Source organism: Haliotis cracherodii, unplaced genomic scaffold (genome assembly GCF_022045235.1).
Source record: "Haliotis cracherodii isolate W230 unplaced genomic scaffold, xgHalCrac1.p SCAF_5, whole genome shotgun sequence".
In the NCBI taxonomy this organism is placed as follows: Eukaryota; Metazoa; Mollusca; class Gastropoda; order Lepetellida; family Haliotidae; genus Haliotis; species Haliotis cracherodii.
In genome coordinates, this window is record NW_027266308.1 from 49887122 (window position 1) to 49988747 (window position 101626).

The 101626-nt window shown below is 39.2% G+C and overlaps 4 protein-coding genes across 7 annotated transcripts; 3 read left to right on the plus strand and 1 right to left on the minus strand.

Annotated features, from left to right (window-relative positions):
- Positions 1-234: 234 nt before the first annotated feature.
- Positions 235-59377, minus strand: LOC139443505 (RAC-gamma serine/threonine-protein kinase-like). Of its 3 annotated transcripts, XM_071224492.1 has the most exons (14): positions 59278-59377; positions 24079-24186; positions 17673-17734; positions 16882-17007; positions 16029-16140; positions 14715-14808; positions 13771-13902; positions 12845-12910; positions 11599-11790; positions 10857-10985; positions 9800-10014; positions 8051-8138; positions 5856-6118; positions 3510-3590 (listed from the first exon to the last, which is right to left on the minus strand). In XM_071224492.1, coding segments are annotated over exons 2-13 (1446 nt in total). In that variant the 5' UTR covers positions 24081-24186; positions 59278-59377; the 3' UTR covers positions 3510-3590; positions 5856-5890. The 3 variants fall into 3 exon arrangements, with proteins under 3 accessions (XP_071080591.1, XP_071080592.1, XP_071080593.1); XM_071224490.1 differs by lacking the exon at positions 5856-6118 and having other exon boundaries at positions 235-3590; XM_071224491.1 differs by lacking the exons at positions 5856-6118; positions 24079-24186; positions 59278-59377 and adding an exon at positions 23646-23654 and having other exon boundaries at positions 235-3590.
- A 50-nt stretch (positions 59378-59427) lies between these two features.
- LOC139443039 (AP-4 complex subunit mu-1-like) lies at positions 59428-76079 on the plus strand. The gene is made up of 13 exons (XM_071223961.1): positions 59428-59558; positions 60748-60833; positions 61302-61408; positions 63292-63388; positions 64174-64287; positions 64688-64759; positions 66307-66372; positions 67790-67913; positions 69123-69229; positions 70214-70305; positions 70935-71033; positions 74277-74394; positions 75227-76079. Exons 1-13 carry the CDS (start codon positions 59501-59503, stop codon positions 75422-75424), a joined length of 1338 nt encoding a protein of 445 aa, XP_071080062.1. The 5' UTR covers positions 59428-59500; the 3' UTR covers positions 75425-76079.
- Positions 76080-80075: 3996 nt separating this feature from the next.
- LOC139442718 (DDB1- and CUL4-associated factor 5-like) lies at positions 80076-93249 on the plus strand. 2 transcript variants are annotated; one of them, XM_071223597.1, is made up of 9 exons: positions 80076-80421; positions 81677-81820; positions 82545-82581; positions 82927-83066; positions 84213-84342; positions 86018-86231; positions 86718-86784; positions 89426-89544; positions 91021-93249. In XM_071223597.1, exons 1-9 carry the CDS (start codon positions 80196-80198, stop codon positions 92395-92397), a joined length of 2454 nt encoding a protein of 817 aa, XP_071079698.1. In that variant the 5' UTR covers positions 80076-80195; the 3' UTR covers positions 92398-93249. The 2 variants fall into 2 exon arrangements, with proteins under 2 accessions (XP_071079698.1, XP_071079699.1); XM_071223598.1 differs by lacking the exons at positions 80076-80421; positions 81677-81820; positions 82545-82581 and adding an exon at positions 82188-82463.
- A 5276-nt stretch (positions 93250-98525) lies between these two features.
- LOC139443726 (myb-like protein Q) lies at positions 98526-98954 on the plus strand. The gene has a single exon (XM_071224657.1). It carries the CDS (start codon positions 98526-98528, stop codon positions 98952-98954), a length of 429 nt encoding a protein of 142 aa, XP_071080758.1.
- The last annotated feature ends 2672 nt before the right edge of the window (positions 98955-101626 follow it).

Here is a 101626-nt window from a genome sequence, read left to right on the forward strand (position 1 = left end):
CATTACAAATTTCGGTGCCTTAGATGATTGGGCAAGCTATGCATACCCCTAATAAAGATGGAATGGCCCTAACCAGTTGGGATCAGTGAGCTAATGAGAATGCCATCCTTTGAGAAGTATGTTATCTCAGCAAAGGGTATCACGTTTGCAATTGATCCTGGAGAGATTCTTGGACATTACCAAACCAAGTTCGGTAACTAGGAGTGCAACAATATTTCTTTGTAACTAAGTCCACTCGCTGTAATAAACTATTTTATTTACAAGACAAATTATTTCACATGTGGAGGTAGACTAATGAAAGAAACATATCAAATAATATAAACCTAACCAATTCACACTATTAGCATATATATATATATATATATCTACACCTGAATAATCTCTAGATATCCACTTGTTGAGCTAACTTAAGCATATAACAAGACATGTAAAAGGAATAAGCGTCACTCCCTGCTAGAGGAGCTCTTTAGGTCTTCATCAAACACCTTGTTAAAACATATTGCACCTCCATATTGGGTCTATCCTTTTACAATGGCTATTTAACTCTTGGGGAATCACAAATAGCCTCATGTAGCCATGACTAAAACCTTAATCTTTGTAAAAGTGATTTTGTATTTGCACAATACAATTAATCCATATACTCATGGATTGAGTGAGAATGTTATCACCGTCATAAACAGTATTTCAGTCAAGTCAGCTTAATCTGGGATCGAAGGTTTCTGGTATGCTGAAGAGACGCAATTCTGCACAGCAAATTGCGGGGCCTTTGACGACTTGGCCACCCACGCCCCGTGATACGCCACTTCGGTGAAAGTCCCGAGAACAGGTATGATGCTGACAGACCAGGCATCATAATCGAGGAACACAAAAATCTAAAATCAAACCCATTATTGGAGAATCCTGGCACACTAAAGAGACACATCAAGACGTGGCGCCACAGGCCACCAGGGCCCTTTTGTACACATCAAGAATCAAGTGTTAGAAAACATTAAATGTAAAAGAGTGAGTGAGTGAGTGAGTTTGGTTTAACGCCGCTTTTAACATTATTTCAGTTATATCACAGCGCGTCAGCTTAATGTGGGAGGAAAGCCCGAAGTGCTGCAGGTCTCACTTCGGTGAAACCCACGAGCACAGGTATGGTGCTGACAAACCTAGAAACATAATCGGGGCGAACTGGGATTCGAACCCACTAAATGTCAAAGAAAAGTGTTTAAAGATTTTACAGTCATAAAAGTCAGTCTGTTTCATGATCACTATAAATAAAACTGACTGCTACTTAACCAAAAGAACCAGATTGAGTAATAATTAACAAGAAGGATAACAATAATAAGCAAAATTGGCACAATGAATTACATATCAAAAGACCCATAGTTTATAAGTCAACAATGATGAATATCAAATCTAGGTGATATAGTACATAATAGTCGATAAAATTCATTATACACTACTAAAACATCATCTTGTTTCATCACTAATTCTCTTCATTCAAACACAGTGTCTTCAGAGGTATAAGAGCAAGGGAAGTAACTCCTGTAATAGTCCCTAGGTATGATGTCAGCATGTCGGAACAGTCAAACTCAAGTCAAGCGATCAGTCCAAATCTTACACCATGACAACAAAGTCCATCCTCTTGGCTCTCTTATCATGAAGGGAGGAAAAATGCAAATCATATCCTGTAGATGTTTTTCACTTCTGGGTTCAGATTTCTGAAAAATGAACGTGGTTCAGCTTGATTTAGGGAGAACACCAAATAATGATGCAGGTCACAGATGATGACCCCTTTGGTGAAATCCATGAGGTATGGTGATCCACAATTATAGGATCCTGGCACAACTAAGGGATGCAACTTTGCACAGTGAATTGCAGTGCCTTAGACCAGTTGGCCATCCATGGCCCCTGCACCTCTTCGCTAAACCCATGGGTCAAGTCCTCACACTTCAAGAATCAATTTGGGATTAAAATTAACACTATTAGGAGTGAGAAAAATCTCATGTTAAAATGTTCATTTGTGACACATGCATGTCTGCACCGGTTTGAAGGTATGATACAAGTGTCAATTTGTTTTCCTGATACCTTATTTCATACAGAAACACAGATGAATCATTACCTATGGGTATAATGCTGAAAAACCAAGGATCATGATCAGGGCGAATCTGAACAATTGATCATCAAAGCCTGGCATAACTAAGGGATGTAACTCTGCACAATATATTTTTGTGTGCAAGACAACCCTATGTCGTTACCAGAAGAAGTACCATAATAAATCAGGTTTGGTCATCATACATATGTATACCTTTGAATGGTACTGTGACGTCAGAAGCATCACAGAACACACTCTTACTCTTACTGCAATATCCACAGAGGGAAATTGTAAAGGATTGCAAAGTGTGTTGGATGTGCTTGTTTCTGAGTAACTTTGTAGCAGGAAGGTACACATCAATTATGTTACATACATAGTCTAAACAGCAATCACCTACAGCTACCTCTGTTTACCACATATATCAAAAATAGCTTTCTAATTTCATCCTATATGGTCAATTCTGGACATCTGCCTCACTCCCTCTTCTACCAGGAAAAACAAGCACACCAATGAACGACTGCTTAGTGACACAAGAACTAGAAGGGTTTAACAAGGGGCTTAACTCAATCAACAGCCACATTCCTGAGTTTGCAAGCCCAAAACACCACAATGTTAACTCAAGCGTACTGCCTTGCAACTTTCTAGCAGTCAGTCATGGAAGTCCACTGGAAATGTTGATCAGAACACAAGAAAATATCAGTTACCCTTGATTTCATATTTACACAATCATCACGATCCCACCTGACAAACATTCGCAAATTATCTCCATTTACCTGACATGATTCTAAACTTTCAATTGTTACAGTAACATTGTTATCATATGGTAATCATTATTAACTTATATCCTCCATCAGGATCTTTAACTGCAATGATATAACAGTAATGCAACTGACATGTATACAGTAAGACACAAAACAAAAGATACAGATGACAATAGCATTAAAGTCATACCAATGATAACAACTAGCCGCAATGTCATGAAGTAGTTCCACTTTGGGTGAAATTCAGCAAAACTACGTAAAATAATATGATTACTTTTTATAATTTTCACAATTTTGAAACATGTTTAATAAACGTTTACTTTAAAACAAAGTAAATTAATTCTATTCTGCAAATACAATTCTTGGGTTTGAAAGTAAAAATCAACTCTCTCTCTAAATAACACAAAAGTGTGACATTATTCAACAAAATCATGATAAATTTGAATGTCATTTCAACCTAAAATGGAGCCACTTCTGAGTGCCAGCAATACGGTAACAACTAGCTGTGGACATTAAAAGTGTTCGTTTGTAGCTTGGGCAGAGGCACTGAGGTAATTTCCAAAACTGTTCCTGCTTCCGTGGTAGGAAAACTGCTCGAAGTACGGGAGCTCATTATCCTCTGTAATACTCTCTAAATGACTGCCTCCATGCTCACTGGGGGATGTGCTCATGGGCTCCTGAGCAAATTCTTCCGGGATGTACTTGGTATCCCATGCACTTTTCACATCCGGTTTCCAAGGGGGACAAATCTGAGAAGAAACATGCAGAAGGGATGAAATTTGGCATATTAATGTATTTCAAGGTTCTAGCTAAACAAAGGCATGAATTATTCGGGTGAAGGTTCATATGAAGCTGTGAGTGCAGGACACTGACCAAGCAGTAACAATGCTCTACACTACATGGAAATGTGTCATACAAAATACAGGTGAATCACTCCTTTGTTGTCCTAAGAATTACTTCCTCATTCAAAACCATAAAATCACCATTTCCAGTTTAGAAATGCTTATGATCACAAAACCTTATATACTACACAAAAGAAGTTAAAGTGCACCCGATTCTTTTATATTTCTATCATTATTCTATCTTGCTAGAACAGATTAACGATAGTAATATGAAAGACTGGTATTCTTTGACTTCTTTTGAGCAGTATATATTGTTATCTGAAGGCTATATTTAATAGAAATTCCACACTTTAACACACAGGAACATACTGCTATTTGCAATTTTAAACTGAACACAATGGAAGAACATTTTAATATTTAACGCTCACTGACTAAAAAATTGTATCAAAATGTAATAAAGCTTGTGACCATGTCAGAAAAAACCCTCAATTACTTGAACTGAACCATAACTCAAACTATCTGAATATTCTACACTGAATAACAGTAATTTACAGTACTATATTGGTGTTAGACAAACTGCCCCTCCTTATCAATCTGGTGAGAAATCTGTTCTAAAAGTAATGCTGATTGTCAGTTTCATTCCCAGATTTTCCCTGATTATGATCCTTGGTTTGTCAGTATCATACCCAATCTTATGGGTTCCAATGTTTGTTTCTTTTCTCCCATAGTGAGTAGACACCCTGAGACATTACCAAAATAGGGTTCAAAGCACTCTATAACCCAACTGACTCACTCACTCCAAGTTAGTGGAACCATTACTCAAACTGAGGTGACAAATATCACATTTCAGTGTGAGTGTATGGTTTTACCGCTTTTAGCAATATTCCAGCAATATCACGGCAGGAGACACCAGAAATGGGCATTGTATCCATGAGGGAATTGAACCTGGGCCTTTGGCAGGATGAGCAAACACTTTAACCACTAGGCTACCCCACTGCCCTTATTACTTTTGAGAATAACATTTAACAGATGAAGATCCAGGGAGAAAATATCACTGCCATCACTAATCCCCCGTAAAAGTCTAAGTAAGTGTATAACAGTTAAAATAGTCTTCTGTGCAGTCGGGACAACTTCAGCATGTGACAAAAATGAATGTGTGGAATAAATCTTGACACAAGACAGTAATGAAAAGGGAAACAGCCTCAAACCTGTTAGCTACTTCAGTGAATGACTTCAAGTGAGTGAGTATGACTTTTACGCCACTTTTAGCAATATTCCAGCAATATCACAGCGAGGGACTCCAGATATGGACTTGACACATTGTACCCATGTTAGGATTCGAACTCGGGTCTTTGGAGTCACGAGCGAACGCTTTAACCTCAAGGCTACCTGACCACCCCCTAACACCACTTTGAACAGTTTTATCAAAGTATGCCAGCTTAATATGGGAGTAAAGCCCCCACTTAGGTTCTAGACACTTACCACATCTGCTAAAACAGAGATGGGTTTATCAAACCAAGGATCCTTTTGAGGGTAAATCTGGGACCTGAACTCACGATCATATGATCCTGGAAAGCCAAGGGATGCAACTCTGCACAGCAAATTGCAACCCATAAACAACAGGGCCAATCATACCCTGTTACTGTCCTCAAATCTATCTAACATTCTCGAATGTTTGTCAACTACATTCTACTGTGATGCCAACAAAGAAAATTACTATAGGAGTAAGACAACAGTTAGTGCTGTTTGGCCATGACATTCAGTGGATGTGCTACTGAGGGGTGCTATGGCTACATCCTTAACCATGCATGTGATTTTTGGTGGTATTTAGTGCTATCTTTCTTGCATGAAGTATCAGTGTTATTAAACTCAAGAAATCCTGAAATAAAGAAATAAAGTGTCACATCCAAAATTAAAATGCAGTGCCATCTAAAACGTCAATAGAAAGTTAACAGAAACAAACCAACCGTATCAAAAATCAATGTTAACGAAGCAAAATTAAGCAAACTGTAGCACCATAAAACAAAACCCATGTTTAGAACAGACAGGAAAGCGAAAAAAATAGTAATTAAAATTAAAATTTAAAAATAACAGAAAAAAATTGAAAGAGGCATGTATCCTCTCCCTGTCGCCTCTGAATGTGAGAATAACGCAAGGCCACCAGCTACCGACCTATATTGTTAACGCTGGTCAATCTTAAGTGAGGATTATGTCGTCCAGGTCGTCTCAAAGCTCATGCGACTGCTGGCGAGGCTACCGCGACTGCCATGGTAGGAAAACTGCTCAAAATATGGCATTGTCTCCATTTCCTCGGTCACCGTCTCCAAGCGGTGGCCACCAGGGGGCGTGAGCTCCACCGATTCCACAGTAAATGTTTCATCAAAGTAGCGCGTGTCGGTCTCGGATGTCACCTGAGGCTTGAAAGGCGGAGTCACCTGAGGGAGTGATAGATAGCATGCCAAAATTAGGCAAATAAAGTAGACAAAGCAGAAGCACAGACAGAAGAAAGCAGCTACGCGCAGTCAGCTGGCCTCTAGGACAACACATGAATGAGATAAGCAATGAAGTAACATAACCTATTCCTCTTGTCTTGGACCCCTGGTTATACAGTATTTTAAGCTAGCATGAGACGAGCTACATAGTAACATGACTTATTCCACTAGTCTCCAAGCCCTGATTATCTAGTTTTTTAACACTGGAATGAGATTAGCCAAATAGTAACATGACTTATTCCCCTAGTCTCCAAGCCCTGATTATCTAGTTTTTTAACACTGGAATGAGATTAGCCAAATAGTAACATGACTTATTCCCCTTGTCTCCAAGCCCTGATTATCTAGTATTTTAACACTGGAATGAGATTAGCCAAATATTAACATGACTTATTCCCCTAGTCTCCAAGCCCTGATTATCCAGTATTTTAACACTGGAATGAGATTAGCCAAATAGTAACATGACTTATTCCCCTAGTCTCCAAACAGTGATTATCTAGTATTTTAACCCCCCAAAAATTAAGTAAAAATTCCCTGCATTTTATGCTAATGAGATTTAGTTTTATGAAGAACATGTGATATGAATGATGACACAAAATGGAAACTCTGACACAAATTATTAGAAGTAACGACACAGTGAGTCAGTACTGGTCTATAGAGAGATGACCAGATCGACCATGTTTATATGTGTAAACTGTTATAAAGTAGAGAAGGGTACAACATAACCTCGGTCCTCATGATCTCAAATGGATTCTGAACCCTTGTCACAAACACTACCATTACTCCATGATATAGTACCAGTATTACCTAACAAGTAGTCTCCTATCACCAAATTGTGATCTCATCTTTTCCCGAAAATCTCCTTTAGCATTTGAAATCAGGTACTACAATTGAAATCAGGTAGTCTAATCACAGTGTATGCATTTAGTCATTCAATATGTTGTCCATTACCATGGTTACATCACAACACGGTGGCATTAGTAAGGTCTGGTACAGAGGACATACATGCAAGCATGGCAATTTACATACATAATCTTAGTCATTGCCTCTCACCCTGGTACACACTGGACAACTTAGATACTGGTAATTCATTCATATTCATCAGTAAATTCAAAGCTTCATCATTACAACAATACAAAAATCTGTATGTTTAACTTGTTTGTGGTCTGGTGAAGTAAATGTGGTGAATTACCTCCCCTTGTTTGTTGTGGTGTGAAAGTGTCACATTACAAATATACAAACACAAATATGATGAAAGCATCTACAGTGGAGATTATCCGACACCAGAGAAAAGAGATACTTTTACATAAATTAAAATTATATATATGAAATATTTACAAAATACATCTTATACGTATACATGTATCTACAAATGATATAAATAATTATCCACTTCCAGTTTTAATTAAAAATTAGGATTAAAATACAAAAAAACATTTGTAAGGGACTTGTATTGTCAAATAAGAAGTACATGTTTCTTCGACAAAAAATCTAATTTCACATATTAAACATATGCTTAGTAATTAATAAGACTAAAACTACATGTTGCATGAACAGTACTCGACAGTACCGATACAAAGCTTACAAAGCCAATCATTCTTCCTGAATGTACAACCAAAAAAAGCATGTACAGTGACAGCTTTGTTTGACTGGCTATCAAGAAAAGTCAGCATTAATGTTTTACAGTTCTCCAGCTGCTTCTAAGTTGTGTATACTGCAGTTCCGGTTAGAAAGTATTGCTCTATAGGACGGTTCCCTAAGCCTTACATCCAAAGAGATGAACTTGTTCCATAAACACAAATCACAAACTGTGAGTTCACTAAAAATATAAAAAAGTACAAAAATACACAAAGGTGAATAATGGCTAAAGTGATTTACCTTTTTCTCTGCCAGATCTGCCCAATTGATTGGCAGGAAGAAGGGATGAGACATTATTTCTCTAACATCAGCTTCGCTGCCACCAAGTCTATTAGGATAAAAAATAAATTACAGCAATCTGAAGCTTCTCCTGGTTCAGTTCCATAACTTACTTCATGTGACACCTAATGTTAACTCAACAATGTGTGTGTTTGTGTGCGTGCGTGTGCATGTGCATGTATGTGCATCCCCAGTGGGGATGCCAGGTTAGAACTATTCTCCAGCATCCTATGTTTAGCGACTTAATGGATTCGGAGGTCAAGCTTAGTGACTCATCTTCCTGGGGCAAGGGAGCTACCTGACCATAAAAGTCCAGTTTCGTCCCTTTCCGAACTAGGCTGGAATTATGGAGTTATGTATTTGCTGGACTCATGAGTCTATGAATAGTCCAATCAAAATCTTGTAACAAAATCGCCATTCGGTTAATAAACAATATGGCGACTGCGGTGCTGATTTCAATTGATTGCAGGATTGATTTGATGAACTTCTTATTCCAATAAAGATCTTGGTTATCGATCAGATCGTCATAATTGGGCACTGCCATTTTGTTTGAAGCAAATGCAAGTGATATGAGAGGTGGAATCTGATTGGTCAATAGGCGGGACATAGAAGGGACATAGAAGGGACATAGAAGGGACATAACTCGTAATTGCCACTGGTGGCGCTACGATTAAACCATGAAATTCCAGCCTAGTCTGGCAACTGAACTTTCACAGTTATTTAACTCCCTTGCCTCAAGAATATGTTAGTGTCTTGGTTCATTGCTTATTATCATACGGCGATGGCATGAAGGTTACTAATAATATCAATTACTGGATAATGTACTCGTATTATCTTTGGAGATGATACTTTCTGTTTAAGAAATATGTGCATGTCAAACGTATCTTGCACACAGAGCATCCTGAAAGTTAATGAATATGCTTTAAGATTTCTCCAATGATACAAAATTTTGTTATTTATGCATCTCTATTGGGAAAATGTAATTTCACAGAAGTCAACAACAAATAAATATTTCCCAGCCAGGTAAACACACATTGCACAGCCATTATAGCATAGTGGCACATTGGCACATTACTGCTGACCTTATTCTTTCCGTAAAACTACTAGACAATTTGCATATTCAAATGTTTAAATTCTTTACTTCACAAAAACATTTCAAGACAAAATAAAAGCAGTAGACTAATGTGTTTTGCTACCTTCGAAATTGAGAGGGGTCCTGTGGTCTTTGCAGTTTGCTGGAATAGTTTCTGAAGCTAGGGACGCCCTAAATGTTTTACTTTTAGCATTAGGGTAATGACAAGAAACCTTGGACTTTAATTCTTCATATTGAACACTAGAATGGCTAGTGAAATATTGTAAAGGCTGTCTGTATATAAGACCTTATGCCTGGTTCTTTAAATACCTGCTTACACTAATGCAAACAAGAGACACAAGATAACCCAAGTACAGTGCTGGGTCCTAAACCACAAAGCTTTTGTAGCTTTTATAACCATATTTTGGCAACAAATATTGTAGTGCTACGAACGCTTAGTGAATCAGGCCCCTGTATCCTAAGCATACTAAAGACACACCTGTTCCATTGACTTATATATTGACTTTTGTAAGTGCTTTGAGCACTTAGTGTGAAGGTTAGCGCTAAATAAGAAGCCATATTAAAATTTATTTATTGTTATCATTGTGTTAACAAATACCCAGCACACTTCCACTGACCTGTCTTTGGGATTTTTGGCCAGTAGGCCTGTGAGTAGACTCTTGGCATCCTCGGACAACGTCCGGGGAAATTTGACTGACTGAAGCAGGATGAGTTCAAACAGTACATCGTGGTCGCGGTTGTAGAACGGCAGTCGACCACACATCATCTCGTACATTACCACTCCCGTCCCCCACCAGTCCACTGCTCTCCCATAGTCATTGTCTTCTAAAACCTGGAGAAGGATGGGAGCTAATGATGGTATACAGCATAGTCATCACTATAACCTCTATATATTCCTCTCATCTGTTTTGTGGGTGAGTCAGAAGGAATTAATGCCGCTTTGAACAGTATTGCAGTTTGTCATGGCGTGTGTCAGTTTTTGTGAGATGAAGCCTAAAGTGATGCCTCTCATAGATGTTTACCACTAAAGTGAAACCCACAAGCACATTATTATAAACAAGGCAAATCGAGGTGTCATCAGATTCTGGCACAAGTAAGGGACACAACTCTGCATATCAAATTGTGGTTCCTTAGATAACTGTCCAACTGTGCACCTCCAAAGTTGATAACCACAACAAGAATACATATATATGCCTGTGTCAGCACAATGTGGGAGGAAAGCCTGAAGTCACGCAGGTCTCAGCCATCTACCACATAGTTGAAACCCACAAGCACAGGTAAGCCAAAGCCATGAATAACATCTGACTGTACTTTTGTCTACACTTTCAGAGACACCACTGCTGGGATCATCTACTCAAAGTTTAAACATTTAGGTCTTGCATCCGAGGTGTTATATAAAATTTTAAAGGATTATGTAGACAAACACTAGATATTTGCATGTTACAAGCTCACATAAACCCTTGATGCAAGCAAAAGAAAATCTGACTGAATCTAAAGGCAGATTTAAGGATACAAATGTTCCTATCACAAATATATTAGCTTCTCCGCAGAGAACACTGAAGCAGAGGAGTGAGTGAGCTGAAACATAGCGTCACATCAGCATTGTTTCATCCATGAACGGACAGACAATGAATCCTCAGACAATGTGAAGTGATAGTGTATGAGAGTGCTGACCTCAGGAGCAAGGTACTCTGGTGTCCCACAGAATGTGCTGGTACTAGCGCCAAAGTGCATCTCTTCCTTACACAGACCAAAGTCAGCTATCTTTATGTGACCATCTTTGTCCAGTAATAAATTCTCCAGCTGGAATGGCAAAATGGAAATGTTATTCATTCAATAATAATCCTGACATGATGTGATGAAGCACTAGTTCCCTTTGTAAACATTTCTCCACTACCAATGATATTGAACACACTGCTTAATTTGTGGTTTGTCATGTTCATTTGTCTTTGTCTTTGTCTTACTATGTAAGTTCAATTTAGTAGACTAGACAGACTGTTTTTATTAGACAAAAGGTTTATCAAACATGCTGTAAAATGGCAGTTTCAATCATACTTGTGATTATGTTTCACAATAACATAACCCTGTTGTTTTCAACATATATTGTCGATAATAACATCTGATTCTGTTGTAATTTCAATCAAGTAATCCAAGAACAAAATCAGGCAATCCATGTTATCATCCACAATGCCTGCCAATACATAACATGAGAATGTTCACAAAGTCTTGTTCTCCCTGGAATGTATTGATAACGACAATTATCTCGCAATCTTGTCCAGAAATAATAATAGTACCTGTGGATTAAAACTAGGCCAAATTTAAACTAAAAATACTTTATAATAAAAATAATAAAAATAATAAAAATCTTTCACAGTATGGGAAGTTATTTGTAGTCAGCTCCAGTCCTAATTCTCACCTTAAGATCTCTATATACAATATTATTTTCATGCAGGTAACCAAGGGCAGATATGATTTCTGCGCCATAAAATCTTGTCCGGTCTTCCGAGAAGACACGATCTCTGGACAAGTGGAAAAACAGTTCTCCGCCATTTACATACTCCATCACAAAACACAGGCGGTCAGCTGTCTGGAATGAATACTTCAGTTCCTGTGGGAGAGAGAAACAAGATACCTTGGTGAGGAATAGAAAACAGAATTATAACATAACAATCTACAAGTTACAAGTATGCCTCTTTAACCATGGTGTATTTGGTTCACAGGCTACCTGTGGATCAAAACTTTCCCAATTTCATTAGCTGTTAGGTTGGAGAGGAGAGAGCGAGTAAGGTTTCTTTGAACAGTACAGCTACAATGTTGGCATGTCAGCCTACTGCGAGAGGAAAGGTGAAAGTGAAGAGCATGTGTATCATGGTGTATAGTGTATAGTGCTGACAAAACATGGACCATAATTCGGATGACTCCGGGTCTTAAATCCACAACCAGCAAATCCTGGTAGCTATACAGTAAAATACGATGATAACGAACACGCTTATAACAAACTGACGGATGAATGATACATTGTTTAAGATGCCACTTGAATAGAAGTGAAGGACCAAGATTATTGCACTTATATAGCAACGTGTGTGTGTGTGTGTGTGTGTGTGTGTGTGTGTGTGTGTGTGTGTGTGTGTGTGTGTGTGTGTGTGTGTGTGTGTGTGTGTGTGTGTGTGAGAGAGTGTGTTAGTGTTAGTGTTAGTGTGTGTGTGGCTGCTTGTACTAGTCTGGACTGATGCTGATTTATAGTGCTAGCTCACTGAAATACCATGCCGCACTTTAACATGAATACCCCACTCAGACACAGTATACTGACTCTGGGTCGACCAGTCCTTATTTTAGCCCCTTAATGCCGAGTGCCAGACAGGGTAACAACAAGTACCATATCTTAATGTCTTTTGGTATGACACAACCCCAGACCCTCCGCTCTCCAGGCAGACGCACTACCACTAGACCATGGAGGCGGTCCACTTGAAATTGAACCACTGATAGTTCTACATATACTAGACAAGTCATTGCATTTAAATATACACTTGCCATACAATGAGGAACTTATTTGTGTATCATGGAAAGATACAAATTTCTCCATTGAGAGTGGAGTAGTATTTGAATGACTTCTGGGTTAGCAGGGTGACACTGTGTGGTGCAACTGTCATGGCAATACATACTGTCAAAAAAGGATGCTTTGTTGTTTGTAGAACTCTGTTTTCTGTTAATGTGTGGGTCACCTCATCCTGAAAAACAAATAAGTATTACATAATAAATTCATTGAGGAAAACTATTCCAAACACATACATGTTGTTAACAGAATCATACACAACAAACAATACTCCTTCAGCTCCCAGTCAGAGTAACACAGGTTCACAGTGCTCAGTTCATGATTGGTTAAAATCCAGGCTACAGCATATTTTTTATTTGAAATATCAGTTTCAAAATATATTTAGAGTCAGCGAGATAAAAACATGACAAAACAAACAGCAGTCCGGAGCTAATGTGAGTTGGGTTTAACAACGCTTGGAACAGTATTTCAGTTATATCACATGGTTTAACACTGCTTGGAACAGTATTTCAGTTATATCACATGGTTTAACACCGCTTGGAACAGTATTACAGTTATATCACAGGGTGTTGATGTTGGAAGAAAGCATGAAGTAATGCATATCTCAGATGTTTACTTTGGTTAAACCCACAAGCATTGATATGGTGCTGACAAACCTTGAAAAAAAACTACGGAGATAACCCTGCATAGCAAATAATGGCACCTTAGACAACTGTTCACCTGTGCTCCCTCAGATAAAGTAGAATGGGCCAACCTAGTGCTTATGGAACAATTGTCTGGTCCAGACTCCATTATTTACAGACCGCCGTCATACAGCTGGAATATTGCTGAGTGCGGCGTTTAACAACAAACAAAGTTATGACATTTACTGCTTCTAATGTAGCTGCCAACCCCTTTAACATTGTAAACAGGGTGATTCAGTGCCAGGAGTAAATAACACAGACTGAAAATACTAACAAATTACTTAGCAAATCAACATATTAGAAGCCATGAATACTTGGAGACGGAGAATGTATGAGTGGACATCAACCTTACCTTTGCAATAATTACTGCTTTCTTGAGGATTTTGATCGCATATAAATGATTTGTAGCTTTTTCTTTACATAAAATGACTTTTCCAAATGTTCCTTTCCCAAGCACCTTAAGAAACTGGAAATCATCAAGTGACTGAAAGAAAAAATATACTGAGTCACTTTGGGCAGTGTCAATTAAACCACCAAATCAAATAGTTACACGTTTTCTTACATCAAATACAGCATGTACCAGCTGTGGATGCTATACTAAATATTTTTGTTAAATGACAAGACAAACCTCAAGGTGCACAATAGGAACATTTCAGCTGTATCCTAATATCACAGTGACAAGAGCTGCTCCTCCCTGATGGCCACCATACAAGAACTACCCCTACACAGCAGCCATTGTGACCACCAAGTCCCCAATTTGGTTGCTTTCCAAGAAGGTACCACACTCAGTCAGGGAGGTCAATGATAATAATTTGTGTTCTCACATGGCCACCCTCACAAGAACTAGTCATATTCAGTTGCCATCTTGACCACACAGTCCCTAATTAGGATGCTTTCCAAAGAGGAACAACACTCAATCAGCTAAATCAATGATGAAAATTGGTCTTCGCGGGTGGCAACCCATTCAAGAACTAGCCCCATTCAGTTGCCATCTTGACCACCAAGTCCCCAACTCAGTTGCTTCACATCGAGGCTGCACACTCGATCAATGATAATAATTTGGCTTTCCAGAATTAGTCCTCAATTGCTTTACAAAGAGGCATCTTGTTCGATCAGCAAGGTCAATGAAAGTAATTTGTCTTCACGGGTGGTCACTTATACAAGAACTATACAGAAGTGGGTTGACATCATGACCACTGATTCCCCAGTTTCGCTGTCTCTTACAACAAGCTTAAGGTACAAGGGATCTACACCCACTTGTGTAAGGGGTGTCACACACAACACAGATCTCCGTACCTTCTTCCTTTGTGATGGTAGCAGTCCGCATGCACCATCTTCAGTGACCTTCAGATCCTCAGCTACTGACTTGATTGCCTGGATCCATTCCTCCCTGAAACAAGAGCATACAGTGAACTTCCCTTGTAACTATGGAAACTAGAGCCCATCTATTCTTCCCTACTTAGGCTGAACTCCATCAGCATATCACAGTTACATAACAAACAGTCAAACATGAAATCACTTAGTAAGTTAAAGTATTTATATGTCACATTCAGCAATATTCTAGCTATATCACAGTAGCCTGTAAATAAACTCTAGGACAGACAAACCAAAGGTTAATAGTATGAGCAACCATCCATGCCATCAGGGTCAAGTAAGAGAGCAGGACAAAGAAACCACCTGATTTTCCAGTTATAGCCACATTAGAAGCCATTGTGGTCATCTAATCCCTCTATAGTTTATTCTAATACGGTGGCACGGGGCACGAGTAGCTCAGGCACTGCAATTTCCTGCGTAATGTTGCACACCTTGGATGTGCACGAAACCTATGACCATGGGTTTGAATCCCAGAATCGCCTGGATTAGGTATTTAGGTTTGTCAACACCATACCCATGCTCATATGTTTCACCAAAGTGGTGCATGTCTAAGATATGCATCATATCAGGTTTTACTCCCACATTTAGCTGACATGCCCTGATGTAACTGAAATATTGTTCAAAGCAGCATAAAACCAAACTCACTCACTCACTCCCCTGGGCACCTGGAGCAGAATGTGTCTCTAGCCTTTTGAGGTGACTAAAGTGGAAATCTTTGGGGATTCTGGGTTAGAATGGGTCCATAGCATTATGCTTGTAGTAAGAGGCAAGTTTATGGATCTGGGGTCACTCATACAAGAACTATACAGAAGTGGGCTGACATCATGACCACTGATTCCCCAGTTTCGCTGTCTCTTTCAACAAGCTTAAGGTACAAGGGATCTACACCCTCTTGTGTAAGGGTGTCACACACAACACAGATGTCCGTACCTTCTTCCTATATGGACCTGGGGGTCAGGCTCGGTGACTTGGTTAATGGCATGTCAACGTACCCTGACAGCATGAACCATTGCTCATAATATCAATCACTGGATTGTCTGGTCCAGACACGAATATTTACAGATACAAGCATGCATGTTAACGTACCCTGACAGCATGAACCATTGCTCATATCAATCACTGGATTGTCTGGTCCAGACATGATTATTTACAGATACAAGCACACGCTCACGAACGCACACAATGCAATGCATGCATGCACTAGAAAAAGACTGGAAAACCCCCAGTTCTCCTTACCTTTCACCAGCAGATTCTACACAGAACATTCGCTCTACAACAGTTGTCCATTGTAGACCTCTGATCATGAATGTGTTCGGCTTAGGTCTCTCCAGCTTCATCAGCTGACAGTCTGAAACACAAGCCAAGAATAGTAAGACAGTTTTTATGACAAAGTTCCTTAGTCTCATTCTTGTGACATTTCCAGCTAAATAAAGGGACAAAACCATTTTCAGAATCTCAAGAAATCTCTGCTAAGCCTGTTGTATGATTCCGACCATATTGAAAGCATGTTTTCATAAATCAGTATCAATTAGTGATGATACCAGGTGTTTGTGAAAAAAGGTGAGCATATCCTGCCCCACTGGTGGCACCATCACAAACACATGCAAAGGCAAGTCAAATGAACATATGGCACAAGTCATAATAGAGAATTGCATCAGGCATCACTGATGCATCATATGTGGCAATGTCCCCCATATGTCTACCATAAAAAAATACTGGGGCCTAAATTGTCGTAACCCTTATCAAACAACTTTTGTCAGTCATCAACATTACAACTGACAATCAGTTTTTGCGGAATCTGTGCCAAACATTTCTACTTCCCCAAACAATGAACTACATCATGTTTTCAGAAGATTTTAATGTCATAATCTGTTTATCAAGTTTTTGAGGATGCCCGGCAGGGTAACAACAAGTACCATCTTTTAAAACCTTTTGGTATGACACAGTCGGGGATCGAACCCTAGACCTTTTGCTCTCTCCTGGCAGACTCTCTACCACTAGACCATGGAGGCAGTGTGTGAAATGGGAATGAAGTTACGTGACTTCACACACCTAAAAAATGCAACACTTGTGACTATAAGATTCATACCTTTGACAGTGAAGTCATTGAGAGGATCACTTAGGTCACCATTCTCAGGTTTGGATCGGAACCCAAGGAAGGACCCATCTTGTCGAAGGATGAAATAGCGTTTCCGCCAGTTTCTGATATGTTCACCTGAAAAATGAGAAAGTTTTATTTTAACCAATTATGTCATCTAATAACAATTCAATCTAGAAAAAGAGAGTTATCTCATTCCTAAAAGTATCATTGCCTTCTTGACACTTGGTTTCGGAAGCATCTGTAATTCAAATAATTAAGAAATATGTCTCAAAGAAAACAGAGGAGGGTCAAAGTGTACTACAAAAACATTCACTAATAGAGTTGGAAGTTCAAGAAAAAATGCAACCTGTCCTAATATGTTTCCATACACTAAAAGCGTAAGTGGTTTTCTGAAAAAGCATAGTCTGGCTGATGGGTGCAAAACAAATTCAGAATGGGATGAGAATGGTCTTTTTTTATAAAAACTCTGAAAGTTAGCTGGTGTTTTGGGGGACTAAAGTCAAACACTGTTGTGTCAAACCTTGATATGTCAAACGTACAGTTATCTCGAAGTAAAAACATGGTCCCTGCATATTCCTTCATCATTCATCTTTTTCTGGTTGTGTTGAACCTTGGATAACTAGAAGTATATCCGTGGGTCCCTTCTACACAACACTTTTTGACTGTATACGATTTAGGCATATATTGTAATGGAATGTGTCACAAAAGAAACACAATCTAATAGCATTCCACGAAAAACTCATCAAAGCAGAGAATCATGAACCTTTAAATTGTCTCACCTCGTTTCCATAGATAGCCCTCCTTGATGATTGATAATGCACTCACTTCAGCATTCATTGCCCTGCAAGAGACAGGTATGTTAGAACAGAGTGTGGCACAGGTATGTCAATCACTGCACCTACTATGTCAACACTGTAGCTAGTATACTGCACATGCTCACTCAATTAACACTGTTCAAGGGACACATTTTCTGTTATTCAACCTGCACTAGCTTGCAGAGAGAGTGTTAATGAATCTTGCTGAAGCTTCACCTTGAACGAATAACACTCACTACTCCCTGTACTAGTAAAAATGAAAAAGGACTTCTTGTCTGTAATATAACATAAACCATGTGTTGTGAACTGGTCCTAACTTTCTACTTCTATTAAAGGGAGCAGCATCAATACAAGAGCTCATCATTGATGTAGACACAAAAGAGCCTTGTGTGAAACTGAAACATTGTTTTTATTATGTAGTGGGGTAATCTTCTAATGCTATACTGAACTACAGTAAACTACTGTTATAATGAACGCGCTTATAATGAACTGACGGTTATAACAAACTTACTTTTTTGGTCCCGACTATTTGCTGTAGTTATGCTGTATATATGCTTACAACTAACTACGGTTATACCAAACTAAAAATAGTAGTCCCTTTGAGTTCGTTATAACCGTAGTTTACTATAAATAAAACTTTTAGCAAGTGAAATGTTATTTGATGGGCCCTGACTAAACTTGCTTGTACTGTCATGTGGCCTGAGGCCAAACTGGAAGACCTCGCTCAAGTAATTGAATAATTTAAAGCTCATCTTGTAAGCTAAGGTGCCAGATAAAATAAACTTGTATCAATGAGTGAGTGAGTGAGTGAGTGAGCGAGTTTGATTTTACGCCACTTTTAGCAATATTCCAGCAATATCACGGCGGGGGACACCAGAAATGAGCCTCACACATTGTAACCATGTCGGGAATCGAACCCGGGTGTTCCGTGTGACGAGCGAACGCTTTAACCACTAGGCTACCCGACCGCCCCTGTATCAATGAACACAAACAGGGTGAGGTGAAACGGGTTTTAACATCATGTTTAACGTGAATACCCTGCTCAGACACAGTATACTGACTCTGAGCTGAGCAGTCCTTGTTTTAGCTCCTTATTGCCGAGCGTCAATCAGGGTAACAACAAGTACCATCTTTTAACGTCTTTTGGTCGGGGATGGAACATCAGACCAGACGCTGTACCACTTGACCACAGAGGCAGTCGAACATACGAGGGATAAGATGGATACTTCCACTATCCTGCTAGCCCGGACCAGTTTTGTTAATGGTAAAGGTTTCATGAGGGATAGTAGAATTTCTATAAGCAGCATTAGAAATGGCCACTAATCCTATAGTCCTTGCCAAACTGCCCAATAGTTAAGGTATCATGAAGACTAGTAGAAGTTTGCCATTATTAACATGATTAAGGGTTTTGCTATATGTTTCTTTCACTGGGCTAGATGACTTTCTTGGTTAATTTCCATTTCCACAAACAATAATAATATTACATTGATTTTTAACCCTTGATTTATCATCTTGATTTATCATGTGAAGCATATTTACATATGGTTCAGTCATTACTCTAGACTAACATTTAGTCTCTGAAATCTTATATCACACAATACCCTTCTTGACTATGCTGATTTCATATGTGGAATAGAGCTGGCTAGACCTGCTTTTGTATGCGTTTCTAAATTATTTTTTTTTCATAAAATAAATATATTCGACAGTCATGGTGCAGGACTGTCATTACTCCTATGGTTTTACCTTGACAATTTCTTGTGCTGCCATGGTGGTCATTTCAAATATCCACTCCACTGCACTGCACAAGTTAATCATGATAAATAACTCCCTTTTAAACATGGTAAACCTCCTCTGAACATTTTTAAACAATACGTCTAGTTACTGGGGAAAGTTTGGCTTACATCAGCTGACATGTCAATCGCAGAATACAGAAGACATTTTAATATTTGCAGGGTTAGAAACTAAAATTTTTTGTCCGCTAGTCCTTATAATGATAACATATAGCAAAACCCTTAAAATGGGCCAATTTCTTCTAGTCCTTAGGATACCTTTACTATTGAGCAGTTTGGTAAGGACTACAGGACTAGCGCCAATTTCTAATGCTGATATGTACTTCACAGAAACTTAGAACATGTTGAATATCTGAAAAATCTGCTACTGCCTGCCTTTAGAAAATGTTCTTCAAAGATGGATGGTCAAATGCTCTTTACTGCATTGACAGTTTTAATCATACTGACTCCATGTAACCATGGCAACACAATAATTGTCTGCTTGTGACATTGATTGTTTGTGGTTCACATCTCACTTAGCAATATTCCAGATATGACGTCAGTCTGCATATACCAGGGTAATCAAGTTTAAACCAGATAAACCAATAACTGACATCATGACCATTGATCCATACAATTGGGATATTATGACCCATAATCAACCAAGTGACAAAGTCTGACCACAAGAACCATTTCGTCACCTCCAACAACAAGCATAGGTTGTTGGGGAACTATTTTCGTACCCCGAGTGAGTGAGTTGGGTTTAATGATGCTCTAACAGTATTCCAGTTATATCACAGTGTGTAAGCTTGATGTGGGAGGAAAGCCCAAAGCGGTGCAGGTCCTGGACGTTTACCACTTTGGTGAAACCCATGAGCATGGGTATGGTGCTGACAAACCTAGAAACAATTGGCATGAACCCGGATTCATACATAGAATCATCATAGGTTTGTGGCGTGCCCAAGAGACACAACTATGCACAGCAAATTGTGGCGCCTTAGACAACTGGGCCACTCTTGGCCCCTGTCTTACCCTGTCAGACTAACTTAGGTAATATGACTGATTTGTTTTTAATAGTACATATATAATTTCACAAACGGATCAAATCTATCATGTTGAAATGTATAATTTCCAAAGGGCATACCCATAACTTTTATGAAAGCCCAGTGGCACAAGTAAGCAAGAGGCATCAGAAGATGACAAATCCCCCTGGCCCTCACAACTTCGAAAGAACAAATAATCTTACAGTACAAGGTCCAACATGATGAGAGAATTTCTATCTAATCTATCTGCCTGTATACAAGTGAGTGAGTGAGAGTGAGTATGGTTTTACGTCGCTTTTAGCAATATTCCAGCAATATCACAGTAGGGGACACCAGAAATGGGCTTCACACATTGTACCCATGTAACCATGTTGGGAATCGAACCCAGGTCTTCGGCGTGACAAGCGAAAGCTTTAACCACTAGGCTACCCGAACACATACCCTCCTTGAGCTTTCAAAACAATACCATGGAATTGGGATTTGGAACTTTGTATTTCTATGCACAAATTTCTCTGTGTGTGTGAAGATAGATATGGCCCTGGACAAACACACCACTATGAACAGAATCAAAGTCAAAGTCAAAGTCAAACGGACAAAATAAAAAAATTCTAAAAATAACAAAAGGCATCACTTCAGCCCCTGATTAACACATGTAAAAAGACTTGAATAGTCTCTGAGTTATGCTCCAGAAATGACACTCACCTCCGTTTCAGATAAGTCTAACCTGTTTCCATTATATTCCTAAATAGCAAAAGGCACCATTTCAGTACCTAAATGATACATGTACCACTTTGCATTAAAAAAAACAAAAAAGCTTTACGGCTGTGCTCCGGACACGAAATATGGACGGACAGACAGACAGACAGACAGGCCAGATGATGACAATATCACCCTGCATTTCTTGATAAGGCTTACTAAATCAGGTTACTATCATGACCATACCATGTGAACTTGTGAGGCCTTCACCTATATAACATTATCTTGTTTATATTTGGAAAATGACTTTCTTGAACTTCATCGTTGGAAGCAGAGTACAAAGCTGATCAATGTGCCAATCAATAAAATCTGGGCAAAAGTAGGGTGAAAACATGGTAATTTATGAGTAAGCTTCAAACTGCCATCATGATCTTTGCTTCTGTAGATCATAAACACACTATGAGTCTGAGCAATGTTCTGAAAGATTAATCCTTAAAGATGATAAACTGTTAACATGGTTAAAGGAATAGTCCTCAATAATTTGTCTTGCTTGTATTCACCTCACTGATACTTAGGCTGTTTTGAAATGTATAAACTAGATTTAGTAACATACTAAATCAACAGGTGTGCATGTTATTTAAGGAGATGGTGCAGTGTTTGCGTTAACACAGAAACCTGTGTTTTTCACACATTAAAATCATATAAACACGCACAAAATATTTTGCATGCGTGTATTGCATGCACAGATTGTGATATACTTAATTTAGTATTAACACCATAAAAGAAAAAACTATTCAAAGCTGATAGCCTGCTTACGATGTTCAGACGAAAATAAATCAAAACCTGGAAATTCCCATTGCTAAAAATAGAGTGTGGCCAGATGGCGCTTTGAATCGCGTCCTTTATATTTCAATAAAAGGTCTTTGGGCAACGGAATAACTAATCTCACAGAGAAGACATCATTCGTTACTATCGATGGAATTCCTTAGAAGTCTTTCGTTTCATCCAATCAGAGCCCAGCTTACAAGTAATAGTCGGTAATACGAACGATCATAAACAGAGCGGCGGGAGAAAACTTCCACACATGGGCATGTGCTAACAACAGTCATATTTATTTTATTAACGATTGAAGCTTCATTATATCAAAACTGGACCGTAAGTTAAAGCTTGGTCATAATTATTAGCTGTACTAATACTGATTTTATTGAAATAAAAACTTCACACGCGAAATATTGGAATTGAAAATTTATAATTTCCTTTCTGCATGCCCTGTACAAAAACCTACCGCAAACACTGTGGTGTGGTCCTGGGGTCTTCATATGTTATGTGTTCGCCCCGATTACCGATTAACAAGATTTAAAATACTTACATTTCACACCTTACAAGCTACTTGTTAAAAAATGAATACACTGCATAATGGGACAGTATCCTTTCCTTAGCCTGAACATCTTATAACAAGCTTTGCCCCGATTATGTTTCTAGGTTTGTCAGCACCATACCCGTACCCAACTCACTCCTATGTTATGCAAGTGAACTGACATATTGACTTTCATGATATCAATCACTAGAATGTCTGGTCGATCATTTACAGACCGCCGTCATATAGCTGGAATATTGCTGAGTGCGGCGTTAAACAACAACCAAACAACAAACAAATCATTGCTACCTACCCTTGTGATCTGGGACATTATGAAAGTGATGATTCATCATTTATCCTAAACTTGCACCTTGTCACCTAACAGTAACACAGACCGATCTCATTAAAATGAGATCATAGTTGTCACTATCGCTGCACAAAGAACTGTGAACATCCTGTTACAGGTTATAATAAAACTTGAAGTGTAACGATACACTGAACTGTTGAACTATTGAAATTGTTGGCCCTATGATAGTACTATATTAATAGGAATATAAAAATACTATTGTCAATAGTATATATAACAATAAATAGTTTCAATAGTTGCATTTTGTTATAAATAAAACATTAATTATGTGAATTTTATCCTGTATGTGTGTTGATTAGCAAGGATTAGAGTTACTTCCCTTTGGGGTGATTAGCAAGAGAGGGTACTGAGACAGGTCAGCAATACTTTATTTATTTGTTCTGTTTTGATTCATAAAATTATCAAGCCTTACATGGCTAATGACAATTGCAATACAATCACAACAGTACAAAATAGAAAACCTCAACAAAGCCTCTTAATATTGTTGGAGGGTATGATCACGTACTGGTACGTACATCGTGCTGTCATACAGAACAATAACATACAAATACTGTTGCAGATTAGATCAAAGACAAAGACTGATACTCACATAAAACTGTTGTGGATTAAACCAGGTACTGAACCAAAATTCTGTTGTGGATTAAACCAAGTACTGACCCATAATTCTGTTGTGGATTAAACCAAGTACTGATACTTGATAATCACATAATACTGTTGTGGATTAAACCAGGTACTGACCCATAATTCTGTTGCGGATTAAATCAAGTACCGACCCATAATACTGTTGTAGATTAAATAGATTAAACCAAGTACTGACCCATAATTCTGCTGTGGATTAAACCAAGTCCTGATACTTGATAATCACATAATACTGTTGTGGATTAAACCAGGTACTGACCCATAATTCTGTTGTGGATTAAACCAAGTACTGACCCATAATTCTGTTGTGGATTAAACCAAGTACTGACCCATAATTCTGTTGTACATTAAATAGATTAAACCAAGTACTGACCCATAATTCTGTTGTGGATTAAACCAAGTACTGATACTTGATACTCACATAAAACTGTGGTAGATTAAATCAAGTACTGATACTTACATAATGCCGTTAGAGACTAAATCAAGTATGAATACTCACATAATACTGTTGTGGAGTCAAGAGGAGCGTGAATCAGGAGGCCAGTAGTGGAGGTGTGTCACACTAGGGAAGACCAGTACATCTTGTACCTCTCCCAGCTCCCACCTGCTGCAACACACAATACACACACGCATGAAATAAATGTTGGAATATTCCTGTCTCTGCAGGAGCAAATTGTCACAACATGAGAGGTTTCACAAAACTGTGTCTCTGCAAAGGCTGTGATGCTTCCCTTGTCAGCTGCATCTATCTCAGCAGAACCACTTCCTTCTTAAACAGCTGACAGACAGATCAGAATATTCTTGAACATCTCTAACGAGAGTGAAATATTCTTAGTTTTTTTATCATTCTTTTGTTAAACTCAATACTTCTTGCACAGCAACTGTGGACATAATAATATCATCACTCAAATAAAATCAATATTAATCCCTAACCATGCCATGCACTAAAGATTATTGTTTATAACAATGATTACATCAGTCATAATACTGACAAAAAGATTTCCCTTGGATTTTTTTGGGTAACACAATACATTTTTGACTGGAGGGACCCAGGTTAGACATGAACCCCTGCACTCTATCACATCTGGTGCTTGGTGTAAGAGGTGACTAAACTGGATCTGGTGATCAGATTTGGTGACTTGGTTGTTAAGGTGTCAATCTCATTAAAATCAGATCTTAGTTTTCGCTACCGCTAACCAAAGATCTGGGGACATCCCATTATGGGTCAAGTCGGAACGACCTTTTGCGAACATTGACCGACCAATGAAATGAGTGACAAGAAGCTATCTCGAGCTTTACGGTACTAGTTTCAAACTGTCGACTACGCTTCGAAACATATTTTGACGTATTCTTGTTTAAATTTTTTTTAAACTGACCAAAACAACATTCTGGAATGACTTATAGATGGCCTAAATTGTATGGATATAATCATAAAACCCGTAACTGTTGTTCGGAATACCCTCGTGTTGCATGATAAGAAAACACATTTCGACGGTCACTTTCAGGATCTGGTAAGCGACGCTCTGATTGGTTGGATGAAAGGTCGTGCTGATATGACCCGGAATGGGATGTCCTCAGATCTTTGTTTAGCGGTAGCAAGAACTAAGATCTGATTTTAATGAAATTGTTTAGGTGTCATCGTATCCTGGCATCGTGGGACATCACGCACAATATCAACCACTGGCTTGTCTGGACCAGATTTGCTATATTGCTTGAATACTGCTGACTGTGGCGTACATCAACAAACAAACCTTTCATATTAGTCCATATTTTAGTGTAGTTACAGATTGTCTTCCAAGGAGGAAAGGAAGTTTATTAACTTGGTACAAAAATATCGATCTATCAAATATTGAACAGATCATGGAAACATCCAATGGCATTTGTCTCATCAGCATGATCAGCACTATCATGTTGACTGTACATTATGTTAGGGTTGTACAACCGTAATACAGAACATAAGCTTACATATTTCATCTAACAAATTCATTGTAATTAATGTGCAGGAAACACATACACCATGATCACATTTCTCATTGATATGTGTGAACCAGATTTGCAAATAAAATGATATAATATTTATAAGGATGGCCATAAATGTAAAAGATGCAATAACTCACATCAAACACTACCATATTTTCTTGAGTATAGTGCGCACCCGAGTATCATGCGCACCCCCCTTTGGAGGATGCAGTATTTTGGAAAAAATGCTGTTTTGAGTATTATGAGCAGTCAAATATGTTTTCGACACGTTTCAGATACAGTCAGCTGAGAACTTGTGAGCTGAGAACTTGAACAAAACATTGTCATCATGTGTACATTGTGCCACTGTATGAATAAAGGCAACTGCCCATGGAATACATATAATGCGGTCAGATGTAAGCATGGTAAGTTACATCCGAATTGACACCATGAACTTTGACATTGTTTACCATATGCTTACCCCTCTCCGGTAAGTTAAAACGGTTAATGAGATCATTTTTCAAACCATCAAAACCTTCTCCATGTTGAGCAACTGCAAGAAATCCCCACATCTGAAGATGAAACCTTCATGCTGATGGGAAGGAGCAACAGATTACTGTGGTTAAATTTCCATGACGTCAGGCACTTTGTACTCATGTGTGAACATAAGAAGAAACAGATCATGAGGATCTGTCGTGAGAAAGAGAAGGCTGAATGTTGAGTACACCATACCTGGCAGTTATATCCTGGTGTGGTCACATGGCAGCACATGCACTACGCATGTTTGGAGCACATGTGAGGACCATTACCGGCAACACATGAATGCACAATAATGTCACATGTGCTATTTACCATAGCAACTTGCAGTTTACACCATTATCTTAACGGCATGGTGGCGTATGAATCAAGAAAAAGGAAAAGAAATATTTGTTACACATGATTTTTCTATATTTCTGAGACAAATATGTTTGTTTTTTCTATCATGAGCAATATGTCTGCAAAATCGATGGGGACACAATGGGTTTCATGCACGGCACCTTTGTCGGGAATTGTACTTATATATCTGCTGCATGCATGGTTCAGCTGCAAGGCTTGTGATTTGGAATGCTAAGTGTTTTGTTTCTTCTAAGAATCAAGTCATGTTATATAAACATAAACGTTAGAAATTAGCTGTGGACCTGTTCAACTTTACCCATGGTGTCTATCCATTGTAAATCTAGTGGAGGATTTAACTTCTGGGTTACTGCACTGGTGAAATTAACTTGAAGAACCGAACTTGTCATGTTGGCTAATATTCAGGAACACTAACTAGCCATAATGAACATGAACTAGCTCTTATCCTATCATTCAATGTTGGGGAAAATATATCCTATATATTCCTACAGGTATCTGATGTATAGTAGGTTGAGAATCATAAACAACAAATTTAATAATCGAAACACATAATCTTCATTATTGTCATCGTGAAACATCTACTGTAAACAGCTTTATTTCTGCGCCGTTAAAATATTGCGAATACCACACCAAGGACAATACTGCGACGAGATATTTTTGCGAGTTGCCATGTTGAAATGACCTCTCGATTACCAAACAATAGACAGCATCTCTCCAAAGTTAGTTAATCTGAGTTGGCCGGAAAGTTTACCGGGTGGGATTGCGACCAATTATCAAATACGATAATTGACTCAACTCAGTGTCATGACTGAGTTTGAATGCAAACAAAATTGTGGACAAAATTGCAAAGGACACTGACGCAATCAAGCGAGGTTGGAAGAAGGCAGGATTACTGTGAGGTAACAGTGACATTAATTGGTCTGTTTACACTGTCATTTGTGATGTTTAGTGTGACCATTCTGCATTCATTTGTGTTTTTAACTTATTAAGTAACTTGTGGTTCTGGTTGATGATTTCAACATTTGATGACGTGTCGCAATTAATAAAGTATATATGAATTATTTATACTTATTTTTGCGTTTTTAATTTTTGCGACTGAGTCTCGTTCGCAAAACTCGCAATAATAAAACGGTCGCAAAAAAATCCCTGTTTACAGTAGTTTTCTATGAGGCTGAACTAACAGAGCTAGTCTTCTACATTGCACTAGCCCTTTAAATCCTCTACAGACTACTGGGCTAAAGCTGCACTACTATTAGTTTAGTTTTTTCAGCAATATTCCAGCTATACATCAGCAGTCTGTAACTGACCGAGTCTGGAACAGACAAACCAGTGACTGACATCATGAGCGTCATCCCAAGCTGTCAGGGAACAATGACTTGCAATCAACCAGTTAACTGAGACAGAACTACCAATCAGGGAAGTCACCTAGTACAAGCATAGGTAGTTGGAGAACAATAAATTTAATGGGGGCTCTATGACACAGCCTTATGAAGTGAGTGAGTGAGTGAACCTGCTTTGGGTAATATTGCAGCAATGATATAATGTGAGATCCGTTTTGTGAATAAGATCTGCAACTGCTGTGTGGCTAGCTGATCTAAGCTGAATGGCTACCAAGCACTAGTGAGTGAGTGAGTGAGTGAGTGACTGAGTTTGGTTTTACGTCGCTTTTAGCAATATTCCAGCAATATTACGGCGGGGGACACCAGAAATGGGCTTCACACAATGTACCCATGTCGGGAATCAAACCCGGGTCTTCGGCTTTAACGCTTTAACCACTAGGCTACCCGACCGCCCCGCCCATCACTAATGGGAAGGAAGATAGCATTTATACTTATTCCACTGAAACTGGGTCTGTCAAACAATCTGGAACCCCAGTGACGCCCTGAAAACATGTACCAACTAACTATATGAGGGGTAGAATAGGTCTTCAGCAATCCATGCTTGCCATAAAGGTGACTATGCTTGTCGTAAGAAGCAACCAACAGGTTCGGGTGGTCATGCTTGCTGACTTGGTTGATGATGCATGTCATTGTATCCCATTTGTGCAGATCAATGCTCATGATGTCTATTACTGGATTGTCTGGTCCAGATTCAATTACTTGCAGACCGCCGTCTGGAATATAGCTGGATTATTGCAGAGTGCAGTGTTAAACAACAAACAAACCAACAATATTTCATCTTAGGCATGCTAGGTGAACACTATTATTTGATAGGAAACAGGCATAACTATTCAACAAGACCCTTTGACCATGAGCATGATGAGTGAGTGAGTGAGTGAGTGAGTGAGTGAGTGAGTGAGTGAGTGAGTGAGTTTAACGCCACTTAAAACAGTATTCCAGTTATATCAAGGCATGTCAGCCTGTGGGAGGAAAGCCCAAAGTAATGCAGGTCTCAGACATGTAACCACTTTGGTGAAACCCGCGAGCATGGTAAATGGTGCTGACAAACCGAGAAACATAATCGAGCCAAAATGGGATTCGAACCCAAAATCATGTTTTTGGTGTACACAAGGGACACAACTCTTCAAGCAAATTGCAGTGCTTAAGACAATTGGGACACCGGTGCCCACCTTTGACTATGAAAAATGAAAACTATACAAATTAATTTCACATGTTTAGGATCCAATAAATTAAATCATAAATTTTCTTCCATCATTGTCAATTTTTCCAAAGATGTAAAGCAGGAGAAATGTGTTTCTTACTTTTTATTTTGTTTTCAACAAACTGTTCAACAGGTTCAACACAAATGTGTTCATGAACTTTCAACTGATGTGAATTACTTCCTGACTAGTCTATTCCCCAAAACAGACAACTTTACGAAGGGCAAGCACTGATCAGCAACAGGTGTAGAACTGTCACTTTCACCAGTTGTGAATATGTCATAGCAACAGGCTGATTGCTGATAGTTGTCACGCCTGACAAATAGTTTGAAAATTTCATCAAGTAAAGAAACCATTCATATCGTAGAGTTAGTTCAACCAAAACAAAGACTCACTTTTTCTTGCAGGAATGATTCTGAGATAATGTCTTCACATTTCTTCACCTACCCATGGCAACATGCCCACAAACAGGGTGAATGTACTTCCATTCTCGCTACCCAGGTCAGGCTAAAAGCTGAAGGTAATGTCATGTAGGTGTGTTGATATCAACAACATGGTCAAAAATAACCGCTATTTCCACTTTCCCAAACACATTTATTACCACATAAACAGCCGATGAATCCATCAGCCTAAAGGCCATTTCCTGTCATGCCATTCCTGTAGTCTGTATTGCTCCATCAAAACAAACTTAGAGATAGCCAATTCTTAAAGGGGAAGTAGGCTTGGTCAGTTGGCAGTCAATTGAATTCTAAGTAATTCAAAACCTGCTTTGTTTGACCTTCAACTCAAATTGTATTATGCATGCCGATCAAGAAGTAAGGATCAGTAATTAACCCATCCGTACAAACACTTCAGAGTGAGTGAGTGAGTGAGTGAGTGAGTGAGTGAGTGAGTGAGCCAGTATTGTTTTACACCGTTTTAAGCAATATTACAGCAATATCCTGACAGGGAAGACCAGAAACAAGCTTGACACATTGTGCCCATGTACAGGGTAATCAAACATGGGTCTTTGGCATGACAAGCGATTGCTATAACCACTAGGCTACCTCATCGCAAACCTCCAAGTTTAAAGCAAGTCACAAATTTAGACCTGGTCTGGTAATGGGCCTCTTTAAAGCAATGCTAATGACTGTCTTCTACACATGTACTTATTTAGATCCAAGTCTCAACACAATTACATTATTAAAAGCATGTACTAACTATATCACTGTCTGAGGGGGCATGAGCGGCCCAGTTGTCCAAGGTTGTCCAAGGCACCTGGGGGCACGGGTGGCCCAGTCGTCTAAGGCGCCGCGATTCGCTGTGCAGAGTTGCGTCCCTTAGGCACGCCAGAAACCTATGATTGTGGGTTCGAATCCCGGTTCGCCCCGATTATGTTTCTAGGTTTGTCACCCACTTCAGGCTTGCCTCCCACATTGATAGTTAGATATAACTGGAAAACTGTACAAAGCAGCATTAAAGCATTTCACTCACTCACTCACTCACTCATTGTCTGAAATAATTTTTACTCCTTAAAGGGCAAGTTCACACGGAAATGAACCTTTTTTTCTTGTACTTTTTCCACATTAAAAGTGTTAACATAGAAGTGTCATAGACAAAAATATAAAAACATCATATTTAATTAACATATTTTTTGCACTAAAACGATTTATATTTTTCACATTTACCAAGTGTTCTATTTCCATAACAAAAACACCATGGCTTATGTCCCTTGCAATATGACGTCATTGGTGCCAATTGATAAACATTATGACGTCATCATGCTTTGTTAGAGCCGCTTCACGTGGTGTAGGTACAGTTTTGTGATTCTAGCATCTCAGATGCCAGCCAGAATTGTGTTATGCTGAGTCACCACTGCGCCGGAGTGTGTCGTAGACCATGTTGTTTTACCGCAAACTGGTCCTTGATATCTTTTGCGTTGAGAATAGACAGGGACCCAGTTGAATTGGCACCAATTACGTCATAATCTAAGGGGGATAACTCAGGCCTATTTCGCTCGTAAAACGAAGGCCTCATAACGGAATATCACTTTCACACTATTGTGAGCTTCCTACTTTCACTGTGAAAAAAAATGAGTGTATATTTTCAAACACAGATACTAACTAATTCTAAAATTGCGTTTTGTTTAGAAAAAGAAAGAAAGTGATTTTTGCGTGTACACTTCCCCTTTAAAAGCCAGGTGGACAGGTGTCTCATCAATGTACCTAGGCCATATTTACAGTAGGTAACTTTACTCTGTGTTGTTAACATTGTACACTTACAGTTTTATAATGACAACGGTAGCTCTTGCTCCCGGGTAAGTGAGTCGCATATCATGCAGGATATCCATGTCGGATTCAAACATTTTCTGTCAGTGTAGGAATGACATACTCTCCTAGACAGTAGGGTATGTGGAATTAAACTTCACCTATGCCAACAGAAATGTTACCTGACATGGATTAGCAAAATGCTTTGTCCAGAAATCCATCTTCAATTTGTCCATCCACTTCTGGTACACCGAGTGAGTGAGTGAGTGAGTGAGTGAGTGAGTGAGTGAGTGAGTGAGTGAGTGAGTGAGTGAGTGAGTGAGTGAGTGAGTGAGTGAGTGACACCACTTTTTGCCATATACCAGCAATTTCAAGGCGGGGACCACCAGAAATGGGTATCACACATTTTACCATATATGGGAAATTGAAATCTGGTCCTCAGCGTGACAAGAAAATGTTTTAACCACTAGGCTACTCCAACGCCCCAAACACGATAAGGAACATACATTCAATTTTACATAATGAAAAGCCCTTAATTTTATTTCAACCATTCAAATGACAGTGTCTTGGTATTATATTCTAAATGTGCAATTCAACAACAGGAACAGAAACAATGACAGTAATTGTAAGCATGGCTGAAGAGAAGAGTAACACTGACACTATCTATTGGTTAGCAGAGTCTCTGTCGTCAACTAGGAAGTCATGATGTAAAATGAGATCATAATTCTTATTTCCTTAATATTAGATAACACATGGATTGAGTAGTACTTGCATAACACTAGGTACAAACACATCAAGGGTATAGAAAAAAAACATCAATGAAACTACCGGTAATGGGTTCAGCTTGAATTATACATTTATAAGATTCAGGAAATTGTGTCCTGCATAAACTTAAACAATTCTTGCCACAAATGTTCCAGGAGCTCCAGCTCAATTTAGTTACTGCTGATTTAACCTATTCACAAATACTCATCCAAAAGCACTCAAAAGGACAAATAAATTAAGTCAACTGCTTAATTAAAAGCTGTTTAATCTAGATTCGACCACCAGCCAACCTACCTTCACCATTCTGTCACAAGAGTGAGCTAGCGAGTTGGGTTTAACACCACTTTGAACAGAATGTCAGTCATATCACAGCATGTCAGCTTAAAATGAGAGAAAAGCCTGAAGTGACACAGGTCTAAAATGTGTAGCACTTTGTGTAAACCCATGTGTATGGTGCTGACAAACCTAGAAACATAATCAGGGTGAATAATGTTGAACCGGGGGGAAGGGGACATGTTGTAACTTTGAGATATCCAGACATTAGATGTAGTGAGGAATGGACAACCAGACATTGACAGTATCATCCCACATGTAAGGGATGACAAATTGATATGTATTTTGCAGGCAATGATCAATAACAATTGTGACAAATAATGCACAGTGTACAATATAACACGTAGAATGATAAAACACGTTTGTACCTCACTCCAGCGATCTGAAATCAACAACTAGTCTTGGTATTTACAAAAACATTAATTTTATTGTTTACGAAAAAGCCAGAGACTGATGTTTATTCGCACTTAATGCCACTGTGGCTGAAACGAAGTTCGACAATACAGCACATGCTTGCTCATTATCTTCAAACTGTGATCCACACATTTTCCTTCTTTTAGCGGTTGATTCAATAAAACTATTGATCATGTTCATAATCTTTTTTAGCCACGTAGTCAGCGTATTTAAAGGGATATTCAACTCCCTTGCAGATTTGTATATATTACATTTACAACTGGAAACACCATGAATCAGACTCACACTAACAGTGTGGTCAGGCTCGCTGACTTGGTTGATGCATGTCATCGAATCCCAATTACATGGATCGATGCTCAAGATGTCAATCACTGGATTGTCTATTCCAGATTTGATTATTGACAGACTGCCGTCATATAGCTGGAATATTGCTGGTGCTGTGTTAAACAACAAACAAACAAACAAACGAGCTGTTTCTATACTTCATATGTTTGATATCTCATTAATATCAAAAGCCCATTTTGTGTCCTCATCGAGTTTCCGGAGACGTTTAGTGACTCACATTTTTCCTGGTTAGGCTAGACCAATTTTATTTGACTATTTATTACAGATTCTTCAATGAAATATTGTTTATGCAATCAAAATAGCAAACATACCAAAATATCCGACATCATACCAAATTTATGTTTATGGTTATTATTATTTTGAACATATCATGTATATATACTGATGGAAACGAATAAAAGAACAATGAAAAATATAGGAAAATAGGTTTTACTGGCAGTACATTTGAAATAGCGCGCATACAAATTCAACACATCAGAATCAAATGTTGTGATGTGTTTGAGTGCATTGTTTCCAACACATATTTAGTAGACAGGGCTGGGGACCCATGACAGGATATCATTTTACTGTGTCTAAAACTAGGTGTCCCCTTATTCATTTCCATCAGTATATAATAAATGCTGCCAATATTAGAATATATTATTCCTGGTAAAATAGTCTCAAACATAATTTCCTCCGTTTCATGCCATCAAAATTCATCTAAATTATATCATTTGGTACTAAACTGAATCACCGGTAGATCTTGTAGAATGTGTGTACAGGTGATTGGGTTTTTTTCAGCTCAGTTTACAAGACCAATTAGCATGGTTATAGTAACCTCTGTAAACTAAAAAAATCTTAAAATAACAGGAAATACAAATGAAATGGTAACTCATAATGTCTAGTGATGTTTTATCGCAAATTTCAAATTTATATTGACCAAGTTTCTTATCTCTTTTCCTTTAACATGAAGCGATATGGGGCAGTTATATGATCGATTCATATGTTAGTCATATGCTTAATTCATATCTTATTTATTTTTCAAAATCTTGGTCATGCCTTAAGGATGTTTCTTTTTCATTACTTGCTCTGTTTTTCTTCCCATCACATTTGTTGACGAATCTTCGTAATAATTATTAGCTCAGCGGCTAGGAAGCTCACTGGGCACAAACATACACAGAGACATTGTAATCCTATACCCAAATAATACTAACACAATAATGACAACTCTGGATTCTGTGACTCCTAAACAAACAAACGACCCTCCCTCAAACAAAGTTCTGTATATGGTTCAATGAAAATAATTCCAAAAAGGAACCCAATCAACAATCAAGTCTCTCAATATCAGGCTGAACTAAGAATTGGATGAGTATAGGCTGATAAGACAGACTTTAGTAAGAATGGCTACAGGCTGACAGACTCGGGAGGGGATGTAGGTTCTATGCTGCTCTGAACCATAATCCCGCAACATCATTCAGGAGGACCCGACAAGAAGGTTTCACTCATTGTACCCATGCGGGGATTCAAACATAAGTATCCAGCATGACGCGCCACAATTTTATCCACTAGGCTATACCACTACTCTCAACTTCTGAGTACATTTCTGGTGTCCCCCGCCATGATATTGCTGGAATATTGCTAAAAGTGGCATAAAACCATACTCACTCACTCACTCTGAGTATATTTCTAACACCTGACCCATCATTTGGGTTACTTGACTCATAAAGTCACACATATATCCACATCAATCTCAATCTCTACACATACAACAAAGGCAAACTTTCATCCCTTTCTTAATCATAATCTCATCTATCAAATGTTAACTTAACTGTGTTAAAGGGCATGATTAAGCCCCCAGCAATATTTTAAAATCCTATTTATAATAGTTCATGCATATACTGAAGTCGACTAAAGCTTTATTCAAACATCAGTCAGAAGAAATGCATGCATAATCAGAAAGAAATGCGAACATTAGTGACTTATTAGTGTAGCCATGGAGTTTTAGATCATTTTTGTCATTAAACAATATACTGTAAATCTTGAAATTAATGTGTCTCCAAAAGAATGCGACCGCTGGTCCCTAGCCAAAAATGTGACTGAATATGAATGCGACACCCCCTCCTCTCAAGCATCAGTGGATTTATATCTAAAGGAAATGTCCTCTGTCAGGTTTACAGGAGAATCCTCCCCTTAATCCAACCTTACATTAATCCAATCACACACCAAATAGCACAGCTTATTAGCGCTGAGTAGAGTACTTCCGCTAAAACAATATATGCGCACTTGCTCGTGTCGGCCTTTGACCCGGTCGCAAAGAACAAAGACACCGTGTTGCATGGGTGGAATCTGTCTGGACTTGCAGGTGTGATCAGTGATGATGTAAGTGAGAAGAACTCCTGTCTTAACCCAAGCAGGGACAATTCACAGGATATAATTAGTGTTTGAATGACATTGTTTAATATATACCGTATATCGCTGTGTATAAGGCGACCCCACGTATAAGACGACCCCCCTGTACACGCCTTAAAAATCAACCCAAAATCCTATACTCCGTGTATAAGGCGACCTGTAATGAAACACATCACAAGTCTGACTGATATACCGGTAGAAGATTTAACGTGCTCTTGCCGACTGTAGCGTATTTCGCACACGGACATCACAAATTAGTTAGTTAGTTACTTTGGAGATTTAATGTACGCTTTCCGACTGATGTGTATTTCGCACACATCACAAGTGCGCACAAAAACCTTATATATGCAATAAAAATATGTTTATGTTGCGTTGTTTTTTTTTCTACAATGATAGGTCGCGAGTGTAACTCCGGCACACGTCGCCATTTTGTGTTTACACGGTACGACACCAAATTGGTGCCCGTAAAAAAAAATTCATTTGTGAAGTAATAACATATAAGAGACAATGGTGAGTAATTTAATCGCCAATTAACTATGTTGTAACTAACTAGGCTTATGTTTGCTTCACATTCAGCGTGTTTATTCCACAATCACTTGTACACACCGACTCCAACACTTGTTAATACAACTGTAAAAACAGCGGGGATTGATTTCAGCTTCACCGGTTATCACATGTTAGGTCACATGTGCAATATGCAAATGATTACCGGTACTTCCGGCTCTCTACTCACGGATGTTGATTGTTTTACCGTGTCAGCTGGTTTGACAATCTGCATCGAGGAGAGGGTCATTTCAACTTTATTTGCAGAAATTATTAAACTTTATTCAAGGAAAAGAGATACAAATCATGTTTATGTATGGAAATAGTTATTTGAACAGTTATTTAGGACGAAATGCGAAGTTTTATTGTCAAATGCTGGGCTGGCTATCGGACGCCGGTTGACATCGCCAGTGGAAAAAAATGAGATCTTCGACTCCGTGTATAAGACGACCCCCCTTCTTAGCCCCCTCATTTTAGGTACGAAAAACTCGCCTTATACACAGCGATATACGGTACTTGTTACAAGTGCTGCTCAATAAACAGTGATGTGGAATACATAGTTGTTTGTTTTCAGGGTATGTCTTATTCTATATAAGCAACCCCTAAATCCCCCTCTTGGGTTGCACAGACCACTTTCGCCCCTTTCGGAAACACATTAAATGGCCTGGCCGGGCCCGTGTGCGAAATACGCATCAGTCGGAAAGCGCACGTTAAATCTCCAAAGTAAGTAAGTAAGTAAGTAAGTAAGTAAGTAAGTAAGTAAGTAAGTAAGTAAGTAAGGGTATGTCTTAGTTGCTATGTCTGCTATCCAAAATGTCTTATTGTAGATATAAATTGTAGATATAAATGCGATGTTAATACTGCGAGCAAAGAACACTCGCATTTTTCGCATTTAATTCACGCTTGCGTTAATTTCAAGAGTTACAGTATCCAGTGATTAAACATGGGTGGAGTTAGTCAGTACCCAGGTTACCCTGCCCTCACTACTTAATCCCCCTACCACTACAGTGATAAACCATTCTTCCTATTCAGGATGCTACTGGCATTCACCTATGGCTACTGACCACAACAAACATGTCCTGTTTCACATGGATCAAGTATTCAACATTCCACCATTGCCAATAAAAATACAAACAGCAAATCACAAACACATGTTATTCTTAAAAAATCTGAAACAGATGGGAAAACACCTGTCACATTAATTGATTTTTCACAAAAAGGATAACTGAACACGTTATTCTTAAAAAATCTGAAACAGATGGGAAACCACCTGTCACAATTGATTTTTTACAAAAAAGGATAACACTGTTTTTCATATGAAATGTGTAAAAGAATCGTGGCCCCATGTTTAAGGCTATCCGGTTTATGCTCATCAGTATATAATAGGCTTCATAAATTCTGACACTGATGATGAGAAAAAGCTCAAAGGAAGTCCAAAACAAGCTGGGTGTCTGTGGTCTGCTGTTTTGTATTCATTAACATACACAAGCCTGATTTCCGCTCAGTGAGTAAGGTCATTACCCAGTCTGTGGTAGGTGCATACCGTAGTCAATGTAATAAGCACCAACTCCTTTGACCATCCTATAAGCAAATGTTTTCATTAGGTTATCAGTTGTTGCGAGGGTGAATATAAACATGAATCACTACGAACATTCCGGTGCTGAATACCCATAATGTCTACTAGAAAATTCTAAACTATGAAAACTTAGACAAAATCATTTGGTTTGTTGTACTGTCAGAAAAAGTCCCAAACCTGGGACAAATACAATTTCTTACGGCCCAATAAGCATGATAAGCATGCCCTGGTTTTTGTAAATTAACACTAAAATCTACTGGAAAGTTTCAGTTATGAGACTTAAAAGTTATTTTCAGACTGCTTGAACAAAGCCGCCTACTATTATATTAACTGCGGTACATAGGATATACTTTCTGGCCCTGTTTGTCACAGGGCAAGGTGATGGATACATGCCCCAAGCCAAAGATGACAGGAAGTAGGGGGAGCCACTTCCTCAATCATACTTAACATCCTTTTATCTTTCAACATCATTTGTAACTTGCAATACACCGATCCCTAGCTGGCGCACGTACACCCCTCCTGTCTCAGCAAGTCTCATTAACCATGCACACATTGACATTCATAACACAGCAATGTCATCATGATCAGATATGTAACATCAACATGGTACAAGCAACTACATCATGTAGCTGTGTTCATGAATTGGTTAGCAACTGATTACAGTGGCCTGCTGTCAAAATAACACCAAGTCATCTTACATTTTGTTCGTTGGTTTGTTGTTTGACGCACTCAACAGTATTCCAGCTATATGACAGCGGTCTGTAAATAATTGAGTCTGGACCAGACAATTCAGTGATGGACATCATGAGCATCAATCCACGCAATTGGGATACGATGACATGCATCAACCAAGTCGGCAAACCCGATCCCGTTAGTTGCCTCTTCTGACAAGCATAGTCACCTTTTATGGCAAGCATAGTTTGCTGGGGACCTATTCTAACCTGGAATCGCCATGGCTGTCATCATCTTGTATCAGTTCTTTCAGTCACTGACGAGAATGCATTTATGTATGAGTTATGACATGACATGATCATTTAAGAGTGAGTGAGTGACTGAGTTGGTTTTAACACCACTTTTAACAGTATTCCAGTTATATCACGGCGTGTCAGCTTAATGTAGGAGGAAAGCCCAAGTGATGCAGGTTTCAGACTGATCATTTAGGAAATCACTTTAATATTATATTGCATTTATTGGGGTACTATGGAGTTATAAACAGAAAAACCATTGTGCACATTGTGTAAATATTGCGTAGCAGATTTACGTAAGTGTGCACACAGATTTTTACATTCACAGAAAATTCTTATAGTGAGTGAGTAGGATTTAACGTTGCTTTTAACATTATTCTATTCATATCACAGCGTGGCAACTTAATGTGGCAATGAAGCCCGAAGTGACGCAGGTCTCAGATGTTTACCACTTCGGTGAAACCCAAGAGCATGGTTATGGTGCTCACAAACCTCGAAACATAATCAGGGTGAACCAGGATTCGAAGCCAGAATCATAGGTTTCTGGCGTGCCCAAGGGATGCAACTCTGCTCAGCTAATTGCGGCGCCTAAGACGACTGGGCCACCCGTGCCCCCAAATTCTTATAAATGAATATATAAACAATAATGATTTCACACACTGTAAATTTCATGGTTAACACAAATATAACTGTCCCCAGCAACCTATGCAGTCATAAGAGGTCACCAAATGGATCAGGTGGTCAGGCACAGCGATTTGGTTAGGTTGCATGTTGTTGATCCCAATGCCCATGATGTCAATCACTGGATAGTCTGGTCTTGAGTTGATTATTGACAGACTGCCATCACATATTTGGAATATTATTGAGTGCGATGTTAAACAAACAAAACAAGTAATTACCTAGTGTGGCTGTGTTAATCAATCTGTCACAACATGTCCTGCTGTCAAGATAAGACATTATCTTGTTCATGTTGTTATCATCTTGTTTACAGACTTGGACCTGCTGACCCAAAATTTCAGAAATGTGGAATTTCACCACCTTCATGATCACACAAATGTGTGCAATAACTCCTCCAAAGAAGACTGGGAAGGGATGAAACTCCCCTTTGTCATTCAATAACCATCTTCCCGAGGCAAGGGGGTTAACTGACTTTAAAAGTCCAGTTTCCAACCTTGCCGAACTAGGCTGGAATTCCTGGGCTTGATCGTAGCGCCACCTTCTATGCCTCTCCTATGGACCAATCAGATTCCACCTCTCGTTTCACTTGCATTTGCTACAAACAAAATTTTGGCCCAGTCAAGACGATCTAATCGATAATCAAGATCTATAGTGTGATAAAACAGGTCTTACATCACGAAGTGCATCAAATCATGTGAGCACCTTGATTAAAAACATGAAGGGATTTGGAAAATATCTGTAGACAACGAGTTGGAGGTGCACAAGCTTTGAAAATCCTGCTATCTACCAAAATCTGCATGACAGTTTACTAACCGAATTTCGATTTTGTTGCATGATTGTGATTGGACTATGCATAGACTCTTTAGTGTAGACAAAATGTAATTCCATAATACCAGCCTAGTTCGGCAAGGGTGGAAACTGGACTTTTACAGTCAGTTAACTCACTTGCCTCGGGAACATGATGAAAGACATACTCAAAGGTATCGGTTTTGTTCACTGCATATATTGTTCATCCCATACATATCCTACCTAAGCAGAAATTAATATATTTGGGAACAAAATATCTTGATTTCAACCATGTTAACATGGTTAAAATGCGATAAAAATAAATAAAAATTTAACCATGATTCTATTCTCAAGCATCAGAATTCAGGCATGTCCACAAAAACCATGGATAAACATGTTGATGACATTGAGTGGATGCTTGACTGATCTTGACTGGGCACTCCTTATGGTTGGACTAGCTCAGTACTATACTGATGGGGGTATAGGCAACCCTTGATCTTTACAATTAAGATGGACATAAGGATATTGTCATCACAGGTTTATTGCTGTGAGTATGCAATATTTCCGAACAGGTCGTTTTGTTTCGTTTCTGTGTGTGAAAACAGTTCGCTCACACAGCTTTACCTTGTGGATACATATCTAAAAGCATGAAAAAAACATGCATAAGCGCCACGTTTCGACCATCCTGTGTCGTAATGTCAGTTTGGCTTTAGAGTTAGGATAGGTAACATCTATCGACACGCTAGTCATTTAGTAATTGAAATCATAATAGAGATTTGGGATTTCAGAAAGTTTGTAAAATGTGAATTAAAGTACCATAGTAATTGGTGTTTGTAATTGTTGCTTTAATCCAAAACAAAACTTTTGTAAATGATTCAGTGTTCTTTGCCTGCCTATTGCACTGGTACTGTTTCTGCTGACCATAACATGATCTATAATCTACCAAACAATCCCTTGATTCATCTTGCGAAAGGAAAAAGCATTTACCATGTCCAGCCAACATATTTATAAAAGAAGAGTTTAGTAATAGACTTCAAATTGAACATTGTCACAAACAAACCAATCAATCTTGAGGCAAAATGTCTTTCAGTGAACACCAGAGCTGGTTATCATGGTGAATATTCATATTGACAATCAAAGCTCTTGACCACTCTTGACATGCTCAAATCGACTTTTAATCAAATATAATTGTCTTAATTCTCATCATGAAATACTTTTATGTCATCATGGTCATAACAACATGCCATAACACCTATTAAAAAAGGTGAATTAGGAGGTCAGATCTAAAGACTACAGGAAAAAAGAGATGATGTCCACAGCTGCTCAATTTTCTGTAATTGTCATAATTTTAAAAAGCACTTGTCAATGAACCGAAGCAAGATCTAACATAAATATGCATAAACAACAAAAATACATTACAAAGTTCAAAGAAGAACAGTTCAAATGGCTGCTGGCATACTTATCAAGTGCCCTCAAGCTCGACATATGAATGTATGAGGACAGCTTTCATGAGCTCCACTGCAAACAATGTGATGACATTCAGGCCTGACAGGTGAGCCAGACAGCCGGTATGTATGTCGCATTGTCAGGCCTGCAGGATTAACATACACTGACCCACGGCTCCAGTATTTGACACCATCCAACACTGACACTACTCCGTACCTGTTTATATGCCACTCTCATCAAGTGTTTACACCTTCCGCCACGTTGAATACAAATATCTCCACTTGACTATTTCCCTTCATGACTGTTATCAAATCCACAAGGAAGGACTAATGTCAATGGTACTATTAATAGTCAAATAATCTGTCTGGATGTGGTGGACGCCTAATTAATACACACTACGGGAAGATCTTCAAAGCTCCGATAACATGTTTACGATGTTGTCTGGCAGCTGCTGCGAGTAGCTGACTGTACACACGACCACAGCACCACCTGACCAGTTCTGACCACCTTGGCTCACTGGCTAACTTGGTGAGGCACAGGGGTTATTGACCGTAACTGGCTAGCTGGTAGGCTGGCTGTGTCCACAGGCCTTCAGGGACAAGGCCGACCTCCCTATGACCCTTGTACACAACATGCCAGTCATTGTTACTACCTCCTGCACAACTGTGCACATGGCTCACTGGACATGATGTTATGTAAGGGAGTTATGTAGTTAGTTAGGTGTGACCTGAGCTGGCCTCTGCTGCCCACTGTAAAATTTAGACATCCTGGAGGAATACGGAAATCACCTAGACTTGGATTCAGTCACCTTGCTTACCCTGATTCAGCTTTATTTCTATATTTTGAAACATTCACACTCAAAATTCATAAATTCCCGTGAAGATCCGGGTAGAGAATAGGTCTTCAGCAACCCATGCTTGCCGTAAGTAACAGGATCGGCTTGTCAAGCTTGCTGACTTGGTTGATGCATGTCGTCGTATCCCAACTGCACAGATCGATGCTCATGATGTCCTTCACTGGATTGTCTGGTCCAGACTTGATTATTTACAGACCCCCAGCTTGAATACTGGTGAGAGCAGTGTTAAACAGTAAACAAACAATCCTAAAATTGATAAAAGGTACATGTATGGTGGTCCACATAAATGATTTTGACATACAGTAGGGTCAGCCATTATATCATATGTGGTGGAATGTCAATATTTTTATCATCTGGGTTAGATACTCCTGTGAGTCAATTAGTCCAAGACTAGCGAAAATCTAATGGACCAGTTGCCTGACAGAATCTGGTCATTTAACATAAACCACTTGTCTGAAAAAAGCTGCAGAACAGTTGGATATGGCCAATGATTTCTATCCCTGACCATATGTATAAAAGTTATTTAGCAATCATTTAACACAGCTCGCCTTGATTATATGACCGGAACTGCTCAAGTAGAAAAAGGAAATTACTTTTACCTAGCAAATGCAATCCATAGAGTCATCATGGTTTTGTTTCTGAAAAACTTAAAAATTAGAAATGAAATGACATTAGGCAGACACCAGGGGGCCATCATGGCCATGGAAGGTGTACTTAAATTGGATTAGCAAATCATTTAGCATGTCTGGGATGGAAATTAGCACTGGCCCGCTGTTAATGTGAAAAACAAGCACTAGTAGAATTTCAAACATCTTCTGGGGTATTGCTGCTATATGTTATCACTATTCGGGCTAGTAGACGTTCTTGGTTAAGTTTCAAATTAAGTTTGGTATATACAATATAAGCAATAATTAGATATTCCCCCGGGCAACATAAACATTACAAGACCCACATGAGGGCACATGGGCCTTTATCTCTCTGGTTATTTTGATCACGAAAAAGCTTTTTAACAGTGTTCTTAAAAGTAAAGTCTTTGTATGGACAACCTGTTTCTAGTACAATATTTGGAGCCACTGACAATGATTCAAAGACTTCACCATGTTCACAGAACATGTATCCAACAAAATCTTTAAAAAAACCATAATCAATTCAAGTTTTTACTGAAATAAGGGACAAAGTCATAAAATAAGACTACAGTTAAAGAACATTCAACGCCACCTGGATCACTTTACAGTTGCTCTGAGGTCAACTTTGGCTGAAAAATGAAGTTTTAAGAAAATGACAAACTTGTCAGCTACCTTGACATGCATGATATCTATCTAAGTGAAACCTTTCCCATTTGATTACCTTGACTTTACATACAGCATGATATAGTACATAGATATACAATCAGAAATTGTCGTGGATTTTCGAATCTGATACCAGTGCTGCATTTAAGAGAGTCAAGGTGTAACTGTCACAAGTCCATACCACATTGAAACACCAATGATTAGACACCAAGTCTAACTTCAGAAACACACTTAGACTTAGATTTCAGCTAGACAAGATTCCCATCATACATATATCCTTGTCTACCATTTTAGCCATTAGTCTGATGCACAAGTGCAACTTCTTTCAACCTCATGACTCAGATGACAATAAATAAACTCTAAAATACACTGAAAATGACACCCTAACAGCCCACTTGGACTATTAAACTTTTTCTCATGAAAAATTAACATTCAGATTCAAACTGGTCATGCCTGTGGTACATGTTATCTTATTAATAATGATTATTGGTTAATAGACAAAAAGCAAGGATGGACATGAAAAAATGACTGAGCATGCATCCTCAGATCCAGGGAGAGACATTCATTTTCATTTTCACTAGTACACAATAATTATCTGCCTAATGCCAAAAATGGTTGTCCACAAGGAAATGTCACCAGTCCTTCCTGAATTTTCCATGTCTCGACAGAGATCTCACTGCAGATCAGAAGCGCCATTAAGCCAATGACGAAGTCTAGGACTTAGCCAGTACAATAACAACTGAGGGCATGTTCTCCCTGCGGCCTTGTGGCAGTGGCAGCAACAAACGGAAGAGCAGTTGGAGAGAGCAGCAGGATCAATACCTCAGCATATAGAGGACTTCACTAATATAAGTCCAACACCACTGTCTCCCAACACAACAAATCTATATATACAACACTGGCTTCATAGCCCTGCTTACCATAAGTCAACACGATACTTAGAAATCCCACAACTCTTCATTGTACTCCTTCGGGAGACACTGGTCCTGAAGTGTATGTATGTCCATCAGGCCTATCATACACTCTATTTTTATTCTTCGGGAATCCTTAAAAGTTAACTTCCCAAGATTTGATTTCATGGCAGGCTCGGACAAGTGATGAACACAACAATATCTTCCACAGATGTTTACTATCTGAGGCAATTGGTTGGTTGGTTGGTTTGTTGTTTAACGCTGCACTCAGCAATATCACAGCTATATGACGGCGGTCTGTAAATAATCGAGTCTGAACCAGACAATCCAGTGATTGATATCATGAGCATCGATCCACACAATTGAGATCGATGACATGCATCAACCAAGTCAGCGAGCCTGACCACCCGATCCTGTGAGTCATCTTTTACGACAAGCATAGTCACCTTTTGGGGCAAGCATGGGTTGCTGAGGACCTATTCTATCCCGAAATCTTCATGGGTCCTATCTGAGGCGAAGAGGGTATATGTTTTGATGGCTACTTCAGGGGATGACCCTGGGTAGACTACTGTAGACAGGAGGCTACCTGAGTATGTCCAGTGTTATGATGCCATTACAATTCTCGGAAGTCAAGTGAAGTGTGACACCTGCTTACATGCCGTATATACCTTCAGACAGAAAGGCTACAGTACTATTAATATCAACTGATAATTCTCAAAACAGGACCTTCCAGGTGAGTCACGATTCGGGAAAGAGGTTCACACATTCTATGAAGATGTTGCTAAGGTAACATCTGGGACCCCAAATTTGATGCCTGGGACCAGTGAAAATAATGACCATCAGCTTTGAAGTTAGCTTTGCTAATAATCCGTGTCTGAAATAACTGCCTGCCTGCCTGCCTGCCTGCCTGCCTGCCCGCCCGTGGCTGGTAACTTTTCTGTTGGGCTGCATGAATATTCCTCCGCCTGTCCGACTGCCTACATATTCAGTTTTATCATAACTTGTTTTAGATTCTCTGGCATTTTTTGCATTATTTCAATTGAATCATGACCTGATTTGTCTCTTATTTTTGCCAAAAAATTATATTTACAATGTCTGAAGGTGGGCAGGTAACTTTGAAGAAGGGCAGGCAACACTTATGGGTCACCCAGCCAACTGTCTTTCTGGGTTTTAAAATTATTTCAAACACTGCTAATATCATGATGACAGTTGATGTGAGTGCTACACCCCGATTATGACCCTCGATGTCAGTGCTTCACCCTGAGTACGCCTTGCACCAAAGTTCAACATGCATTACTAAATCATGTAAATGGGCTCAAATGATTCAGGGGACACAGTGTGAAATATCATAACTGAGATGTGAAATACTGTTCAAAGCTGTATTAAATCAGAACTCACTCACACAGACACTCCATTCTCAAAAAATATCGACCCAATATACCGAAAAAGATTTGTCTCAACAATCTGAATGTGTAACTATACTTAACCAACATCCAGGACCAACAGCAGGGAGCAGGGATTAAACTTACTTGGTTGAGAACAACATATTTACTCACGTATATCAAGGCTCAGGATAAGAATTTCTTGAGATTACATTCATATGTACGACTGCTGTAAAAGAAAAACCCAGGTAGACAGAAAACAATTAGGCTACACTGCACCTACATGCTCTTATAAGAAACCACGAACTCCTAAAATGGTCACAATGTTAATGTTACCTGAGTTTCCGTGTACAGATAAAGTAAGTTGTCTTGGGTACATGCCCACTATCGTGGCAGGGAGGTGACTGACAGGACTTAAAACCCACCCACTTCTGACACAGGTGCGGGTCAGATTACTTACAGATTACATAGGCCAATATTCAAAACAGATTACAGTTCATTCTTGAACTGTTACTCTCACCTGAATAAGTCAGTTAGCTTTATAGGTTAAAATATAGGCATTTACAGATTTTGATAAGATTTTATAATTTCATAAGTGATTGAGTAAGTTGAGTTTTAGACCACTTCCAACAATATTCCAACAGTATACTGACTTCGAGCCGACCAGTCCTTGTTTTAGTCCCTTAACGCCAAGCGCCAGGCTGGGTAACAACAAGTACCATCCTTTAACATCTTTTGCTATGACATGGCCAGGGATTGAACCCGGACCTTCCACTCTCCAGGCAGACGCTCTACCACTAGACACAGAGGTGGTCTATTATCTGGTAGCATAATGAATTGAAATGTCTGGTAGGGTATGCAATCATGCTTCCAATAAACTCCACCTTGCGACTTGTGAGGTGTAACTGGCTGATCAACCATCCATGAAGCATTTAACATTAACTAGGAGTTAGATGAGGGAGAGAAATGAGGGGTGTGAAGCTTTCTAGCGTAATGAACCGGAACACAGAGCAATACATTTAACAATACACATAACCTTGTTCACAGACAGTATAAAGCTATTAGCTGTGGAATGTATAGTATGAAGTTCATATGCATAGTTGACTCAAGGAAAGTTCTGACATGGGCCTTTTATGTGAAAATTTCAAATATTCCAGAGGTACACCCATACAGCACAATAATAAAATGCCCCATTGTAATTGAAAATGTAGGTCTTTTTTTTCTTCAAATTTTGGGGTTAAAAGCACGATCCCCACCGTAGCATTATCCCTGATATAAACATAATATAACATGATAGAATAGCCATGGTGAAGTTACTGAAGTAAAACCTGAGTATTCTGTTCTAGTTATTCTTCTCTATGTATTCTTCTTTATTGTGATATATCAGGTATGTGAGCAGATGTTCCTGAGAAAAAAAAGAAATGTAGTCTAGGGGGGTCTGGGGGCATGCCACAACCCAGGGTATAGTGCAATTATTCGGGATAGAAAACGTTTGATGTCCGAAAACCTATGATGCTGAAAGGTCTGATCGAAAACATGACAATCTGTCAAGGTTGTTCGGTTTTTGATAACATTTTTCAGAGTGTTTTTTCAAAATCTTTGATTATATATTTACGCGGAAGATGATTTTCCCCGAGGACTACTGTTTTAAAAAATGTGATTTTCCGCGTTTCCGCTAATGGGTAGATGGATGGACGTGATGGATGAAGGACAAAGGCTGGTGACATAAGATGACAAGGACCATCAAAATGAGCTAAAAGTAAACCAATCATTATTGAAAAGAAATTATTTTCAAAAACACTTAAGCATGTTGATCCAACTGAAACATGAAATTCACAGGCTTACCATTGGTCAAACTTTCTGAAAAAGTCGTAATCATGAAGATAAACAGGCCTCATTCAAAACATGCAATAATGAAAACTCACCTTCAATTGAATACTGATCTAAATGTGCAGCACACACTTGACACACCTTGCATTCAGACAGAAAGGCTACAGTACTATTATTTTCAATACCGTTAAATTATTAACTGATAATTCTCAAAACAGCACCTTCCAGGTGAGTCACGATTCAGGAAAGAGGTTCTGTGTCATTCACACATTCTTAACTAGGAAGATGTTGCTAAGGTAACGTCAGACTAAGCGTAGTATACAGAACTAGTGTTAGGAAACCCACAGGTTGACAGAACATTCTAAAGCCACCCTTGAGCATGTTGAGGTAAACTGTAATGTGTAATGATCAATCATCAGCCATTACACAATCATGTATCAAGTATAATTGATAAGTTATGCCTGGGGGTATGATCAGTGCATGTCACTCACACTGTCTATGCAGTCTGCCTTCTGGCTTTCTCGGACATATTCTTCCCTCCTTTAATTATGCCAAAAATTATGATCATGAAGAAGAACATGTTGATAAACATTCAACAATGTTCAACAGTTAATGTGAATTATACCTGAACCTGATAAAACTGTTTCATTTAAAATGTATCCCACTGTTTATGATATTCAAACCATTATGATGTCGCCTGCAATTGTTCTTGCCTTGATTCTGTGACAGGAAGTCACTGGCCATTCTGAAGGCGTATTTAAAAAACCCACAAATCACTGGCACAACTATAGGTCATGATGCAAAAACAACACAGACAAGTCTTCCAAAACATCTTTCAACAGCAACTGTCTATGAAACCTTGTCATATATGATTCTTTTCCAATTTATTTTTGATCCATAAGTCAGATATATCTGACTTATGGATCAAAAATAATTGGAAAAGAATCACGAGCTTCATGATTGACTCCTTGGTTGGAATCCAAAACCAATCAATCATTGGTCAAATCAAATAATTGGACAACAGTAGCCATCATCATGGTTATAATTTCTCAAAACTACAACGGGGCGGTCGGGTAGCCTAGTGGTTAAAGCGTTCGCTTGTCACGCCGAAGACCCGTGTTCGATTCCCGACATGGGTACAATGTGTGAAGCCCATTTCTGGTGTCCCCTGCCGTGATATTGCTGGAATATTGCTAAAAGCGGCGTTAAACCATACTCAATTACTCACTCACTCAAATCTACAACCATGCATTAATGGTTTGTGTCAGGACTATACCTGTGCTTGGTGGTTTCACCAAAGCATTAAACATCAAAGACCTACTTTGGGCATTTCTCCCATGTCAAGCTGAGATGTAACTCAAATACTGCTCAAAGCACCATAAGATACAATTCACTCACTCACCCATACACGAGTGTAGTTTTTCCTCAGTAAACTGAGACTGCAGTCTTGACAGACATGGACACAGGGCTCAATAACACTATAAACAATCCAACTTGCTAAAATGAAATATCAATACACAACTCCATCCAGAGTTAAGCATGTGTTCAGACAAAGTCAGATACAAATAAACCTTTGATCAAATCGAAACAGCATTGTGTCAGTGAAAGGAAGCTGTTTTGACAGTGGCATTGTAACTGTGGCCGTGTCACCGGTGGGCATGGCGGACACGGGAAACCAGATGCACTCACCATGTTTACAGGATGAGCATAAATGACCTCACACAATAATCAGCACTAGGGCTGGGACGGGTAACTCGGGTACTCGGGTTGGGTGGGTACTGAGAAGAACCTGAGTATCCACAGGACTATTAGGACCCATGGTTAGTCACGTGATTATATTGTTTAATGGCCAAAATTATCTAGAACTCTATGGTTACACTACAAGTGACAAATGTTCACATTTCTTTCTGACTATGCACCCATTCCTTCTGACTTTATACGTTGCATAAAGATAAAACTTGTCAATTTCAGTGTATGCATGACCAGATTGGTTAATATGTGTATCTGAATTCATTTTGACAGGAGTACAGTCAAATGTTTCCCAATCGGACGTTTTGTAACCATACCTTGAAGCCTACAATGGGTACCTGGGTAGGGTCGGCTAATAGGGGGGTTGGATACTTGAGTAATAAATTTGGACTATTTACTAATTTAAGCCACAAAAACCTACTTATGTTTCAGGTAACATGGACCAAACAAATATAGGTACATAGGTTTGTTTTAACTTAAGTGCTTTACATATAAGGTTTAACAAAGAGTGAGTGAGTGAGTATAGTTTTACGCCGCTTTTAGCAATATTCCAGCAATATCACAGCGGGGGACACCAGAAATGGGCTTCACACATTGTACCCATGTCGGGAATCGAACCTGGGTCTTCGGCGTGACGAGCGAACGCTTTAACCACTAGGCTACCCGACCGCCCGGTTTAACAAAGAAGGCTTGTTTGGAATTGGTGTTAGCTGGAATGTTTCTCATTTTTTTTTTTTTAATTGTAGGTCAAGACAGTTACAGCAATGATAAGATGCATATTTTGTCTTTCGAGACTGAAAAATGTGGCTTTCTTGACAGCTAATTCCAGCAGTGATAACATTTGGGTCACAAGCGAAACAATAGGTCGGTAGGGTTACATGAAACACAAGTACATGTATTTGTTTTAGGGCTTTTAGGTAAATCACTACATTATCATGATTATGTCCAGTAATTGTGAGTATCTATCTACAAAACAATCAATGAATGAGGTTTAACAGGAAGTAATATCACATGGGTCATGATAACAAGTTATCAGGACAAGGACTGTAATTATCTACCAAGTATGGGATAACAGTCTCTATAATTGCACCAACCACTGCCTGTGTGCCCACACACACCATGGGCAGCTAGCTGGTCATGTCAAGGACAGGCTAGGTCTTAATGATGGGGTTCGTTTCAAAGTTTGTCCATCTCACACAAAAAGAACCAGACAAATTAGCCCTTGACATTAGGAACACATTTGGAATATTTTCATGCTCTACATCATGTACATGTTTGACAGATTTGGTTTCACAAAATCTTAGCAACATAGCTGCTATATTAACCAATTATCATGATTGTGACATGTGATACATGATCTCACACTGTACTCAAATGGGCAATACAGACATGATGCATCATAAACATACTGACCACTGCAACCCACAGCCAAGAGTGAAAGCAAGAGAGAAAAACAGACCCAAAAGATTGTGAGACAAGCCCCTGATGATCGCCCATGATGAAGCTAGCATGTTGTCAGTGTGAGGCTGATGGACTGACTGTGGAATGAGGAACTTGGCTGGGCTGCACCAATCATCACCTGCATGTGATAACTCTAGCTGGTTCACATGGTAAACACCCTGCCTGCTGCAGGTAGATAATTACTTAGTCAGTCCATGATGAACAGCGCTACATCCTCCTATTACACAAACCAACAGACCCTAATTCTACAACTCTAATTCTAATCAGTAGTACTGAGTCTCACTTAGGGAAAAAATCAGGACTGTTACCTTGAGGCCACATGCTGAGGCTACAGTTTGTAATAAACCATGACCTGAACAGACTCTAGTACTGGGCTTCTACAGACTCTAAGGACACAATTCAATATGCTCGAAGTTTCACATGTTGAACGTCACAATCTGCATAGACTCTATTAATGCACTTCTACTTCTACAGACTCTAACGACACATCTTAATATGTTCTAAGTTTAATAACACAACCTCAACATATTTAAGTAAAGTCTCTCTACAGATTCTAACTGAAATAAATAATGCACATCTACAGCTTGTAGTAAAGCTCAACAGGCTGTAGTAATGCACCTCCACAGCCTCTAGGAATGCAACACTACTACAGCCTCAAGGAAAGCACCACTACAGCCTAAAGGAATGCACCTCTACAGCCTCTAGGAATGCACCACTACAGCCTGAAGGAATGCACCTCAACAGCCCCCAAGAATGCAACACTACTACAGCTTTAAGGAATGCACCACTACAGCATCTAGGAATGCACCACTACAGCATCCAGGAATCAACCACTACGGCCTCTAGTAACGGACCTTAACAGCCTCTAGGAATGCACCACAACATGTTCTAGGAATGCACCACTACAGCCTCTAGGAATGCACCACTACAGCCTCTAGGAAGGGACCTCAACAGCCTCTAGGAATGCACCTCAACAGCCTCTAGGAATGCACCTCTATAGCCTCCAAGAATGCACTTCAACAGCCTCTAGGAATGCACCACTACAGCCTCTAGGAATGCACCCCTACAGCCTCTAGGAATGCACTTCAACAGCCTCTAGGAATGCACCACTACAGCCTCCAAGAATGCACTTCAACAGCCTCTAGGAATGCACCACTACAGCCTCTAGGAATGCACCACTACAGCCTCCAAGAATGCACTTCAACAGCCTCTAGGAATGCACCACTACAGCCTCTAGGAATGGACCTCAACAGCCTCCAAGAATGCACTTCAACAGCCTCTAGGAATGCACCTCAACAGCCTCCAGAAATGCACCTCCACAGATTCTAGTAATGCACCCTAACTGTAGACAGCCTCCAGTATATCATGATATAGGGAGCAAACATTTGTCAATTTCTTTAATAAACTTCATCTGAAATATAGGGTCTTAATAGTAGAAGACGATAATTTGGCAGTAGAAATTGGTAGAGTGCACAGTAGATCAGTTACACAAAGGCTACTTCAAACTAATCAGTGTTTACAAATTACATGTGGAGAGCAGCTTTTCTTGTGTTTTTACACTAAATGACATGTACCGCCTGATACCTCTTGGACTGGAGTCATCATACATGTTGTTCTATATAAGCTGATTGGCAGGTGACCCAGTAAATGAGGCATTTGCGCAGGTTTTCCTTCAGCGTTCATTTCGGCCAGTAAATCAATATCAAAGCCTACTGGGTGACATGGCTGTCACCAATTCTCATAACAGTCAGCGCCAAGTCAACAAACAAATCAATGATTTACCATGTGACATCATGAAACTTTGTGTGATATATATACCACAATGTTCACTTAGGCATGTTTACTCCATCCATGGATATTTGATATTTCTCATTATGTATATCTACAGTAGACATCTATCTTGGAAGTGGACAGGAAACAAACAACTTTTTTATGTTACTGCCTTATGTTATTTTTTTGTGTTTTTTAGCATTGACTTTAATATTTTTTTATGAAGATAATCTGTGCAAAAAGCTGTTGTCTACCTGAACGAACATCTGCTCTTAACATCGTTTAACATCGGCGTTATTTGCAGACTGTGGAGATATTAATGCACAGTGCGCACACCAGTTTCTGTTAAACATGATAAATGAAAAATACATTTAAATGAATTCTTATAATTAAATTAGTCAACGATAACAACTTCAAAGGCTGCTTATTTAATCATTAACACAAAATCAGTGGCACATCATTCAGTGCATTAATGTATCACCTGTTTGCCGTGGTCCGCTAGTGAAATGGCCTTATTTATAAGTTTAAGTTTATGAAAACAAGCACAAATGAAAGTTATTTATTATCATGTAAAGACTGTTTAATACTGGATACTGTAGCAGTATTAGTTGGGGTTTAATGCTGACTGGAACATTATTTCAATTAGCATGTTTATTAGTGAGACAGGTCGTCATGGTCACATATTTTACAATATTTACCACACTGATTTTGACCAATGAGCAAAGCCATGTGTTTTACAACCAAGGGTCATAATCTAAGCAAATCTGAGAACTAAACCCAAAACCAACTGATTTTGCAAAGGCTAGGTGATGAAACACTGTTCCAGGGACTACCCATAATATCATTTACTAACCCGAATGGTGATAACATTTAGTAATAAGCCCCAATATGTTTTAAATTCTACTCGACATTAGGATACCCTTAACATAAAGAAGTGGTCTAATAGTGGGCTAATTTCCACCCCTGAATGTTTTTTAATAGGAATCTGACATACCTGATACTGATGTAAGAGTCCAATAGTGACCTATGTAGAGAATGTCAACAAATGAGATTAAGGCCTCAACCAAATTCTTGTCAGCATTATCTCTGCTGTACTCGTAAACTTAGTTTTTTCAAACCACCTGTTGTGTGGTGACTGATATAGAATACTGTGTAAAATAGACAATGTAGTAAACCTGTTTCCTACCAGCAAAGAAAAATCTTTAGAAATCCCAATCAACTGATTGGATAGTATACAGACAAGATATAGATTAAATTGATTAGTAGATACACCACAAGCAACCAGTACTATGGCCTAGAACAGGTCACAGCAACCAATCTACGCCATTTACACTAACAATTTCATGATCCTGTAAACTTACAAAAAGCATAAATTCAGAGACCCGCGAAGATTCCGGGGTAGAATAGGTCTTCAGCAACCCATACTTGCCGTAAAAGGCAACTATGCTTGTCGTAAAAGGCGACTAACGGGATCGGGTGGTCAGACTCGCTAACTTGGTTGATACATTTCATCGATCCCAAATGCATGGATCTATGCTAATGCAGTCAATCACTGGATTGTCTGGTCAAGACTCGATAATTTACAGACCACCGTTGTATAGCTGGAATATTGCTGAGTGCGGCGTTAAACAACAAACAAACAAAATAAACACCATAAATTCAGAATACATTTTTAACTCTACCTGTCATTTAATGGGACTGGCTAACTTTCGTGACTAATATTGTCAAGTATCAGCTTGGAAGCCTATTGCCAAATTACTGTTAATCAGTTATGATAAAAGAACAAATGATTTCAGCATGTTGAGTTAATTGTGGATGCATAATTTCTGAACAATCAAATATCTAATCTACAATAAATCTGAACAATTATTTTACAAGCAAACAAGTAAAAAAAGAGCTATGCCTGACTGTTTTTGTAGGACAACTATGCAGTGTTGAGAAAAACAGTTGTAAAATATAAAAATCATGTCGATAATGAAGAAAACAGTCCCTGGTTGAATATTCTCTCTGCCTACCAGCATACTACTGGTATGTACATTAACCAAGTCAGGCTACCTATTGTGTACATGTGGCCTTGAACATTGAGAGCTAACATCATGTAGCTTGTTTGTGACGTATCCCACAAATGTTCTTGGGAGCATGGAGAGTTATCTAACCACACAGTTGATCATTCAACTTTCAAGGAAAATGTCTGGGGTTCCTCATTATAGTTGCCTTTTTAGAAACGTGAAAGCACTAAAAGAGAAAATATTGATTTTATTCAACATGCTGTTATCGTGGTTATAATGAAGTATTTCTAAACTGGTCCTTTTCACTGATCAGCTGATAGAGGATTATATTTAGATGTGTTTGTTGTTCAGGACACAGAACAATGCTGAAGATTTTCCAGAAAAGTGAAAACATTCTTCAGAATCATTCAAAATGTTTAGAACTAGAAGCATACAAAAAATATCATATATTTATAAAAGCATTGTTGATATGCAGTATGTTTACTCATGATAACTTGATAAAGCTATTAATGATAAGAAAGATGATATGAGACAAATGTCAACAACAGATGACACAGCAGGAGGGATACATGAGTATACCATGGACCATGCTAATCTGTTTGATATCCTCTGCTTTCTCTTGTTTCTATACTTACTCACATCCTGTTTTTAGAGACTGAGTTGTGTTTAACACCTCTTTGATATGTTTGAACTGTATTTCAGTACAAATCATGACATTATCAGTTTAATAGGGGAGAAAACTCAAATGATGCAGGTCTATAGTTTACCAGTTTTGTGAGTATGGTTTTCCGCTGCTTTTAGCAATATTCCAGCAAATATCATGGTGGGGGACAGCAGAAATAGGCTTCACACATTGTACCCATGTCAGGAATAAAACCTGGATCTTTGGCGTGATGAGCGAATGCTTTAACCACTAAGCCACCTGACCATGCTGACCACCCTACCACTGTTGTGAAACACATGAGCAAAGGTGCATAGTCATGCAGAATCCTAATCAAGCCAAAGGTGGAATTTGAACCCAAGCTCACTGGATTCCGGCATGAGTAAGCATGTTTATAATTCAGCAAAGCAAATAGAAGTGCCTCAGACAAGATGTTATTGTGACATATATCTTAAAAAATAATATACTATTATCTGTAATTGACATGATTGAAACAATTCATTCCGTAATGTTTTTGACCATGTTGACCAACCAAAAGATTGCCAAGTATTTTTATCCTCACACAGGGATTTATCTAGATCTGCTAAAGTGCTTTGAGGTTGATATTTGGTTCAGGACAGCATCAAATGACAGTAAAAATTCACGATATGAATTAAAAATTTCCAGATACCTCAGAATTTACAAAAATAAGAACATTAAAAAAAAAATACAATTTTGAACAAAGCTTTTTTTAACTTTTTCCCCAATTTGCCTGCCAAGGACACAAAATTTGCAATCCTGGATCATGATTCAATTAAACAACCAAGGGCCACACAAAGCAATTGTAGGGTTTCAAGTCTTAGTAAAACTCACAAACCTTACGTAGCTATACAATAGTCATAGAGCTAAGATTGCTTAGCCTAGGTACATGAGTTACAAGGATTTTCTGCCCTTATTAGTAACTTCTCACTACTCACCTATCACCCAAACTGTGACAACACGTACATGATTCAGATGGTCCAGTTTGTGACACACCCAACATTTTCTTACATTTAACAGTTTTTATTGTTCACATTTACTTACTATAACAACTGATCATGTTTATCATCCTTATCTTAACATGCCATTGCAAAGTCATTATAAGACCAGTGCTAAGTAGATGGACAATGATGAATGTAAATATATTTATTGACATAGCTTACTGTTTAAGTTCCAGCAACTTTTAATTGTAATAGTGTTCTTCTACATATATGAAATATCAGAGAGTCATATTTCACAAGAATTATTTGTGACCTCTGATTACCTGCTAATCTGTCAACGTATAATAACATATTGGTCCCTAGTAACCTTAGCAACTACATCATGAATCCAGACAAATCATTGTCAGTCATATACACCAAGTACTTCTCGATGAGTGATATATTATTATTATTACTATCATTATTGTTAGTAGTAGTACCGGTACTAGTGGTACAGGAATTCTACTCGACAGATGCAATTCTGTTACTAGCATTATTAAGACAAGGTCTGTGTTACAGTAATATGGTACAGTACAAAGTATACAAACACATCACACATTCACGTGATTAAAGAGTCTTCCCTCATCAAAAATATTTAGTAAACTCAAGTTATATACAAAAACAGTGAATGGATGTGATGTACACTTGTACAAACAATCAGGAGAAAAGTATTTTACAATTCATTTACACCATGTCACATGTCTTCCTTATCATGCATAGTTGCTTAAATGTTTGCATAGTTTTGGATCGTATCACCTCACAATATGATACCTGTATCATGGTACAAAGTATCATGATACAAAAAACCCTTGATAAACAGTTATCTATCTTACAAGTTACATGAATGTAAACACAAAACACATATTACAACAACTGGTATGTCCAAAACAAGGTTCATCTTCTAATATTGATTACTGGATGCATCTTGCTGACCTACAAACATGCCAGAATAGTGAACATGGTGAAGACGTACAAGAGGTGTTTACATCAATGATATTTTCAAGTTAACAATAACAACATTGGATTTTGTTTCAGAGGGAGTGAGTGAGAATGGTTTTACACCGCTTTTAGCAATATTCCAGCAATATCACGGCGGGGGACATCAGAAATGGGCTTCACACATTGTACCCATGTCGGGAATCGAACCCAGGTCTTCGGCGTGACGAGTGAACGCTTTAACCACTAGGCTACCCGACCGCCCCTGTTTCATCAGAGAATTAAAAAAAGTTCGGAGACATTATTCTGCAATCTTATTCCAAAGAGATCCCTGTTAGTAATGCAATTGTGACAAAACATTCTTGTAAACTATGATCATAATCATAATGAATGGTACCAAAGTAAATGAAGAGACGTCGGAAATGTGATCTTACAATGTACGCGATAAAAACACATGAAGAATGTTAATAAAGACTATAGGTCAAAATAGCAAATAGATGAAAAATGATAATCACATGAGAAACAACATGTGTTTCAGCACTGTCTAAGCAATTTATTTATTTCATTTATCAACATGAACAATATCTCTACTGTCAAGTGGAAGTAATTTCATTCACCAACTCCAAAATATTATTGTGTTTTCATACATCTTATGCTTACACTATGTAATAATATGTCTAAGCAATACAAACACTGCTATGGTCACGATGGTCAAAGGGGCGGTCAGGTAGCAAGGTGGTTAAAGCATTCGCTCGCCGAAGACCCGGGTTCGATTCCCAACATGGGTAACAATGTGTGACACCCATATTGGTGTCCCCAGCTGTGATATTGCTAAAGTAAAAGCGGCGTAAAACCTTACTCACTCACTCATGATGGTCAAAAGTTTTAGCCAGCGCCAATTTAAAAGGTATGATAAACATAGTCTCAGTACTTGCACTTTAAATGTGATGGGAACACAGCTAAGAAGAAAGATCACCCGTGGAACAAGGCCCACATTATTTACACAGTAGTCCTTTAATCACAATTAACATGATGAGTTTGTTGGAACTGCATCCGTTCACCTTGTATACCTTCACCACTCTTCATTTTATATTTTGTCAACTAAAAGTTAGGAAAGTAATTAATAATTCTAGCCTTTTGTGGGCATATTATAACACTAGGTAATTTTTCATTATGGGTATGTTTTTACCTGGAAACATAGTATATATTGTAGCTGACATCACTGTATCTTGTAGACATGATAAAACCATTATCATGATTATTATCCACACATTTTAAGGAGTAAACTCCAACTTAAATCCATGTCCATAATATGTTTATATGTTTGTGTCATATGTAAAATCAATAGAATCGGATGTGGGCAGGGTTGGACTGATCTAATAGCTTTGTAAACGTTTATCACTATGGTAGCTGTGGACATTAGGCCTATAACACACGTACATATTAACAGCTGATAAAGTTATGTGATTTCGTTAAAATGATTAATAAATTGCCCAGTAATGTAAGTCAATCTTTATCTCAAACATTACTTTCATAACGTGTATAACATCAGCAGGTTGAAATACGTTAGGAAGGGAATCTGTAGCCCAGCAGAGTTCAAGTTTTCAGCATCACTGCTCGTTAGGCAAAGGTCTTGCACCGAAGCATATCTATAGATGCTGCGGCGCAGTTAAAAGAAGTATTGTGGAGATTGTGCAAAAACAAAAAACATGATAAGGAATACAACCGAAAAAACATCAAGTGAACAAATCCAACATAATCGGATCACAGGATTTAGGTTAGGTTCACCACTTCAGATAACGTGTGGAGAGGGACAGTGAAGAAAACGGTGTGATATAATCAGTCAATAATAATATGTTGCCAAAATGCAAATTTAAGATTATACATAGAATGAATAAACTCTTAATACCTGATATGTCGTGGAATCGTTACACCGATCGAGATAAAAACTGAAGTAAACGGTTGTATTTTCCGTGTTAGTGTACAGGAACATTTGCCGTCAATCTCGAGAATTCTCGTTGCCGACGTGATTTCCGGAATGAAATGCCCGGATGAATGCAGACGAAACAGGTGCTCGAAATATGATGTTGCAAAGTTAAACGTGTTTTTAAACAAGACAGTATTGCGTTGCCATGATTTCTGAAATATGTGTACTTTCTCCAATTTATGAACCACTTTTAAAGAAGACATGTATCCTTTTCACGTGAATCTGAGTGTGTTATCATCAGAGATCATCTGGTGTGCCGTCATACGATCGCAGTCGTGGAAACATGACAGCGTTGATCATTGCTCATGCTATCACCCACCTGCCTGGGTTTTGCCTGGTTCAGACGTGATGAAATGGGTGAATGCAGTAATATACTTTAATTATTGTTGAGCAACCTTCACAAGCATACTCACCATGACATGAATCTGGGTGAAAATAAACAGATACGTGCCTTAGATTTCCAGGAGCAATCAAGTTTTTGTGATACTTTTTGATTACGAACAGATTTTATAAGCGTACTGATTTACAATACCAATTATCTTTTTTGACCACATGTAAAGAACTCACAATGAAGCTATTCTTCAAGAAAGGGTTCTACATGTCATTACTAATGAAATACATCAAGTTTACCATGTATACTTGATTAGTACATCATTGCAGTTTATTGAATGAAAACTGGACCCGTGAAGATTCAGGGGTAGAATAGGTCTTCCGCAAGCCATACTTGCCGTAAAAAGGCGACTATGCTTGTCGTAAAAGCCGACTAACGGGATCGGGTGGTCAGACTCCCGACTTGGTTGATACATGTCATCAATCCCAATTGCGTTGATCGATGCTCATGATGTCAATCACTAGATTGTCTGTTCCAGACTCGATTATTTTACAGACCGCTGTCATATAGCTGGAATATTGCTGAGTGCGGCGTTAAACAACAAACAAGAAGACGAAGAATGAAAACTCAGCCAGTGGGGTATTTTATTTGGTATATATATGACCAACAATTGGACACAAAAGATCATAAAGACATTAACTTCAGACACAGACACATTCGGTGTGTGATTATAGCAAGAAAATTTGAGTGGATCCAACAGGGGACAATGTTGGTGAGAGTACAAGCCCACTTTCAACAATGCTCCATGTAATGAGGTGCCTAGTTATCTCCTACAAATGCAATTAGTTACTTTTCCTTTGTATAACAATTTTTTTTACAGCATATACACCTGGTTTAAGTCAGTAGGTTAAATCTTCGAGTTGTTTAAGGATATGCTTTGCATATTCAAAATATGGTCTAGTATTCTAATTGCAATTCTGTTGTAACATTTGTGATAATGCGATCAAATATAACCAAATGTGTCACTTCATAATCAGCTTGTGAACTTTAACAACTAAAAGATCGAAAGGATCACCTAAAAAGCAACACAACTGATGTCTTTGTGAAGAAACTTAACCAGGATGGCAGGAATCTACAGCCTCACTTTGTAATTACTCAGTAGTGATACATTAAACAGCAATATTGGCTATGACAGATAGCTTTGGAATGAGGCAAAATAACACTGTTGATATCTGCATTAAATTCCGTGAGCTGAACCGAATAAGTCTGCAATTTGTGGAGAAAATATTTATTTAACATCACCACAATTTGGGATAAAACTGCTAGTTCTTGGAATTTTCACTAGTCAAACTGACAGAATAGTGGCCATGTCAAAGCTCAGATGTTTGATATCCCTGTGATAAACTGATACACATATCAGAGCTGATGTAGATGGTAATGGAGCCTCACATGTAGAGCTTTCTTCTACATGACGAACATTATAATATCTTGGAAAGTTTAAGAAACATAGGAATTACTTTCAAATTGTTTGGTGTCAGGAAATTGTCATGGTCAATGGTATTAAGTTCTGTGCTCTTTGGTGTGATTCATTGCTGTAATTTATGTTTTCTTGCAGAAGGATGACAATGTATCTTACTTCTACATTGAAAGAAATAACCTAATTTTCTTTGCAACATCAACATCTGAACTATCACCAGTAGCAGTGATAGAAATACTCAGCAGGTAGGAACCAAGCAGCATAGGTTTGTAATGAAACGAGCTCTGATATAACTATGATATAACTAAATAACTATAATTTTGAATTTGTGGTCATCAGTTCACAACCACAGCAGTTTGATTGTTCGGCGTTCTTTGAAATGCATGTTTCTTATTGTCCTTGGAACCCAAGTGTAGGATATCTACCCCAGCGATTCCCTTGACTATGTTCCACATCTCTCTAGGGCACCCCTGTATATGTTCTTCTTACCCAAGAACCCCCCTGTCTATGTTCCTCACCTCTCTCTAGGACACCTCTGTCTATGTTCTTCTGTTCTCTAGGATAGCCCTGTCTATGTTCCTTTGTTCTCTGGGATAGCCCTGTCTATGTTCCTCTGTTCTCTAGGACACCCCTGTCAATGTTCCTCATTTCTCTAGGACACCCCTGTCTATGTTCCTCACCTGTTTAGGACACCCCTGTCTATGTTCCTCACCTGTCTAGGACACCCCTGTCTATGTTCCTCTGTTCTCTAGGACACCCCTGTCTATGTTCCTCACCTGTCTAGGACACCCCTGTCTATGTTCCTCTGTTCTCTAGGACACCTCTGTCTATGTTCCTCTGTTCTCTAGGACACCCCTGTTTATGTTCCTCTGTTCTCTAGGACACCCCTGTCTATGTTCCTCACCTGTCTAGGACACCCCTGTCTATGTTCCTCACCTCTCTAGGACACCCCTGTCTATGTTCCTCACCTCTCTAGGACACAACTGTCTATGTTCTTCTGTTCTCTCTTGGACACCCCTATGTTCCTCACTTCTCTAGGACACCCCTGTCCATGTTCCTCACCTCTCTCTAGGACACCCCTGTCCATGTTCCTCATTTCTCTGGGACACCCCTGTCTATGTTCCTCACATCTCTAGGACACCCCTGTCAATGTTCCTCATTTCTCTAGGACACCCCTGTCTATGTTCCTCACCTGTCTAGGACACCCCTGTCTATGTTCCTCACCTGTCTAGGACACCCCTGTCTATGTTCCTCTGTTCTCTAGGACACCTCTGTCTATGTTCCCCACCTCTCTCTAGGACACCCCTGTCCATATTCCTCATTTCTCTGGGATACCCCTGTCTATGTTCCTCACCTCTCCAGGACACCCCTGTCTATGTTCCTCACCTCTCTAGGACACCACTGTCTATGTTCTTCTGTTCTCTCTTGGACACCCCTATGTTCCTTTGTTCTCTGGGATACCCCTGTCTATGTTCCTCTGTTCTCTAGGACACCCCTGTCAATGTTCCTCATTTCTCTAGGACACCCTGTCTATGTTCCTCACATCTCTAGGACACCCCTGTCTATGTTCCTCTGTTCTCTCGGACACCCCTGTCTATGTTCCTCACATCTCTAGGACACCCCTGCTTATGTTCCTCACCTCTCTAGGACACCACTGCCCATGTAATAGATGTGTATGATACACATGGTTTAATGCCAAAGTTCTCTCGGACACCCCTGTCTATGTTCCTCACATCTCTAGGACACCCCTGTCTATGTTCCTCACATCTCTAGGACACCCCTGTCAATGTTCCTCATTTCTCTAGGACACCCCTGTCTATGTTCCTCACCTGTCTAGGACACCCCTGTCTATGTTCCTCACCTGTCTAGGACACCCTTGTCTATGTTCCTCTGTTCTCTAGGACACCTCTGTCTATGTTCCTCACATCTCTAGGACACCCCTGCCTATGTTCCTCACCTCTCTAGGACACCACTGCCCATGTAATAGATGTGTATGATACACATGGTTTAATGCCAAAGTTCTATTCATTAATGAAATATTCATGATATAAATAGCAGTTTTGGCAGTTGCATGACATGTGGCCACTGTTAACTTCATCTTTGTTCTAGAGTCGCCATTTATTTTCAGATTATACCATGTTTGTAAGGACTTCTGTGGAACAGTTTCTGAAAATGCTATCAAAAGTAACCTCCTTTTGTTATATGAAGTACTGGATGAAATGCTGGTTTGTATATGTTTATATACTGGAAATTATGAGTACCTATACAGTTATGATTACCCTATTCGGTGTAATAAGCACCCAGGGCGCTCTCTAAATTAGAAATAGGGGGCTCTTCTTAGAGTATTATTTTCGTGAAAAAAAACAGAGTTAAAAGATTGTAAATTTCGTGGTTAATGCTGGCAGCCTGAAATGTTTACATAAAACAGATATATTTTTCAAGGATTTAATTTTTAATTGCCCATAAGTCTTGTGTATATTGATCAATCAGAAGAGGTGCTAATTGAGATTGTTCACTAGCCAATGTATTCGCAAATATCGCCGTAGGTGCTTATTAGAGCGGCGCGATTATTATGTTGAATACGGTATTGTCAAAACACAGCTCATCAACGAGTACCAATACAGTTATGGCCAGCTTGATGATGCTTATTGAATACATACCATTGCTGAATCATGTTCCAAAGATCATGCTGCCTTGTTTAATAACTTCTTGGAACATTTCCAATCTGTATTAAATGGCCTTATCTCATATCTCATTTGAATGTGCCTTATTTCGAATTTAATGCTGGTGATTTCATGGAATTAAGTTCACATTTCTCGCAGGATCAATCAACTGCTAATACTACATCACAGTATTCCAAGTCTACATATTTGGTGTAGTTGTTTGTTGATTATTGAGTTATATACAGTAAACTACATTTATAATGTCCATGTGGGTCACTTTTCAATTAGCGTTATAGTTTAATCATGTTAATGTCCATATGAGTATAGACTTAAAGTTTCCATTTTAGGACTATGGGTATGTCCAGCTTGCAAGTACTGACAAGTTGAAACCTTACATCACTAGTGAACCAGTTGTCATAGAAACAAGCCGATCAACACAAGAAGATGTGGCAGCTAGACTAGTGAGTGGTTCTGTATATATATAACTGTTCTGTATAATAGATTAGAATAATTCTTAATTGCTTTAACGATGATCATGTTGACCAGCCCGCGCCATACCATTGCCATTACACTGATCCTTGTGTTAGAGTATGATTAAATAGAACCGGTACGCAGGTCTACATGAAGTAACTGAACATGTCAGATGTTGATATGGTGATACACGTATAGTGAAGTTGTGTATTGAGAAACACGCTATGAATGTCCAACTTCATGTCAGGGTTAATTCCAAATGTTATGTGGGAGTGAAAAGGTTTCTTTGACTTTGTATATCCAGCGTTGATTAATCAGATGGATTAAATCATGAATGTAATTTAACATTGTCATTTCCATCATACAGTCAATGCACTTACTTCCCTTCAGCTTGGAATCGACAGCAGGGTCGTGCCCTTCAGTGCAGCGAACAAGCCTGTCATCCGATCACAAGCAGATATGGCAAGTACCTTACCCATCAACTGTTTCAATCAGAGGTGGTTATTATGATTTGAAACCTCTGATTGACCAATCAGAATAAGACATTTCCAAATTCATGGTAGAATAGCAGTTTAAGGTTACTCACAATCCTAATCCTGGCCCTGGTGCTGTATTATTCACTCACTCTTCAGGTTTTAATGGAAAGTGTTCAAAGCCAAAAGGAAAGCTAGGTGTGAAGTAAGAGACTGAGTAAGGCTTTTTCAGTTTAGTAGACATGTAATTAGTACCTTGTGTGAAATTAAGACAATTAGGTTCACGATATCATTGAAATCAGATCTTAGTTCTCGCTATTGCTAAACAAAGATCTGAGGACATCCCATTACGGGTCATGTCAGAACGACCACTCATCTGACAAATCAAAGCCTTGCTTACCAGATCATGAAAATGACAGTTGGAATGTGTTGTCTAATCATGCAACCTCGAAAAAGTTAACATAGGGTATTCTGAACGACAGTTACGGCCCGTAAGACTGATTCCGTCAAAATTATCGTCTATCTCTCGCTTCCGTGGGATAAACATTTGAATGGAGGAGGCATTGCACAGTACGTGGGAAGCACTGCCATACAATCTCAACCATATATTGGACATACTGAAATGTTCGTTTGTTCAGTTTTCAAACTTATAATCGAAAAGTGTGTAAACATATTTTTCAAGTGTAGTCTCCAGGTTGAAACGAGTTCCGTAAAAGCTCAAGAAAGCTGCTTTCTAATTGGCTGATGTTGACTTCTTGTTAGTCATTTTAGTGGTCGGTCAAAATTCGCGAAAGGTCGTTCTGACGTGACCCATAGTTGGATGTCCTCAGATCTTTGTGTAGCGGCAGCGAGATTGATTAGGTTCATTGGGTATTACTAGATTGACTAAGGTAATAAAACTTGAGCAGGTAAATTGTTTGCATGATATTTCAAAACATTCAGTATGGTGAGCCTGTAACTAATGTTATATTTGGGATAACACTTTCTTAGTAAAGTACAGATTCTAGTACTTTTTTGGGTTGAGTCCCGTGTGGGATTCGAACCCACACCTGCCAGGGTGAGGCACCTAATCGCCAGCACACAAAGTCAGCAATCTAACCCACTCAGCCACCGAGCCTTCCACAAAAATGAAAGTCCGACAACTGGTAGTCTAGATCACGTACTTTGAGTATCCCCCTGACAAGGCTCAGTGGCTGAGTGGGTTAGATCGCTGACTTTGTGTGCTGGCGATTAGGTGCCTCACCCTGGCAGGTGTGGGTTCGAATCCCGCACGGGACTCAACCCAAAAAAGTACTAGAATCTGTACTTTACTAAGAAAGTGTTATCCCAAATATAACATTAGTTACATTTGACCACTTTCTAAATGGCATTGTGTATTCATGGTGAGCACATGTGTTTGGACTGCACTTAAGCATGTTTCCAGCAACTTTTCATTGGCTTGTCTTCTTCATATTTCATCAAATATTAGTGAACTATTGTTTGAACAACAATTTAATTACATTCATCATAAAATTTACAGTCAGATCTATATTTCAGGAGAACAGGAGGAATGAGGTGTTTGTTGATGTTGTTGAAAGGCTGACAGCTGTTCTCGACTCCAATGTGAGTGTTTTCAATTCACCCGTAATCTCTAATGGATATGGATTACTATCTATTATGAGTGGCACATATGTGAAATACAGAAAAACTTGGTAGGTGGCGTTGTTCATATGAATGTGAGAAGTGCCAAAATCAGACTTCATTGACAAAATTAACTTTTTGTTGCATTAAAACAATATTGCAGGGTAAAACAATTCATATCCTTTGATAATTTGAGTGTTACTGTTGTTGGACGTTTGTTGAATTACGCTGACAGTTTACATTTACAGAATTATAACTTCTGAAATAAACTGACATTTACTCAGATTGTTGTCCTTGATTATAGTTTAGGGTAAGTTTTCATGGCGGGGCAGTGCTAGCTCTGTTATATACATGTCCACTTGGCTATGCAGGCAATCTATTTTACAAGCATATTCTTGGATGCCAGCTGCATTCATCACCACTGGCCCCTTTCTGTAACCTGCAAAAAGACTTGCCCCACTATCGATGAATGTTATGTGCGAAAATATGACTAACCAATCAGAATGCGCGTATGACTTCAGTTCTTCGATCAAAGAATCCCTCAGGAATAATTTTTTATTTTATATATGTCTTGCATCTAAATATATATTCAAGATACAGTTAAACGTGTTCAATCATACTGTATAATACCGCATGTCCAGATGTGCTTTAAATTGCATCACCAATATTTATAATGTATTGGGAATATACATGAATCATTACGCAATGAGTTGACAATTCTTTTATCTATGCTCGTTTGCGCTTAGATGGAACCTGGTCACAAAAATGGCCACGACAGGGGAACGAGTCGCTATTCAGCTTGTCGCGGATTAACACGAGTTGGTCACGAATGTGCCAGCTGCAATGACATGCAATCTTTAACAATAGCCATGGTGAGACCGAGAGTATGCTATCCTGTATCATCATTGGCAGTCTTTTCAATTCTTCAATTCTCCAGAACTGTTGAAGGGATGGAGCTGAAACATTTTGTAGGTGTTCATGAGGATAGGGTGGTAGAAAAGCTAAACACAAAAGTTACACCGCAGTACCCAGAGAATCCATCATTACCTGTCACAGACATGTCTAACATTTTGCTGAAGACTGATACCTACAGGCTAGCATGGCCAGTAGCATTGTTATTTAATATGCAGTGATGAAGCAAGTAGCTTCATTGTGCATAGTAAACTATGGTTATAACAAACTCAAAGGGACCACTAATTTTAGTTCGTTATAACCATAGTTCGTTATGAGCATATATACAACATGTATACAGCAAATGAATGAGACCCAAACACAGTTCGTTATATCCGTCAGTTCGTTATAAGCATGTTCGTTACAAACGTAGTTTACTGTAGATAGATTTAGATAAAATATTTCTTGTGTTAATGTATTTGATCATCATATCAGTCATGGTTTTCAGGGAGGTGTAAGTCGGATGGAGATTAACGGTTCCGTCAACATGAAGAACTTCTTGATTGGCAGTCCCCTGATAAAAATAGCATTAAATGAGGATATGGTTGTCCACCAGGAGGGCCAACTGAAAGGTAGGTAGGCCAAAACAGATTAGCTTTTCATGTCACTCTTTTATAGTGTTACATATCATATTTACCTAGTTACATCCTTGCCTTTAAAACGTTATAAAAGTGTTTTGCCGAAAAAAGCAACTGGTAAGGCTCAGCAAAAAGATGGGAAAACACATCAATTTGATATCTAAATGAACATATTCCATCTGTTGACATGGTTGATGATGTGTTAACATTAGGCAACACAAAATATAAAATTTTCAAAAATTCAGAAAACTCACAAGGGATACATGGGGTTTTATGCATTGTAAAAGAATTCAAACAAATTCTAAACTGTTTGATTGAGCTGACACAGCTTGTGCTATGTCACATGACTTCCATTGACTCACCAGGGATATATGGGGTTTTATGCATCACTGGGTGAGGTTTTATATCACAGGCCGGATGCATAAGACCTAATGAGGGCCACATAAACCCTATGTATCCAAGTGATCCTGCTACAACAAATTTATCTTACTGACATAAATTAATGTGACATTGTAAAAGAATTCAAACAAATTCAAAATTGAGCTGACACAACTTGTGCTATGTCACGTGACTTCCATTGACTCGGAAAAATTGTGCGTCTTTTTGCTTTGAAGCGGGCATAAGGGATTTATTCTGCCTCTCAGAAATCCACGTGCTGCCTGTCTTGTTCGTGGCAGGGTATAAGGGATTTATTTTCCCACTGAGAAATTTATTTCCCTCCGAAGCAGGAAACATACTACTTCATCAAGATCATGTGGACCAATCAGATCTCACCGTTCTGACATGGAGGTATTATAAAGAATATTGTGCTTGGTAAACAAAGTAGTTATAGTGATGTTCCTGTCCCTATCCCCAAAGTAATACTTGGACAATGTGTTGAACTTAGGTTTACGATGCAGTATGAAATCATGTGCTTTTATGACCTTCTGCTTATTGCAAGACTGGTTCAAGAAATGCTATGCATTTCAGGACATGTATCACAGTTTTCATATCTATCAACCATTTGATTCAAAGAAATATTTTGTTAAAGAGTTACTTCCCTTTCCTTATTGCCCTGCTAAGACATTTCTTTGTTACTGAAAGTACTTAACAAATGGGTAGGGAGATTTAACAGATGGTCAAATATTTTTCCCACTTTTTCCCAAAATGTTAGCTCAGCAGATATGTAAAATACCTAATTAATTATCAAACATATGTTTGCAGGTCTTGGACAAAATGTCCAGCTTGACAGGTGTAATTTTCACCAATGTGTCAAACTTGACGAGTTTGACAGTGACAGGATCCTGAAAGTGCACCCACAAACAGGAGAAGTAAGTTGTAAGCTGTGTGAGAAAAGTGGGAATGATGAAACTGCAAGTCTGTATGTGTATGGGCAAATGTTAGCCCACCGTAAGGAGCGGGAAGGGACCTTATGGAATGGGCAAACGGAAGTTGTAAGTACCAGATGGACACCAAAATTAATGTAAATATTATTGAATGAATGTTTGATTAAGATTAATAAAATAGATTACATAGATTACAAACATAAGTCCAGATATACAATTAAACACTTATTATTACTGATGGAGTAACGACAGGCAGAAAAGACACAGACACATTCCTGTTTGCAAACGTGAATGCGAAATTGTACATGAATTTTTGGTTTTCAATCCAGCATTATGGAATCATATCAAAGATGACTGAAGGTATGCAAGAATTGTTTCATCAGACTTAAATCTCACATAATTGCTTCCATGAATGAGAGTGAAAATGAAAGTAATAGCAGAGAGTTCACAGCTACAGTCAAACACTGTTGTGTCGAAGGTGAAGGGACCTGCGTGAATACTTCGAGTTATCGACCCGTGAAGATTCCGGGGTAGAATAGGTCTTCTGCAACCCATGCTTGCCGTAAAAGGTGACTATGCTTGTCGTAAAAGGCGACTAACGGGATCGGGTGGTCTGGCTCGCTGACTTGGTTGATGCATGTCATCGATTCTAATTGCGTGGATCGATGTTTATGATATCAATCACTGGATTGTCTAGTCCAGACTCGATTATTTACAGACCGCCGTCATATAGCTGGAATATTGCTGAGTGTGGCGTTTAACAACAAACCAACTTCGAGTTATCCGAGTTTCAACACAGCTGAAAATAATGAATAAAGAAGGAATACTCAGGCACCAGACTCTTACTTCGAGACAACCGTAAGAGCAACGTTCAACACAAAGGTGTTTGACTGTATGAGCAAAAGGTCAGCTGCTTCTAGGAATGAAGTTTTAACTGTCCAGTGGTAAAGTACTATTTTTCTCTTGCAGTTCTCTATCATGACATACAGTGCTCATGGAGAGTTCCCTATAACACTCCCTCTCAGAGTGACGATATTCCTGTCAGAAATTAAAGGTAGCAGGTAAGACACAATTATCTCCAACAACCAACTATTTTATGTTGTGGATTGGGTAGGTCTGGGACTTTTGTCTGGGAGAATATTTTTCCAGACACTATGTGGTCCCTAAGATTTAAACTACTGCTGTTCTACTAGAATCAAGGGATCCCTTTTAAAAATGTGTTTGTTTGTTTGTTTGTTGTTTCACGCTGCGCTCAGCAACTTTCCAGCTATATGATGGCGGTCTGTAAATAATCAAGTCTGGACTAGACAATCCAGTGATTGACATCATGAGCATGGATCCATGCAGTGGGGATACAATGACAAGCATCAACCATGTCAGCAAGCCTGACCACCCAATCCTGTTAGTCGCCTCTTACGACAAGCGTAGTGGCTCTTTACGTCATCTTCACGGGTCTAAAAGTTTGTACTTTAACCATTATGGTTATGACAAGGTCCCCTATATTTCAAACACTCCAATTTCATATATGAAGTCCTTCATTCTACATGGATATGGTAGTTTCATGATCTGGAGATCAGTTTATTCAAATTGGAACACATCCATGATAGTCACCTTGGTTTTATGAATTGAAGTTATTTCAAATATTGGTGTTTCATAGATCTCCATTTACAATGTCTTTTTATTCTCTCAGAGATGTTGACATGACTGTGAGACTCAAGTGTGAAATTCCTGCCAGCTGCCATTTTGTCTACATAGCAGTGAAAATAAACATTCCAAAGTCAGTCACAAGGTGAGGTTCAATGTCATGTCCTATCAAGTGAAGTGAGAAACACAATTGCTCATAGCTTGATGTTATTTTGTTTATAATTACAAAATGAATTTGTTACACAGATTTAGGCAATTCTGATAGGTCGAGAGCTCCACTACGCTATACGATTCTTTACAATTTTTTACTGGTATACTTCGATGCATGCAGAAGAAATGATAAACGATTCTTAAATGTCAGTAGCTGAAATATATACTACTCAAAAGAAGTTAAAGACCACCCGATTGTTTCATATGACTCTTTGTTAATCTGTTGTGGCTGGTGGGTATTGCAACACATGGCCTTCCAATTGTGGGTGATCTTTCACTTGTTTTGAGCAGTACAGATGTCATAGTATTAGTCAGTTCATTGTTGATATTGCTTGTTATAAAAAAAATGGGCTTTAGGGAAAATGTGAGATTCCAGCCGATTGCTTAATTTGTCAGGTCATTTAATAGCAAGAGAATTTTGGTTGTTTGATTTCCAGATGTATTGCTGAGCAAATTTGTAAAATGTTAAATGCAGTTTAGAAAATAAAGAATCATTATGTTTTCCCTGATGAAAGAATCCTGTATTTTGATTAGTTGTAAGTGCTGGCAAATCCTAACTAAACCCGTCGCATCACATCTCATGTACACAAGTACATTCTCAGGAATGTTAATGTTGAATGGCCTCAATTCAATACTGCCCGTTCTTTTAATCAATTAGCAATTTATGGTCTCATGAATGGAAGCCCTGTAAAAGATTGTCCTCACACAGCTGATTCAGTGAGCTATGCCTCAGCTGCTAGTAGCACAGTGCCATAAATACTGTAAATCTTAAAATTAACACGAGCGTGAATTAAATGCGAAAAATACGAGTGGTCTCTGCTTGCATTATTAAACATCGCATATATATCAACAATAGACATTTTGGATAGCAGAAATACCAACTTAAACATACTCTTCTTCTCCTTCTTCTTCATTTGGAGATTTTACGTGCGCTTTCCGCGTGTAATAAATTACACTTTAGCGTATGTCGCACATGGGGAAGCATTTATACTAGTGGGGAAAAAAAAGCCCAACTGGAGGCTTTACAACGTATTGCCGCTGAGGAGTGTGTGGGCGATGTGGCTTTCTTCCCGGTTGAGGCCTGGAAGGGGGGGGGGTGGGGGGGCAGGTCCTTGAAGCGGGCCAAGATTCCCGCCGATGTCCGGGCGAGCAGGAGCCGCTCATCCTCTGGCTTCTCCTTTGGCACCTTGACCGGGTAGGTCTGGGTGTGGCTGTCATGGAGAGGGGGGACTGGTGGAGTGGCGGTCTGGGTGTGGCTGACATTGAGTGTAGGGCCTGGTAGGTTGGCGGTCTGACTCTCGATGGATTTGTTGATTGTTGGAGCTGGGAGGGGTGAAGTGTTCAGGGAGAAGATGCTTCTCCTCTTTCTCTTCTTCCTCCCGTGTCCTGTCCCCTCAGGCGAGCGAAATGGCTCCTCCTCTCTGGATTCGAGGGGAGCGAGTTCAGATGCTGCTGCTGGGGGCGGTGGGGTGGAAGGAAGACTCTCCTCGATCTCCATGACGGAGACTGGTGGAGTTTTCTTTACCTTGGGCGGCCTGGCCTTCTGTACTGGGCGTGGTGCAGCAGGGGTAGGGGCCGGGGTGGGTTTCTCCTTAGGCTTGGTCTTGGCTGGAGCCCTGACCAGAGGCCTTTTCTTTTGGCCTAAGTCAAAGGAGATGGAGAGGGTGGAGGAGTTGGACTTGTGGGAAGTCCTGAGGGAGTAGTCCCCAACCCTGAAAGCCAGCAAGGGCTCCAGGATGGAGACAAGCTCCCTCGGAAGTGACAAGGTGATGTCTCTCATTATGGCTAATGAGCTGGAGAGCAGGGAAGGACACGTGCGCACGATGCGGTGTCCAAGCCGAGATGTAGACATACGCTGAAAACAAACAACTATGTATTCCACATCACTGTTTATTGAACAGCACTTGTTACAAGTATATAAACAATGTCATTAAAACACTAATTACATCCTGTTAATTGTCACTGCTTGGGTCAAGACAAAAGTCCTACTCACTTATGTCATCACTGATCACACTTGCAAGTCCAGACTGATGCCACCCATGCAACACAGTGTCTTTCTTCTTTGCGACTGCGTCAAAGGCCGACACGAGCCAGCGTGCATGTATTGTTTTAGCGAAAGTACTCTACTCAGCGCTAATAAGCGGTACTATTTGGTGTGTGATTGGATTAATGTTAGGTTGGATTAAGGGGAGGATTCTCCTGTAAACCTGACAGAGGACATTTTCTTTAGATATAAATCCACTGATGCTTGAGAGGAATCCAAAACTCTAATAGCCAAATCAAGAAAGTACTCAAAAAAACACTAAATAAACCAAAAATACTACACCCATCCAAACAATAATTAGAATAATTACTAAACTACAAACAGGCCACACCAAACTAAATAATCACCGTAAAATAGCTAATCTACACACCACAGGAAACTGCCCACATTGAAAACAACAAGAAACACCAGAACACGTACTCATTCACTGTACACACTACCAAAGACACCGAACAACACTACAGACCACCCTAAATCTTAAAACCGGACACTAGAATCAATCCTAAATCCACAAAATATATTAGAAAAATTCAAAGCCTTAGGCATATACCTAATTAAAACAGGACTAATTAGTTGCATTTAAACCCCAAATAAAATATTAAAACCAAAATTACCTTATCTAACAACCACCCAACACACACAGCTCCCTTAGTTCGTCCCCAACCCACTCTTGGCATTCTTTCCAAATCTCAAAATTTCAAAATTACTATATAAGCACCCCTAAAGCCCCCCTAAAGCCCCCCTCCTGGGTTGCACTCACTTTTCCCCTTTTTGGAAACACATTAAATGGCCTGGCCGGGCCCGTGTGCGACATACGCTTGCAGTCGGAAAGCGCACGTTAAATCTCCAATATAAGTAAGTATGAGGAGGGGGTGTCACATTTATATTAAGTCACATTTTTGGCTTAGGGCCAGCGGTCGCATTCTATTGGAGATACATTAATTTCACGATTTACAGTAATCATCGTTTGATCTGCTTGGAAGTCTTCTGGTCCCAAGAATACAATGAACCCCAGAATTTAAAGGACTCAGAAATTTGAAAGAAAGGGAACATCTGAAAGGGTTGTTGGAAATGTATTGCAACCCACGTTGTTGAACTGTTGCTATGTTACTACACTGAAGTTTGTGATTCCAGCATGTCCCAGGGCCTCAGTGGACCCAGTCAGATTGCCGAGTTGAAGAGAGAGGAGGGGGTGATAGCGTGGAAGATGAAGAAATTACCTGGAAACACAGAAGCAATTGGAAAATTCAGGGTATTGATTGCAAAGTTTAAACCCTTGTTTGAATTAACTTGTCATTGATTTTCCTATTAGATTAAAGGCCGTTCACATAAACCCCATCCTAAATGTATTTGATTTGTTATGTGAATTCCATCAAATACAAGTTTATGGTGTAATGATGAATTTACAAGATAGCTATATGCCTTTGTCATGTTTATGTTGTAGTTTTGCTTACTCATCATAAACTTTTAGACAACTCTCGGGTTACTGAAGCTTCCCTCTTGATTTTACCTTTCATGTGTAGTGGTGAATATCAAACCTTTTTTTCTTAATTGGATTACAGATCCTGTCAACCCTGAAATAGCTAGGGGAAAGTCGAATAAAAATGAAATCTCAAAAGCGCATCACAAATTTATCGGGCCGGCAATTGGTTAATCTGGCAGGTTTGACTAACACTACTTGCGTTGCAGCATATGCAGATAACTTTTTGAAGAAAATAAAAAGAATAATAACAACCAGATTTTCCCCCCCAAAAATAGTTAGAAAGGAAGAAGTCTAGTTTGATAAATATATTTAAAGTCAAATGCTGTCACTACTAAATCTTTGATGAAAAACAAGGTGTGAGTTGTCTTGAAGTCAAAGATCTCAGTTTGGCAGCACTATAATCAAAGTGGTAAATGTCTGAGACCTACATGACTCCTGGCTTTCCTCACACATTAAGCTGACATGCTGTGATATACTGTATTCGATGTAATAAGGACCGTGGGCGCTTATTAGAGCGGGGCGCTTATTACGCCAAATACGGTAACTGAAATCACAGTGTTAAGAAAACCATCATGACAAAATGAAATATTTTTCATTGCAGTTGATCAGCCAAGGTGGTGACAAAATAAACAAGAAGGAGATTGGCCCCCTCGTTGTGGACTACGAGGTGTCAGGATACACCTGCACTGGCTTACAGATCCGTTATATGAGGGTGTATGACCAGGAACATTCCTATGTGCCGTTCCGCTGGATACGATACATCACTGTCACAGAGTCCTACATTGTTAAACTGTCATGAAGTATCAACACCCACCAGTTCATGATTCTCAGATGTGGACTGATCAGAGTTTGACAATAATTGTTTTCAGCTTCAGAGCTAATTTCAACGTTTGAAACCTCACACAATGCTGGCTTAAATGTTTGCACTTTTGAATTTACATATAGCATGGTTCTAAATTATGTCTCTTCAATGGATATAACTTCAGTACATGCTAAGCCAAAGAATTCTCATGGGGACGGTCAGGTAGCCTAGTGGTTAAAGCGTTTGCTTGTCACACTGAAGACCTGGGTTCCATTCCCAACATGGGTACAATGTGTGAAGCCCATTTCTGGTGTCCCCCGCAGTGATATTGCAAGAATATTGCTAAAAGCGGTGTAAAACCATACTCACTCTGTCACTCACTCAAGTATTGTAGCATTTCACTGCCAGGGTGAGAATGGAAAAGTAATTTCCCACTATTACACACAAACACAAGGACTTCATGGACAAAAGAAAACAATCACTGGCTGGTACACATTTTTATTGTGTAAGGTACCATTTCACATTCTATGGCCATTGAATTTAATTACGGATAGCAAGAGTATCAGTACCATGTGTGAGGATAATATGTATTGAGGATACTACCATTTTCTCCATGTACTTTTAGCACAATTCCTTTCAAATGTATTTAATATCATCATCCCTTTCTGCTGATACTGATTTGCAATTATAAGTGGTGAATTTTAGCAGAAATTGTGTATTTTGTGTCATTATAATATCTTATTGTTGTTTGAAGTGGTTTCTGTGTTGTTATTTCAAAGGAAAATACTACCAGGAATTTGGAAAATGATTGAATCTGATTGGTTAAGCAGAGGTTTTAAATCACAATAACCACCTCTGATTGAAACAGCTTATTTAACAGTATCACTGTGGCTGGTAATATTTACAGGAAAGTACTACTTATTTTATCATTGTGGGTAGGCATTTTGAAATAAGCATATGTACATGAACACAATGCCATTTAGAAAGTGATCAAATGTCACAAATGTTATATTTGGGATGACACTTTTTTAGTAATGTACAGATTCTCATACTTTTTGGGGTTGAGTCCCGTCCGGGATTAAAACCCACACTGCCAGAGTGAGGCACCTAATCACCAGCACACAAAGTCAGCGATCCAACCCACTCAGATTCCATGTATGTGTGGCAATATGTTTGTGGGGAAAACTTTATAGAGAGTGTATTTCATGTTATGGAGTTCTAAATTCTATTTAGCATGGTTATCTACAAGCAACCTAGCTTTTACATTGAGATGACAGTATGTATACTTCCAAAGCCTAGATGAATAATTAGTATTAATGATGTATTTTGTTAAAAACAAAAAGAAAGACAGCATGAACAAAGGGGATATCCTACGACATGCCTGATAAAGTGATTTAACTGTTCCAAATACTCTCTACACTACGAAGGCAGTGGAATAACCTAACATTATCTTACAGATACCTTACAGTATACGAGAAGCATTCATAAAATCATACATGAGCGACAAATACATGGCCCATCGAAGACATATTTAGAGACAGCTATAAGGGTGATATAATGGTTTCTGTTAATAGTAATACATGACCTACCACTGTCTTAAACAGCCTACATTCAGGCAGAATGGAATCAGCTCCCAGACTACTCATATATTATGTAACTGTAACATTGTGACTATGTTGAGCTGTTGTACTTACACTTACAGGCGATGATAAATATCTCATTGTTCCCTGAATCTCCACAACGTGAAGCCAGTGACTTGGCGTCCTATACACGTGTAGCTCGTCCCTTCTGGTTTATGGTGCCAATAATAAAAGACTATTTGTTCACAATTACGAACGTTAGCAATGAACCACAATATAACGCAAATCACAGAAAGGGATACTTCGATTAAATCATGTGCACGTGTGGCCCATGCTGACATTCCACGGCAGAATGGACATCATGTAACAAATTCATGTCAAAAATTGGAATCCACGACACAGAGGTTATAAGTTGCCGTCTCATGCAACCATGTACTTGCCTACACACGATTACAAACGTACATGCTACCTTGGTGTACCGCAATATTGCCGACACATCCTTAAACAGAATTTACTCATTGAAGTAGGGTATTTATGAAACAATAGAAGCTGGCGCATTTATTAATAGTGTTCCGTTTCTGAACATGTTCATCCCGCTGTACCCAAGAATGTGTGTGCCTCTAAACTCCGTACACACCGCTTGCTTTTTGGAGTAGTGAGTTCGGTGGAGAGTCCAGTGAATAAAGATGGGCATTCGATTCTCAACATGGCTATATATACTCTGTGTGAAGCCTATTCTTGGCGTATAACCCTCCGTGATATGGCTGGAATACTTTTGCTAAGAGAGACGAATAACCATACCAGTGTTTCTAGTATATCTACGTTAGTTTAGTGATAACGATTGATCGTTATCGTTTGATCAAATCGAAACCCGGTTGATGAATACACCCGATTGACGAACTTGTATAGCTCATTTTAACTGTTTCAGTGTTTTTGTTCAGATTTGAATCTAACGCTGTGTCCAGGTTCCATTTATCCAGTGTGTGGGATTGTATAGTAGTTAGTGCGATCGCTGGTAACGCTGGATACCCAGGTTCTATTCTCCACACAGCAGACCTATTCTACCCCAGAGGTTTTTGATGGACTAATGTAGTGAAAATAATTTCCATTCCCTAATGCTTGTCATATGTTTGGATGACCCTCCTCATGTCCTTGTCCACGTTTTTCATGACCCTCGCAGATAAGGCAGAATGCAAAAGCACTTTATATTTTATTATGATAATGTGTATTTTTTAAGGACTTTCCTAAGAGACAGTCATATGTTTGGTTGACCTTCCCCGGATTCCCTCTGACGCACCCACCCAACCTATGAATAAATAATCGGTCCCTTTCCTATATATATGTCTGACGTTGATTGGGGGTAGGGTCGAAGAGCATTTCTTTAATAAGAAGTTTAACCCAAACTGCCAGGATCCACCACAGATGATTTCCCTTAAACTTTTTCCTTGACTGAGAGACACATTGCGTAACGGCTGTGGAATAGCACGAATGCAGATGCATGCATGAAATATATTGCGACAAAATGAATCCGGTGAGTGCGTGGAGTTTGACGCTGCTTTGAACAGTTTTTCAGTTACGTGACGGGGTGTCAGCTTCATGTGGGAGGAAACCCCGGGGGAGACATAATTATAAACAGGGTCAACCTAGAATTCGAACCCAGACTCATAACGTACTGACAAGCCTTAGGGATGCAACTTTGCACTGCAAAATGTGGTATCTTGGACAACAAAATATTCAAAACTTCTTTAGACAAATTAATATGGTGTTTTTACCCCAAATGTTATAAAAGGGATGGTTTAATGATAATAACAACCAACAATATAGTATTTAATTACGAAATATTCAAGAGGACCTTTATATGCAAATGTTATGGTCAAATCCGTAAATACATCGTACGAAGTGAGGACAACGATGATATCTTAGAAGAAGGGCACCATCAGTACCGCGTTATGGCGAAGTAAATTCTTTGTTTGACACAATCGCCTCAATCTCAAGTTGTATTTACACACTTCAAGACTAATGCATCCACTGCTGTAAACAATGGAAAGACAAAGCCGCCAGTCCCGGGTTCGAATCCCTGCATGAAAACAATTGGAGCAGCCCGTCCTTGGCTGATATTGCAGTGTGTAATATATACAGACAAATGCAGTGTGAACCCTAAGAAGCTTCCACCTGCTGTCGAAACATGATAAATAATGGTTTCACCAATTGTTCCGTAACAGGCGACAGTTGCCATATGAAGTTACCGTAACGATGAAATATATATAGACACTGTCCCTACGGCCATATCTGTTAAATGAGCATGGACATTCAATTCCCTTTTCGAAACAACTTCATGTATACATATTTAATATTTGATCGTTACGCAAATTATAGGAGTTACGTTATTTGAAGTATTTGTAACATTTCTTGATATTGACTGAGAAACAAGGTAAAAATCAAGTGAATATCGTCAAATAATCTCACACGTGTCGAGACGCATTGTCACTTTAACACCTGTGTTTACGTTGCACAACAATAATTAGGACCTTAGAGTGAGTGAGTGAGTATTGTTTTACGCCGCTTTTGGCAATATTCCAGCAATATCACACATTGTACCCATGTCGGGAATCGAACACGGGTCTTCGGCGTGACGAGCGAACACTTTAACCACTAAGCTACCCGACCGCCCCTTATGACCTTAGATATGCTATGTCACTATAATCAGTCCGCTCATCTTTCTGATAGCCCCCGTCTGAAATAGTCACGTGACCCATTACTAGGGTTATAATTTGCCCACGGGAAAAATATAAAATCAATATGAAAAAAGGCACATATTACATAATAAAAACTTAAAAATGCGATTTTGTCTTGAATATGTTAATCCAAATTTTAGTGTTTCAGATGTTGGCAAACCGTTCCGATCGTAGCGATAAAACTGCAACGTTGCTGGTGCGGCTTTAACGGTATTCATTCACATCTAGGATTACAAACTTAACCTCCGAGGTGTTGAACAATGCATGCATGGTTGACCGAGTGGCCCGACATGTACCGGAAGATGTCGATGATTACCGAACGAATCTCAATGTGGAGGCCATTATGCATCGAAACGCAGGACACCGTGGAGAGCAAAAACAGCTGTCAAAATGTGAAGTAACCTTCGTATGAATCTCAACTAGCTGACAACAAGGCCCGATGTCTGTTGAATAATGGCAGAGACCCATACGCTCAAAGGAAGATGGAAAAACTCCACCAATCCCTTGCCATTTTTGTGCCGAAGAGAGCTAGGTCCCGATGACTCTCAGCTGGGGCATTCGCTCCTGAGAAAGAGAATCTCGGTAGCTAATAATCTATATCGACGCGATCTCAAAGCACATTATGGTTGTGTTAACGCAATCGAGTTCTCTCACGGAGGAGGGGAGTGGATTACATCAGGTAGTCAACCTTAAAAAGCATCATATCTCCGTAAAATGTAACGGGACAGACGCACGAAATGAAATCGGGCACCTGTCCAAGTCATGTTTTAGTCCAGAGGTCGTCGCAGTTGCGATAAGTGACGAAAATGTCATCGTGACATTTTGATGGACAATGTCAATCAACATGTTTGTTGGAAAACATAATGCCACAACGCATGTTCTCGATTCTTCATAAAGTAATCACCTGAATGTGCATGACGTCTCACTGATATGACGTCATTTTACTGTGATGTAACACGTGTGATAATGCACCTAACAGTATTAATTTTGTGCTAAACTACGATTTTGGAATTTCTTTCTTTTATTCATGGGAAACCAAAATCTACTAATTTCTGTTGGTAAAATCACTTTCTTTACAGATACCCTTTGAAGTCTTCTTTGAAGACAACAACACATGTTAGAGTTGGTCAGGTGTGTTGGATTGGGGCAAAGACGTACATACATCTATATATGTCTTTTTGAGTGGGGGTACTTGGGGGGTGTACGAAATGTACAATTTGGGTTAATATTTTGTTGTTACGAATTTGACATTTTGTTTTTAAAATGGCATAATAATGTGTGCACATGTTGTACATGTTGTATGTGCAGCCACATCGTTTTGGTGTGCTTTTGTGCCTCCACCATGTCTAGAAATCAGTTCAAAATGGCTAATATCCCTTCATTGACTTTTTTCTTTTTTATCCCAGCAGTCTAGTGTCCCAGAAAAATGTCAAAACAACAAATAAATGAATATATATAATCTGGCCAATGAACGTCCGATAAGAAATGTGCTTGTGTAAGTCACTAGGGCTCTTGACAGCATTTCCCCCAAAAATGCACTGCTCAGAATTTCAATTATGATTTTTGATGGCTATGCATTGTTTTAGTTTATAGATACTGTAAGGAGGACTAATCCTTACTATTTACATTTTATTTATGAAATTATGAAAGTCTTATCAAAAGTCTGACAACTATACAAATCATCTGTCAAATAGAAATTTTATGAAATGACCCACAGCCAACTGAAACTTTGATGAGTCTGTCCTAACACTTGTGGTCGGGTAGCCTAGTGGTTAAAGCGTTCGCTCGTCACGCTGAAGACACGGGTTCAATTCTCGACATGGGTACAATGTGTGAAGCCCATTTCTGGTGTCCCCCGCTGTATTATTGCTGGAATATTGCTAAAAGCGTCGAAAAACCATAATCACTCACTCACTGTCCTGCCACTGTTTCAGGGGGGGATGATCGGCGGGTGTTGCTGTGGAACGTCCAGCGGGCCCTGTGGGACATCGGGGAACCCGCCTCCATGAAGGGAGAACACATCAGCAACATCTTCTGTCTCGCCTTCGACCAGGACAACAAGAAAGTCTTCTCCGGAGGCAAGTCACAAACTTTATTACAAGTGGATTACTTCTTTTAATTTCTTGAATATTTTTCAAAGATACTTACTCGTTTCTCAATCGAATGATGTCATGCTTAATGTTTCCTGTCGTACTGTTCAAATATTTGGGGGCCTTGGGTGGCCTAGTTGTCTAAGGCGAAGCAATTCACTGTGCAGAGTTGCATCCCCTGGGCACACCAGAAACTCACGATTTTTGGTTCAAATCCCTGTTCGCCATAATTATGTTTCCAGGTTTGTCAGCACCATACCCGTGCTCGTGGGTTTCACCCAAGCAGTAAACGTCTGATACCTGCATCAGTTCGGGCTTTCCTCCTACATAATCATGATAATGGTGACACGCCGTGATATAACTGGAATAGTGGTCAAAGCGGCGTTAAACCCAACACACTCTATAAATTTTGGTCGTTTGATTTGACCTTTTGTTTTATAGCTCCAGATCTCACTGTGCAGAGTTGGGCCCCGAGTTTGCTCCGCTCTATGCAACATTTCACTGAGGCTTCTGTCCACTATTCACTATATTTATTGCCTTGATACAACACAATAGCTGGAATGTTGCTGAATACGGGGTTAAACAACAAACAGACTAACAAAAACAATACAAGAATGCAGACCTATTTAAGGTATTATTGTTTTTCTCTGAAATCCTTGCTCTTTGATGAAAGACAGATTAAAACCATGACAATGAGTGTTGCTATTTGCAGGTAACGATGAACAGGTGATTGTCCATGACATTGTGACGTAAGTGACAACGCCTCTATGTTGTGGTACATTGTACTCAGGTAATATGTATTGTATCACTGCCAAGGAACATGGTCCATCTGTTGAACCTCTCTACAGTACCAATCAAAACAGATGCACCGAGTTGTGAAATAACTGATCTTTGGCCTTCCTCGTCCCATTGTTTCACAGAAATGGTATTCTAAAGGTTGAAATAACAATGACGTTTAATAAATTGTGAGGTCAGAATATTTATTTTCACATGAAATGAAATTACTTTTTGTTCATGCAGCAAACATGGCAAATGTTATCTAAAAGATGCCCAGACAAGGTGAGTTACCTGGTGTTGCATCTTCCTGTTTACAGAGGCGAGACAGTGGATGTGTTCCGCCATGAAGATGCTGTCTATGGACTGTCGATAGATCCCAACAATGTCAACGTGTTCGCCAGTGCTTGTGATGACGGCCGTGTTCTCATCTATGACATCAGAGAGCCAGCATCTACAGGTGAGGCGAGATCTTCAACTTAATGATTAGACATGGCCATAGCCAGAGCTCCAGATAAGCTGCGTATCTGCGTGAAATACACATCAGAAATGCAGAAATACGCAGTAAAATAAAATCCAAGCGTATCAACGCAACGAAGATGACAGATACGCTTCAAAAATAAAACTTGTGCGTATCATGAAAATATTGTGAAGTAACCCTGCAAATTCAATTAGCAAATCAGCAACTTATTTTGAAATTATTCCGTCAACCTTGCCAAACTCCACGATGACAGTTACATCATGATCAATTGCCATCACACTTTCTTGGTGAAGTATCGTAGTATTTTTGGGTCCTATAAAGCTCTTGAACCCACACAACACCAGTTTGGAGGGACTAGATGAATATTGTTTTTAAATATTTAATTTAAATACCCACATGTGTAAAAGCTAATGGGCAACAGAAATTTGAATACCCAGATAGAATTACTGATACCCAATGATTTCAAAATGCATGGGTAAAATACCCACAACACCAAAAGCTTATCTGGAGCTCTGCATAGCTATTCCGAGTCAATACACATTATGATGGCTGATGTGCAGGGCTGGACTAAGTTCTTTGCTAGTCGAATCCCTGAAGGTATCGTATACTGAGCTACAGAAATGTTCCCAACAGTTTACTGAAGTGTAGCCTTCTTAGATGTATACAACTGTACCCTAGCTTGGCAGGGTATGCTTGACTGGAGTGGCCACATCCAGTTTGTGCACTTTGGAAGTTGTGAATACATAATTTTACAAGATAACTTTGTGCATTGTGGAATTAAACTTGTCCTGGCACCAGTACTGTACAAACTGGAGCTCATTTCTGTAGGGCATGCTGATTTGCGTTAGGATGCTTTTCATCAAAACAATGTTGAAGTCAATTCTCATAAATTAGCATGTCAAGGATAATAACTTCACAGACTGCTTATTTAACCGTCAGCACACAAAACACTAGACAAAATTCAAAATTAGTAACATCGTTCAGCCAATAACACATCACTATCGCCTCTCATTTTATTGCCAGTTAATCAGATGGTGTTACTGGACATTTTCTGAATGAATGGGAAAAGATTTTTCTGATATTAATTTTATGTGTAAGACTTGCAATTCTGTCATCCCATTTCAGATCCATTCTGCTTGGCGAACTACACATCATCAATGCATGCAGTCATGTACAACCCCATTGAGCCCCGTCTCTTGGCCACAGCTAACGCCAGGGAGGGGGTTGGATTGTGGGATATACGCAAACCCAAAACGTAAGTCAGGGATACTATCTGCTAGTCAATTGTTAATTTGTCATCTTTTGTTAGGGATTCTTGTGGTATTTTTTAACTTATCCCTCCACAACAGTATGCAATGTTCCTTCTTGCATCGATCATATGACAGTGTAGAACAATGTAAAACAATCACCCGAACACGCCCTCTGACCTCCTCACTCCCAGCATGCTCTTGTATTAATTGTCACTGTTTTCTTCATCGCCCGTATTGGTCATTTGGGTTTGCTGATCTATTTATGTTGGTTGTGGAACATTATTCATGGTCCCTGGTTGTATTTTATCAATAAATATATGAACGGCTAGTTACCTTCCTTACTTTGTGTTCTTTGCACATTCTCCAATACGTGGCTTGTTCCATCCATGACCTAGCCAAACTATGCAAAAGGGCTCATCAACAACTCCTCCTGCATTAGGTTCCAAGTCCCCCCTCTGGAGCCCCCTGCGGGTGCGGGCACGTCATCTGGTGGGTCTGCCCTTTGGGTTACCACTCCCAGTTCGTCGCTCTTACACCAACCTCATAGGCGGAGGGCCTCACACCTCGGTCATCACCCTGTCTATCAGCCTGCTCCGCCACCTGTACATCGAGTACTACGATGGCACCTGGGATAACATGTGCCTCTTCGGCAGCGACGTCACCATAGCTTCTGTCGTCTGCCACTTATTGGCAAGCTCCACCTTGCATCCCCTGGAGTATGCCCATCTGGAGTGCCTCCCCAGCACTCTACGTCTGGCGCTCTACGCATGACCAGAAATGGTCATATTTCAAGAGTTATTGCCGCCTCGATGGTATGGATCCTGCTTTGGTAACGACTCAGTTCATAGCAGACTTCTTAGTCTACTCACGGAAGAGGAAGCATTGCCAGTTATGTCTCAGTGAACTCAGTCCTTGGCGCCTCCAGATCTACCCATATCGCCACTGCTTTGGAACTCTAAGCTATACTACGGGGTTACTGTAAGGTTGATCAGTGACTGAAGTTTTGCCCCCCAGCTTAGGATTTTGGTCTGGTTCTATGCCACTTTCTCGTTTCTCCCTACGAACCTATCACGGCAGTAGGATTGGTACCTCTTACTCAGAAAACTGCCTTCTACTGTGATTGACCACTGCAGCATGTGTCAGTGAACTACACGCTCTGGATATCACTCAGATCAAGTTTGGATGAGGTCCATGATAGGAGGAACATCTTGGCTTAATGTAGGATGTTATCGCCAAGAACAAATTACTGGCCAGTAAGATCACACCTTCACTATCGCCCCGCTGACTAGCACCATAGGGTCCAGTGATGCAGAGCACATCTCACTTTGCCCAGTATGTGCGTTATGGCGTTCAATTGATGTCACTAGTCATTTTCGGCTAAATGATAGTATTCTGTAAATGATTGATTCTGGACCAGACAATCCAATGATTGACATCATGAGCATCGATTTACACAATTGAAATACAATGACATGCATCAACCAAGTCAGCAAGTTTGACCACCAGATCCTTTTAGCCTCTTCTAATGACCAGCATGGAATGCTGAAGACATTCTAACCCAGAATTAACAGGAATATACCTTGGAGATCTTGGTTCTAGACATTGTTCCAATTGATTTATGAATATACATTGGATTTTTTTTGCTTATTCTTATTAAATATATTTCCCCTCTATCTGCAGTTGCTGCTTACGCTATGGTGGGAGCTATGTTCAACAGAGCTGTATGAGCGTGCGTATCAGTCGCCTGGGTGACAAGGTGATTGCGCTGCGTCGCCGTCTGCCGCCAGTGCTATATCAGACGCACAGCCCCGAGCCGGTGTGTGAGTTTGACCATTCAGGCTACTACAACTCCTGTACCATGAAGAGCTGCTCATTTGCTGGCGAGAACGATGAGGTAAACAAATGTGTACCATGGAACAAAAACTGTATCCATGGCAACTTGTGCCTGATTTTGAAATGGAAATTGATTTATTGTTTACTTGTTGTCTTGTCAGTGGAGAAGCCTTGAAATACATGTCACCTTTGTAAAGCGAAAATGTGTTGCATTTATGACAACCTAAATTGGGAAATTATATATTCCTGTTTGGGAATTTGCTGCACCATTTGTATGGGGATCATTATTGGCCTCTGAGAACATGATGATAAATCTCTGCTATTACACCTGATGTCCATGCAAGATACCATCTTATACACTGAGCATAGAGCAGAAGAAGAATATATGCACCCTCATATAAAAAGCAAACTTTATTAGTGCAACCTGGCTGGTAGTGTTTTAAGAAAGTATGAATATCTTGTACAGTATTCCAATGAGTTCCAGGTATGAGCTGCAGAAAGAATTTATATATTATCCATAACGTGTAGACATCTTGTTATGTTTCAGTACATTCTGTCTGGATCCGATGACTTCAACTTGTACATGTGGAGGATACCGGATGACTTGTCTCACAGTAGGTCGAACTTCTGGCATTTTGTCATTGGGGACATTTTTATACAAATTTTATATTCTTATTCAATGATTGTTCATAATGTCATGCCAATATTTTTGTTAAATCTTTTAAACTGGACCCGTGAAGATTCCGGGGTAGAATAGGTCTTCAGCAACCCATGCTTGCCGTAAAAGGTGAATATGCTTGTCATAAAGGGCGACTAACGGGATTGGGTGGTCAGGCTCGCTGACTTGGTTGATGCATGTCATTGATCCCAATTGCGTGGATCGATGCTCATGATGTCAATCACTGGATTGTCTGGTCCAGACTCGATTATTTACAGCTGGAATACTGCTGAGTGCGGCGTTAAACAACAAACCAACCAACAATCTTTTAAACTGATAGTTTATAGTTACTGAAGGCATTCACTTGTCAGTTATCATAATGAAGGTGTTCACTGTCATGATGAAGATGTTCACTTGTCATGAAGGTGTTCACTTGTTATAATGAAGGTGTTCACTTGTAATGGTGTTCACATGTTGTGATGATGGTGTTCACATGTCATAATGAAGGTGTTCACTTGTCAGTTATCTTATTGTTTGTTGTTTAATGCCACTCTCAACAAAATTCCAGCTATATGAAGGTGGTCTGTAAATAATCGAATCTGGACCAGACAATCCAGTGATTGACATCCTGAGCATCGATCCACACAATTGGGATACGATGACATGCATGAACCAAGTCAGCGAGCATTACCATCCGATCCCGTTAGTCGCCTCTTTCTTTAAGCATAGTTGCCTTTTACGGCAAGAATGGGTTGCTGAAGACCTATTCTACCCTGGATTTTCACGGGTCCAGTTATCTTAACAAAGGTGTTCACTTGTCATGGTGTTCATCTGTCATGGTGTTTACTCACATAAGAAAGATATTCACTTATGGTGTTCACTTGTCATGGGTAGACTAGTGGTTAAAGCGTTCGCTCATCATGCTGAAGACCCGGGTTCGAAATCCGACATGGGTACAGTGTGTGAAGCCCATTTCTGGTGTCCCCTGCCATGATTTTGCTGGGATATTGCTAAAAGCAGCGTAAAAACAATACTCACTCACTTGTCATGTAGGTGTTCACTTGTCGTAATGAAGGTGTTCACTTGTCGTAATGAAGGTGTTCACTTATTGTGTTTACTTGTCATGATGATGTTCACTTGTCATTGTGTTCACTTGTGATGAAGGTGTACAATAGTGATGGTGTTCACTTGTCATGAAGGTGTTCACTTCTCATGGTGTACAATAGTGGTGTTCACTTGTCATAATGAAGATGTTCACTTGTCATGATGGTGTTCACTTGTCATGAAGATGTTCACTTGTCATGAAGGTGTATGATAGTGGTGTTCACTTGTCACAATGAAGGTGTTCACTTGTCATAATGAAGGTGTTCACTTGTCATGAAGGTGTTCACTTGACTTAAGGGGTGTACAATAGTGGTGTTCACTTGTCATAATGAAGGTGTTCACTTGTCATGATGGTGTTCACTTGTCATGAAGGTGTTCACTTGACTTAAGGGTGTACAAAAGTGGTGTTCACTTGTCATAATGAAAGTGTTCACTTGTCATGAAGGTGTTCACTTGTCATGAAGGTGTACAATAGTGATGGTGTTCACTTGTCATGAAGGTGTACAAAAGTGATGGTGTTCACTTGTCATGATGGTGTTCACTTGTCATGATGGTGTTCACTTGTCATGAAGGTGCTCACTATGTCATGAAGGTGTTCACTTGTCATGAAGGTGTACAATAGTGATGGTGTTCACTTGTCATGAAGGTGTTCACTTGTCATAATGAAGGTGTTCACTATGTCATGAAGGTGTTCAATGGTGATGATGTTCACTTGTCATGAAGGTGTTCACTTCTCATGATGGTGTTCACTTGTCATAAAGGTGCTCACTATGTCATGAAGGTGTTCACTTGTCATGAAGGTGTCCAGTAGTGATGGTGTTCACTTGTCATGATGGTGTTCACTTGTCATGAAGGTGTACACTTGTCATGAAGGTGTACAATAGTGATGGTGTTCACTTGTCATGAAGGTGTTCACTTGTCATGAAGGTGTACACTTGTCATGAAGGTGTACAATAGTGATGGTGTTCACTTGTCATGAAGGTGTTCACTTGTCATGAAGGTGTACACTTGTCATGAAGGTGTCCAGTAGTGATGGTGTTCACTTGTCATGATGGTGTTCACTTGTCATGAAGGTGTACACTTGTCATGAAGGTGTACAATAGTGATGGTGTTCACTTGTCATGAAGGTGTTCACTTGTCATGAAGGTGTACACTTGTCATGAAGGTGTACAATAGTGATGGTGTTCACTTGTCATGAAGGTGTTCACTTGTCATAATGAAGGTGTTCTCTATGTCATGAAGGTGTTCACTTGACATAAGGGGTGTACAATAGTGGTGTTCACTTGTCATGGTTCTCACTTGTCATGAAGGTGTTCACTTGTCATGAAGGTGTTCACTATGTCATGAAGGTGTTCACTATGTCATGAAGGTGTTCAATGGGTATGATGTTCTCTTGTCATGAAGGTGTTCACTTGTCTTGACCTTCATTACAAGTTTAACAGTAGATATTTGAGACAATGTACAATGATCTGGACTTACCTTGTTTTTACCAGGACAGTACACAAGGGAGGCTCACATGGTTCTGAAAGGTCACAGGTCAATTGTGAACCAAGTCCGCTACAACCCATCTGACAGTCTCGTATTGTCGTCTGGTGTGGAGAAAATTGTCAAGGTAGGATGCCATGCTCAAGTCACCTGTTTGTCAATTCTAGTGGTATTGTGTACAATTAACTAAAAAGGTGATGGCGAAACACATATGTTTGTCAACTTCTTTTGAGAAGTATATATCAAATTCAGATCCTGTAAACGAATGATAAAAATTAAATACAAACCCTATTTCTGTCAACAGTCTTTTCAGGATAGTACCCTCTGTACAACTGAATAAAACTGTTTAGACGAGAGTTCTTGTCCTTGCCACCCCATATTGAGTTCATGGAAGAATAAATGCCCAGCACCTTGCAGTTATTGTAAGGGGGAACATGAGGGTTAGGGGGGTTACATTGTGACATGACTGCTCTATGGGTCATCTTGCCCAGGGACATTGAACGTTACAAGTGCAATTAGTCAACCACTCCAGACTTATGAGGCCACATGTTTTTGTTTGACAGGTCCTTATTACTGGTGACTGTTAATCAAAACTAAAATAAAATCTCAAGATATGTGTGTCTTGTTAGAATTTATCATAGAAAAGTGTCACAATTTCAGTCGATGCCAAGTATTCTGAGATAATTTTTCTATCAAAGTGATTATTTAGTTATGTTTAAGTTAGTCTTCCCCCAAATTCTTGATTTTTAATGTTTGTGGAACTGTAGGCCTATTTAAGAAGTTGAAGGCTGTATCCTAGCCCTCATAATATGTACTGAAACACTATGTAAATGCATATGTACTGAAACACTATGTAAATGCATATGTACTGAAACAATATGTAAATGCATATGTACTGAAACACTATGTTAATGCATATGTACTGAAACACTATGTAAATGCATATGTACTGAAACACTATGTAAATGCATATGTACTGAAACACTATGTAAATGCATATGTACTGAAACACTATGTAAATGCATATGTACTGAAACACTATGTAAATGCATATGTACTGAAACACTATGTAAATGCACATGTACTGAAACACTATGTAAGTGCACATGTACTGAAACAATATGTAAATGCACATGTACTGAAACAATATGTAAATGCATATGTACTGAAACACTATGTAAATGCATATGTACTGAAACACTATGTAAATGCATATGTACTGAAACACTATGTAAATGCATATGTACTGAAACACTATGTAAATGCATATGTACTGAAACACTATGTAAATGCATATGTACTGAAACACTATGTAAATGCATATGTACTGAAACACTATGTAAATGCATAGTGGATTTTGACTCTGATTAGTAACAAGTGACTGGAAGCTAATGTCCAGATATGACAACATGAATGACCATTCAAACTCTACATTATTGCAATGTTGCATGCCTTCAGGCCTCACTGCCTACATACCAACGTCTTTGTTTTATGTCAGTCTGCTGAAAAGTATTTCCCAAATTCCTCTGTGTTTTCAAAGTGAAAAAGTGCTGACAGTTCATTATGCAACATTTACTTACTTACTTGTCCTTATCTTTGTAAGGTGTGGAATCCCTTCCCGATGCCCAATAGTAGCGGTGACCTTGAGAGGAGCAACACATCTGACCTGAGTGAGAGGCCAGTGTTCACCCCGGAAGAGTACATTAACTTGGTGCTGCGGAGCGGACATATAATGTCACATGATTACAGCCACCAATCAACAGAGGAAGATCCTCGCATGATGGCTTTCTTTGACAGTCTGGTTCAGGGTGAGATGGACATGTCATCAGACGACCTTTCTAGTAATGAGGAAGAGTTGTACGAGAGAATCGTACAGGTGACGCGATCTGAAGTTGATGCTAGTGAACATGAAGGGCAGGACGAGGTGAGTTCAGTGAATTCGGGAGAAGAGAGTGACTTTAGTCCATTTACCTTAGCATTTGCAAGTGTCATGGCTGCTCAGACTTCTGAAGGTACTGGACACACACGTCTGCTTGATGCTCAAGATTCTAATAATTCCGGTGCAGAAGATGCCAGAGACAGTAATGACCAAAGATCAGGAAGTCGGAGGAGCATAGCAGAAATTATTGCACAAAATAGGAAAGAAGTACTGAAAGCTATAGAAACAAAACAAAAAACTGTGACAGGAAAAGAGAGGACTTCCAGGTCGAGTGCTCGGACTACCTCAACTTCAGACTCCGACTCCTCCGATGAGGAACCAACTGTTAAAAAGTCTAAAAGTTCCACAGTAATAAATGACTGTACTAAACTGCCAGAGAAGCAGAAAGTAAGGTGCCATCTGAAACGGTTGAGAGAGTTACGCAACCGAGCAATGAACAGTGACTCCGAGAGCAGTGATACTGGTGTGTCGGCTAAAAGACTCCACATTGACAGTGAGAGCAGTGCAACAGAAATGGATAATTCAGTTTCAGAATCTAACGTGCATGATAAAAAAAGCACAGAGCAAACTGTTTCCTGTACCAAAGATTGTGGAGGACCTGGTTTAGGGCCTTACCTCCACGAAACCGATGCAGGCCATGGGTCACGGCTTGGGTGTGCCTCCGAGAAGTCCTCGTCTCAAAATAGCAATACTGAACTTCCAAAGGCTGACCATCAATCGGACTCCATAAGATGTACCAAAAATACAGACGATGTGATAGACAAGGAATTGCAGAATAATGTGGATGACTGTGTGCCATCGACAAGTAGGTGTGAAGCTGACGCTTGTAATGGAAAAAACAAGGAGAAATCCAGGAAGAACTTGAGAAGCAAAAGTTCCAATTGTTCGGAGGAAACTGCTGATGTGTCTAATTCTTGTGATAATGAAGAAAGTAAGGAACCGCTCTGGAATGAGTTTAAGCGGTTTAAGAATAGATTGGAACGAGCCAGGCGATATTATCGTAAGCACAGCAGTAGTCAGCCTTCTAGTGATGATGATTAATTCCTAGTAATACACAAGTGACTGTCAAACCAATGTGATAGTTGAGTACACAGTGCAAGAAATGTTGCTTGTTTATGTAATTTTTTTGTGTTTGTTTTTTTCTCATAAACTAAATGCATTATTTTGATGACTGATATTACACAATTAGTTGTAAAATGCATGTATGGTCACATTTGTTTTCACTGTTACCATGGTTACCTGTCTAGCCTACACAGCATTATGAGGTAAGAAATGTAATATTGTTGATACACAACCTTAATTTAGGCCTCTTCACTTATTTCCTGTTTATTTATTTAAAACAGAAGATGGTCAAAATAAACAAAAACAAATTGAGAAATGTTTTCTTTTTGATATCATAATATCATGATAATGATGTATATCCTTTCAGTGGCCAGAACTTTTTGGAACATAATTTTTCGGGTTTCAAAACCCTGATATGTATTTTCGGGAGAACAACCAATTCAGGATTAAGCATAATGAAATATTTGCTCTCAAAATGCTGGATGCTTAAATAAGGTAGAATTATGTTATTAGACCAGGGAAAGTCAAAGCTAATTAACTGCAGCCTTCCAGTGTGTTTGCCAAAACATAAGATGCAGGATGTTTATAATGAAATGAAAGGGAAATCCATACAAAAAAGTATGAAGTGTCGAAAAACATAGCAAAAATTGATAGTTTAATCCAGGATTGGTTGCTCTCTCTCAAACAATCATTCCAGCTTTTTGAAAACCAAATTTTCATTACATATAAATATGATCCGGTTGTCCTCTTAACATGCTCAAGAAAACATGCCCACTGTGCTGAGGATATTGAATGTGGAAAGGTATTTAAGTAAGAGTGACTTCCCTTTTCATTTCAGGTAATAAGCACCCAGGACGCTTTCAAAATTAGAAATAGGGGGCTCTTATTGGAATATAATTTTAGTGAGAAAAAAAAACAGTTGAAAGATCGTAAATTTCGTCGTTTATGCTAAAATGATACAAAAGAATTTTTATGCGTATTATACACGACAGATATATTTTCGAAAATTTAATTGCCCATAATTAAGGGTGCATATACGAATTAATTATACACGAATTAATAAGTCTTGTGTACATTGATCAATCTAAAGGGGTGCTAATTGGGATTGTAAAATAACCAATATATTAGCAAATATCGTTGTTGGCACTTATTATGTCAAATATGGAACCGTGGAGTATTTATTGATGACAGTTGTAAAAGATTCAGATGAAAGAAAATTTAACATTTTTAATTCTGTTCTTCATTTGTGAATCTTTCAGTGTGCAGGACACTGTATCACAAAGCGATCTATTGCGACGATGACAGTCGTAAGTCTTTGTTTAGGTAAGGGAATTATGATATCTTCGGGATACAATGATTACAATCACATTGCGAAATGGGGCCTAGATTTGTGAAGCAAATTTTGATGAAGAGATGCCTCTGATGTTTTAGCATCTTCAGGGGAGTTAAGCTGCATGTTTTACATTGGATTGGGAAGGTGAGGATCGGAGTCTGTCATGTTTAGAACATGCAGATTGAAACAATGTGTTTTCCACCTGTGTTATCCAGGGGTGGTCGGGTAGCCTAGTGGTTAAAGCATTCGCTCATCACGCCGAAGGCCCGGGTTCGAATCCCGACATGGGTACAATGTGTGAAGCCCATTTCTGGTGTCCCCCGCCGTCATATTGCTGGAATATTGCTAAAAGCGGCGTAAAACCATACTCACTCACTCACCTGTGTTATCCATATGTTCAGGGAGTACTTATGACATGATAGGTCAAAACTTCCCTCTTTAGGCTGATTTGCCATCATGCGACACTATTGTTCAAAGCAGCATTAAACACAACTCAGTCACTCTTCAAACAGCATGAACAGAATTTAATTATGAAGATAACTTTTTCTCCATGAAAATTCTTGTCACCACCCTTGCCAGTTCCTTTGAAACTAAAATGATTTACTAGTACTAGGGGCCTATACATGGCAACAAGTTAAATTCTTAGCGTACCATATCCATTTATCAATATATCATCAGCTGATGTGTAGATATTCATTATCAATTTTGTTAAAGAATTACAAGAATCACAACAGATGGTGTACACTAGGGCTGTTACGATTCACTCGCATATTCGGTGAATCGAAAAGTATCCATTCATGAATTAAATTCATTATTCATTGCCACCAGAATCGAATATTTACGAATATGCAATTATGTGTATTTACATACCCTGTACCTAAAAATATCCTTAAAACATATCATATGATATGCATAGATTTCTTTCAAAGACAGCACTCTGATAATATTTAATTTGACAGTATTGTGGTCACTGGTCATTGTCGCTTTTGAGCAGATACTAGTACCTGGATAAGTGCAGCATATAAATGTTTATTATATTAATAATTAACAAACAATGTCAAATAATTTATGTTGTTAATGTTTCACTGAATGTAACAAATAATACATCAACTGCTGACTTGTTATTGTATTCATGAATTAATATTCGTATTCGTTACCCTATATTCGTGATACAAATCGTATTCGCCTCATAGTGTATTTGTTGCCGCCCTAGTGTACACACATGCATTGGTGCTGTTCTTCAAGACTTTTGTTGTGTTAAGACTAAGGGTGAAACGATACCGGTACATCTTGAGTTTACATGTGACGATACGATACATTTTTTACTGTATCGATACAAGATGATACACCTCCTATAATGACCCCCAGCATGTTTGTCAGTCAAATATCTCAAAATGTATTGTAATTAGTGTTTCAAGTTCATTACTAAAAATAGCCACTACGAACATGTGTCTATAGCCAGCTGTTCTTTTTTTAATATGCTCTGAAATATTTCTAGTCCAGAAGTTTACACACGTAAATATGTGTATCGCAATACATGTTGTGTCGTGACCTATGTATAGTGACCTTGCTGTATCGTTTCACCCATAGTTAAGGCTGATATTATCTGACCATGTAGTTGTGTAGTCTGTAAGTGACAACACATTTTCCTTGAAAGAAAAGAAATCAAATTAGATTTGAACAGACGATGCCTTTTAGAAAATGTTCAAATGTAAAATGTTATATTTGGGATTACACTTTCTTAGGGGCTGACCATTTGATATTCAAGGGAGTGGGGATGTGGGGTGTGGTATTTTATAGAAAAAAATAAATTGTCCCTGAAAATTCTTTAAATAGTTATGCTTCAGACTGTTGGGAGAAAAGAAATTGCCTGCCACAAAAATTACATTGCTGCAAGGTGAATTCAGGCAATAAAAAAATATATGGTTTTTAACGCTGTAGCTGAAAATATATCTAATTTTGATATCAATTCCAAGCCTACCCAAACAGCCACCAAGGCTTCAGAAATAATGAAATTCAGACAACTGGTAGTCTAGATGCCTGTACTTTTTACACTCAAGACACTGCTTATTACTGTTTGCAAACTAAACAATTTGGGAGAATGATTTTGCATGAAAAATACAATCATTCCCTTGGGTCTTTAGATGTCAAATACATAGACATTTGTGGATAAAAGTTTAAAAAAATGCTTGGCAAGCCATGAGTTTCAAACTTTTATTCACTCCTGTTGATACATTTCGAATCAAAAGTCACTCGATGAGATTCCCTATATGGTGCAGTCAGTGATGTTACAGCACTATCACAGTTGTCTGGGACTCACCAGGACTTGGACAGGTATTGAGGGTGATAGCATGAGCAACGATCCAGGGCACCGTTCCACAAAGCAATCTTAGCGCTACAAGTAAGCCAGTGTTAAAGTATGGGAGTTAGATCACCTTAGCGCTAAGATGGCTTTGTGGAACGGGGCCAAGTTCATTTTCATAGGATCATACATAATCAGCCCTAGTCACTATCCGCAAAGTGATCTTAGCACTAAAATAATATTAGAGGCCATGCTTGACTTACTGGCCTACAGTACACTATTACTAATCTGTAATCCCAGTTTTAAAATAAGTGTGGTCTTGCCCCTCATTCAAGCCCCTACAGGAGTACATTAAAAGAGACAAGGGTAATGTCTATGTAAATGTAGCTGCTAAGTATATTAAATGGTGTAACCTCATTGAGGTGATGGTTGTCTGATAAATAGTTTCAAAATATCACCTAATATTTATGCTAAGTAGTGTTTATGTCTTGTTTTGTTGAAGATTGAAAACATGTGCTCTGTTTATTGGATGATTAAACAATACATATCCATGTCAATCCCTAGTCATGTTATCATTGTCCACGTGGAGATACATCTGAGAACCTCATGGAGCGATTGTGAGAGTGCTTTAAACAGTATTCCAGTTGTATCACTGCATATCAGCTTAATGTTGGTGGAAAGCCCGAAGTGATGCAGGTCTCCATTGTTTCCACTTCGATGAAGCCTACCGGCATGATATGATGCTGACAAATTTAGAAACATAATTGCCTTACTTAGAAGAGACTGGGCAGCCTGTGCCCCATAGAGCCTCGTGGTGGTGCTTGGGACCCCAGTATTCGAAGCCCTGCAACTTACTACAGACTTATGTCTCCAACCTACCAGGATCAGCTGTTAAAGGGTTTATTAGTACTTAGGTGGATTATGATGGTTGGTGTGTGTGTGTGTGTGTGTCCTGTTCCTGTGCTGCTGTGTTTCTTCAAGATGCTAAATATATAACTAAAATACAGATCGAAAAGTTCAGCTCTTCTACATTTACGACGGGTTAGAATTTTTCTTCAGATGATTGCTGTGAGAGGCGACTAACGGGATTTGGTCGGGCTCGCTGACTTGGTTAATGCTTCTCTGAGTCTCATCGTATCCCGATTTCGTAAATAGATGTGTCAATGACTGGATTGTTTGGTCCGGTCCAGATTATTAGCTGAATTTTGAGTGTAGTGTTAAACAGAAAACAAACACCCAAAACATCTTATGCTATATGTTCTAGTCTCAAACAAAGGAGACGCCTCCGTGGTGTAGTGGCTAGAGCGTCTGCCCGGATAGCGCAACGCCAGGGGTTTGATCCCGGCCGCGTCATTCCACAAGGCAATATGGCATATACGTGTAACCTGCCTGGCACTCAATTTTAAGGACATAAAACAAGGACTGGTCGTCTCTGGGTCTGTATACTGAGTCTGAGGGCTATTCATGTTAAAACTGCGACGTTATTTCAGTGGGATAGCACTATAAAACCGACATTCGTCCGAACTGGTACAAGCAGAGCCACACTTGCATGCACGTCATTATATGAATGCAATAATCGTGAACGGGACGTTAAACCCTATTGCACCTCATCTCAAACAAATGATTGTCCATTTGCAGCCAGTGATCAATTGGATTCAACGCCACATTTAACATTATCTAATTTATATCACACTGTGTCTGCGTATAAGGATGTGACAAAGATGACAGTCTTTAACAACTTATTCCGACAACTTTGCCTTGATCTAACCCGGTCAGCAAAATGGTTCGACCAGGATTTGTAGGCACCGGGACTGATCTTTTTTATTCTACACCTCTTATTTGTAGACTTTACCAAAGCTTTCCCATATTACACGTCCAAGTTGTGGACTACGAAATAACCTACTGTAACCTGACTGCAAGGTTACAACCGTCACAACCTTCAGAATTATCTTGAATTTCGTAAAATCTTTCATACGCTTCAGCAGGGATGCTGTTGTCTTGCATTGGGACCTGGGGGGTGAGTTTGTTTTGTTTAACAAGAGACGTGTATTCGTAACGGGTGGATGGATCAAATGTAACACGTAAGGGTCAAATGTAACTAACCGTTTAACATTGAAATTACACTTAAATAGAACTATGAAACGAATTAACTTTGTTTGAACTGGAAACAAATGTACATTCATCTTTCATCATCGTCCGATTGACAGTTCTGACAAGTGAAGAATCCTTGTATTGATGTACACCCTTCATGAGCCCTATACTTGCATGAAGAACATTGAACCCATACTTCACCTGGACGACTCTTTATCGCAATAAACCAAGCGAATTTTCAGTTCAGACTCAGAATCACTGTCAGAATCGTACTTAACGAGCTTCTTCCTTTGTTTAAAAGCCAGACGTTTTAATTTTGGTTTTGGTTTCTTCTTTTCTTTTGCCTTTAGTTTCTCTTCTATCAAGATCCGTTTGACAGGCATGTCAGTGAGGATTTGGGATTTCTTTCTTTTTCGTCCTCCCAGTACACTGTCCCAAGAACATTGGAAGAAGTTGAATGCCCAGGGACAGGTTCATCAGGAACAACTGAAGTCCCAGGGACAGGTTCATCAGGAACAGCTGAACTCCAAGGGACAGGAACATTGGAAGCAGTTGAATGCCCAAGGAGAGGGTCACCAGGAACAACTGAAGTCCCAGGCACAGGATCATCAGGAACAGCAGACGTCCCAGGGACAAGAATATTGGAAGCAGTTGAATGCCCAAGGACAGGGTCACCAGGAACAGCTGAAGTCCCAGGATCATCAGGAACAACTGAAGTCCCAGGGACAGGATAATGAGGAGTTCACAAAGACTGAATTTTTTTTATCTTTGTCTGTGTCTAACGAAACTTTTTCTATCAGAACCAGATGATGACTTGCAATGGGAGATTGTTTCTTTTTAATGAACCTGCAATCTCATTAAAATCAGATCTTAGTTCTCGCTACCGCTAAACAAAGATCTGAGGATATCCCATAACGGGTCACGTCGGAACGACCTTTCGCGAACATTGACCGACCAATGAAATGACAGGGACAGTTGCGTCAGAATTGGTCCACCACTGACATCGACAAGCATACTGTAAAAATATATGCATAGACGTAAGCATTAAATACATATAAATGACGGGGGTAATTGTAACATCTAGTTAAACTGCATTGGACGTTACAATTGACCCGAATAAAGGCTTCAATGTTTTTCATCCCGTGTCACATATCTACCGCATAGAGCAGTTATATAATTTCTACTTCAAGATATGGCGCAATGTGAATAGTTTCCATTACAAAAGTATAATCACACAACTATTACTATACGTGGGGTAAAAAAACAACGTTATGGTGTTTTTATGATTTTTTACTTGCCTGCATAAAATTTAAATATTGTTCACTACTTCTTCGCTTGTGGCAACTGCTCCATCATGGCCAGATGTCCTTGAAGTAAGGGAAGTAACTCTACATTACATAACACTTGCTTTAGCTTTTCTTCTTCGGGAGAGTAATGACCCTTGTTACAAATGCCCCGTGTTACATTTGTCCCCGGTCTCCCCTATATGAAATACATACACAGTCGGATTCCTCATCCAGCGACAGCGATAAGCTCGCAGCAGGAGTGACATGATACCAAATCATATCAACCCGTGCTGAAAATAACCCAAAACAAGGTGTTGGTTAAAGGAATTAACATGGGCTTTAATTGTTGTTTGGACCTTCCAATGATGCCATTGTAGGCCGTAGGCTACGTTTGAGAGAGTAGTTTACAAATAAATAAATGGTCAAATAAATACCACAGCTACGATTCGTATACATAAAATTAATCTATAATGATTTAACAACATCGTTCCTCCTATTAAAAAGGGACATCTTTCATTTCAGCGGCAAACAAGCCATCAAAAAGACACACATTTCTGAATAAAAATGGCGGCCAATGTCATCACAAGCGATACTGCCGCCAAACTAAGGTCAAATACTGCAGTATTAATCACAGGGCCACGTATAGCCATACTATACTGACTGTACTGATTACATTAAAAAAAAGAATTTTTTTAATGTAATCAGGACAGTCAGTATAGTATGGCTATACGTGGCCCTGTGGTATTAATTTACGTACGTATTAAAAATACATCAAAATGCCTTCTTAATATGCAGCCTAGCTATTAAACATCTTGTCAGCAGAAAATGTTACATGGATGTTGTGGTCAACGAAATGCAGAGCGGAAGCGAGCAAGAGCGATAGTAAGTTTGTTAACAACAGAGAGGATATTATATTAGCAACCACTGTACGTTCGACCGAAGCGAAGACAGAACGAGGCGGCGTCATCGTCTATTTCCGTCAAAGCCAGCTGCATAACATGTGAGGCCACGTACTCGGGATGCCTTAATATCCAAAACGCCGAATACATGGTAGTTCAACACTAAGCGGTGACTGCATGATAGTTGTCAACAAATATTCACTCTCTAAATCTGTCGAAATTAGCCAGAAATGCCAAGGTTAAAAGCTCCCCCTTTCGCTGTTTCTTACACATAACTTCATCATATGCAGAAGTGGCAATATATAAACTAGCTGTCTGGGGTATATAATTTGCACTATATCGGGATTGTTGCCATCTGCACAAGGATGAAATATTAGAGGATGCCATATAGGTGAATAGCGACGATCGAGGCCTTTTGCTGGACATCTAGTGAAGGATCACCATTCTTGGTGTCTCCCGCCGTCGTATGATCGGGCTATTGCTAAAAGGGGCGTAGAACCACTCACTCACTCACTCACTCCCACTCTTTGCCATTTCACACACAGGCACGCATATGCATGCGGACATTCTGACGTTCGAATCGAAACATTTAGTGGAGGACTAGGCCTTATCAAACGGACAGTCGAAATACCGCAATGATCTAAGGGAGATCACTCTCGATCCTTCACGCGTGCATGTTTAACTGTGTAATGATAGTAAAATATCTAGCGGTACGACAGCTGCTACGCTGCCATGACGACCCATGTGTATATACTTCGGCTTTTCTATCACAGATTTAGCTTGTAAGGAACTGCATGGGCTGGCAGACAACACAGCGGGTTAGAGATATTGTCTCCTGAATAATTCATTAGTTTACTCAAAGACGTATATAGAATGTTATATTGTATGTACGTCCGTGGTTTACTCTGCGTTATAACTTCTAGATATCTTATCACTTGGTAGAGCTGCCTCTCCAGGTGTGTTGCTGTTACTAGAGTTATCAGATCCAATGACGGAAGGAAAACAAACCATTCATCAATATATTTTCAGGTATAATCAGAGACCATATAATAGATAATCTATTATATGGTCTCTGGTATAATGAAGAAATAGAATGGCGTGTGTCTAAAGCAAAGCATCTGAATCGGGGACAAAACTGTCCTCTGGTATGAAAAGACGTTTACTCAGAAATGTCAGCCAAAATGTTAGCCAAAACATTGATAACAAGATCGAAAGTGTGTGTTTAAAAACAGACCGAAAGGGTGCAGCCAAAGACGGCTTTGGAAATCTACGAAAAGACGCTTCTCCAGAAGGCAGC

Excerpts from the sequence above, each read along its gene's own strand:
- LOC139442718 (XM_071223597.1), top strand. The coding sequence starts at position 80,196 with ATGGCAGAGACCCATACGCTCAAAGGAAGATGGAAAAACTCCACCAAT. Across the intron at positions 84,343-86,017 it reads GATATACGCAAACCCAAAAC|TTGCTGCTTACGCTATGGTG; the intron begins GTAAGTCAGGGA and ends CTCTATCTGCAG. Across the intron at positions 86,785-89,425 it reads ACCGGATGACTTGTCTCACA|GACAGTACACAAGGGAGGCT; the intron begins GTAGGTCGAACT and ends TGTTTTTACCAG.
- LOC139443505 (XM_071224490.1), bottom strand. Across the intron at positions 12,911-13,770 it reads AAGCAGTAATTATTGCAAAG|GATGAGGTGACCCACACATT; the intron begins GTAAGGTTGATG and ends TTTGTTTTTCAG. Across the intron at positions 10,986-11,598 it reads TTGTATATAGAGATCTTAAG|CTGGAGAATTTATTACTGGA; the intron begins GTGAGAATTAGG and ends TTGCCATTCCAG.
- LOC139443039 (XM_071223961.1), top strand. The coding sequence starts at position 59,501 with ATGATTTCTGAAATATGTGTACTTTCTCCAATTTATGAACCACTTTTA. Across the intron at positions 67,914-69,122 it reads CCAGGAGGGCCAACTGAAAG|GTCTTGGACAAAATGTCCAG; the intron begins GTAGGTAGGCCA and ends ATATGTTTGCAG. Across the intron at positions 69,230-70,213 it reads TGCACCCACAAACAGGAGAA|TTCTCTATCATGACATACAG; the intron begins GTAAGTTGTAAG and ends TTTCTCTTGCAG.
- LOC139443726 (XM_071224657.1), top strand. The coding sequence starts at position 98,526 with ATGTCAGTGAGGATTTGGGATTTCTTTCTTTTTCGTCCTCCCAGTACA.